The sequence below is a fragment of the Pygocentrus nattereri genome, chromosome 3 (genome assembly GCF_015220715.1).
Source record: "Pygocentrus nattereri isolate fPygNat1 chromosome 3, fPygNat1.pri, whole genome shotgun sequence".
Classification (NCBI taxonomy): Eukaryota; Metazoa; Chordata; class Actinopteri; order Characiformes; family Serrasalmidae; genus Pygocentrus; species Pygocentrus nattereri.
In genome coordinates, this window is record NC_051213.1 from 23,099,663 (window position 1) to 23,237,447 (window position 137,785).

General features: G+C 39.1%; 4 protein-coding genes across 13 annotated transcripts in view; 1 reads left to right on the forward strand and 3 right to left on the reverse strand.

The window, feature by feature from the left end:
• The first annotated feature begins 11,458 nt into the window (after positions 1-11,458).
• On the forward strand, positions 11,459-28,858 carry eva1ba (eva-1 homolog Ba (C. elegans)). 4 transcript variants are annotated; one of them, XM_017708262.2, is made up of 5 exons: positions 11,459-11,717; positions 11,936-12,077; positions 20,976-21,090; positions 24,021-24,100; positions 25,505-28,858. In XM_017708262.2, the coding sequence occupies exons 4-5, from the start codon at positions 24,034-24,036 to the stop codon at positions 25,933-25,935; spliced, it is 498 nt and encodes a 165-aa protein (XP_017563751.1). In that variant the 5' UTR covers positions 11,459-11,717; positions 11,936-12,077; positions 20,976-21,090; positions 24,021-24,033; the 3' UTR covers positions 25,936-28,858. The 4 variants fall into 4 exon arrangements, with proteins under 4 accessions (XP_017563751.1, XP_017563752.1, XP_037393185.1 ...); XM_017708263.2 differs by lacking the exon at positions 11,936-12,077; XM_037537288.1 differs by lacking the exons at positions 11,459-11,717; positions 11,936-12,077 and adding an exon at positions 14,282-14,604 and having other exon boundaries at positions 24,018-24,100.
• Positions 28,859-30,129: 1,271 nt separating this feature from the next.
• Positions 30,130-47,089, reverse strand: sh3d21 (SH3 domain containing 21). Of its 2 annotated transcripts, none has more exons than XM_017708265.2 (17): positions 46,845-47,089; positions 45,380-45,537; positions 45,197-45,254; positions 44,726-44,841; positions 44,296-44,386; positions 44,116-44,177; positions 43,985-44,027; positions 43,364-43,458; positions 42,814-42,912; positions 42,392-42,443; positions 37,082-37,144; positions 36,631-36,739; positions 34,116-34,281; positions 33,870-33,917; positions 33,261-33,400; positions 33,079-33,142; positions 30,130-32,605 (listed from the first exon to the last, which is right to left on the reverse strand). In XM_017708265.2, the coding sequence occupies exons 1-17, from the start codon at positions 46,846-46,848 to the stop codon at positions 32,573-32,575; spliced, it is 1,401 nt and encodes a 466-aa protein (XP_017563754.1). In that variant the 5' UTR covers positions 46,849-47,089; the 3' UTR covers positions 30,130-32,572. The 2 variants fall into 2 exon arrangements, with proteins under 2 accessions (XP_017563754.1, XP_017563753.1); XM_017708264.2 differs by having other exon boundaries at positions 33,261-33,469.
• A 6,073-nt stretch (positions 47,090-53,162) lies between these two features.
• Positions 53,163-70,973, reverse strand: thrap3a (thyroid hormone receptor associated protein 3a). 3 transcript variants are annotated; one of them, XM_017708267.2, is made up of 11 exons: positions 70,568-70,973; positions 65,450-65,608; positions 61,964-62,842; positions 59,498-60,217; positions 58,258-58,427; positions 57,839-57,950; positions 57,572-57,656; positions 56,626-56,804; positions 56,223-56,388; positions 55,968-56,114; positions 53,163-55,472 (listed from the first exon to the last, which is right to left on the reverse strand). In XM_017708267.2, exons 2-11 carry the CDS (start codon positions 65,581-65,583, stop codon positions 55,239-55,241), a joined length of 2,826 nt encoding a protein of 941 aa, XP_017563756.2. In that variant the 5' UTR covers positions 65,584-65,608; positions 70,568-70,973; the 3' UTR covers positions 53,163-55,238. The 3 variants fall into 3 exon arrangements, with proteins under 3 accessions (XP_017563756.2, XP_017563755.2, XP_017563758.2); XM_017708266.2 differs by having other exon boundaries at positions 55,968-56,117; positions 70,568-70,972; XM_017708269.2 differs by lacking the exons at positions 65,450-65,608; positions 70,568-70,973 and adding an exon at positions 63,699-63,831 and having other exon boundaries at positions 55,968-56,117.
• A 35,280-nt stretch (positions 70,974-106,253) lies between these two features.
• Positions 106,254-137,785, reverse strand: part of map7d1a (MAP7 domain containing 1a) — a 43,341-nt gene continuing 11,809 nt past the window's right edge. The window contains exons 2-19 of one of the 4 annotated variants that reach the window (XM_017708270.2): positions 135,572-135,778; positions 132,171-132,239; positions 131,554-131,574; positions 127,419-127,582; positions 127,057-127,168; positions 125,678-125,782; positions 124,198-124,320; positions 123,592-123,734; positions 123,333-123,463; positions 118,917-119,134; positions 118,030-118,309; positions 116,352-116,532; positions 114,442-114,546; positions 113,672-113,722; positions 113,513-113,585; positions 112,234-112,318; positions 110,752-110,984; positions 106,254-106,806 (exon numbers count right to left, since the gene is read on the reverse strand). In XM_017708270.2, coding sequence (XP_017563759.1) covers positions 106,796-106,806; positions 110,752-110,984; positions 112,234-112,318; positions 113,513-113,585; positions 113,672-113,722; positions 114,442-114,546; positions 116,352-116,532; positions 118,030-118,309; positions 118,917-119,134; positions 123,333-123,463; positions 123,592-123,734; positions 124,198-124,320; positions 125,678-125,782; positions 127,057-127,168; positions 127,419-127,582; positions 131,554-131,574; positions 132,171-132,239; positions 135,572-135,778 — 2,312 coding nt within the window. In that variant the 3' untranslated portion in view covers positions 106,254-106,795. The remainder of the gene's footprint in view (positions 106,807-110,751; positions 110,985-112,233; positions 112,319-113,512; positions 113,586-113,671; positions 113,723-114,441; positions 114,547-116,351; positions 116,533-118,029; positions 118,310-118,916; positions 119,135-123,332; positions 123,464-123,591; positions 123,735-124,197; positions 124,321-125,677; positions 125,783-127,056; positions 127,169-127,418; positions 127,583-131,553; positions 131,575-132,170; positions 132,240-135,571; positions 135,779-137,785) is intronic. The other 3 variants (XM_017708271.2, XM_017708272.2, XM_017708273.2) reach the window with 3 other exon arrangements.

Consider the following 137,785-nt stretch of genomic DNA (forward strand, 5'->3'; position numbering starts at 1 on the left):
GGAGCTGAACTGTCAACTGATCACCACCTGGTGGTGAGTTGGATCGGGTGGTGGGGGAAGATGCCGGTGGATGCTGCCCCCAAGAACGGAACCCCAGAGAAGCGGAAGATGATGGATGGATGGATGGATGGATGGATGGATGGATGGATGGATGGAAGCGTGTTTTATTACGCACTTCTATAACCTAAGAATAGCTCAACCAGTTTGCATTGAAATCCCTGTAGTTAATGAATAATAAGCTGTTGCATGTAATAAGCCTGGGATTTTAAATACATCTCATCCCATTATCACGTGATACTACTTGAATGGACTGTGAAGGCTATCACATGCTTCCTCACACATGATCCAAGAAGCCAGCCACCTGCCACATACTGCTGCCAATGCAGCATCACTGGACAGCTCAATACATAAAATCAAAACATCAATTATCAACATTTAACATCAATAGTCTAAATAACATAGTAACAATAGCATTAAACCACCCTGGTATAAGTTAAACTACTCAGGATCCAGAACTGTTTTTAATTTTAATTTACATTAATGTAACAAGATTTCATTCTGAGTCACTTTGGGCCATTTCTATTAATCTGTTCATCGGGAAATGTTCTCCACACAGTGTAAAGCTGCTGTTTTCAAATGGTGTAAGAAAAGAAAACAAAAGACAAAAAAAGTTTTCACGTTAGAGCGACAATATGCATATTGAAAGGTCCTGCAGTGATCTGATACCTGGATAAATAAGCCACTTAAAAAAGAATCATTACTATATTTAGGCTGATATTGACATAGGCCTGTGGAATAGTGTGTCACTGATGTGTAACAGCTGATAAGAGCGTGAATGGAACCATCAACAGGACTCATGAGACGGCTGAGAAACACCACACTCCTGCATTTTTTCTGCACCCAAGCGCAGCTGCACGGCAAGAATGTGGCGTGTAAGGAAAGACTGTTCCTATGGCTCCCTTTGTGGAGCAAAAGAGGCTGCATGGACTAGCGTGACTGATCAAATTCCGCTGGCTCGTTTGTTCATGCGAACTTATTGCTTGCGCATTTTGGTTGCAATCCACTGAGTTTAATGAGCCGTCTACAGTCCTCCGGTGGCCAAAGCTGAGTGCTGAACCTCCTCATCTCACCAATTTGTCAGCATGCCAAATGACTGTTCTTGGCCCATGCCTGAAGCTTGTGGAATCCAGGATGCTATTAGTAAACTGATATTTGAGGAGATGATACTTTCTAATGCACAATAATGCTCATGTAGTGAACAGTGAAGTCTCATTCAGATGATTCATTTTTCCTTGGTGCACAAGCATAGGACAAACAAACTTATGAAAAATGTTAATGTAGAAGAATTTGAAGACAACCACCAGCTTAAAGTGCATATATAATGTGAAAGATAAAGAAAAAATAAAAGTTTGTAAAAGGTTGTTTATTTATATATATATAATATGTCAGTGCAACTAGAAAAAAATAAAAAATATATAAAATAAAAGTTTGTAAAAGGTTGTTTATATACACACACACACACACACACACACACACACACACACACATATATATGTATATATGTATGTATGTATGTATATATAATATAAGTCAGTTCAACCTGACTTTTTCCACCTGGTTTTGGTCTGTTTACAAATGATGTCACAAATTGGAGATATAAGGTTTTCTCACAACAGCAGTGATCAGAGCATCAGAATGGGGGAAGAAAGGTGATTTAAGTGACTTTGAACATGGCGTGGTTGTTGGTGCCAGACGGGCTGGTCTGAGTATTTCAGAAACTGTGGATCTGCTGGGATTTTCATGCACAACCATCTCTAGGGTTTAGGGAGAATGGTCCGAAAAAGAAAAAATATCCAGTGAGCAGCAGTTGTGTGGATGAAAATGCCTTGTTGATGTGAGAGGTCAGAGGAGAATGGGCAGACTGGTTCCAGATGATAGAAAGGCAACAGTAACTCAAATAACAAACCAAAATCTCTGAGAAAAGTTTCCAACACCTTTTTGAAAGTATGTCATGAAGAATGAAGGCGATTCTGAAGGCAAAAGGGGGTCCAACCCTTTACTAGCAATACTTACTATACCTAATAAAGTGGCCAGTGAGTGTGCATATATATATACATACGACCTTTTACACATTTTTATTTTGATGATATGAGACAGAACCTTTACTTCACACCCATACATATAATTTACGGACATGTTTTTACGGACCATCCACCGAAAGAATCTTTAGAAAACCAAAAGTGATTCTTCTGTGGCATCACTCCAACAAAAAAAATTTTTTTGGCACTTGTGCTATGTGCTTCTGTTCCTCAGCAATGAGCAAAACAAATGGCAAACATGTTAGCAACATGTTTTTGTGACAACAAAAAATTATGATATGTTTGAGATCTCTGCAAGGCAGTGATATAAACAAGCTTAGGCAGCAAAAGCAGATCACAAGCACAGAGATGTATTTTTTATAGTGCTGTACTTTTGCATTTCACCCTCACAAGAACAAGAATGGCTGAGACTGGCTTCAGAATGCAGTTCCATTCCAACAACATGAAATACTGCATGTCCCTAGTGTATACAAACCAGTCCATCAGTGAGGTTTTGCTGTGTGAAGAAACATTTCTGTAGAATGCTGCACATTAAAAGTAACAATTTACTACTACTGAGATTCTGAGCTCGTTCCTGAAAAAAAAAACACTTTATTGAAACTTCTAAAACACAAAATTGCTCATGTTCCCAAGAGTTTATGCAAATGTATTACTGCAGTACAATGTTGTCTCTACACAGTGACATGTTTCCAAGCATTACTTTATAAATGCCTCGGTGAATGTCAGTGTATTTATCCCTTATATTTTTTTCAGAAATGCATGTCTTTGCTCAAGACTTCCTCCCACACTCAAACATGTCAACGCCTTTCCTTAAAAGTCTCCAAAAGCGCATTAGCTTTGGATAATTCTTAAACCCTGCAACAGTTGCAGCACCGGTGAACATGTTAGCACATGCTTGGAGCCATAGTCTGGATGGAGGGAAACTAATGAGTAAGCACTCATGGTGGTGTAGACATAAGTGTGGCGGTGTCTTCACATGCAAGTTCGAGAGGGAGGCAAGTTGAGGACAGATGCTTTGGGGTATTACACTTTCTCTGGTATACTGCCAGCCAATAGCACAAAAAAAGAGAAACTACCCATTCTGAGCATTCTCCACCCTTAGAATGATAATCACACGATAGAGTTCTATCTATAGCAACAGTAATTGCTGAATCCCTACAATTAACGCAATTGCACAGTTCTGCGTGGCTCATTCTTTCAAGCTTCAAGGTTTAATGCCTACTAGCAACACCTCTCTCTTTAAAATAAAAAACCCCACACATCTTACCCAGTAGCCCTCTGAAAAATGACTTGACCTGGTGAACTTCACCACACATCTTGGCTCGGCTGATTGCTGTTGCAGCTTCATTGCTTCATCCATTGCTGCAACGAAGCTCATAAGAAAGGGAAGCTTATAACTTTCAACATGGATATCCGACTCTTTTTAATGACTTTGTTGTTCAATTCTTTTCTACAATGCAGAATGCCTTAATGGCAATTCTAAGCATGTTGTTGCAAGTTCAACAACTTAAAATGGCTGGCTAGCATGTAGTTGGGATAGCACATGCTTAGACCAGCATGAATTCCATGCTAGTCTAAACTGGTTTATGCTGGTTTTGTGCTGATCTGGTGCTCATTTAGCTGGTCAGCCAACATGGTCATGCTGGTTGAGCAGAATACCAGCATCCAAACACAATGTATGCTGGTTTTGAGAGTGATCAGTTACACTGGTCTCTGTTGGTTTCTCTAGCATTGACCTTTGCTAGTTGACACATTAGGTAATCTAGGAGAAGTTGTCATCATATCTAGCAGACGTTTTAGTATGTTACAGAACACATTTGTTAGAAACTTAGTACATCAGTTGAATTATGCTAGCTAGCATAGTTGGTATGCAAAGTGCAGAAGCAACCATTGTTTTGCTGCTTACTTTTAAATACTGCATGAAACACTTCAGTTCAGCCCTTCAGACTGAAATGTTTTCAATAAAGGAAAGCTATTTGAGGTCATGTTGGTCCTGACAGGTTTTTTTTAAGGGGGTTACTTTCATGCAGTGCAGTGACTGCAGCAAACAGCAACACTAACCTTTTTACATTTTTAAGACTCAAGAGACTCCTGTCTCGACTTTGTCTTGCAAAAAGTGGCATGTGAACATCGCTTGTCTCTTGTCAGAGCATAATGTACGAATGATGTTCAGCTTTAACCTTTTGCTCTGGGAACAGTCACTGTTTCAGCTAGTCTCCAGATCTCTGACTTAGCATTATGAATGAGCCTTGAGCAGAGACATTGCTTTAAGTTTTAATTAAGGAGAGAGACTCAAGGATCATTAACCTCAACATTATCAACTGGTCTGGGGCTAACATCTGGAGGGGTAGGGTATGGTTCCAGCAGTGTGTTTATTTTAATGAAGTCTGAGTCAGCAGGGAGGGGGCAAGGCCAGCAGTGCCTCTGACAGCGTGATGAGCGAGGGCAGTGCAACTGCCTGACACAGAGGTGTTCCAGGTGCTCACAGCTGTGTGTGTCTGAGTATGTGTGTGTGTACATGTGCACTTCTTTATGTCTTAACTTGTTCAGCCCCCGAGGGGGAAGGGCAGGTCTAACCTAATGCCATGATGCAGTAAAGCTGCTCTCTTTGCCGCTATCTCTCTCCCTCTGTCATGAGAAGGCTTGTGTCCCTGTTATTACTTTAATCATAGACCGTACAGCCGCTGCTCTCACCGCTAGCCTCGTATACAAGACAGATAAAATTGCACAGCAGCCCATCCTATAATGCATCATATATGACAAGATCTAATAATAATACTCTACATTATGGAGTGTCAAAAGCAGCACTTAAATCCGAAAGCAGCAGTAGTTCTTATCAGTGATTATTCTCTAATGCTTCAATGGTTTCACTAGTGCAGAGAAACCTAAAGTCAATCTGTCACCAGAAAGGTTACTAAAAGTGACAAATAGCTAAAAATAACATTTTAAAGATGGTTTCATTATAGTCTTAGAAACATATGGCTGCCCCACAGTGTACATCACTTTGTTGCACATGTCAGCTCACTCTTTCATCATCAACGGCTGCTCACCTTTGTTCAGCTTTATGACAGTCTGCATATTGTATATAACACAGTGGTGAACCGTGACTGTTAGAGCTGGGCCTTCAGTTCAGCCAAACATGTGAAAACTCAAAGACAAAGAATGAGAATAAAAACATCTCTATAATGAAGCAAACCTCTCCTAGAAAAAGAATTTGTAGTAGAACTTTAGCTCTAAACGGGTGCACATGAAAATCTTTTGGCCATTCTAGGTTAAACACAGGCATTTGAAACTTGTAAAACATGAGATATTTTATCTAAAGCTTGTAACTGATATTAACATATGAAGAGTTTCATTCCAAAATGCTCCATATCTATTTGTAACAACTTTGGATATAAAGAGTCGTGGTTGGTTAGTGTAGTGGATAACACCTCTGCCTTCTACGCTGTAGACTGGGGTTCAATCCCCACCTGGGTGAACACTATACCAATAAGAGTCCTTGGGCAAGACTCCTAACACCACCTTTGCCTACCTGTATAAACTGATCAAATTGTAAGTCGCTCTGGATAAGTGTGTCAGCCAAATGCCGTAAATGTAAGAGCTGTTAAAAGAATAGCAGTTATTGATGTTTTTCCCTAATAAAGTATTAATTAAATACTACAAAGGCGCTACGCATCTAAGATTTTTAATCACCTTCAAATTTGTGTAAATGTTGTTTTTTGGTTGTGTAAAACCCACTGGCACTGGAAAGAGCCCTGGCATTGTGTTCCCATTGTTTTCACATTTCTAACAACAGACTGAAATCTCCTCGGGTGATATTCTCGAGTCCTCGGGTGATATTCTCTTCCCAAAACACGATCGATTGATTTGTTTATCATGTCCAAAATTTTTCTGGTAATTGATCTAACAAGTGAGGCCTTCTGTCCAGCTCCTGAAGGCCTAACAAATGACAGAGCTAGCTTGGCCATGTATCACAAAGTAAAACAATGAATGAAAAACACTTCTTAAATCTGGGCTTTCAAGATTTTAACCCCTTTGAAATTTACAGTATATTTTACATTAGGAGTGCCTCATTACTACAAATCTTAGAGTTGAAAAAATGACACACAGACATGAGTCTTTTAGTTCCCAAAATCATTAGGCTTTCTCTGAAGATCTAGAAGACCCTGACGGATCCCCTCTCTGAGGACATATAGTTGTTCCTGTTTGCAGAGTGCTGTTTTAAATCAAAATTTCTTTATTGCTTTCTCTGGGGCAAAATTCAGTTAGAGAAAGTCATTAACCTTGTCATATATTATTGATTTTCTTTCATTAGCTGCTCAGCATGCAAGACATTAAAGATATCAACAGCAAATTAGAAGAGCATTTTAGAAAGGCTGTAGTGTGCCCTTCCTGTAAGTACAGAAAGCAATGGTATGTTTCAGCTTACAGTAAAGAATATGTCAGATTTTGTTTTTTTTTTCATGATATATGTTGTTGGAAGTGGGATTTATACATACAAGGAATAGCAGTGCTGTATTATGATTAATATCACCTTAATTAGAGAAATAAAAGATGTTTTTGATAAAGTGCATTATACATCAGCTGTCAGCAAACTTGTTCTATCTAAAAATGTTACACAAGCCTGCAGGAAGGTTGGGCCTGAGGGACTGGCGTATGCCATAAAACCATATGGGAATTTGTAAAATCTTATATGTGTTTATTATATGTGTCTTAAATATACATCTTTTTCTACTTTAATCTTTCATTAAAAATGCTAGAATTAAGACATAGCTTCCATATGTGTAACAGCTCAGTATGTAAAGGGAGACAGTTGATATGCTTATCTCTTTATTTATACAGTACACAGGACCTTGGGAAAAATATTGTTTGCTTTTAAAGTGGGGGAATATTGTGAGGCCCAACATCCTTGGGGAAGATAAAGGAGTCAGGAAGTGGCTCAGCCGAGCAGGGAGGTTAGGGTTGAGCAGTGAGGGGAGATGAGCCGTCTGACTAGAGGGTCAGGTCCTGTGGGGGTGGTCACTGAGCTATGGGGATGTAAGAGTTAGGACTGAATCATCTGGACACATTTACAAATACACCTCAAACATTCTCAACATTCCCTTTGATAGCACCAGCAGCAACACATGGTTTCTTCACTACGTAGTCAGTCATTGCATTACCCATATTCTCTTGGGTTCCATGAGGTTTTACCCAGTTTTGAAGAAGTTCTTGGCTCTCTTGTACATTGTACTTGAGGACAAGTTGACTGTCAAAGCAACAGAGATGAGATACAGGCTTGACAACTGAAAATTAAATGTTTTTTGGCCTTTATCTTCATAAACAAATTAAAAGTTGCACTCAAAGACAAGAGGGGAGGATGTTTCAAGCAAACTAGTCTGGAAGTGTTTGGCTGATAAATGAGGGCACTGGACTGGATGTAAGGCTAAAGTCCACACTAACGTTTAGCTCTTAATAGGGGAAGTGTTCTTACAGAGTTTAAAAATTACTTCATTTGAACGGATTTATTTTGTTTTTGAAGACCAGGAATAACTGGAAATTTTTGAACATGCTTAGACTGGTTTCCTGTTGGCAAGCCAGTATGTTTATGTGTCGACCAAATTACAGTTCAGAACACTACATGGCAACCACAGTGTTTCCTTCTGAGTGGAGGGGTGAGACAGAGTGACTCCCAGCTATTGCAAAGATGAAGGCAGGGGGTGAATCAGAGTCTTCTCTGCTTCTGTGGTATGCAACATAGTGTCATAGACAGGTCAGCTCAGGCTACTTAGAAACTATGACCATTTACACACACAAATGTGACAGTATTACTGAAATATTACTTCTCTATTGAATATTGTAGTCTCTGCTATTTGACATATTGCAAGTTTGTATAAGGATTATCTAGTGAACCTATCTACATTGGTTGCTCTTCGGTTTAATGGTTCATATTGTTCTAAGAAAACCTTGGATTTTTCCTTCTTATAGCAAAAAACAAAATGCATTTCTCTCTAACATATGAGCTTAATTTTCATTACAAAAACAAATGTTGCCATCAATAACAAAGCAGTAGGACATTCATCAGTAACACACTGCATAGGATAACACATGACCTTGAGTTCAAGGGTTACCAGAGGTATGCAAGATGCTGGCCAGCATGGAGACCAAAGGGTGCTGCTTAATGGAGAATCCTATGAAGGCTTATTCTTATACAGCAATGTCATGTAGAGTTTAAGCATTCTATTCTTCCACAGCCCAAACACAGAACTAAAAGACCTTTATTTAGCTTGGCAGTGATGTGAGTGAGTGTGTGCTATATTAAAAATGTACATGTTCATGGTTATTTTATAGTTGATTAATTGAGGTATGTGCAAAAGTTTGGATACCCACGGCATCGTAACACATCTTTTAGTAGATATGTCAGCTTGCAAATGCTTTTTGTAGCCAGCTAGGATTCTTCTCATTTTTTTACCTACTCTTCCTTGCAGAATGCTTCTAGTTCTGTGATAGTCTGGGGCAGTCTTGCATGCACAGAATGTTTAGGATCTATCCAAAGATTTTCAATTATGTTCAAGTCAGGAGACTTTGAGGACCAAAACCTTCAGCTTGTGTTTCTTGAAGTAGTTCATGGTGAAGTTTGATGTATGTTTTGGATCATTGTCCTGCTGTCAAAGGCAGACTCTTTTCAGCTTCTTGACTGACTGTGTTACTTTTGCTTCCAGAATTTGCTGATATTTAGTGGAATCTGTTCCTTCATTGACCCATGCAGTTTTTCTTCTGCCAGTGGCTGCCACACAACCCCAAAGCATAATAGATCCACCCCCATACTTAACAGTCAGCAAGATGTTCTTTTAATCAAACCTTGCTTCTTTGTTCTCTGAACAGCACTTGTCTCCAAAATCCCTCTGGCTTGTCTAGATGTTGTTTAGCATACTTCAGATGGTGACTTTTGTGATGAGGTCACAGGTTACCTTCTGATGTCTGCTCCATGCAGATCATGTTTGTGCAAGCAAAGCTGCATAGGTGGTGCCAGCATCTGAAAAGTTCAGTCTTTGTGTTTTCTTGGTCGTCCAGGTCTAGTCTTCTTCAGTTCCCCCTCACTGCCATCTCTTTATGTTATTTGAGACAATGGAAATCACAAGCTGGAAGTGCTTTTTTTTCTTTTTACAGCCTTCAGCTGCTTTGTAGACATGAATTAGCTTTAACTTCAGCCTGCTGCTTTGAGTAGCTTGTGGTTGTTGAGTTAGCACAAGGGTTGAAAAGTCTGAGAATTTTTTACACTGTTTTGTCATCAGCTGACAATTTCTGAGCTGGCTGACCAGTCCTACTGAGTCAATTAAGACCTAACAAGGTACAAAGTTCTGAGACTTCATGACTGGAAGGGTATCCAAAGAACTGCAAATGGTACAATTATTAATTTTATTGAATATAAAGTCACTGTACATTAACACTCGTTGACTTTTTTTGTATTTACTTTTTATTTTAAAAATCAGAGAAATATGCTGTTTGACCAGGGGTGCCCATACTTTAGCATACATTTGTATGTGCTTGGCTTCATACATTTCAACTTTGTCTTTTTTTCTTATGGTATTGAATGTACTCTGAAAAAGCAATATAAAAAAGAATATGGAGGCAGATATAACAGCACTTCTTATTGAACTCAGGCAATGTCAAGAGTATTCATTAGACAAAGTTGTGTACAGATTCTCATGTCACCAGCCTTAGGCATCTCACAAGGATCCCAGGCTGGTTGAAAACAGGGTCATGTGGGTGGCTGTAATGAGGCCAACAGACAATTTGTCTTTTATTTCTTTGAGACTAACAATGTTAAACCATTCTATCAATATTATTTATGAGGGTATGTGTGCATAGCATTTCCTGTGAACTCATAAATATTTCTCAGTAAGGAGATTAGCTATGCAAACATTAATAGAAGTTTACTGAGTTTTAAATCATCATATTTTTCTATAGACACAATGAGTTTAAGTTTTTGGTATGATGCACTTTGATTTTTTATTGGGTTTCACAAAACAAGACTATTTCAAACAGTATTGAAATAAGACTGTGGCACTGGACAGCGGTGAAGTTAAATGGCACTGTTAAAGACTACTGTCTGCAATTATCCTCCACAGGATTTGGACCTTCTCTTTCTGTTGCTCTAATTACTGTTTTAAACTTGTGAGTTTCTGGCATCAGCCGTCATTAAATGCCTCAGAGTTGGGCTGTGCTACAGCTGCAACCTCATAGACTACCATCAACTTGACTTTTGCAAACAGTAACGCAACATTCCTGAATAGAACACTGTTTGTTCACAAACATATCTCTATTGTCATTCAAACATAGCAATTCAGCCCCTCCAAAGAAAAGCTATATATTAATCATCCCTCCCTTTTTTGAATTGTCAGTCTTTTTCTATTTTATTTTGTCAATTTTTTTTATATTAAAAAGCCAAACTTTGCTTTATTTATGCTTTACTGACCGCTTTATTTCAAATACATGGCATCAAACAATGCCATACCACAGTTTTACAAATTTCTACAAAAAAAATGTCACATAGATTGTTTCTCATTGCAAAGACTTTGCATAATAAATGAACAAATAGAAATACTCTAAAATGACTTTTAAATCCTTTACATTAACCTTCATGCTTTCTCCTGTAAAGTTAACATTTTGGAGGTGGAGATTAGCTCCCTAACCTAAATTTTATGTTTATATGTTAGAAAGCTATACTTGCAATCCCAGTCTTAGTCACAGGTTTTTATCTCTAAGCCACATTGCTGCCTCATTGGAAGCACAACTGGCATTTAAGAAGTCACAGGGGAGCAATTTCCTATCTGGAGCTTCAGTTAGTTTATAGTGAGTTGTTCTTGAGCTCTGGACTAAATGGACCACAGGATCCCTTTCTGATAGATTGTCTTGAGCTCTGTTGCACATAATGCTGTGTATGAATCTTCAGTTCTCAAGGACCCTGGACTCTGCAATGCCAATTGTTATCTTTAGTACCCAATTCTTCACATTTCAGAGGCACTGCACTTGGTGAGTATTAAAAGGTAATGCTGTTGAGAAATCATCCTACTTTTCAACTGAAGAGAAGACCTCAACATTTGTTTGCAGGACATCTGAACTTTCAGAATGTAAGGAAAAGAGGTGTTAATTAGAGTTCATTAAGATCATCTCAGAATTGTAAGGTTATGCCAGTGCATTTTGTCCACAAAGAGGATTAGAAGATGCTTGCCTGGCATGGTGTTGAACTGTTTATGTAATCTCACTACCCCTCACCCATAACCCTCACCCCTCCCTATCCTCTTGTCACACTTGCTCAAGTTTAAACCTCTTCCCCCTCTCCTTCCCTCCCTCAGTGAAGGGAAGAACACTGAAGGCCTTTTACTGGTTCAGGCTTGGAACTCCGGGAGTGGTGCCGACCATGGAGGGACCACGTCAATCCCCCCTGAGCCATTTCCTGTCTTAGCCCTCCCATCTAATACCAAACAGACCTCTCCTTCTGAATGGGTTCCCCTTACAGCCTCGCCAGCAGGCATATGGGAACTCTTTCCATATTCACCAAAAAGCAGCAGCATCAGAGGGAAGATCAGCATGGAGTACATCCTCTGTATATGATGACAGATACAAGGGATCTTGGTGAGTAGAGAGTATATTTATGTGCTGCAAAGTTAAGCAGGCTAGGAGTTCCACTCTACAGTATCTAAGTGAGTCAGTCAAAGACTGTTCTACAGAGTTGAGAACACATATTCCATCCAGTGTCTTGAAGATTCTATGTGGGTTCTTTACTAGAGACAGAGAGACTGGCTGGCAGACACGTTCTTCTTTATGTAAGAGGTTTTGGGCTGTACCTGCAGGGAGATGTCTTCTTCGGGCGTGTTTTTAATAAGCAGCTTTGAAGAGCCAGGAATCCTCCAGTATACTAATGGGTGTTGGAGCACAAGTCTTCGTAACTCCCACATCGCTCTCACTGGAGCTGAAATTTCGGTGTCAGTTGAGGTAAGCCATGAGAGCTCTGCAGAGCATGTGTTTACGTTCTGAAATTCTCATGTGTTCTTGATTGACTAGAGTAACATGAATTTCTTCCAAGAATCTCCTCCTGGTATTTATTTCAGCATATGACATTTTTGTTCAGATTACTAATCCACTGCTGTTGACTGTGATGCGATGGCTTTCTTTACTAGCCTTGTACGCCCAGTCTTTACGGAGTCCAGTTGGCAGCTGATGCTTGGCAGAAGTAATTTTCCTTGTCAATTATCAGATTAGTGGTGGGCTTGAGAAATAGTTACTGCTGTACTAGAAACCACCTTCAATTAAAGCAATCAAGGAGCATGTGTTCTGGCTTGCACTAAGCAGGGAACATCTGGTGGGTTTAAGCATGTGCCCAGTGATTAACCTTGTGTCCATCTACTCAAGTGCTTTAGCTTCAATCTCTCTTAGTGTATTGTAAGCCTTTGAGAATACAGGGAATGTGTGATATAGTACATTTCTGAGTGCCACACGTTATTCTTTTATTTAAGATGCATTCTGTCTGAGCATACATCATACCACCCCTTTGTAAGTGTTAGCTGAGGGCCATATGCACTTCTGATATCTTTACACCTGTTAGCTTTTATCACCTCATTTCGCCTTGGGTTTTGGACAAGTGCTATCTTGTCTAAGACATTCTATCACCACCTCTGCTCACTATAGCTTTTAGAGCTATTTCTTACAGAGACAGATATGCAGTCTTCAAACAGAATGTTCTTCTTTTTATCTTCATCCTTTTAAAAAACACTTTTTGATGATGAATGCTCATCAACGCATTCAACTGCTGAGTCTTAGTGTAAGGAATGCTCAGGCACTCATTCTGTTGCACTAAAAGGGTGCACTGGGTTTATGCTGGACGGGTCCAGATATGCACTGACAGCCCCCCCACACCCCCCAGCCTCTCTCATTTCTCCCTCACCTTATGCTCCCCTCTAGTTTTGGGAGAGTAAATCAGCCTTGGGGACAGGTGGACATCTGCCAGCTCCTGTATAGTTTCAGTCCACAATGCCACGGGGAGCTGAGCAATCCAGAAAAACAGTTCTCCAAGTTTTCATTTCGTTTAGCCCTCCAAGTCCATGGCTCTTCTTTCCTCTGCTCTGGCCCATCACTAAGAGTACTGAGGGGAAGTTGGAGTTATTCCTTGTGCTTGTCTCTTCATTTTTTTTTTGTCTCTGATTGGAAGACTGAAAAAGAGGGAGCATAAAGTTTTGATGGAGAATTCAGAGTGTTTGAGTTGGAGCGTTTTGTCAATTCCTTAACATGTAACAGAGCATTATTTTTTATACAAAGTAACGTTCACTTTTTAGTTTTTCTTAATGTTTCTTAGTGTTTACAAACACATCTTCACAAGAGATTTCCCACAGCCAGCAGTGGCCTTCGTGGGAGCCCGTCTGAATACTTAAAATGGATCTTAGTCCTTAATAATCTTGGCAGCCTCTGTAGATGCTCTTACATTAAGGGGGTCTCCTAAAGTGCTTGTCCTAGTCAATTGAAATGGAAGTGACTGCAGAGGAGGGATTACTCATGCAATGAAGTTGGCTACATCAGGCAAGACTGAAGAATTAGTAGGCTCTATTTCTCAGAAACACGATCAGATCACAGAGGGGTGCTTGAAAATCTTAGCTGATTAAGTTTTCAACCTGAAAATCTAGGCACAAAGTTAAAGACAAATTTTTAGTGTGATGGAATAAAGATACTGTATTTGCTTCCTGAAAGAATATCCTATTAGTTAAGTCTTTTTTATCATCTTCATAAGGATTGGTTGTTGGTTTCAGGGCCATCTTGAATTTTTTCAGGTCCAAGTACAATGTTTTCTCCTTACTTTTTATTGTTATGTATATATTTCACTTGTTGCTGTAATTTGAATCTGGTTCATGACAATATCCTTTCAAGCATATACAAACAACAAAGGCACTGTCTGTGCTTTTCATTACACTTCAAAGTGAACACACCCATTTCAGTTAATGCTTCAGTCAGTGGCTATTTCTTTCCCTTGTACTGTCATGTTTTATTCAGTGTGGAAAATCTTAGTTAATTGGTTTTGGACTGACTTTTCCTCGCTGTTTCCTTACCAGCCCGGGAAAGACTCCCCCTCCCTTCTTTCCTTTCCCCCTCTTCCCAAACCCTGCCCATTTTAGGCTGTTCCTCCTTTTTTTCCCTCTCTCCCGCTTACTGCCTCACTGAGAGGGCTGTGTGACAACGCTTCCTGCTGTTTGTAAGGCACGGTTTGGAAGCAGAGAAGTCTGTTACGCTGTAGCTGCTGGAGGAAGCCGCCGCCTCTTTCCTGGGCTCTTGAAGTACAATCAAACACTTTTAGTACAGTACTTGAATAGTGCTGAGAAGACCGTGAACTGTGTGACTTTCTGGGAGTGTATCCAACAGCAGTGGCTGCTTACAGTTTAATGAAACTCTGTTTTGAGGTGAATGATATATGTGTGGAATCAACTTTGGACCTCAGAAAGTTTCTCTATGAACACAACTTCGACGTTATTCTGTGGTGAGTAGAAATCAGACACTTATGTTTGATGCTGGTTTTGAATATGTTACAGTGCATAAGTAGTGTTAAAGACTGTAATGTCAGATAAATGTTACATGCTTTTTCTAACATTATCTCTGGAAAAACATCATAATGGTCGAGTGCTGTGGACACTTTCCTCTACATTCTTTAAGATTCAAGATTCAAGAGTTTTATTGTCATGTGCACTGCAGAACAGGCAGTTGCACTGTACAATGAAATTCTTACTTTGCTGTTCCTCCATTCACCATATATACTCTTAAGAGAATAATAAAAAAAGAAAATATAAGAATAACTCTAAAAAACCGTAACCGTGACAACAGAATATATATATATATGAGGAGTATTCTTATGTGCAGTGTTGAGACAAGACTGATCACAGCATTTTTATTCATGATGTCATTACTTACTCTAGCCACAGGATACAAAATTATTAACTTTATCACTTCTGGTAGAAACAGAACAAAAAAATGTTATTTTTATGTTTTTCCCCCTTACCAAGTTAGAGCCAAGAATATCCAGGCTCATCAATGCTATGCTGTTAAAAACCAGTTGAAATTTTACTACCAGTGAAAACAAACCTCCTGCCCTCCTAGAATTTATGTATTAAAAGAGTAAAAAATAAGGTAATTTAAGCTGGAGAGCTGAGGTGAGGGCTTCATGCTTTGAAAATGTGCACCCCCCACTTAGTAGCGTACAGCGGTTGCCTGTTCATGGGCCAAGTCAAAGCACCTCCTCACCTATGCTTTTTATTTTTAATTGACATTTTCCTTCATCAGTCTCTGTCTTTAAAAACTCCAAGCCAGACTGGGTTTTGTTTCATCTGATTGAGTGACCATGTTTATTTTGACATACGGTGCTTGTCTGATTAATTGCATGAGAGAAAGACAAGATAAGCGCTACATCTGCTTTTTGTTTTGCAATGGTTAACTTAGAACCAGCTCTATTCTCTAAAAAGCACCCTTAGCCTAACCCCTATGCCAGTGTCATTCACAGCACCTACCTTATCTCCTGTCTTCTGTGCTGGTAGTTAACGTTCTCTGTGGATTTAGGTGGGCCAGAGGTCAATCCTTCTTCTTTAACTGCTTGTGTAAATTCCTGCCAGCAGCACACGACTTGCTAGCTTATACACACACAAGATGTTTATGTTATCATATATGATGAGCTCCTGCAATGACATGACAGACCAAAGTTGGCACCAGCAGAGACCCAGACATCTGTGAAGTCTCATTTGACTCCAAACTGTCTGTTTCTCAGTGTGCAGAAGACCCCTCCTTCACTCTGCCTTATCAGCATTTGATTGATTTAATGTGACCTTGGGCCCTGACCCTCTTCTCAAGTTATTTCTGAGACTGAAAGAGTATCTGCTTTCTGACACGTCCCAAACATTTTTCCTTGTGCTACCTCTATCCATTATGAGTCAACATCTAGATTGCTAAAATGTGAATTATGTACTGCATGTGTGTATCTCCCATTGCAGGGCAGAGTTAATGATACCCAACATGTTTTTGCCTTGTACAGTAATATGAAGTTCTGCATAATAGATCCATTATGTGTTCTGTGGGTCTGCAGGGGCCCACTGGCTCAGATCAATCTATGGATGAGATCATGCTTTATCTGTGGAGCTTGAGAGCAAGGATCACCTGGAGGTTACCATACTCTTGTACTCATGCAGCACTTACGTGCAAGACCTTGCATAGCTTTTGACAGTAACCTTGTTAATGCTCTTAGTCGTTAACTCTGTGTGTAATGCACAAAGAGTGTGCAAGAAAATATTTATGTAGCTGATGGAAAAGCTTAAATCACACTAGGTCATATTTGGATAACAAATCTCCATAGGGCTGTAAAAACTTCTAATTCTAAGGGAATCCAAGACTTGAATAGTATAGTGAACTGTGACTGATGACTTGATATGTTTAGCGATCCCCATGGAAGGAGATGTGGGTGGGTGTTCTCATGAGTTTGGATGGGATTATGATCCTGAAGCAGACATGGGGCAGAAGATATTAAAGTATGAGTTGAATGATGATCTGTCTCATACCAAACACACACCTGGGCCATATTAACCCTTAACCCCACGACTCAGCCTTTATCTCAATGACCATCTTCTATAGCCACAACAACACTGCTTCTACTACCACCCCAGCAGAACATAACTGGACCTTATGCTGCATTTACATTACAGGGTATTCAGATTGCTGAAATGTGGCACAGAACATTTTGTCATGTGTCACATTTAAATTCAAATTACACAAAAAATCAGTGTGGAGAAGACAGGGAAGTTGTTAGCAGAAGATTTTACAGTGGTTGACATTTTTATACATAACAATAACAGGCCTTTTCCAAACTGCATTTCATAAGAGCTTAGAACAAACCAAAAACTCTGCATTCACTTTTACTCTGGAAAGCCAAATAAAGTGTGCATTTTACCAACAGGGTCAGAGAGTGGTCAACAGTTAGTGAAGTAAGAGATTTGCTTCTATTATTCTATTATATTACCTTCACTGATAATAGTCTGTTATGAGCAGGTGACAAATGATCTGTTATTCACATTCATAAAATAAAGGTCAGAAAAGCTCTCTCAATTACTGCACATTTACCTACCATAGTACCTTTGATCCAACTTTATTTAGTACTTGCTCCATAGTTCATGACTAGTATTTAAAGGTTGTGGGGAGAGGGTAATTAAAATGGAAAAAAGCTATGAAGTTGTTGGCAATTAAAGGGGTTTATTATTAATCTATTTACTATATAGTATAGCTTTGCTGTCATATCAAAACCTCATAACTGCTTTTTTACATTTTTTTACAGAATTTTAAAGGGTCAGCTGCACTTAACATTTTGTGAGTGTTTCATGATGGATCGGCTAGAAGTGGTCAAAACCTCAAAAACATGTTTTGTTAACACACATTGAAATGAAGTATAATTTCCTTCTCCCATAAAATTACTGTTTTGAGAAATATATATTGAATAAACATAATTTGATATTAGACTATGCCTGGGGTATTTAATTAATGTAAATGGAAACTGACCTTTTCCATTCCAGATAATAATCCACAACTTTCTTTAAGTAAAAACACACTTTCTCCATTTCAGAACATGAAAACATGGCATTGTAGCGGTTAAGTTCCCCCAGCTGGTACACAGTTTCATGGTCAGCTCCACCTTATGTGTAGGGTCAAGGATCTGATGGAAGCCACATGTCTGACTTTCGTCCAAGTGAAATATCACCTTTATAAAAGAGCCACGGGCAGAGCACGCACCAGGAGAAAAAGTGCAAACGCTATGCACAGTGTGATCTGTGAGCTCTCCAATGACAAGTAGTAAGGAAGAAAGACACTTCTCTATGAAATGCCCTTACAAGGTCCAGAGCTGTAAAAGAGCTCAACTGAAAATCACAGAGCAAATGCCTTTGCCATGGAGGCTGAATGCTTTTGCAGGCAAAGCTGCCTGTACCTCCGCTCCAGAAATGTGTCTGAGTTTATCAGGTGGAACGTAACCCCCAGCACCTCTGTGGTTTTGGGGAAAATCTTGAACTTCCATTAGGCTGCCACTTTCATTTTGACCAGAGTGCTTCTGGACTTTGTTGGTATTCAGCTGATCTTGATTGGCTCGTGTGAGCCATCAGAGACTACATGTTGTTGTACATTCTGTACTGTCAGCATTTCTGGCCAATTTAATGGGAAAAACAGAAAAACTACAACATTACTGGTCAAAGTACTCTAAGGACAAACCATTAGTAATAAACAAAGTGTTCAGTTGTAATTATTAAGTTGATATTCATGGCAGATTTTAACGAGCCCAAGCATGTAAAGCTTTTAAGGTGACCAGTTAAGCGTGTGCTACTGGTCACACATCCTGCAGTAGAGTAAGGAAGCAAGAATTGGCGCAAAAATAAAATGCAATAAAAATTTAAGATTTAAAAGTCACAACAGCTACCAGATCCTATTCCAAGAGCGTCTCAAATGTTGCAATCACTGGGCCAAAAAAATCCTGCAGTGGTTGCAAGTTGCAAGGTGATTTTTTAGGTATCAGACATATCCATTTGCTTCTCTTGGCTGGCAGTGAGTTATTTTTTCTCCCTTATTCTGGAATTCAATTATAGCCCCTAACTCACTGAGTAAATTCCGTTCATCTACCGCTACTATGTTTTGCAACACTTCGTAAGAGTTGTGTGTTCAAATTGTTTATGAATGATTTGTCCCTTGTGCTCCAGCTTCAGAAGAAGAGAAGCTACTGTCCTGTGGTTTCAAGGAGGGAGACTTGCTTTAAAAGCTGGCCTCACTCACTTTTTACAACTAACAAATCTACTTAACTTCCATATGCTTACAGACAGCTTAATAAGCAACTGAGGATCCCAACGTCTGAAGAAGAGTGAAGAAAAGACAAATACAGTTGGAGTTACTTTTGGCTTATTTTGAGTCTTAAACAGAAGTAAATCCGGAGGAAGGATATGCTATTGTGGTCTTCTTATTGTGGAGAGGAACAGAAATATCACCTGATATGACAGGCCTTGGACTTCCCCTGCTGCTTCTCCTCTCAAACACAAAGCAAACAACACTGCATCCAAAATAGAGGCCAGCTTTTTCCCAGCCTCATGTGGGGTTTGTCTTGGCAGGAATCTGAATTGTGATAGTGCCCTGGTCTCCGCTGGTCAAAACTGAAATAGAACTTTTTAAATGTTGGTTGTTTTTAAAGATATTCCTAGTAAGTGTGATGCATAATTGAAAATGGATGTTAAAAACACTTATATCTCAATTATTTAACACTAATGAAAGCATTGCTTGTAGTTGACTCCCCAGCTGTGAGAGTACATCAAGCATATTCATCACTGTCTTAAGAATTTAAAATAGACTGATGGACAGAGTTAGGCAACACCTCTAGCACCAGAGCAAAAGAATGTGCTTACATCCCCTAGCTTTTGTCAAAACTTGTGGCAACATCTGCTGTGGAAAATGAGGTCATATCCAGAAAAATGCACAACTTCACTTGAGTCACAGAGCTGAAGGTTGGACAGCAGGGGGTCTGTTAATAATTTCCTCACCAGGGAAAAAACAAAACACAAACACCAACAGAGCAGGTTAATGAGTGTTTACATAGGCTTTAAACAAGTCTCCAACTGCCATTATCTTCCATTTACAGATGCCTAAGCACTGACTACTGCAAAGCAATACAATATTACCTGGATTAATAGAGCTACCAATGCAGAATAAGCCATTTTTTGTTATAATAATGGAAAAATGAGTCATGCATTCTAACAGAGACACATTCTATTTGTAAGTGGTAAGTTAGGTGGGAGTTTTTGCTAAAAGACAAGTATATGGAGATCACAACCAACACGATGCCCAGATAATTTCCACAGTAAAACAATCTTGTGATCTGCAGTGCTGGTAATGAGGCTCTGAACAGCAAGATGAAAAAAGCAGGAAGAAAAATACAATGAAAAACTACTAGTAAATTATATAGTAAAAATCTTTATTATTTTTTTTAACTTTACAATGTTTGAATGTTTCATAATGAATGGACCAATAAAAATTTACCCAAAATTAGTTCATAAAACATTACAGTAACAAATCTAAATATATATATTTTTTATTCCTGAGGTTTTGACAACAATATATTTTTATGATTTGGGTTTTGCTCATGCTGCAGTTTAAGAAGTAAATCAAACGCATGGAAGTCCACCGAAAGGATGCACTTGGATCCTCTTTTTTTTGCACTTCCAGCATTGTCACATTTGCCACATATGATTTCATGGACTTATGGTGAGAAGTGCTGCAGTGGTGACCTCTGACTTAGGCTTCCACACAGGGATTTGGAGCAAAGGGCCTGCCAGAAGTCAGCGAGATTCAAATCTGCACAGGACAGCAAAAGGGCTCTGCTAAACCAACTTATCCTGGCAGCTCCCACGAAGGCCCTGAAAGAGAATTCCCATTGTGGTGCATTCTTCAGAGAACTATCATTTGAGATTTTGTCTAGGTTTCTGGTAACTAAGCAGCAGTTCATAGGCACTGTTTTTGAAGCACATCTGTTAATTGTGCCAAAGCTGCAGCTCTTTGATAGACGGTACCCATTGAGTCTCCATTTATTGTAATTTTTCTTTGTGGTCTGACATAATCATGCTTCGTGCCTTTACTTTACATTCATATGCCTGGAGCAGTATAATGTCATTGAACCTGTAACAAGCTCAGTCTGAATCACTAGTGTAAGTTTATTCAGCCTTATCCTGACCTCCTGTGTCCACAGCTCCAGCACTGTGCCTGTCATTTGTTTGCATTGCAGATGCCTCACTGCATTTGGATGTGATGTGGTCTGACATCTGTGTGTGCATGTTTGCTTTTATCTTTGATCAGCCAAAGGACTGCGCCAGTCAAAGGCTAGAGGGGCAGATCCAGACAGTCTGTAAGGCCAAGTTCATCGAAAGCTGCCAATGAGGGCCAACACACTCTGAAGGGTCATTTTTGAATGGTAAGCAGTATGCTTCATTTTGATCATTTTTTTCTGTCTGACTTACATGTTTTCTATGATAAAACAAACAAGTTGATATTGCATTAATAGAATTATAGCATGTTTGGTTGTCTTAATATAAACCCCTACCACTGCAAACATGCAATAGTGGATTAACATGACACCTTACCTAAATCTACCAGAATTTTCTTTCTGAGCAGGTTAATCTTGCTCTTATGGATACACAGTATGCATGCACAAAGTATGCCCTGTTAATAAATGTCCACTGACTACCTGATATATTTCACCAAAATCTCCTCTCCTGAAGTAAACTGAGCAGTACTAATCTTGGGTACTTGCTTACATAAGCTGTACCCTCACCAATGATTTTTGGATATAGGATGCTCCTCCCACGCACAGGCAACTTTTAACAAAAACCTAAAAAAAACTGTGCTCCCCTGCACTTGTCAGAGAAACTTACCGTGAGAAAGTTAAATGCAGAGCAAAAGCTAACATCGCAAGCATAACTGACCTATCAGTCTAGCTTATCTCTCTGCCTTTAGTCCATCTGTTAAATCGTCTGTTCGTCCATCCATCCGTCTATTCATGCATTTGTGCATTCATGGAATGCCACGCCAGCATGCCATGGATGCAGTGGATGCACATTCAGCAGAAAAGTGAAAAAGAACCATACCTTTCTTAAGATATTGCAATATAAAAGCAAAAGCTGAATAATGTTTGTGGTGCATCTTCAACATCACTCGCATATCACAGTTGTCAGAACACAACCTCAATAAATTTCATGATGAATGGACCAAAAGAAATGGTCCAAAATTGCATGGAAGAACGTCTGGTTCCATTGATCTACATTAAAAGGATTTTTCCTTCTCCTGTTAAGTTACCATTTCTGAGGTTTTTTTGGAGGTACCATATAAGGTTTTGTTCCAACCACAACAATATGTAGCTTCAGTGCTTCAGACTGGGTGCCTAGAACTGAGGGATTACAGTCACAGTTAATTAAGACGATGCCCAGCACTCATGCAGCCCCAGACCATGACGCTACCACCACCATGCTTGAGGCAAGAGATAGTTGTCTTGGTACTCCTCCCCAGGGCGCCGCCACACATGCTGGATGCCATCTGAGCCAAACAAGTTTATCTTGGTCTCATCAGACCACAGGACACGGTTCCAGTAATCCATGCTCTTGTACTGCTTGTCTTCAGCAAACTGTTTGCGGGCTTTATTCTGAGCTGATGCATTGTGCAGTGTATGGTCTGAGCACTGCCAGGCTGACCTCCCACTTCTTCAACCTCTGTAGAAATGCTTACAGCACTCATGTGTCTATTTTTTGAAGCCAACCTTGGTCGACCCTGGTGAGGCCTGTTCTGAGTGGAACCTGTCCTGGAAAACCGCTGTACGACCTTGGCCACTGTGTTATAGCTCAGTTTCAGGGTGTTAGCAATCTTCTTCTGGCCTAGGCCATCTCTGTGGAGAGCTACAGTTCTATTTCTCACATACTCAGAGAGTTCTTTGCCATGAGGTGCCATGTTGAATATCCAGTGGCCAGTATGAGAGAATTGTACCCAAAACACCAAATTTAACAGGCCTGTTCCCCATTGACACCTGAAACCTTGTCATTCTAACGAGTCACATGACACCAGGGACGGACAATGACACAATTGGGCACAATCTGGACATGTTCACTGTGAGGTGTACTCACTTGTGTTGCCAACTATTTAGACATTAATGGCTGTGTGTTGAGCTATTTTCAGAGGAAAGTAAATCTATACAGCTATACAAGCTGCACACTGACTACTTTAAATTATGCCCAAATTATTATTATTACAATTATTTTAGTATCATACAAAAACGTTTAACATTTCACACTGTTTCCCATAGGATTTTAAATACTTTTTAATGAGGGAGTCCTCTACTAAACTCACTAATGCTCTCTGGCTACCCACTGCAATGATGTCATATGTTGAGAACAATAGTGAGTGTGGTAAGAAAGGCCAAAGTCAGCAGGAAGCACTACGTGACGCTGATGGATGGGAGAGGGTGAGGTGGGTTGGGGGTGGGGGATACAGGAAATCTGGTAAGGCCCAGCAAGAAGAGTCCTTGATATCCCCCTATCAAAGGCTCTGCCAGCAAGAGCACATGACCTGAGGCTATTGCATTTTCCTGTGATGCAGTCTTTCTCATAGCATTCTCAGATTGAATGCAGGATTCCCATTGCAGAGCTGGGAAAGAAATGAGGCCATGTTGACTCCATTAAGCAAAAACCATCCCCAGCCACTCACCCACTCATACAGTTGTTTTTTTCTCTCAAGTAGGAAACATGAGACTTCCTAGGGAGTTTACAATAAGATGGATACTGACTCATTGTCTGGCTGTGATAGATTAAAATACAATGGACACAAACAATACTTCCAGGGATATGTGACCGAGGATGAGCCATCTGATTGCCAGCACAGATAGAGATTCATCTGGCAAACAAGCATTTGTCCACCACCAAACAAGCTCTTGTGTGAGGGAGCCCAGTCTTCATGGAAATCTGTAGAGGAAGTTGGCTTTCTTGGCTCCTAGTTAAAGTGACCCCATGACCTCACAAAAGAGGCTACCATGTGCTGGCAGCTCTCTATAATTGTTCAGTGAGAAGTATATAACTAGCACAAAGTCACTTTTGGCTTAGCCACTACTTCCACATTCACAAACATATAGGGCTGTGTTTGCAGCTCAGAGTTTAGTGCATAGTAGAACATAGCATGTGGCTCTTTTGGCCCTAATAAATGGTTAAATTGCCTTGTCAAGGGTGGGGCTGTACTTCATATGTGGAAGTGCGTTTGTGTTTTGTTTCTTGTGCTTGGCTGTCATGTTCAATATGACTGCTGTGAAAATGTATTAAACAGAATAAAAGGTACTCCTTTCTAATGGATATGTTGCCTCAGCAGGTGTGAAAACAGGATGGATGTAAAACGGAAAGAGATGGACCTTTTAAGTAACACCATTGCTGCTTATGCTCATATAAAAGGTTAGTACGTTTAAAGCTACAGACTCTTTAGAAATTAAGGCTTTTTAAAATTAGACACTGTACATAGGCCATGTATTTTCAATCATATTTCTCAGTTGTATTCAATCACAGGCAAGAATACATATACATTTCCAAAAGCCTGTTGCCTGTAGCCTGTTCTCATGCAGTCTTTGCAAGAAAGGTTCCAAACAATACCAAAAAAAAAGGTTTTTACGTTATCTGAGTTGCTTTCAATGGTTATTTGATTGCCATTGCTTTTACTAAAGGATGCTTGAGAACCACTTTTTAAAGGGTGACTTTTTGCATTTTTATTTATATTTATTTATTTATTTATTGCATGTGTGTGTTTGTTTCAAAACGCAATAAATCCCCCACAAACAGTAGAATCTCATGGTATTTATAAGAAAAACTATTTTGTTTTATGGATTTTAATTTATAATTAATAAAAATGGATAAAATTAGTATCTTACAAAAAAAGAGCATTATATTACAATAATTTGCATAGTCTTTCCCAAGTTGCACTTTCTCTCTTGTGTCTCCTTCCCTTGACAATTTATAGTTATGTCCATGTTCTGGCAGTAACTACACTAGCTGTTATGACTACACTAAACGCACTGACTACATTGGCTGAGCTGACTGCTGTGACTGCTCTGACTGCTGTGACTGCTCTGACTGTTGTGACTACTGTGACTGTTCTGACTGCTATGACTGCTGTGACTGCAGTGACTATTTTGACTACACTGGTTGCTCTGACTGCTCTGACAACACTGACTACACTGGCTATGCTGGCTGCACTGACTGCAATGACAAGACTGGCTCTAAGAAGTTGTCAAAACTGTCCTTCATTTTAAATGAAACGTGTAACAAAATGTTGTAGGTGTAATGTTTTTGCTTACATAAAATCAAAACATCAAAATATGCTAAAGTCTTGCATGGAGCTAGCAATTCTGTTTTATTTCTGCAGTACTGTAACGTTTTGTTGAAAAACACTGTACTGCGTGTCAGTCAGGGACCACCCTTCATTTGTTTCATTTCCAGTCAAAATGAGAAACAGAAAAGTTATTAAAAGCACAGAAAACATATAATGTTATTTCTTTCAGTATTTATCGTGTTCATCTTTTGCGGTTATTAGAGCTTCTATTTTTTTGCTGGAGACTTGCTTTCAGTTTTTCAAAGAAATCTGCAGGGATATTTTTCCACACCCCCAACTTACACTTAATGGCCATTTTGACTGGAAATATATATAAAGTCCTGCAGTTGTTTCAAATATAATTTTGGCATATTTAATATGTATTGAGTTTTGAAAAAAAAAAAGCTGTTCAAAGTTTCCTTTTTTCTCTTGTTTCATCTGCTGATTCAGAGATGCTCCAAGCTCAGCTGTATCTGTATGGTTTTACCTTTCAGCTAACCCAGAGAGCTTTGGCCTCTATTTTGTCATTGGTGTGTGCTTTGGTCTGGTGCTCACATTATGCCTGCTGGTCATCCGGATCTCATGTAAGCCCCGGACCAAGACTGCACCCTCCACTCCAGAGAAGAAACAACTGAAAGACTTCAGTGAGGATGAGGAGGATGAAGACAGTGAAGAGGAAGAGGAGGATGAGGAAGATGCTGGTGATGTGGAGGCTCCTATCCCTCCCAGCACCACAGAAATCACCATGAGTAACCTCCACAGCACGTCAGACGGGAATGTAAATGTGTTCACTTCAGCAGAGGAACTTGAACGAGCACAGAGGCTGGAGGAGAGGGAAAGGATCATCAGGGAGATCTGGAGAAATGGACAACCAGACATACTGGGCACAGGGACTGGCACCATAGGAAGAGTGCATTACTATTAGCCCTCAGTATTATTGGATGTGGTCTATAGCCATACCTACTTGGCTTAGCACAAGACAATGTCAAAAAAAACCTTTTGCGGAAGGTGCACTTTCAATATCAAGCAACCTCTTTGGAAGGAGCACTTTTTTGTTCTTTAAACTTGGACCAATGTAACTCCAGTGCTTTAGTCCACAAGTACAACTGTAGCATGCAAACTGCACAGGAGCATGATTTGGTGCTAAATGTTACATTGAGAACTGCACAGATGTTGAGGGTGGTAGTGGAAATTAATGCTGTTTTTGTTGCCATAATGAAAAGCACAGAGTCACACTCCCCCCTCAGGTTCATTCAGGCTAGTCTTGCGGTGCCAGACGTGATCTAGTAATAAGAACTTCTGTGGACCACCACAACAATTAGATTGGGAACAAACTAAGTGTGAAATTTCTTAACCAATCTAACTGAAGGCCAAGCTCAAAGTTGGGGTAATGATGCACTCATCAAAATTGTCAGATAGAAAACAGACCTGTCACTAGCACATGGATGTAATGTTAGTTAGCATGGCTGAAAAATCTGCCCAACAATTTGCATGTAGATATGTGTTGTGTGTCCGGAGAACACATTACATGCAGTAAGAATAAGCATTATGATCTTGCAAGGGAAAGACAGTTTAATTAAAACAGACTATACTTTAGCTTTAAACAATATTACTAGTCTAGTGCTAAAAGTTGGGCTACCAGTACCCACAGTTCACACAAAACTAAATTGAGGCATGTTCCTCAAATATTTGTTTTGAAGAATGAATGTTAGCTAATGATAGCATTTCTCTAGCTAGCTTGTTTTGCTTGTGTTATGGATCATACTCTAAATATCATGAATGGACTAGAGGGCAGGTTTTAGAGGGGCTGTACTCTTATTTGCAATGGAATTCACTGCAACTCAACACCAGAAATCTAAGACGTGTATGCTTGTTTCGAGATCATGTCTGGCCTCATAGACTACATTCAGGCTTGAGGATGGAGGCTTGACTGTATTGTACAAAGATGTTGTTTGTAATTTCTAGATGATTCCAAGACTGTGCTCAGTCATTTGCACTTTTCCACTATTCCATCTAAATCTTTTTTAAATGCTCAAATTGTATCTGCAATTTTTCTCTTTGCGTGAAAGTGCTATATTACAAGTCATATGAAGAAGTATATGAATCATTTCTTTTATATTCAATCTACTTCACACCACCGAGTCACTAACATTTTTTGTTTTTAAGTAAACCTTTTACATAGGCCAAAATCAAGCACTGCTTCTTTCATTAGAAATAGACCAATAAACACTCTTAACACTCTTAAAAGTTATACTAATGAGAGTGTTAAAAAGACTCTCAACAGTACAGTGCAGTAAAAACAAGCCTGAAGACCTTCTGAACTCTCCCAAAACAAGCAGGAACTGAGAATGGCTGCATCACAGACCTGACACAGTATCACCATGGAAGGTGTAGAGAGTCTGAAGATGTCTGTGGGTCTATGAATTTTCAACAAAGTACAAATTATGAAATTTTATTTTTAATCAGGTTCATTTGTCCAAAGGACTACAGAAGGGCTAAGATTCCTGTAAGGTTCATCCAACATAGATGTGAATACCAAATTACAGATCCTATTAGACATTATTTAATGTCAAATATCACTGTTGTAGGAGCAACACCTTCTATGTCCAAAATGATAACTTTACAGTAGAAGGAAAAAACAGACCTTTTCCAAACCATTTTGGTCATTTTTTTGTCCATTCATCATTAAATTTACACACAATGTGTAACAAGACTGAAAGAGGTCATATCCAAAAGAGGCCAAATACAAAGGTAACAACACATAACAAAAATCAGATCAGACAGACACAATCCAAACAGAGAGCAAGCAAAATAGCCAAAGTCAAAAATAGAGAAGATGAGTCAGAACCAGAACACAACCAAAACCCGGAAAGGAGCACTAGCTCTACAAGAGAAGCAACGCCCCCACAGTGACCCAAGCCAAAGCTCAGACTTTCATACTAACTAAAATAAATAACGTGAAAAAGGAAACAGGTGAGGGAAATCAGTAGTGAGTCATGTGTTCTCCCAGAGGGTTCTGGGAATTGAAGTCCACCAGAAAGTCAGGGCCAGAGGGATTTCTTACACAATATAAAAGGCAACAGGCTCTTTCAACTTCAAAAGCTGAAAAATGACAAACAAGGTGATATGAGGTTTTGCTCCAACAGCACTGATATGCTGCCGTACAGAACCGAACCAGCAAAAACTGCCAATGTGCAACAATTCACTGAGGAACAATTCATTAGTAAGAACAGGGATGAAAATGACCATTTTGATGTTATGTTTAATCTTCTTCTTATAAGACTGTCTCTTGCCAGAGTGCTACTGTATCTTGTTGCTCTGTTGGAATAACCTTTTTCATATTTTCTAAATGACTGTATTTTAATATGACTGCAAATTAGAACATTTGTTTGGTTTTCAGGTCTTTGTTGCTTGCTTTCTAACTTCACTATTAGACCACTTGACTTCATGGAATATGTAAATCAATGTAGTTCATTTAGTCACTGTACTGTTGTAAGACTATCAATATACAGATAAGCCAGGTAACTGAAATATGCTAATGACTCTCCTTTTTTTAGCAGGAGACTTTGGACACATTTACAACTGCAATGAATGACTCAGCTTTTGCTTTTATGACTGGGTATGTCTTTCATCAATGTCTAATGTCTTTTGTTAAACTTTTGCAGTCCTTGTTAAAATATGATTTTGGTGAAGTTGAAGAAAATAAATTTCAGAGTTATTTGCAGAGCTCTGGGGGAGAAATTGCCTGTGTCCACTGGAAAAAATGTGACCTTTTGAAGCAAATAGAGGCATCATTAGCATCGATTGTATGTGTAGTGCAATTAAAAGGCAATGTGTATTTGTTTAAATCCTGAGAGTTGGAAGGAATTTCTGTTGTTGTTAAAAATAACCCTATTGCTTAGTCACAGGCTGGTGTGTTTTAATGAACACATGTTCTCCAGATGAGGTTCCCGGACTGAAATTAAGCGCAGACCAAACACATCACAAACCATCACACTGGATCAGTTGAAGGCTCCTTCCACTCACTGCCCAATTCTATAGATCCTGTGTTTCCTGTGTTCTTTCCAACCACTGCTGACCTGATACGTTTGTATATCTTTGAGTGGTGGGTCATTCTCAGCACAGCAGAGACACTGACATGTTAGTGGCATGTTAACATGTGTTGTACTGACATGAGTGTATGTTGCCTTATTTTTGGCCTGTCTGACTGTCCCTCCAGACATGAGGCCAGAGGCCCCATCATATTTCCCCAGAAAAAAATTTAGTTAGATTTTCATAATAAAGACACAAAGCTGGGCAAAATTAGAGAGCATGTTTATGCAATGTGCAAGAATTATTGTTATTTATAATATTGTTTTATAATAATAGCAACAACAATAATAATAATAATACATTTTCTTCATATGTTTTACATGTGATGTAAACTATAAAGTAGTAGCCTCATAACAATTATTTTATAAATGTATCTATGATTCTATATTATTGGAAATTGTGATTCAATACTTTTAACAGTAGTGTATGCTTATTGTTTAGTATAATGGAGGAATGTCTTAAGAATCTTTGGAACTATAAAGTTCATTGTAACTTTTTCCTTCACTCAGTGAAGCACACAAGCAAATGACTGGTAAGTGTCACCCCCTTGATGTGAACACGGAGCATTGCAACGTCTTTCGGTTTAAGTACAAAACCTTTACTGCATAGCTCAGCAGTAGAAATGTCAACTGGTGAGCTGTTACTCCTCAACAGTTAATGACAGTGGTGGAAAGATAAAAAAGATCATATTAAATATATAAAAAAAAATATTGCCTAGATCATATTAAATGTATAAAAAAATGTGTTATGATACATTACTAATATTTATCTAATATCTCTATAGCTACTAACACAATAATTAATATTTAGCAGATTCTTCCAATTTCATTGCAAATGGATAGCATGACCAAGACAGTAGAAAACAATGGATTAGATGATGGTAGAAAACACAACACATGGTGGTGAGTAACAATAGGTAGTTCTTGAGAAGAAAGGTTAGTAACATCCTGGAAAGGCTCTCTGGAAGCAAGCAAGGTGTAATCTGTGTTATGTAACACATTAGTGAATGCAACATATCACAAAAAAATAAATCACATATGTTGACTTTTATTTTCCTACACAATTTGAGCACAGCAGCTGTCCTTTACATTGTGTACATTATATAAACAGAAATGCTCCAAAATCACTTCAAATAAAACCTCTTTATATCTTATTTTATTAGTTATGACCATTTCTGCCTTATCCCGTAAATATTCCATTGTGGAGATACTTGTGTTTTGGGACATTATTTAAGACATTAATAAGTTGTGAGTTTGTTATATATAGATTATTAAAAAAAACTTGATATCTGATTTACACATGCATGATCACTTCTCAAAGCTATATTAACCATTTCTAGTTTTACAAGAGTCATGAAAAACATACAACTAAATTCTTTTTGCTAAGTAAATAAATACATAGGTTTAAATTAGTACAAATAAAGGTACTTTTCAAGAAAACCTAGAGTCCCAAGAATGAAAGGTTATAAGGTTCTTTTTAAAGGGCACAAGTGACAGTGAAGTATGACAGTTCATTTCAGTGAGGTAGTCAGGCCTTTTGTCACTCACTGACTTTAAAACCAGCAGTATTTAGCTTCCACTAGCTGCTTCATTAGAAGCCAGTGATGGTATGCCACAGTGGTAGTGATAAGAGAGTAATAAATGGGTGGTGATTTTTTCTTATCTCTGTTTAGAGCCCTAGCAGAAGCTGTGTACTTAGTGTGCTCAACCACAGTATTTTACTGTAATCTAAAGATTAATCCAAAGACCAGATACAAGCATTAATAAGGTCTACAGCATCTGTGAAACTTAGGAAAGCTAAGAGTACAGTTTGACTGGGAGAATAGTCCCACTTTCACCAGAAAGTAGTCAAAGATCATCTTCAACATCAAGTTTTGTTTTAACATACGTAGCACCACCAGAGCCAAGTTTAGATGAGAGTAACTTCAAAAATGTAAATGAAATATAACATCTATGAGAAAATGATGGAAGATAAACCATTTATTCACAAAGACACCTAAAATACACCAGACACAGATACTTCCAGATCACATGAACTTTTCATAATACCCAGACCATTTTAGAACTTCCCTTTCGTCCTATTACATGCGTTCCCAAAAACAGGACTCCAAAGCGATAGAGGGTGTGAGAGTCTGCAATGAATGGGAGTGACTGCAGCTGAATGGCAAAAAACTTATTTCTAGTTATTCACACAGAAGCTTTCTTTAATGATAGAAGGCAAAAAATGTATTACATAATTGAATAAAAATGCATTTTGGGGGGATTCTTTTTTTTTGCAACAAATGTAGGTTTTATCCTATAGAATGCAAGCATTATTGCTACTGGGTGTTGATTGGTTTGCAAGCCACTCACTAGCAGAGTAACACATCATCAATACAAAATACAAATAAGGCTTATAACAAGTTAATGGTGTTACAAATGCATGATGGCAGTGTTTAAATAAGTTTCAATATTTTGTGATTACATAAGGAGTTCCTTTATGACTTAAAAATGACTATCACAAATTACGGTTCATAAAAGCTCAATAGGCTCCCATTCATTTCATTTATCTCATGAGTGCCCTCTAGTGTCAAACACATTCTTTGACAATATACCTGATCTTAACCATAGATCATCACAAACACCTTAAATCCACACACGCACACACACACACACACACACACACACACACACACACACACGGAGAACAAGGCTTAATATCCTTGTTAAAAGCAATGTAAAATTCCCGCCTAGTGTCGCAGTACAACTCGTGAGATCAAGCTGTGATTCTGTGAAAGCACATCCACCGTAATTCTTAACCAATGGACTATTCTAACAGTCAGAAAAGCAGAGAAGCAGGTAACTTTTCATGAAGAAAAGTCAAAACAGTCAAGTGCCTTTTCCATAAGCACTGCCCCGTCTGACACACTAAACTGCTATGAGTTCTATTTTAAAAAGGAAGAATAACAAGATGGTGGTGCATCTTCTGCCTTGGAAAAAGAAGTGAATGCATTTGATAGACAGGTATCCATATATCCGACATAAAGGATAACTCAGCCATCCAACTTGACTTTTCAGGGTTTTATCAGATGAAAATGCAGCATTATATGTTGTGAAAATCCTCAGAGAAAACATAAGCACATAAAATAACATCTGAATGAGAATACAGTAGAGTGAATTTAAGAAAAAATAATAACAAAGCCATTCCATTGCATCTTTCTGCAAACAAATGCTCTCTCTTCTGAATGCAATTTGGAGCAAAACAAAAGGCCTGTAGTCCTAATTACTGAGGACTGGGTCACTAAGTGTGGGATCAGACAGTGGGTTTCAGAGTCTGCGCATGTGGGAGTGTCTGTGTCAGTCTCTGTTGTCTCTCACACTATGCGCTGTGTCCTCGGCATATCTCACGCTGTTTCAGTATTCCAGTGGGAGCAGTAACACATAGAAAAACAACGAGTCCAAATGATCATCAAGTCCTCCAGGGTTACAGGGTTATTTCTGCTTCTTCAGCGTTTGGACCTCATCCTGCAATGATTGAATGTTTTGGGAGCTGGTCAGATGTGTGATTGTACTTAAAAATAAATTCTTAAGCTTTAGCCGAATAGTTAAACTACAGTACTAAAGTACTGTAAGTACTCAAAGCAGCTGTAAATTTGGACTCAAATGTAAAGGTGCTGGGAGCAAGATTTTAAGAATCATTACAGTGCTACTACTCTTGTTGCTAATTTGTATCAGGCTTTTTAAATGCTGCCTACCACCTAATGTGTATATCACCCAATGTACAGTGTTTAAGTAATCAAAAAATGTTTTTTAATGAACTAAAGATGATAAATACTCAATAATTAATATTCGATACACTCTAAATACAGCCCACAGCCATGTCAGGAATGCAAACTGAAAACCTTATCAACAGGAGGGCTTCCACAAACACTGACAGAACACTGTCATCAGAACTGAAAGAATTCCAACTTAGAATATTTAAATATGTTCCCACTCACCTGTAGTTTCATTCGTTTGCTCTTTTCCTCGCTTAGCTCATCTTTAAGCTCTTTCATATCGGCACTGTTTTGGGAATAACATTGCATATTACAGCATATTATGATTGTTGAATGTGATTGGAATGCTGCAATGAGATATTGGAATCACTGAGTCTGCTTCTGCATCTGGCAGTGATACTCACTCATATCGATTTTTGAGCAGTTCCAGAGCCATGCGTAGTTCTCTCAGTTCAGCCAGTACTTTGTCCAGTGTTGGTTTCTCCTCCTGGGGCTTGACCTCTGCTGGTTTGACCTCAGTCTGGGGTTTGGACTGAACAGGATGCTGAGGTAAAGAAGATATGTTGAAAGCCTGCTCTGCTTTATTGGTTGATGGTAAATAATTATCTGCGTCCTGTAAGAAGACATAATTTTACTAATGTATATTGTTTTTTTCCACCTCCTATAAAGTTCCCACTTTGGAGATCACTGATATATTGAATATTAGTTCTATTATAATTATATTATATGAGCATGTAATATTACTTATTACATATAATGCAACTTATTGCAAAATCTTTTTCATTGCCTATATAAGTTGTGTATCATTAATAATATTTATGTACTAATTTTATTGAATCAATTATTCACATTAGATGATGATCAACAAATATGTCACATCCTGAGATCTAATGACACAGAGAATGCTCTTTGTTGACTACCACATTATCTTTCTCAAACGTCTTTCTCAAATACAGCCATTCTGCTTCTCATCAGTATATGGCGTGTTGTGGGTGAACATTTGGTTTTCAAACCTTGGGGGGAACTGCCGATGCCTCATTCTGGTTGGTGTCACTGGTAGCCTTTAAAGATACACAGGTCATTAGTCAAATCTCCACATGCCTGCTATTCGTTGGTTATCAAAATATCAAATTATCAAATGAAGTTAATATGCTGTTGGTATATATCTGTTGGTAGAAATTGAGGCATATATTAGCTTAGAATTGAGCTTAAACCCAGTCACATCCTTTAAACTTTCATATTGAAAAATTTTTTTATACATTGGAGGCTGCACTGAGGCCTGTAGGTGGTCTCCTCTGTGGGGGTTTGGCCCTGCTGGCTGTGGGATGGTTGAGTTTGTCTGAAGATACATTTAATCCATCAAACTGGTCAGCATCCTTGGCTTTACTCTCTGGGTGTGAGGCTTGAGGTTGATCATCACTGGCCCTAAAAGATGAAATTAAATCCTTGTGTGAAAACGTATGAAACTGAAAGCTGCCCGCATGTCTGATGATAACAAAGTTTCTTATATGTTGGTAATGTTGTTGGTGTACACAAACAGGTCAAACAGGACACACCTGAATTTTCCCTAACGTCAGTGTAAACTCTAAGAAGTTTTCTTTAACGTCAGGGTCACCTGAATTGTTTGGTTTATTTCCTTTTGTGCTGACTTATGTTGCGTCAATCTGCTGAACTCTTAAGCCACCCTGATTAATTCTATTAAAACCCTGTAAGCCACAAAATAATGGCAGTAACCCTCTAAATGATGCAAAAATATGGCTATTAACATATTTACTCATTTATTCATCCATTAATTTTACATTTTAGCCAATATTCAAATAACAGCTGCAAATTTCAGTGAAAAAACAGAGTTGTTCTGTAAGTTGTCTGGTGTGGCAACTTTTTTTAATGGCATAATCATGTGGTGTAAGAGGTGTTTCTGTTCTAAGAAATGTTCTGTATGCACGCTTACAGAAGAGGAAACAGGCTACTTAAGCTTGCTTGGCTCCATAGTGACTCATGCAGTTTCAATTTAGTTCCTTTTCATTCTTCTGAAGGCTGAGCATTTCATATCCTATTCCATATCCTACTCACACAGCTCTCACCTTGTACTTTTTGTGCAATGCAAAACTGGCATGCTAAGAAGATTAGTTTAGTTAAAGGAGGTTTTCTGTGGTCTAAATAGCAAAGTTAATCTGGTAGGTTTTTGCTTATGCCAAGGAGAAGTTCATCAGCAGCCTATATTTAATTGGTATTCAGTTCTCTTTTTCTACTATAAACATACCAGAGGTGATAAAATAAGTGTCTGCAGAATGTTCACACTACAAAATAAAAAAGTGGAAATACACATTGCTCACACAGTACACACTAACAGAGGAACTGAATTTTAAATGAACATATATTCACTTTTTTACAGTCTAACATTACAACTTAACAAACTGTTGCAGTCAAAAATATGATCTCCATTTTTCTGATTTGTTTTTTACATATTTTGAGCACAGCAGTTCCACTTCGTGTAAACGTTTCATGATCAATGGACCAATAAAAATGCTCCAAAAATTTCTTGAAGTAAAATCTCTTTACACTAACTTGCATTAAAAGTTGAGAAAGGGGCAACAATGTATCCAAAGACTGGTAATGCTCAGAAAAAAAACAAGTGATGGAACAGATCAGTGGATCAATAACATGACTGAGCATAAAAAGAGCATAAAAGGAGGCTGAGTCTTTCAGAAGTAAAGATGGGGAGGTGTTCACCACTCTGTGAAACACTGCAAGGGCAAATAGTGCAAGAATTCAAGAGTAATGTTTCTCAATGTAAAATAGCAAAGAACTTATGGATTTCATCATCTCTGGCTTGTTATCAGCGCAGAGTTCAAAAGGCAGCATCTGTGATGGATTGAGAGTGCATTAGTGCACAAGACATGGGTGACATGCAAATCTGTGGAGGCACCAATAACACTGAGCGACATATATTCAGGTTTTGGAGCAACATATGCTGCCATCCAAATGATGGCAGGGAAGGGAATTTTCAGGGAAGGCCTTACTTATTTCAGCAAAACATGTCAAAACCACATTCTGCACATAATACAACAGGGTGGCTCTGGTTTACGGTGCTAAACTGGCCTGCTGCAGTTCAGGTCTGTCACCCACTAAAAAACATTTGCTGCATTATGAAACAGAAAGTACAACAAATGAGACCCTGAACTGCTGAGCAGCTGAAATCCCATATGGATCAAGAACTGGAAAACATTTCACTTGCAAAACTACAGCAACTGGTCTCCTCATTTCCCAAACACTTACAGTGTGTTGTTAAAAGAATAGGTGATGCAGCACAGTGGTAAACATGCACCTGTCCCAACTTTTTTTAAATGTGTTGTGGGCAGCACACTTAAAATGGGCATATATTTTTCAAAAACAACACCATTTCTCAGTTTCACCATTTGATATGTTGTCTTTTTACTACTTTCAATTACACTATGGGTTTACACTATTTGCATATCACTGCATTCTGTTTTTATTTACAGTTTACCCAGCATCCCAACATTTTTGGAAACAGGGTTTCCAGGACTGATCACTAAGAAAATACATGTGCAGTCAATTTATAGCTCTGCTCTGACTCCCTTATTCTTCTCATGGTTGAGAATGTTACATTCACATTACATGGTATTATGTATACATTCATTACCTCCTCATCAGATAATTAACTGTGATAAAGAATGCCTCTTGTGCATTTAGCTTTCAACAGCTCTGTCTAATTTGCTCTTTAAAGAGTGTTTGATTCAAAAGATGACCTACTTTGGTGCAGGCTTGTGTGGTTTGTCCTTAATGGGAGGGGCTGGAGTTTTGAACATGCCAGGCAGCTTGATTTTACCCGGTGGATCACCTCTGGCATCTGGTTTTTCATCTGCAAAACACAAACAAATTATTTGATGGCTTTTAGAATAACGATGCAAATACCAGAACCTGCAGCATATTGAGGCTGATTTTGTTGTTGTTCTTGTTTGATTAAGTTGATAAACCAAAACATTTGTACATACACTGATTTTTGTACTTATTTGTGCAGTGTGATAACTTATTAATGGCAGTTTATGAAAACAATTGCAATTCTATCAAGACAGTTAGCCAACTGGCTTCCAAGATACCAAATAAACACAGCACTTTTAAGCACATCACTCACACCAAATTTACATGCACGTTGAAGCAGCACTCTAAAAACTCCAGATTTTTTTTCATGCTGTTTTCTTACCTTTGGCCTCTGCCTTTGAGCTTGTTTCAGTGCTGTTCTTGTCCATTCCAGAAGCTTCCTTTACTGTGAAACAGAAAGAGTCTTTCTTTAGACAACATTAAACAGCAATGAGATCCAAACTGTTTGTATAAGCAGTGTTTTACAGCATTTGTATAATGATGTAGGGTTAACACTGGATGTCTGCAAAAGCATGGGAATGTCAAAGTCCCTGACAGAGGAAGAAGCCTACTGTTTCCTGTGGCTACTTAAACCTCTCACGAGTCCTTTAAAAAAAAAAAAAAAAAACATGGGAAATTGATAATTCTGAGAAAGTTCTTGGAGTGCTTTCATGATAACATGTGGAATAAAGCTCACATTAGACAGCCACATTAGAAAATGACCTCTGGGGCTACATTTTCTGTGTGAATGTAAAACTGCCATATTTAAAACGAGCACAACTTGTCATTTTGTAAGTCATTCTGTAACTGTGAATATACAGAACATATTGTGTAATATTGTGCAAATGTCTGATATTAAGTATTTTGTAAAGCCATTTATTTGAGCGGTCAGCATTTATTTGTTTGGAAAAAAAAATACCAACATATAATAATAATATTAGAATAATACATGAGTGAACAAACAGTATATTATGATTTTTTAAACTGTGTCAGTGTGTTAGGCTAGCCTCCTTGAGGAAGCCCAGTATTTACAGTTACTATTACTAAAAATAACTTCTTTCAAAACCAAAAATCTTGTTACTTTTTACAATGTTTGTGTTTATTTGTATTTATGATGCTGTTACAAAGTTTTTTTACTGGTAAAAATATACTTATTATACATGGTTAAGATACATGGTTTTAAATAATTGTCTTGGCTGGCTAAGACTTTTGCACATTATTATATACAATATATTATAATATAAAATACAATGGTCTATACTGAGCTCAGCAACGACTGAAAGTACACAGACGTTATAACTGGTTCCGTATTGGACACAAACAACATAAGATGCATGCACAGAAGCTTGTTGTTAGATATGGCCCATATTCAGAAAGTTCTTAAAGTAGGAGTGCTGCTGCAGGATTAGATTCCTGTCTTAATTACAAAAATTTGAAGATCTTACTGACAAGAATAGATTCAAGATGAGCACTCCTAATCCAAAACACTTGAATACAGGCCTAGACATGCTAGTAAAATCAGAAAAAAATCAGTGATCAGAAATTCCACTCAGCTCTCTACCCAGATGTTCTTTCCCATTTGGTGTACATACATTGTATTTGTAAATCTTAAACTTGTAACATCCTAATGCTTATTACTCAGTAAGCACAAATGATATGCAATTTCTCTTATTTAATACTGCAACCTGTTTGCCACGTTCCTAAAGGACTACTGAACACACTGCTTAACAGATCTCCATAAATCTGTGTTCTCTACAAAGAACAGCTCTTTAAATGAAAACAGAGAAATAATACATGTTGAATCAGCCTTTACATACCCCCTCTGAGGAATGAAAGCTTTGTTTCCAGCTTCTGCAGTTAGACATTCACTACAAAGACCTAAATACATGAAGAGCCCAGATAAGTGCCCTTGCTTCTCTCTGCAGCTTGCTCACGTTGCATCAGCAGGTCTAGAACTTCCTGTGGAACTTAAACACTGCTATGTGTTCTAGTCCTGCGTATCAGTTACTAAGAAATGTATCAACTAAGAATTCACTTTATGTGAAAACAAGAGTTAAGGTGGACTAATGCATGCTACAGTAGCATTTAAACTGGCCTCCAGTAAGAACTGGGCACCCTTTGTTTTCAAGTATAGAGTGAAAACCAACCACAGGTGTCTTAGCATTTTCGAGCTCATCTATGTAAAAACAACCACTTCCTGCTCCAGATGTGACAGCTGTCAATGAGAATTTCACATCCTTTTTTTCAGCAGAAATACAGTGTTGCTGCACAGTATAAAAGTGTTGTGAGGCATTACATACTGTGCTCTTTTATTAAAGAATTACCAAAGACATTCATTTTGATGATTTTAATCAAAAATATGAACATAAGTACACACAGACATGTAAGATTTAAGCCTCTAATTATTTATTATTTTAAAAGACTTAAAGATCAAGCCACGTGGCTGTCAAAACTAAATGAAACAGTACCTTCAGGTTATCATGAGCACCTGACACCCAATAGCTAGAAAGCATATCAGATGAAGGGTTACTGTTTTCTCTTGTATATAACCTGCATGAGGTCTAGCACTCCAATAAAACTTTATCAGCTAACCAGCTCCTCAAATTAGCAAAACAGCTGCCCCTGGCTTTTTGCAGAAGAGAAGAGTGAGTGATGAAGCAAACTTAGTTAATTTTTGCGTTCAGTTTACGTTACAAATACAAAGTCACATGCAAAAGTTTGAATATCCCCAGTCAAATGATATTTTGTTCATTTACTCAGTGAAAATACGTGCATACCTTCTACATTTGTGCACATTTTAGAAAACATTTAACATATACTTTTGCACTGGCTACATTTTATGTTTTATTTAGTTTTTCCAATATGTTCAGTTCAGCAAACAAAAAGAAACTGTGTAGTTGAATGTGTAGAAGTATGTTCTCTGTAACTGTTAACTTATTTTCACTTAAAAAAATCAACAACATACACTATACTGCCAAAAGTATTTGCTCGTCTGCCTTCACACTGTCACGCAGTCAACGGGGAAGTCGGACTCCACTTCCCAGAATGCTAGGGAGGCTCATGTGATCTTCCCCCACACCTGTCAGCAATCACAGTCGCCGGAATTCTAATGTTGTGCACCTGTTTCTTTCTTTATAAGCTGGGACTTTACTTGGACTCTTTGCGAGGTATTGTTCCATGCAATTACTGAGCGGTATAACTATAGTGTATTTCCTGTGTATCGACTTCTCGCTATTCCTGACCCGGTTTTGTGTATTGTTTTGCCCTTGTGTACCTCTGCCTGCCTGGACTGATTTGTATCATGACTTTGGATTGAACTTGGACTCGGATGTATGTTTTCTCCCTCTGGGGATTCTCCTGATTTCCTCAGGTATTAAATCTCTTGCCCTTTTACCTGCGAGCGTCTGCGATTCTGTTCACACGTTACACACACACATATGAACTTGAGTGACATTGTATTCTTAATCCATAGGGTTTAATATAATGTCTGCCCAATATTTGCAGCTATAACAGCTTCAACTTTTCTGGGAAGGCTTTCCACAAAGTTTAGGAATGTGTTTATGGGAATTTTTGACCATTTTCCAAAAGGGCATTTGTGAGGTCAGACACTAATGTTGGTTGAGAAGGCCTGTCTCGCAGTCTCCGCTCTAATTCATCCCAAAGGTTTTCTGTCGGGTTGAGGTCAGGACTCTGCAGGCCAGTTAAGGTCTTCCACACCAAATTCACTCATCCATGTCTTTATGGACCTTGCTTTGCGCACTGGTGTGCAGTCATGTTGGAACAGGAAGGGGCCATCCCCAAACTGTTCCCACAAAGTTGGGAGCATGAAATTGTCCAAAATCTCTTGGTCTGCTGAAGCATTAAGAGTTCCTTTTACTGGAACTAAGGGTCCAAGCGCAACTCCTGAAAACCACACCACACCATAATGCCGCCCCTACACCAAATTTTATACATGGCACAATGCAGTCAGACAAGTACCATTGCCCTGGCAACCACCAAACCCAGATTTGTTCATCGGGTTGTCAGATGGAGAAGTATGATTGCTCACTCCAGAGAACACGTCTCCACTGCTAGAGTCCAGTGGCGGCGCTTTACACCACTGCATTCGATGCTTTCCATTGCGCTTGGTGATGTAAGGCTTGGATGCAGCTGCTTGGCCATGGAAACCCATTCCATGAAGCTCTTTACACACTGTTCTCGCTGACCCTGCTCTATTATTTTACGTGGCCTACCACTTCATGGCTGAGTTGCTGTCATTCCCAATCACTTCCACTTTGTTATAATACCACTCACAGTTTTTATACAATATTTAGTAGTGAGGAAATTTCATGAATGTACTTGTTGCACAGGTGGCCTCCTGTCACAGTGACACACTTGAATTCACTGAGCCCCTGAGAGTGACCCATTCTTTCACTAATGTTTGTAGATGCAGTCTGCAGGCCTAAGTGCTTGGTTTTATACACCTGTGGCCATAGAAGTGATTGGAACACCTGAATTCAACGATTTGGATGGGTGAGTGAATACATTTGGAAATATAGTGTATGTAATTTGACCAGGGGTTCCCAAGACTGTCACTTGGTCAGACTGTGGTTATGTTCTGATGATTCTTATGAAGCTTCTAATATTCATCTGTGTGCTCTGAAAAACTTTAAAAATCTATATCATACATACACAGTGACTTTTGGACGCTTTAACCATTTAAGAAAGTTTTTTGGTTATTACTTAAAATGTTAAGCAAAATGATATTTGCTTCAGAGAAAAACACTTTTAGCACAGCATCAAACTAATAGTAGTCAGAAATCCTGGAGATGAATTTCAACTAGACAGCACTAAGTTTACTGTAAAGCAATAAAGGGTAAAGGTCAAAGTCTGGAGCTGTTTCTCTGACAGTTGATTTGTGTTCATTGATGAAATCATGAACTCATCATAGAGTGTGTAAAGGCATTCTGTTAACATTTTATTTGAAGTGCTCCATTATAGATGATTAAAAACTCTTAACAGATTATCAGTAATAAATCAACATATCAGTTGTACTTGTACTGTTGAGACTTTACTTACATTAAGTAGATGTGTTGTTAATATGTTACTTCCATTATACAAAAAACCTAAACTTAGCTAACTTTACCCAAAACTTAACCCCAACTCTGGCCCTAATCCTAACCCTAACCTTAACGTCAACCCAAATCCTAGTCAAGCACAATAAACTTAACAGAAAATCCTAGTCTTGTTACATGCTAAGGCTTGTTATTCAGTATCTACAGGGACTTCAAACTGGTTGAGCTTTTCTTAGGTTATAGAATTGTTTCACTGGCCATGATAGAGGTTAAACCATTTTTAAGAAAAATGATGTCCAAATACTTTTTAGGGCCACCTTTTGCCTAGAGTACATGCATATCTCATAATACCCCAAAATATGACTCACTTGAAAACATTTAAAATGAATGAATGTCATGCATTTTAAAATCAATCCCAACATTGTGACAATTTGCCATAGGGTAAATTTGCAGCACATTCTCACAAAACAAACCTCCAACATAAATAATCCAATATACTGCCAGCAAACATTTCTGTACCAAAGTAACCCTGTAATCTCCCGCTCACTGACTTTCAGTGCTAGCAGCACTACTTTTCAGAAGTGTGATGATTATCTTACCTGATTGCTTCTGTGAACCACGTCTCAGTGGTAGCTGGTTTTTGTCCCCAAGCTAACAGCAAAAAAAGAAGAAAATGAATAAGAGACAACGTTGGGTTAAGCAACATGCTCTTTCCAAAGAGGGAACATCATGTTACTGACTTTAGCCTTCCTTTACTCAGAGACTAACGGAAATTTCTGATTCATTCTCTCTTAAACAAGCTTAAAATACCTCGCAGAGAGACAACAGTGAAGTTCATTTCCAACACAGCAAAGTGATAAAACCATCATTTACTGCCTCTAGGAAAATACACTGCATAAGTAAACTGGCTGTTTCTGGTCTAAAAAGTGTTTTGTAAAACCCTAGAGCAGTGTTAACTGAGGGGTCACTCCTATTCTCACGCAACAGGGCTAGTGTGAAAACATTTCTCCACCCCACTCACTTGAACAGCGTCCTTCGGGATAACCATGACGAAATTATCGGGGAAGAAGCCCCTCCGCCCATTCAGCTCCCCCTGCCACCATCCCTCATCCTCAGTGACCTAAGTACAGAGGAAAAGAAAATAAAGCCAAGCCCAGCTATAAACACACACTCACTCTAAGAAACACAGATACAGAAATGACTCAGGAAATCAGTCTAAAAATAAAGATGCAGTAAGAATTTACCCACATTGTAAGACATCACTTTAGCATAAAGTAGCAGTGCTTAACAATTAACAGAATGACAGAATGCAAGCTAAAATTGTGAATTTTAACAATACCACCCAGACCACATGGCTTGTTGAAGTTTTGAAGGGTTTGGAAAAAATAAATGTAAAGGGTGAAACACTGTCCTGCATTTATTCCATATTAAATAGACAGATGGCCAATCAGACTATTGCCCCTTCCACTCAGATGCTGAAGAAAGCAAGACAGTGAGCTTCATATGTTATATGGAGAAAAGCACAGGTAAACATTTACAGTGTATCAGTTAAATGTCCCACAGTTTCAGACCTTGTTGATGATGGTGACAATGTCTCCTTTCTTTAGGTCCAGCTCATCCTCAGCATAGGCTGCATAATCAAACATGACCTGACAGTATTCTTTCACTATCAGAGAACAGGAACAGGAATGTTTAGTGTGTTGAGTTGACCAGCACTGTGGATGTGTGGGTGTTACTTATAATCAGCAGATAAAGAAGACATGAAATGATAGTGAAACCTGTATTTGGACCAGCAAGAGAAGCACCATGATTCATTCTTTGATCTATATCTTATCAGATATAGAGCTCAGTGGATGAACCTTAAATTCCTACCACTCCAACTAGTAATGGCAGGCTTACTGGAAGTATGTGACAGTTCAAGTCGCCACCCTTAAGGTATGCAGTGCTCTGAACAATTTGCCTTAGCTGGTGTCTGATATACATACTAATGGCTGTTAGTCATTATTATTTAAAACATGTCTGTGTTCAAAATAGACCTGCTCTGACATTTCAACAAAGATCATCCATATCTCTACGATAAAGTCATCAGAACCGGCTAAACCACTTGTGAAATCCTTAACAGCAGCCGGCGTTCTTTTTCTCACTATTGGTTTGAAATATCAAATACCTTGTTATGCATCTGGTACACTCACCATTTGTTTTTCTGCGTATAGTTGTTCTCTGTTCTTGTATTCCCTGTAAACAAACAAAGGAATAATTTACAATTGATTCCATATCATACTAATCCATTTTCTATACAGTTGAAAGATCATCTCTAGCCTACCTCTTTAGTGAAGAGAGCATCAGAAAGTTTAGGCCGGCTCTTGCTTTCACTCAGTTTTCCATCTGCAAAACATGGAGAGAGATCAGCAATGTCTTGTGAGGAAAAAAAATTCATTATTAATGTGCGAAAGTACCATCATGAATAAAAATCCATTATGTCCAGTATTACAAGAGACCACACCTTTTGAAAAGGAAAAAATTTCTTTTACAAAGTTTGATGGAAAAGCTCCTATTTTGTTATTTTTCTTCCCCATCCACCACCCATCTTCAATCTGTGAGCACAAACAAAAGAAAAGCACTAAGTCAAGAAAACCATGACAAAACACACAAACAGAAATCAAGAGAGAGACTGAGGTTTAGAGATAACAAACGTGAAGAGGAAATAAGAACGCCAGCACATCATCACAGATAAAACAGCCCGTGCTAAAAGCCGGGCTTCAAGTATAAATATTATGCAGCTGCACCAACAAAACTCTCAGGCTATGTAATTTCTGCACATACTCATTTAGAGGCTTTTGACTTCCGCTAAATGCAGCAAACTGGTGAACTAAGGCATGATGGATAATGTGCATTATAAAGAATGTCTTTGCGAGAAACATATTGCTCTCTACCTCTCTAAGAATCTCTATAGTATCTCCAACAACCAGCTCCAGCTCGTCCTCGTTCAGTGGCTTGTAGGCATAAGACACCTCACATTTCCTACACTGTTCCTTCAACGACATCTTCGCTGGAGTGAAAAACAAGCAGAGAACACAAATAAAAACTTGCTAGTGAAAGTTAAACCAAACAGTTATGCAAAAAAGAAAAAAAAAACAGCCCTCCAGTCAAATGAAGTCAATGTCACATGTGACTGCTTTAATATGTATTTATAGTACTGTTTCGACACTTATAATTAGCACTTGGCCCTTGAGATAGGAAGTGGTCTGTGTGGACGAAGAAGTCTTTCATTACTTGGTTCTGTTTATCGTGCTGTCCAAAGCACAGTGTTTTTCAGCAGCTGGAGGCTCACAAGCCTCCCAGGTTTGTCAATTTTCATTTTGTTTATTGCACATTTTGTTTGGAGCATGTATGGATGCACATACATTTCCGCATGCTTCGTGGCTCTCTCTGGCTGTCTCCTGTCAAGTGAACAGGTACTTCCTGCATGGACAAAAAACAGAAGTTATCAAGGAGGAACCTATGATGAAGCGAACCGTGCTGATAAAAATCAGCCTTCTAACAACCCTGACATGAAAATGTGCAAGAGCTCAAAAAGAATACTGCACCTTAACAAAGTTGGAGGGAAAAATGCCCCTTTTCCCTCTGAGCTCTCCCTCCAGCCAGCCCTCTTCACTGGCTGTCTTCACATTCTTCACCACATCACCCGGCTGCATCGATAACTCATCCGCCATCGTCCCCTCAAAGCCTATCAGCACTAGCATCTCTGACATAGATGCACACAGAGGAATAGAAGGATTAGGCACCAGTAAAGACACTTTACAGATCTGAGAGTGATATGGACACTAATATGAAGGAGATACACTGTGAAATGGTTGTAACCCCACTAAAAACCAGTTGTCATGATGTATTATGTCATTTCATCTAAAGGTGTGATGAAAATCTAATGTAAAAAAGGCGTAAATCTGAGCCTGTATGACAAACTAATAGTTTTTGGAATAAACATTTATAAATGTAATATGTAGAATTATATCAATTGTCATGCAAGACTTATGTAGGTGTCATGTAGCCCTGATGAATGCGGCCTTTATATAAAGTGTCACTGCCGCATTCAATAGAGAACTGTTGCTGTCTTAGATGTAATAGTCTTTTTGAACACATTGTACTATTTATTGTTCACTGATTTGTCAAGTATACACTGGTCCTAATATTTAGGTGTGCACCAGTGTAATGAACACAGTGGTGTGCTATTACGCATTTTGCCATTTTAAATCAAAATGTTACTATTTCAGAGGAGATGTGTTTCAACAGGCCAGAAGGTATGTGGTATGCAGGATATGATTCCAGGTAGTGTTTAACTCAGGAACTGAGTGCACCAGCTGAGGTCTTCACTGAGCTGTAGCTATTACAGACGGTGGTTCTACAGGCACAGTTTGTTTACAAACCAACAAATCAACATTGGAAGAACAGTAAGTGTCTTATCTGCTGCTGATCCACATCTTACTTATATCACAATACCAAGAGAAAATCTGAAAATCTAGACATTGGAATATTACTATCAGAGTCAGCTGGGGACGAGGAAATTTCATGCTACACAGAAGTGACACCATAGAACAACCACATTTGGTTTCACACAGAACTTTCAATGAACAAAAAAAATGTTTTGTAAATACATTGTGTGTGTGAAGACATTTTATAACATTAACTATACCATACCAATTAAAGGATTTTCCTAGAACCATTAAACCCATTCAATACCATTGTACCAATCTACAAAACGATGGCAAAATCCAGAAATTCAGGAAGCAGTAAAGAGAGCTAAGGAAATCCCAAGGAGTTCCTTTGTTGTCTTTATCACTTTACTGACCCACTGACTGTCACACTGTCAATCACTCACACTCACACTCAGGAGTGTAACTCAGTATTCAATATTCTGTTCAGAACTCACAGCACTGGCACGTTATAAACTTGCGTTAGATTTCAAACAGAAACCAGTGGAAGCGGACAGTGTAAATGTAATTCCTGCTGGAAAACTGCTAACACCGGCATCTAAAAAAGCATACAGACACTCACCCATTGCTGCTGAAAGCTCTTCTCAGCCCTCCTCGCTTTCAAAGGCAGAAGTCTCTCTCGGGCGGACTTTCAGGGTTAAAAGGGTAGCCTGAATAAATGTTGCTCAAGACACAGAAACAGAAAAGCTTGGGCCCTCCTTCCTTTAGTCAAATATTAACACTAAGAAACTCTTCCCTGCTAGTCATGACAAGCTAAAGAACTTCAGACGTAGATGTATACGCATGTGTGCATGAGACAGAGAGGTAGAAGACAGACAGAGTGAGAGAGAGAGAGAGAGAGAGAGAGAGAGAGAGAGAGAGAGAGAGAGAGAGAGAGAGAGAGAAACAGGTGAAACAGGTTTCTGTCCAGATAAGGACATACAGGGCAAATAACAAGAACTAAAAAGAAACCTAAGAAGGGGGAAGCCTTAAGTGATAATTAAATCCATGTTTTTCATTTTGACACACTGCCATGTGAGAGAATGTGTGTATCTGGCTTTTTCACCTTCAGGATAGGAGTTGCCTATTTATTGACTGCATGACGTCAAAAGCATTTTACATTCATGCTGGAAGAAAAGCAAAAAGTTATGAGTGAAGCAAGTAAATCAAGTCACAAGCTTTTAAAGCTTTAAACTAGAGAAGTTACAGTATCACTTTTCCTTTTCTGATACCAATATTAAAGCCTTTGGTATCAGCCAATACCAGACAAGAAGGAGGGGGTGGTCCCCAGTTTCGTTCAAAGATTTTGTGGTTCCTTGGAGGTGGGGACTTTTGATTTGTGTGTTTGGGACATGTTTTTCATGTTAGTTTGAGGGTCAGTGTTCTGTATTATTTATGAGTTTTTCTGCAAAGGCTCTTATTGTGAATGTGGGGCTAGTCTGCTGGCTGTGTGTTTATGTGTGCATACAGGAAGAACTGGGTCAGTCGAGAGAGGAATGCTGAGAGGAAGATGTAAGTTTGGGCTAAGGTGAACCATTAGGTCAAACTTGAGCTTAGGTATGCCATAGCTGTGGTCAACTACAGCTGCTTAATAAAGCACTACAACTTGTGCAAAAGCTGTGTCTTCTTTCACAGTGGTGAATGCTACACATACCCCCCAATATCCGATGCAGTATTTCTGCTGATACTGGCCCCATACAGATACCGGTTATTGGATCAGTGCCATCTTGATTTAATGTAAAGGTACTATACCACACTATACTATAAAAAGAGTAAAGATACTAAAAGCTTTTACTGGGACACAACAACACTGTAAACTGCACTGTAAAAAAGTGGCTTATCAAATCTACTTAAAAATTACTTAATGTGGTAACAAGCAATTTAACTAGTTTTATTCAACTCAAAAATTTACTTTGAAACAATTGTTTATTCAAAGTTTTTATTTAGACTGAATAAAACAGGTTAATTTTTTAAGTAGATCTGACGAGCCACTTTTTACAGTTTGGATCAAAATAATCAAATCAATCCAATCTGACCGATTTATAGACGCTATCATTTTGTCTGATCTAATAAAATCTGATTAAGCTCTAGTAATTATCTCGCTTGCTCCCACTTTACCAAAGGAATGATCTAGTAATATTACTTGTGTTCATATTATTTCCAAGAGTTTTTGTTCTTTTTAGCTTCAAGGAATCGCAATATTCTCAGCCTTAATAACTGACATGGCGTTTATCTTTGGAAAAAAATGCACTATACTTTTTTTTTTTTAAATAATGTGAATTCATAACATCTAATAAAACGAACCTCCCATTAGTCAAGTAGGCGTTTTTAACAATATCTATTATGTGAAAGCAACGATGTGAAGTAACAAGGTACACTGAAAAAATTAACTTGGCCCTTAGTCAATTTTACATAATAAAATTGCACATGGTTTCTCAATTTAAGGTTAAGGGAGGACTTAGCATGGCTTAAAATTCAATAGCTAAGCTAGTTAACCAGGATAGTTTAAACCGACACATATTCACTAAATAATAATCACTAAACGTACTCAAGCTGATCGCAGTGTTTTAACTGAATGTGTCCTTCATAGTTATCTGTCTATGTTGGTCACTTGAGGTCCTCACTAAGGCTCATGAACACAACCGTTAGCTAACGTCACTGTTGACCTAGCCTGCTAGCTAACTAAGATGAGTTACACATTACCGTAGTTAATACTCTTTTCCCACGGAGGAGGCTGTGCTCGCTTGGCCTGTGATTTTGGATGTGATATTTGGTTACCAGGTGTCCACAAACGCGTGTAATTTCAGCCTTTATTAGCTAGCTAACTAGCTAGTTAGCGCCACCAAGCCTGCAAACGCTATTGTCGCTAGCGTTAGCTTAGGAAGGATAGCGTTAGTAGCTAGTAGGTTACAGACATCAGCTACCTGGTTTAATTTCAACCTTTGTCCATTTAACATTTGATCCTCTGTTCGATGATCCCAGCTCGTAATGTGGTGCTCCAGCCAGGACTCTGGTACCGTTAGCGCAGCTAGCTAGCGTTAGTTAGCTTAGCAATCGTTAGTGTTAGCAGCCACCTGGCTAACTTAGCTCGTAGGCCACAAGCACCACGAAGCGGGTTTAACATTAATTTCAGCTTTCTGTTCATTCAAAGCTTGACTTTGCTCTATCAGAATTGTCAGTGGAGATTTAGTTCGGCATAATAGAATCCGTTATCTTGTTAACTATGATAACGGTTCAGCCCTGTAGTGGAAAAGAGGTTTGCTTTAGCAAATCTAACCGTAGTGTTTCATCGCTCATTATTATAATCAGAATATAAAACCACTTCAGAATAGAAGCTGGTATATAAGCTGGTGCATGTACAATCACTCACAAATGGATCCTGCTCATGTAATGTCCCTGTCATTGCTACCAAGATGGGGTTTAGCTTATGTTTAGTCAAACTGCGTCTGTTATGTTAAACATTATGGTCAAGTGGTAGAAGTATTATATATTGATTTTGATGCACAATAATGCACAAACGCTAGACAGACATTTTTATGACCCAGATTTGATATTTGTATTTAACTATGAGGCTATTTGTTTTGTAAAGCTACTTCTTATTTATTTATTTAGTTTAAATTAGTACTCATTTTTCAGTCTCTAAGATCGGGATTTTTAATTTCATGTGTTTCTTTTATCTATTCCTTGTATGCTTGCCAAGTTTTTTGTTAAACTGTTGAAGGTATATTCTAAGTGCAGTCAATATGTGCAGGTGAAGGATGTCCACATTAAAAGAGAAGCCATCATAAAAGCTCTTTGTCCACATCTGAATGATGATGGATTTCTTATCTAGGAGTACAGGGTAAGTCAGTATGTGACCGAAGCACATCACCATCATCATAAATCAGTTCTAATGTCTAACTAAGGTAAATTCATCTTATTTCATATTTGAGCTCTTTTAAATACTTTTTGTGTGTCTTCCAGGCACCTCAGTTCTTATATCAATTGCTTATAACTTTGTCCACATCTGAATGATGATGGATTTCTTATCTAGGAGTACAGGGTAAGTCAGTATGTGACCGAAACACATCACCATCATTATAAATCAGTTCTAATGTCTAACTAAGGTAAATTCATCTTATTTCATATTTGAGCTCTTTTAAATACTTTTTGTGTGTCTTCCAGGCACCTCAGTTCTTATATCAATTGCTTATAACATTTGCTAAATAAAATCAGCCCCATCCCATCTGTACAGCTCTGTTCAACACCAAAATACACGTTATGCACATGGTACACATAGTCCTTCCTTAATGTGAGTAAAGTATTTTGTAATGAGTTTATCAACACTCTTATTTGAAAAGGCATTCTTAAACAGACAAAAACATGTCAGTTAAAGGGCTTTTTTGTGCTTCAGCCACATTTTAAAACTAGATGACTTTTAGGAACGCATTTTCTTTGAGATCATTTTTTTTCCTATCAGTTGTGGTGTGTGTACAGAGTGTGTATTAAGGCAATGGAACACTAGAGGGACTGTGTTTCAATGGACAGTTACTCTGCAACATAATGTAGTATGCAAGTTTATAGTAATGTGTCGTATGGCACTGAAAGATAAAGAGCTGAAACTCCTGCATTCACTTTGCCATTCATCACTATTACATTTAAAATTGTAAGTAGTCTTTCATCGTACCATTTCCTCATGATTTCTGTTCATCTCTTCACACCATTCTTACCTCCACTGTTAAGTTACTGGGCAGTAAATCCAAATTGAAGCGAGGCGCTGGTGTGTTAGTATGTTAGCACCAACTATAAATTGTAGGTGCTAGTGTGAGAAGGGTGAACTAGAACTATCAATTTTGTAATGGAGGTTTGTGGAGATGGGGGCTGATTTTTAGATTCATCATAAAATAAGTATTTGTATTCATCTGTGGGAGGAGCTTGGGAGTATTTAGAAGAGCTCAAATGAGAAATAAGCTGAACTTACTCTTTATGGAACAAGTGTACAATGGAGTTTAGTATTAATAACAAGATTTATTTGTAGGACATTCATGGTGAAGACATCTTGAGAGACCAGCACACCCCTGAAATTGGCATATATGTCATCAGAAGAGGGTGGAGCTGTTGGAGAATATGCAGACGTTAACGCTGATGGAAACTTTATTGTAGGAAACATCAAATTAGTTGCACTAGATTGCAGTAATGCTTGGAGTAATCTATGCACTGAATATGGCTCACCACAATGGGTGGAAATGCTGCTGTGAATTTCTACATTCCTCATGCCAAAGGATGGTGCAAATCTCTCCCTTAATATTTTTGGTTTGGAGAACAAAATCTTGGCATAGTCAAAGTAGGCTGTCCGTTCTGGAAATATATGGAACTTTTCACACCAGCTTCTACTTTGATTGAAAAGCAGTGGACTTTTGAACAACGCTTGTCACATGAAAGGGGAATGACTTTTTTTTAAATTAATTCAATGACATTTCAGTGATTTTCTATACAACATGTCAAGATCCTGGTCATGTTTAAGAACAATTTGTCTTAAAACAGCATGCAGTTAAATTTTAGAATCTTTTCTGCTAAACTGTACAAAGTAGCCTTTTGAACAATTAGAGCTCTTTATGGTTTCACCCCAAAACTGCGTTTGAAAGGTCTCAGTGCTGTGACTTGTGCTATGTACTTGTGGAGTCGATCAGATTGGTAGTTTTTAATAAAATCAAGTTTAAAAATTAAAAAACTCCCATTAGAATGAATGGCGGAATGTTCAGAAATTACAATTCTGATACTGATGATGTCACAGCACGCCATCATTTTATCAATTAGCTTTAGAGTTATGAGCATTTGTTTGGCACTAGGCACAGAAAACTGCCCCATTCACTCCCATGTAAATTTCTCAAAATCACAATCTGCTTATTTCAAGATTTTCTCTGTGTTTAACTTGTCATATCTCAGACATTTTCTTCTCAATACACACAACATTACACCAAAATAATCCTCAAGGGGTCTTATCTCACACCATCTACCCGGTTAAGCGACAGAGTAAACATTTCCCGAGTTATGACCGTTTGTTCAGAGGGTGCAAATCGAACTCAAACAAGGCTTCTCCACTAAGAGCTGCATAATAACAGTGTGAAAGTTCATTTGAATGACTCTCCTCCCTCCCCCTCAAACACATACATCTCTCCCTCTCACACACACCACACAGACACACACACAGACACATACTTAAGGAGGTGTTGTTCACCTACACAGAAACACACAAACACACACACACTTGCAGCTCTTTTCAAGCACCCTTGCAGTTCCTTCAGGAAATGCACATTACGTTGCAGTGCATGCTGGGACCTGTAGTGGAGCATGTTGTGAAACGGGTTAATATTAATAGAACATTAAAATACTTATGCAGGCTGGACTGGAGTGTGTAGCAGGACTCATCTGGTCCATGGGCATTTGTGTGATCCACTATACGTCCGTCATTGAGCACTGAACGTCTGCACGCTCAGCTCAGCTCTCTTCTAAATTGCCAGCTAGCTTCATAAAACAAAAGAACAGGGCTGAAAACCACTACCTCCATAGTTACTCTTCATGCTCCGTTTTGCTGGAATTAAGTGGGAATTTTACACTGTGAAGTGTCTGCTGTGTACACCGCTGTAACCTGAGATTCGGGCGTCCAAAACTTGTGGTAACACAAACCGCTAACAACTAGACTGATAACTGCTGCCATATGATTGCGAGCCATTCTTAAGTCAGATCAGTTTAACCCTATGAGGTGCCATGTGAGCTACTGTTAATACTGTTAGCAATTTAGATGGCTAAGGTGTTGAGGAGAAAGCGTCTGTACTTGCAGTTATATTTCTAATGTGGAGTTCTATCCATGGCAAACTGAAAAACTACACTTTACTCCAATATAACCAACTCAAACATCATATGTGTGAAAACAGTTTTATTATATTCTCAAAGTGAAACATTCTTAAGAATACATTTGTAAATTGACATAATAAGCACAGCAACACAGTACAAACCAGAACTTTACCAAGCAAAAACCCTTTTAGGGTAAAGATGTAGCTTACACTCCCGTGTAAAAAAGAAAAAAAGGGCCAAGCCCATTATGGTTACTGATGGTTTTGGTCTAGTCAGAGTACCGATTTAAACCCTGTAGAGAATATTTGGTCTCATATTAAATACAACCTAGCTTGGCACTGTTTTTCAACTGTTTGAAGCCATCAATGTTGAGTGTTAATATGCTGAACAATATTGACTTTTCTTTCTGTAAAAGACTGTCTACAAGTTTACCCACAAGACTTCAACATTTAAAGAAATCAAAGCAAAAAGCTGTCCTATTTTATTTGACCTTTTTTGTAATGATTTGTTGTTAAGATCCTTAAAAGCTTAACGGTGTCTGATTTTGGGCATGGCTTGTTTTTTTTTTTACACGGGAGTGTGTGCTGTTTTACTCTCAATATGTTCAATATCCATCCATCCATCCATTTTCAAAGCCGCTTCTCCATCAGGGTTGCGGTATGTTCAATATATTCTTTTCAATAAAAAAAAAAAAAGTAAAGTTTTACTAAGAAGTTCAGTCTCCACTTGACAAGCCTGTATCCCAAAACATTTCAAAAAGGCACAAAAAAATGAGTTCTACACATTTTAAAATTTGTCATCTAGAAACACAGTGACGCGACAGTCTGTGCACTACACATATATTGTCCAGAAATGCCAGGCTGATGTTACTCTTCTTCTATGCTTGAAGATAATTTCTTACGTCGAACAACCTATGTGGTGGGTGTGGTTATGTATTGTTCTGTTTTTTGTTTGAAGGTCTTTGTGACAGCAGTATCAAAAATGGGCCTGCCAGTTTTAAAGATAAATTATTGGGGTGTTTACACATCCTTGTCCTTGATAAAGTCCTTTATCAATCCAGTCCGAAATGTACATAGCTGGCAGGCATTGTAGCTGTTGGCTGAGTGGGTCTACAATAGACAGAGCAGATCAGTTTCCTTCAACACAGAGTCAGTCAGAGGGACATGAACTTCTACCTGCAGTTGTTTGGTCCCAAGTTAAGACTGAATCATTCATCAACGTAATGCTTTTTCCCCCATTCTCCCAATAACCCAAGCCATGGACACCAAAAGTGAATACGTAATCAACACAGTAACTGAGATGTGGATGTAAGTACTGCAAATATTTATTGAATGAGTAATGAATTAGCTGTAAATGCACTGCACGGACACTCAATAACCTGGATATGCGTAGTAGACGCTGAGAGCATTGAAATGTAAGAATCTCTTGACATTGTTAAAGGAATATGCATGACAGCAGTCATTTCAATACACTAAAACACTACAAATGAAGTCAGTGATAACTTGCATAATGTTGCTCAAACTGATGTTGACTTTAATTTGATTTGTCAATCCACAAGAATCTATGATGGAGCCAGACCTCTGTTCAATATGGAATCATATTGATTTTAAAACACCAGTGAGAAAATGTCCCTTAAAATTAGCATCAAATTACAATATCTGAGCAAAATAAGCTCAGAATATCCAGACTTGGAGGAACTTACTGTACCCCAACTTCCTAAGTTCCCAAATGCCATTGTTAGTAAATTGCATATCTGTCAATATAAAAAAGAAAAGCAAAATCATCCCCAATTGCACTGCATAGTAATTGAGTGCATCTAAATATCTAATACCCTACTACAAACAGGTGTTTAAAATCTTAATGAGGAAAAAGTGCTAAAATTGCATAGTTTTACAAAATGCATTTAAATGTACCTAGTAAAGAAATAGCTAGGCTTCTTTTGGTTTTCTATCAAGTAGACAGTATCACACACTTTTATGTACAGAAGTGTTACACACTTGATAATAGCATGTGACATTGGTGTATGACAATTCCCTGGTCCTGTCCACCAGTGTGTGGAAGGGTGGGGAGTCTTATCCACCCAGGGTAACAGAGTTGGGGCAAAGCTGGTAGTTAATCCTTACCACCACCTGCTGCATATGACTCATGCACTGTGCTGCTCTTTATGGTTCTGCTCCATTTTGCTTCCTGGTTGTTCACCAACCTCACCACTGCCCTGGAACTTCCCATAGCTCCAGTTAGAGCTAGAGTTATTTGTGGTGATGGAACAGGTGGGCCTCCGCAGGATAAAGCGGCCCTTTACACGAGGGATATTGGCCTGACCACGCCCTCGGGGCTCTGCCCACTTCCTCTCACCCTCACCATCCTTTCTGTCTTGCTACAACAAACAGGGGACACAAGAGATATGCACATATCAGTTAAGATCAATTCAGACTCTTCGTAAACCAAAGAATTTCTTAAGTTTGCAGAATTGCAGAGTTGGAAGAGAATGGTGCAGTACCAAACCTCATCAAAGCATTTAGCACTAATGTACATCAGCTAACCTTACAGAATTATTCAGCTTTTGTTTACTACAGTTGACTCACGGTAGCCAGCTATGTCTATGATTGTATGTAAGTAATAAGAAGAGCTTTCTGCACACATAAAGATAATCTAAAAGGACAAATCTTGATCAATGTATTCACATTTTACTGCTGTTTTTAATTATTATTCTTTTGTAGTCATGCTCCCAGGCCCCTTGGTAGCCAGGGCTCTGAGCTGTAGCAATTAAAGTCTAACAGCATATCCAGCATAAATCAGACTCACTCACAGGGTTAGTGTTAGGGTTAGGGTTAATTGTAAAAGAGTCATTTCTAAAGTGATGATAACTTACCAGGTAGAACTGCCTGCTTTTGGGCATATCCCCTGAGCCCCAGTCCCCGATCTTGGGCTGCACTGGCACGTAAGCATTGCTATTGCCATTAGTATTGTTTCCAAAGGAATTCACTCTATTCCATCCTCTACCCTTTACTCTGAACTGCTGCTAAAAGCATAAAAACATCCAGAAGGACCACAAATACATAAGACATAAATTCAGAAATACATGACTTTGCCTTTAAAGAACACCAAAACGCTACAGTAGACTTACAAATCCCCCATGTGTGTGATCTCTCTCCATGGGCCCAGTGTGTTCTCTGAGCTGCAGCTGAGCTTGACTGAAGCCCTCCTCCATGAACTCAACCTCTTCCTCTTGAGAAAGGGAGGATGAAGAGGAGGAGGAAGAATGAGTACACACTCGTTTTTTCTTGCTTTTTCTGAAGGATGAAACAGAAGCTTACATGAAACAACATGATTTCTCAGTATAATGCCAATGCAGCATTTTTTTCCTCAGGCAGAGCCTTGATTTCTGAGTTCTGAGTTTAAACCACATGCAGAATACTGATATTTATTCATTTTAAATAATAGCTGTAAATCACAATTATTACTCACAATTATTATCCCCTAGCTAGAATTCTCATAGGGTCTCACATTAAATATTCTAAAGAACTTACTTTGATTTTTTGTGGTGTTTGGAGCATTTCTCAGTGGATCTTTCCACAGCTGACTCAGATTCCCCAGATTCTCCTGCCCCTTCCTGTTTGTCATTTGTTTCTCCACTTAAGTACTTTTTGCGTCGCTCAATATCCAATCGAAGGTCCATTGAATCACCCTTCAGCTGTTTACCATCAACCTGCGTTGAGGAGACAGAAAGATGTTGTGGCCAGACTCAAGATTAGTGCTGTGCTTCTGTGTCTTGCTGCAAAATCATATGGGATGGGACCAAGACACAAGACTCTACAAATGATTTAGTCATGCAAGTGGACCTCCGAACCTATTTGGCACTAATAGAGAGCTTTCATTGAACAGAGGGCTTTAGTAGCAAGCCTACGCATAATAAAAAGCCTCAGGACCTCAGAGGTCCTAAAGACTTCATCTTCCATTCACTTTGCCTTCCACAGCTTACACAGTATTGAGAGAACAAGCATCGGCAGAATGTGACAGAATAAGTTACCACAGCACAAATACTTTCATTGGTGCAAATGAAAGTATGTTACGCTTTTGTCTGGCTTGGATTGCTCTTTTCAGGCTTTGGAGAAGAATACTTACTATGAAGCTTGATAAGAGTCCTTTGATTGGCTTTGACATGGGAGAAACTGGTCACTTCCATTTATGACCTCTCATTTCTTGACTCAACTGCTTTAGGAAGGCTTGTACCCACAGTTAATCATAACCATCAATTGTTGTGGGGGGAATATACAACACAATAAACTGAATGTGTCTCTTTGTCACATCTCACTTTGATTTAGCAGTGAGATTATGTCTCTCTTGCAAGAGAAAAGCAGGGGTTTAGAGAGTGAGAGAGAGAGAGAGAGAGAGGGGATGCTAAAGATGTTCTGGCTGGCTCACTCTCGCAGCATTCTTTTCCAATATACGTCATATTTCAAAATGTTCTGTCACCTTGAAGCTGCTATCCACGGAGCCTTTCAACTCATCAAACAGGAGAGAGTGCCTCTTAAAAGCACTGGGAGAAACATCAATTCTCCTGTGAAAAAAGATCAAAGAGAGAAAGGAGTTTTTGGAATTTGTTCCAATGACCTCAAGGCTCCTTGGGAGTTTTCAGGTGAATATGGATCCTCTCAGATGAAGTGAAATAATGTTTCTGTATTGAAATTAATCAGATTACCAAAGTAAGCATAATGAAAAGATGTGCCACACGTGCTATACCTATGTATCTCTGGACTCTTTCTTTGCTTCATCATTTCTTTCTCAGCAGCTATTCTTTGGTACATGGCAAAACGATCGTTTAGAGTCATTCCGGAGGAAGGGAAATGTTGAGCTGTTAAAAAAGGACATCTTTTTGTTATTGCTTATAAGCGAATAAAAAGCTAATTATTATAAGATAAATATAAACACAGATACAACTAAAATAACAGTAATGGAATACAAGCATGCTAATGTAGAACATACCACCTTCACAACAAAAATGATTCCTTATGATTCAAATGACCACTAAATCCATTGTACAGGGTTATGAGTAGTGCTTCTTAATTATCTGGGCCACATACGTAGCAATATACTGATATAAAAATCTGAATCTGGCAACCAGAATTTTATTCTTGCAATTGCAGAGAGATTTTCGTCACCTTTAATATGATGGACAATCGCAACTACATGCTGAGCAAAGAGCTCTGAGGGGCTCCTGCGTAAATTATTACAGGGGAGGTGCTGGAAGACTGAGTGATAGTCCTGTTCCTTTTTATCAGGATGCACAAAATCCATAGCATTCCTCCAATCATTAGACAAAACGGAGGATCTGTAAGACAAAAAATAACAGTTACAGGCTAGAAAAACACACAAAGTACACAAATACACAAAGCTAAACAACAAATGAAAACAAGTATGAGAGGTCATTATTAGAATATTTTCATGCATCAGTCTTGACAGTATCTGAGTAATTTTAAAGCAAATTAAACTGAACACATTGATCAGGAAAGTTACAGACAAACCATTCAATTAATATTTGAATAATTGCTGGAACAAACTGCAAGCAGAAGAGTAGATATAGAGTAGATATAAGACAAACGGTGTTAAGAATTAACAAAATTCGATTTCACAGGTGTTTGGTGACTCAAATTTGCCTGCTCAGTTGGTCTGGTCTGTTCTTGAATAATGACTCAAATTTGCTTGGTTGAGCAGTTAGCTGGTCTAGTTGTTCTTGAAGAGTTCTAATTGTCATGTTTTCAACTATGTGTTCAAAACTACCCTACTATATTATTCTTGCAATGTGATTGGCATCCAGCCAGCATCTAATCTTCTTTTAGATGCTGTCAATCAAAGAGAATGTTGTGCTTCATTGGGAAAAGAAATCCATTTTGTCAGGCAACACGTTTCTCTGCTCAATGCAAAACTTGGCCAACCTTACTAGATGCAAATACTGTGGATTAAAGGCATACATGTACTTCGTTTTAACTAGGCTTAATGTGTGCAAGATGCACACCCTGCAGCCATTTGGAGCATTGCTTTCTCCCAAGATGCAACATCAACATAAACAGTAAGGACAATATGCTACGAAGTGACAGGAGGTCAGCAGGAAAACTGAACAATAACAATAACCACATCTGTCATCTGTTTCTGCCATCTTCTCAAGAAGAAAAACAAGGTGCTTGATCATTGTTGCTTTCTGGCACTAGACAGGGATGTTCTGCCTGGAACTGGCTCTACTAGTGGATATAATTTTTAGCCATCCAGATATACCAAAAGTATGAAGAGTATTCATACAATGTTGCTTTTGTAGCAGCTGTATGTGCACACATGCATGTAGATAGAGTGTAACACTAACCTTATGCTATTCCTAAAATCTAGAACATATAAGATTATATTTACCTTGCCAGGTCATCGCTAAGAGAGTCCATTCTCAGCTCCGTTCCTCTTTTCCCAGAAGGTCTGGGAGGGGACTCATCGCACATATTCAAGAATATCTCTTGGTCACGGTTCTCTGAGCTCCTTTGAGAAAGAGCTGCTGCATATGTGGGAGAGGGATTCAATGTAGTTTTCTCCTTTTGTTTCACTTTTGAGGGCCTCTCAGGGGAGAAGTCCCTAAACTTACGTGCAAGCTTCTCCCTCTTAGATAGAGCAGCCAAAAAGCTTGCAGCTCTTTCCTGCTTCCGACTTAGCAGAAAAGCCTCAAGCTCATCATCCCATGCTATGTCCTCCAACCTGCTGACATGTTCTTCAAACAGTTCACGAGCAGAGAACGCCACTTTGCTTTTGCGCTTGGTAGTGGCATTCTGCATGTCCCTTGTCTGTACACAGGACTCTGTCTGCTCATCCTTGTCTTCCTCTCTGTTTTCACAAAGTAACTGGGGCCTGTTCAAGAAACTACTGGATGGCATGTCAGTTTTAACACTGTCATCGTGTTTGTATTTCTCATTCTCCCTTTTGTCATTATCTGCAGACCTGGTTGCCCCACGAACAGAGGAATGATCAAAGATGCCCTCAGACTTGGTATTCTTTTTTTCTCCCATTGCTTCCCCATTGGTTGCCACCTTCTGTATACCATTCTCTGCAGCAGCCTGCTTTTTACTCTTCTGTTCCTCTAAGAATCTAATCAGTGAAAGAGAGAGAAAGACTGGTAGGTAATTATGCTTTCATAGCCTTGAAACCTTTTAGGTCTTGAGGTTTTTCTATATACAGTGAAACATGACAAGTCTCTATTTGAATAGTACTAAATGGGTTTCTAATTACTACATGAAACTAGGAGTGTTTGAGGACATCCATTTGTAAAGTAGGCCAGACACTCTTAACAGCCATCTGTGCAACAAATCTATGTAGGCCTGTGTTGCAATCCTTTGAGTAATGTCGTTAATACCTTAAGCTCAGCATAACTATTTTACCCAATGAGCCAACATGTTTATCTGTGATATGAGTTTCCAAAACTTAAAAATATCGTTATCAGTGAATGTTGGTTCTAGCCATTTTTATGAATTTTTCAGGAAGACTTATCAAACTACCACTTTGTTGTTCTATAATTACATAGTGTGCCATAAATGCATGTCTCAACATGACTGTTCTCCTAAATCTGGTTGCAACATTGGAGACTTTTACTCTTGACTCACAAGAAACCCACAAGAGCCCTGTAATGTGTTATTTCCATTCATTCTCTGACTCAAATAACAGGCTAAGGAAGAAAACAATTCTACAGATGGATGTTTCAGTCTTGCAGGCAAAGCTGTTTTAACATTTGAAACTTTCCCCAACTTGCAATGAAATGAAAGCAATTCCTGTCTTTTTCTACTCAGTTACAATGAGGCTGTTCCTACCTTGCATTAACCTGTGTTTCATGTTTGAATTTGGATATATTTTGGCACTCTGCAGATGCATTTTCATGTACATAACTGTCAGAGGTGGACGAAGTACAAAAATCATGTACTTGAGTTAAAATAGAGATATCCAAGATAAAATATTACTCCAGTAAAAGTAGAAGTCCTTACTCTAGACCTCAACTTGAGTAAAAGTACAAGTATTTGGCTTCAAATGTACTTAAGTATCGAAAGTAAAAGTACTAAAAGATTAATTATGACTAATGTCCTGTTATCATTTTTGTAAGAAGACTCGCTTCATGAACTCATTTTAGGTGAAAATACTCCAGTGTTTCTCTTGGTAAACCAGTCTTTTAATAGAACGTCATTAATTAGTGACGCTGACGTCTATTAAAATGATCATAAGCACAAAACACTGAAGGCAAACAGTTTCCATCAGGGAGAACCGAGTGGCCCTGAAATCACTTTTACAAACAAGCAAAGTTTGTAATGGAGTAAAAAGTGAGACACTTGACTTTGAAATGTAGTGGAGTGAAAGTAAATAGTCGCCGAAATGGAAATATTTAAGTAAAGTATAGATACAGAACAAAACTACTTAAGTACAGTAATGAATTACATTTACTTAGTTACTGTCCACCACTGATAATTGTATACAGGAATGGAAAACGCATTACATTTACACGTCTTTTCCATTTGAGATGTCTGAGTATCTCTAAATGTGTTTTGAATGATCTGATTATGATCACAACCTGTCCAGAATGTGTTTCATGCACTCTGTGAAATCTGAATATGATCCGATCATCAAAAACGCATGTTGATGCAAGGTCTAAGCAACAGTGTCTTTCATCTATACACAAGTTCCAGGTTCTCTAAAACAAACCAATGTAGTAAACAGTTCATAAAACATGCCAAAATATGGACTAACATTGAGATATATTTCTTTTCATATTTCATTCTAGTCATATTTCTTTTGTTATATTTCAAAGGATTAACATCAAGTTATATTTTCTTTTGATTAGGACAAACTTACTTTTTAAATGCCAAAGAGATGGCTACTGTATCCTCATCTGGATGGTCAGCATTTGAAAAAAGCCCAAAGCTTGAGAAAACTGTAGTCGGACTCTTCTTTGACAGGCTGTTGGAAGATGGTGCAGAGGTCACAGTCTGCCAGCAGGTGGAGCCATTGCTGGTTGCACCTGAACTCACAGGCATAGACCCAAATTCGCTGGTGGCCATATCACTCTGGCCAACAGTAACAGCAGATTTAACATGTGGACTGGCCCTCTTTGGGCTGCTGTCATGGTTACTGGGGACCAGACAAGTCTCAGGGGCTCTGTCTGCAACCGGACCCCTCTCTGTTTCTGAGGGGCACCGTGCTTGCTCTACGATTATCTCATCTCCTTTTCCATTTTTCAGGTTTTCCTTAGGTGCAGGCACACCCTCTCCTGCAGCTTTGCAAATGTGCTTAGCAGAACCAGACCTTTGTCTGGAGGAGTTGGAGGAAGAGGAGTGATGTGAATGTGGTGAAGAAGACCTGTCAGAGCGACGGGAATGGCTGCGGGACTGAGGAGGGGTGTTTGAACTTTTCTTGGGCGAGCGTGAACGAGACCGCCCCCTTTTTGGGCTGTGGTTATGCTGCTGCTGCTTTTGTTGCTGCTTTTGCTGTGGATACTGCCGAAAGTTTTGCCAGTTGTTTGACCTGTTATTGTATCCTCCTCCCCCTCCTCCTCCTCCTCCACGCTGAAAACGGCCACGGAAGAAACCCCGGCCTCGCCCCCGGAAGTAATAAGGCCTCCGCAAGCCTCTGTGGTAGCCCCGGAACTCACGATGGTTCTGAAAGTCCCGTGGGTGCTTCCGTTCCCGGTTATGTGCTGGAGAATGGGATCTTGACCGAGACCGTGATCTAGAGCTTGGACAGAACAAGAGGAAAAGCCTCATTGAGTCTTAAAAGCTCAATGGAAAAAAAGAAATTGCACACAAGTAACCTTCTAGCACATTATACTCAATAGAAAAAATTTAAATGCCAAAGCATGATCATAATTTTCTAATGTAAAAAATGGTAACTGTTTTATCCAGCACCATGCCTTGTGTAAAACACAGCAACATTATTATCAGTGTTTCAGTATAATTATTTTTAATCTTACTTTTCACTAAGACTGGAATGAGTCTGAAGAGTACAGAAGTGCAGCTGCAGAGTCTATTTTAGTCCACAAGGTGGCCCTGGAGTACCACTTAAATCACAGTCAACATTCTCTGTGGCAGTCTGTCTGCTCCAACACTTATTTGCCATTGACAAGCATTGGAAAATGAACCAGACTACTTTTGCACACCTTGGATTCTCTTAATAATGAATTTCATCCTGGCAGTGGATAATTCCAGGCAGAATGTGTACATCCCAAACCGAAAATGCGTCGACGCAGTCCATGTGGAGAATGAATTACACTGACTGAAATCACAGGAACAATAGTAGGAGGTTCAAAGTCTAGCACATTCATCCTCATTATTTTTTCCCCAGCAACCCTGGTAAAAAGCGAAAACTGAAGAAAAGTCACTTTTAAGGTAAAGTAAAAAGACCAAACAGGTAATAGGTTTTTGTGTGAGCCTGCATGACCACCATTTTTCAATTAGTCACTTGAGCAATTGTGCAATTGATTTACAACAATTTAGCAAAATCTAAATTAAATAATCATAACTCTGTTTATGGCTAAACAGATACAGAGCACAAACAACAAACATGCACTTATAGATGCCCCATATATACTCACCCAGTGAGCTTTTTCATTGGAATACAGAGTTAAAGGGTAGGACGCAGAACAGCATTGCACTCTCACTGAGAAAGAGAGGAACTCTGTATCTCTTCTACTGAGTGCGGGTGGAAAGAGCCAGTCACATGGGTCATATGGGAAAGATTTCCACTCAGACTGAGAAGCAAAGAGGAGGTTCTCTCACTGCCAAATGTACCACACTACCACTGCCCAGAAAACGCAGCTAACAGTAACAAGAAAGGATCTTATTCTGAAAGACCTTATGGCGTGTTTTGATCCATAGCGTGAGAGAATTTAACAGGGTGCTATAATTTGTAATTCTAGATACCAAAGAGTTTCTCACTGGGCTTTTCAGAATTCCACAGATTTTCATAGACAAAGCAGCCAATGCATTTTGGCTATACTGGACCACAAGAGGCCAATAAGGAAATCAAGGACAAACTAGACCACAAAGAAGGAGCTATGCATTCTTCTCAGGAAATCCGAACATAGTCTATATGTTACAATTTTTGGACTTTATCCAACAAGCAGATTTATGTCAAAATCTAATTTTCCCTTGCAAATGAGAGATAAACAGCTTTGCATGTGGCTGCAGTCCATTTGCATGATTTACAGGACCACACAGTTCTGTTAAAAAAAACACTGGCAGTCAGAAGACTGTGCCAAGAATTATGTGGCATCTACAAAAGCAGCACTGTCATCACCTTGTCACAACCACCCCAATGCACATTTTGAAAAAAAGTGCAGAAGATCCATTTACAGGCTACTAAACGAAATCTAATATCTTGTGTCCACACTAACCAGCTTGGAGCAAAAGCAGGACCTTTTTAATTAAGGAACTCAGAAAGTTTAGTAAGCCCTCACAAATCCACAACCCAAGTATCAGACTTAATGCTAAGGTGAAGGAACTGCTATAGACAGAATAAATCTTGCTGAGTAAGATAAACCCCTAAGCCAAATCTAGCATTTTCCACAGCAGCCTCAGTAAGGGGAGTGCCCAGCTGAAGAAAGTTAATAAATAGGGAGCTTAACCATGAGATAGAATAGCCTTTCGATCCGCTATGCTACAATAGAAAATACGTCTTAACCATGAAATGACTCATTTAAGGGAAATGAGCATCAGCTTTGCATTTGCTGGACTGCTGAACAACCTCTGTGTGCTTTGGGGTGAGCAGTGAAAAATCAAACCAATATAAAAGGCTCTGCAGTTCATATGGGTGTCTGCCAGGCCTTAACAATTTTAATGAGTTCTCAGAATTAGAAAGATGCATTTATTACCCTCATGCTCACCACAGCAGCAGATAATAAAACAAAGTAAAGTTGATTGTCACAGATTTTCTGTTTTCATCACAGTCCGCTGAGCAGTATTTCTGCTTTAGGTGATTATTACAGAATCCACATTTGGAAATTCAATAACAGTAAAATTTGTGTAAGTTTACAGTAGTTGCTTCAAATTTTTTTATTAAATACATTAATAAGGGGAAAATGTCCTTGTGATTCTCTGTTTCTACAGAACATACATCACTGAAACTGGAGACTGAAACCTTAACCCGAAACTATAAAACCTTACCGCGGTCATTATTTTAGAGTTTAAAACTGAAATTGTTGACCATCTGTGTGAACACTTGTGCATAATGTGCACTTGTGCATAATGAGTTTTCATTTACTACTGCACAGGCCCTTTGTGGAAACAGTACAAACAGCCTTCCCTATCCAGTGGCTGTTAGGTGTATGCATGAGCAGGGAATTACCCATAGCGGTGCTTTCTTGAGTGGGAGCGGGAGCTGCTGCGAGATCTGGAGTGGGAGTGGGACTCAGAGCGTGATCTGGACCTGGAGGCTGAGCGTGAATGTGTTCTTGAGGAAGATCTCTGTGTCTTAGACATCACTGGATAGGTCTCAAACAGCCGCCTGTCAGAGTACACAGCAGCTGTCAGTCCAAGCCATTAGCAAACATTAGCTTGGGATTGTAGAAATTTGAATAAACAAACTTTAAACAGCAACAGCAAACATTGTAACATGAGCATGATGATGACGATGAAGTTCTTCTCTTAGAATTTGACTACAAAATCTTTATTTAATTTATGTGAACAAACTTCTGTATGTGCCCTGTAAAGCAAACTGTCTAAGTCGCAGTTGAAATATCTATGGCTGAAACTGAGAAGAATTAGTTTCCATGTGCGTGTGTTTAGCTTCACCCTTTAACAAGCCTTGGGCCTTCAGGCAGACCTAAAGTTTTGTTACACCCTTCTATAACCTAAGAAGAGCTCCATTAGTTCAGTTAGTCTGTGTATTTGCTGGCTAAACTAGATTGTTAATGGGTTAAACTGACAGTGGAAACCAGAGAGCAGATAGTCATTTATGTACCTGACTCTTACAGTGCATTCATTTGTAGCTACTGTTCCGAATTTGAACCAGCTTTACAGCAGGTCTATTCTACCAGTGTTACTTTTCATATGTACACAAGATAAAAAAAACATTTTAAAATGATGCTCACAATTTAGAAATGTTGACAATGAAACTGAACTGCAATGCAGTTTTTCATTATGTTGAATGGGATTTTTAGAAACATAAGCAAATAACCCAAATCAACCAGAGTGAATGTGGAGAATACTCTAGATCTACAGCAGGGGTCTTTAATTAAAATTCAATAAGGTTCAGTTAGAGAAAACTTCCTCAAGCAAAGGTCCGGAACATCATAATGTCTAACTTGCATCATGATTCAGTGCCATATACTGTTTACTGAAGTAGTAGTTACATCAACATCTTTTGTAGTCAACAACTGAATGTCAAATCAAATCAATTACAATTCAGTCATATTTCAACAACATTTGCTTCTCCCCCGTCCCTCCTCTGTGTGTGTGACACTCACTCGAGTCTCAGTGCTCACCGTAATGCACAGATCTGACTGGCTGAGTAACGTCACGTGTCATACTTACAACGCATTCGGTTGGTCTGTGAGTTTCCAGGGCTGCTAAAGCTACCATAAAAGCTAGAAAAGTTACATTGATTAAAATAGGACCACCCCATCGAAATGAAAGAATTCTCCATAGTTTATCGGTTATAGGTCCAAGTCCTCATAGGACAACTTCTGGGTCCAGACTCGGACTGCGGTCCTGCTCTAGAGTGTCCCAGTCATGATTTACAGGTATGAAATAATAACCCAGCTTTTGAGTTAGTTGGTGTTCGCTGGATCACTGTTGTCTGGAGAACTGCATTTGTTGTATACTGTGACATACTGTTACAGTACATTCAACACACAGTTTACAGTCTACAGCAAATGTGAATCTATTTGGCTCAAGAAGAACAGAACTTGAAAACACAATGTTCACTGATAAGAGCTCACCAGCATATCTAAGAGAGCACAATAGGTTTGGCAGGACAAAGGCATGGTAAACTACACTGCTCTGTGGTGGCATCAGCGCTTTGTTGGCTCTTCAGTTTTATCATGCATGTATTTCTAGAAGTGTTGAAAAGAGCCTCTGTTCCTGGTGTCTGTCACCAGCATCCACCAGACCTTTAAATGTGCTGCAGTTTCAACTAGCCAACTAGTTACCACTCCATAGTTCCACTTTTAACGCACTAACAAAGTACATTTGACAATCACACCCATATAATTTCACTAATTATATGGTAATTATATCAACAATCACTAATTATATGGTAGTTCTATGGTAATTGCATACAGCAAAACATTCAACTCATTACTTGTTTGACTCCATAAAGGTTTAAACCCGGCATTAGCATTAACAGTGTATTCAAGGAAAAGAGAACAGAACAGGCTACTTTTCACATGTTAGAACAATTTGGAATTGTAGCATACTTAAAACAGCAAAAATGGTTATGGTGCATAAGACCTGAGATATCAGCTCACAGTGTTAAACTCTGTACAAATAAAATGATTTTACTGGTAGCCAAATAAGTCAAGCAAACTGGATCGTAAGTCAATATTAAACAGACTATATATTGGTAAAAGGGCATCTTTTTTCAACACACTGTGGTCATAGTGCATCACTCCTCTTTTGGTGCACAGTTAAAGAGATTCTGCTCATTTCCAGCTGTCTTCATTTTGGGTGGCTGTTGCTTTTGGCTTACAGTTCATAATTTCCTGCAGCCTCCAGACAGGGAGGCTTTTTGCTTACTGTGCAAATACACTGAACTGAGTTTGAAGGTGCTCCTTACTAGAAGCTTAACTTTTCATTTGCAGTCATTATGAAAAGTAGTCATGAAAATGAAACTAATACACTGTCCTCTCACTGAGGGAGAGCTCATCAGGGAAACTAAGTGAGAGAGGTTATGCTCATTGATAGTTTTTATCACAAAGACAATATACTAAGCTAAATGTGTTATCCCATATGGATAATAGACTGTTATGTTATGCACCACCTCTTGTCTGACTTTCTTGAGGGGAAGAAATAGTGAGATCCTTTTTTAAGGTGGGAGAAATAGCCAGCAGTAGATTAGTAAAGAGCAGCTGTCTCCAGCATGTAGAATATGCTCCATGGTCTAATCACCAGGATTTGACATCTAAAAACGACTGTGTCAAACACCCCAGTAATCATACCCATGTGCTGTCATTACCCACACAAACACAGCCACCCTCCTTCCATCTTTCTCTCCTCTCCCCTGTCCTTCACTCTCTCATACTCTCTCTCTAAAACACACACCTCCCAAAAAAGGCAGCTGCAGCTCAAGCCTCATCACCTGTTCCATCATGGGGGTGAACGCTGATGCAGACAATGGTGGGGTAACCTGATACGGCAGCATTAAGCACCCACCACTCAATCATCTGCTCTGTCATTAAGATAAGGGCTGCAACACAAGTAGGAACTATCTATAAGAAACAAATGGGGTAACAGCACCCCTTATTACAGGCCAGGGCAACCGCCAGTTTTACAAATCTTTGACCCAAACATGGATCAAATATGGCCAAACCTTTTTTAGGCTTTTCTCAACACACTACTGAGGCAAATAAACCAAACACGTTTGAAGTACAATCTTAAAAAAGATGGCTCTTCAAGGGTTCTTTAGTATAGAAAATGGTTCTATACAGAACCAGAAACCGTCAAACTTTACATCATGAAATTGTTCTTCAGATTGATTACTTTTCATTAAACCTGTATATAGAACAATTTTCTTTGACTAAAGAACCCTTGAAGATCCATCTTTTCAAAGAGTGTACTCCAGCTCTGAGATCAGGATAAGCTAGGTAGTTTTCAGAACCAAACTCAAATATAACTTTTTTTAAACAAGAGTTTAAGAAATTACTGTAGGTGACTATGGAAATCAAGCCATTAGAGGAGCTAAATTAACCTCTCTCTCTCTCTCTCTCTCTCTCTCTCCCTCTCTCTCTCTAGTTGTTCGTCCTTAAATGTCTTGACATGACTCACATAGAGTTTTCTGGAAGATCTTGTGGATTTTTGGAACACCATTATGAATTGTAGTTGATGGGTGAATGTGAAGCACTACATCAAGCTTTTTTTTTTTATAAAAGGCACTATAACTTCATGACGGACCACACAGAGGTTTCCTTCTTTCCTAGAACTTGGACCCTATTTACAGTACAATAGAGATCACACAAATCCCCAGATTCAGTGATTCTTTTAAAGACATTAAGCTTTTAAATTCTGCTTGAAGATAGGAATGACTGACTACTGTCCTTCCATCAGTATGCATATATATATATATATATATATATATATATATATATATATATATATATATATATATATATAGACCAGTGACTCTTTAATGCAAGCTTTCTTTGTGTTATCATCACAGCTTATTTTTAGAAAGCTATTGCAACTTGAAGTGCAAGTTCTGGTTGTCCTTTTTCCCACTTTAATCTAAAATTGGACCTTAAGCTGTGGACTCCCCTGACAAAACCAACAGAATTTGGCAGATGCAGTGGTAAGAAAAAGCTGAGATACATTCCCTCACAATATGAGGGTCTCCCATGAGTTTACCTCATATTACCATTTTGCATCAGAATTATCATCTGCAACAGAACTGCATCAGAATTATAACCCTGCATATTTAACTACTGATGTATAATGTCGTTATAGCATGGATTTTAATTACATACAGCTGTAAAATGTTTTTAAACTTTTAGCTTTGCTTCTAACTATGATGTGGTGAACTGGACCGATGGCAAACTAAAAGTAGAAAGCGCTTTCTTACTTTTTCTTATTTTTATTTCTTTTTTTAACTTTACGGTACATTTCTGACCTGCACCGACAAACACACACCCCTACATTTAGACAGAAGACAAACTGGTAGCCTGGTGTTATACAGCATGGAAGCCAGGTTTTTGTCTGCACATCCTGACTTCTCCAAGTTCCAGCATACAGTGCTAGAAAGAAAATAAACTGTAAAGCAACTGGTGAATGCGACATTCAGTACTTGTCTCTAGGCTGGCACTAATTAAGTAATGATGATCATGTTATAAGCATGTTACCAGCCCTGCTTTGACTGAATAAGGGCTCAGGCCTATGAGGTGATGTAAATAGTTAAATCTGTTGGCTGTAATAATCAGATCAGGCTATAAAAGTCATGATGCGCAGTTGCAGCTGTGCGTTACAGGTTTCCTTCAAGCAGCCAGCACGAAATGAAAATCTACATTTGATTCACAGATACATCTGCACTGTTTATCTACAGTAACATGCACCACAGCGAAGCTCGACAGGACAGAGCTCTACATGCACAGCGCCTGTGTAAACCCATGTGCCTTAGTCAGTCAGCGGCTCTGGCAAATGCGCATTACGCATGAAGTGAAGTTTTACTCTAATATACTATTATAAGTCAAATAAATGAATATTTAAGTGGCAGACCATTTCAGCAAAAAGCAAGAGTTCTTAAAAGTACACTTACCGATAGTGTCCGTAACAGCGCACTGCTGATGCCAAAGCAGAATAATCTTCAAGAGGATCCCAAAGGCGTCTTTAGTCGCTGCTGCCGCTTCAGATGGAGACGCGGTCATCAACGGAGATCATCGTAGCTAGTGCGAGTAAAGACATCAGAAGGGAAGAAAAATCCAATTTGGTGACCTCGAAGAATCCACTTTCAGCACTCAAGCGCAAGACCGAATATTACTGCCTCGTTTACTTCAACTGACAAATGACAAATGGTCACACGACTGCGTCCTGAACTGCGCACAGCCTGAAATATAAATGCTGCATTATGCAAAAAGGTCGCTGTTGAAGCTGTCCTCCCCTCCGAGGTGTGACAGAAGCTGTGCGAAGTAGCACTACTACCAGAGACGGAGCTCAGATTTCGTTTCTGGATCCTCTCAGTCAAACACGTCGCTGACACCTTCCCCGCCCCTGGCAGCCTTAAAGGGACAGGCGCCCTCAGTCAAGCTAATGAAAAGCGGCTGGTGGCCACATTATACTGCACAGCAAGAGCGCCTTCTTACGAGAAGAAGAACCAGCAGAACCGGCACTGTCACATGCCTGGTGCTGAGGTGTGATACTGGGAATGTTCATCTCTGTGATTTACTCACAGAGCTTAATAATGTAAGAGTAGAATCTTTTTTGGTGGTACATGAACTAAACCAGAAAGGTTCTCTATACAACCATACAATACATTCTCCCTCAGTCTGAAGAACCTGCAGAGCCCTGCTGGTGACATAGCATGTAAATAAAAATAATGCGTGACCACAATGTAGTAAGGCGTGGGAATGAGGTGATTAGGTCTTGATTACATTTTAATAGTGCACGATCTCGTTCCCACAGCTTATTAAGTCGTGGACACAACTTATGTATCTCACTTCCATGCTTTAATACAGCGTGGCCACGCTTTGTTTTTATTTATACGCGATGTCACCAGCAGGGCTCCATAAGAACCATATTTCACCATGCAGAGAACCATTTAAGCATAAAATGGTTCAATACTGAACCATTCCTTTTACTGAAAAAAACCCTTGAGGAACCACATTTTTAGAGAGCGTATAGCTAAATGCAGGCCAAAAACTATATTTACACAACTACATATTCACAGCAGTATACAACTGTTATCAATAAGATCATCTTTATTATATATATATATATATATATATATATATATATATATATATATATATATATATATTACTTAACCCCTTAAAATCCCAGGCTTATTAGATACTAAGGCTTATTATTCAGTAACTACAAGGACTTCAGTGCAAACTGGCCGACATATTCTTAGGTTACAGAAGCGTGTAATAAAACTTTGGTTTTGCTGGGTGGACTGGCATGCTAGGGTAACAATGGCTAATTAACATAGGCTGATATTATGGGATCAATGGGAGCCTAAGCCTACTCTTCACCTAGTTTAACATTTTACCAATAAAGTTACACAGTGGCAATGTGTGATGCAGCTGCTGACATGAGAGCTGTCCCAAAAGGTGCACATATGGTCCTTACAGTCCTCATTTGCACGTGCCTGCAGGGCCATATGGTGTCTCTTTTCTTATTTTAATGTGTAAATGGGTGTTAATGAGTGCTTTTAATGCAACCTTCAGACTGCATTTATATAATCTTGGCAGTGGCCTCATGCCCAGAATTCTTTAATATATGCGCAAAGACCAGTCAGAGTGGATGGGTTTGTTTACAGCTATCTGTCCAACAAGACAGACGGGAGTTAAAATGCATTTTATAATTTACTTGGTCATTGAGCTGTATTATGTTTGTCACCTGAATTGAGCCATTGTAGAGAAGCAAATTTGTTCATTTAAACTGTTAACTGTTGCCCCATTTTGCCTGAAACATAGCATATACAAAGTAGAAAGGGGCATTGTTCCCACATACTTTGGGCTACAGTCATGGTCTTGGCCTCATTTGAAAGGGACTAGAGCAAAGAAGTTTATTCCACCTGACTCATAGATCTCTAAACTGATTTCTGACTTTTGCCATGTTGTCAAGGCCACATGTTATCGATTATGATGTCTCTGCAGATAGTGGGAAGGCTTTGGGGTAAGGACACACAGATTTGCTAGCATTTTCTGATTTGGTTAGACAATTGTTACTGCTGTGAATAATGGATCATAAAATGGTTTGTGGGAATCAAATCCTTAGCTTTCTAACAGTATGTTACATCATCGTATTGCTGGATGATTTGATGCATAAAAATGATGTTTAAAAAACGTAAGTAAGCACTTCTGATGGAAATGTGCCGATATCAGTGCACTGATCTAGATAAGGTCAAAATAATTACGACTGATAACATCAGCCCACTGGATACAGGCCCTGCAGAGCCATTTAATCTGTATAAAATGTTCATTTTTAAGCCTCTATGCCCACACATTGATGACTTCAATATCCTGCGCAGGGCTGTGGTCTTCCTTCCATTTCAGACATTAAGACTGACTGAGAGCTTAGATTGCTTTCATATAGCAAATACGACATGATTGGAGCTTAAGGATCTTACAATATTCTCCACAAGCTATGGGAAAATAGATATAGGTTGTCCTACTGCAAATTTTCCAAGTAGCTTCCTTGCTTACTGGATGACATCCAGCTTGGATACTCTGCTGCTGGTTGGCCAAGTACCCAAGGGTTGGCTAAAGTGATAAGAATCCAGCACAAACGCAGACACTAGATAAATGTTTACCTGAAGCTGAGGATACTACATGTTGATACAGAGTAACTGGTTACCATACTACCCCCAAATGCATTCAATTCCTAGCTTCAGTGAAATGGCCACTTTTCCTTAAAATAATTTGTTATTCTCCTGTTGCATCACTCCCTTTCAACAGCAGTCTAAAAAAACAAAACAAAAAAACATTTAAAATCATATATGAATTGTACAACGATGTGTTTTCACTTTGGCAAAAATCATAGAATAGGGACTATCAAGGAGCAGAAGCACTTGGTCAGCAACTACAGGGACAGGGCTATGTGTACAAAAAAAGGTGACCACCAGTGCGCAAGTCTAGATCTAGTCTAGGCCAAGAAAGTCCTGTGGTGAAATGCCAAACCAACAGTAATACAGACACCCTACCTAGACACATATTGTAGAAAATGTATTGCAAATTCCAAGTAACTGACAACAGGTATCAGCACCGCCAAGGGAGGAGTGATTGTCAAGCAGGAGGTGTGAGATTCCACATTCAGATTAAGGCTGTGCTGGTTAAGACCACCAAAGTTCCTGGACCAGGCCACAAACATTCACTCAAAAGCTGCTCAGCAGTAGAGCACAGGCCCAGTATCGCAGTAGCTGTGAGAAAAGAGCTGTGTGCCAAATGCCTAAAAGGAGGAGTCAGTCCTTATCAACTGACTTTGTGCTAAAGTTGGAGTTGGGTTGAAGTAAAGAGCAAAGTGAGTGTAACTACCAAATGGGAAGGCTAGTTCCCTGTGTAATTTCACCTTCCATCCTGCATTTGGGCAGTGTAGGTTGTTAAGAAGAGAATCGTGTAAAGATACCACCAAAGAGGCCATACAGAGATCATGACCTGGTTCCTTTGTGAATGCAAACACTCTTGCTGTTGTGTTTTTTGCAAATGCAACAAGAAGGCCTGAAAGATCCTGATTAGTCATTCAGAGACTGTGGCGTTAAGTATGTCTAGCACAAACAACTCATCATATAGCAAAGGAAAATGAAAATGTCTCTGCGTTTTCATGTGGATAACAATGGGATCAGATGGAATAACAAGTACATTTTTTATTTAAGTCTCCTGCTGCTCATATATTTCTATAAAATAGCAAAAAGCTCAGTAATCTCACATGCCTCCTACTGAGATTTAGTAGAGATCTCATTAAACTCAGATGCTCAGATTTGCTAAGATAGTAACACTCCTGTTTATCTGCAACTGAACTAAACACAGGAACTAAGTATTAATTGAGTACCCAGTAAAATAGCCATGCTGATATCCTCCATAGAGAGTGAATTGGAGTATCCTCAGAACACATGGAGAAATGCAGTAGTGTGGGTCAACGCTTCTATCAGACCATACTTCAGTGCATAAAGAGTCCGTAGCTGTAGACAGGGCAGTGGTGATAAGGATGAAAGTTCATCTCACGGAGTTAGTACATCCACATCCTTCATCAAATGTGGTAATAGTGGGAGAGCTGATGCTTAAATGAATTTATTTATTCCATACTTTATAAAATGTCCACCTTACTCACCAGTGCAGAGGACAAATGTTTCAAAGTCTTGTTTCTTACATAGGGTCCTCTTATTTCATAGACTACATAGGGTCCCCTTATTTCATAGCCTACATAGGGTCCTCTTATTTCATAGCCTACATAGGGTCCCCTTATTTCATAGCCTACATAGGGTCCTCTTATTTCATAGCCTACATAGGGTCCTCTTATTTCATAGCCTACATAGGGTCCTCTTATTTCATAGTCTACATAGGGTCCTCTTATTTCATAGCCTACATAGGGTCCTCTTATTTCATAGCCTACGTAAGGTCCTCTTATTTCATAGCCTACATAGGGTCCTCTTATTTCATAGCCTATGTAGGGTCCTCTTATTTCATAGCCTACATAGGGTCCTCTTATTTCATAGCCGACATGGGGTCCTGGATGTTGAGCAATTCATCCCAAAGGGTAGAATATGAGACTATGCCAGCAACACAGGCTCTTGCTGTGTTTCTGCCTGTATTTTAACCCACAAAGAAGGAAAGTTGTGGTCATCAAGCTTTAGTGGCTCCAAGCACAAGTGGCAGTTGACATGACATAAGCCCCGGAGCAATTAGCAGTCTCTGTAACTGGCATATGTAAAGGATGGAGTAGATAACATCCTTTCTTTGAAAAGGACACAATAGGGAGGCTTCTGGGTGGCACACACACACACACACACACACACACACACACACACACACACACACACACACACACACATACACACACACCTGTCTAAAGTCTAGCAAGCACTACATGACTACATGATAATCTTTACAGATTTTGAAAATGGAGAGCATTTCCCACTTAACCTTAAACTTTTACAGAATTTCTTTTCTATTTGTTGTAAGGCTGCACACACTAGAAGATTAGACAAAGAGAGGATCTCACACACACACAAACAAGCTTGGCTATGAAAAGGCACACAGGATTCCAAATCTGAAGGGAATCAGCACTTTTCCGTTGCCATAGAACATAAACAAAGCTGGAACTGTGTTGGTCTTGTTTGTGCTTTTATGGGAAAATGCAAAAATCATTTAGTTCTGCAGCAAGAGCAGGGGGTAAGAACTGGCAGCTTGACTTGAAATTGCTCTGATCCATATATTATAAAGACAATCCTCCATTTGTATTGTCCACCTTACAGGCATGCCTTCACATCTTTTCACCATTTTCATTTATTTATTTTAATTATGTAGAGAAAGAGATACAGAATGACATATATTGCATCTGTATGGTAAGTGAGCCTGATAAAGTTGACCATGATATATATGCAATGTATGTGTACCTAACAAAGTCTAATGAGTGTATATGGACTATTCTATGAAATGCTTCATACTGCACTCCCACAGTAACAACAAAAAGAAAAAAACATGGATATCCAGAAGGACTTCTGATGATCTGTTTAAACCCAGTGTATTAATTGAGATTGTTCATTATTCTTTGAGAAATGTGTCCCAAAGTCGGAAAATCAGTGTGTAACCTTAAGAATTGCCACTACTGAAACACATTTTCTTGTGTTTTAATAAACTGTAAAGGTAATAAACTGTAACACTGACTACCAAAACATTGGGTAACATTTTCAGAGGCATGATTACTGTATTATGAGTGATCAAATGGAGTGTTCACTCATTTGTTTTAATAAAATAAACATAAATAAGCAAAGGATTTTAGTCCGTGTCCAAGGTAGTTAAATGTCCAAAATGGGTATTGAAACCATATAATGACCATACTTGTATAGGTAAATGAAAGCCATTGTTAATTGCCACTGCTATTTAATTGGTTCTTCCATTACATATATACAGCTTGGCTTTTAAAAAAGACTAAATATGATGTATTAGACCAAAAAAAATTAGCAGTTAACTGTAAATCCTTGTGTTTCAGAATATTGTAGTGTCAAACATAAAAATTCCATTAGATGTAATTTTCAGGCTATTTGACAAACACTAAAAAGTGGCATCAGTATTAAATGTTTTTTTTTCTCTAAAGAGTGAAGGCCTGTGAAAACAATGAAGGACGATTAGACTGTTCCAATAACATTGCTGTGATGCTATGGACTTCACAGATAAAGTCAAATTCATTTCTGTCATTATGCAATGTTCCCCCATTAGATACTCATTATAGCTGGTAAAGGCAACACGTTCTCCATAACTGAGGGCATTCTGCTGACTACAGAAATGATTTCACAACACTTCAATCGATTAAGCATCATCAAGAGACACAGAGCATTAAAGCTAGATTTGGTTTCCCATCAATTTTTTGATTTGTAGTATTTTACCACTGCCAGGACTTTTTTGCACGATTGTGGTTTTATAGCATCTTTGACCATCTGTTAACTGTTACATCAGATTGGAACAATAGCCAAAACAGCAATACACAAAGTCCTATTGTTTTCCTTTTTTGTCTTTATGTTTTTTCTATTTGCCTAATTCACCATATTAATACCCACCCTAAATCATCCCAAAATAAAATTTGTACAAAGACTTATCAGAGTTTAGCAATATTTTGTGTAAATAATTTGTGCATACAATGTGTATATATTAAGATAATACATGCAAATGTGTCTGAGATATTATATCTGCAATATATTACATGCATGTTTGATGCTTGCATTGTAAAGAAGCATTGTGAGAACATTTTTGGAGCAGCATTTTCCATCCCTTGGCTGAGTCATTTTATACTCATGTCTCTAGGGTATACTTTGTTTTTTGTTGGACGGGACTCTTTTAGAGGGCTGCTTTGGAGTAAAGAAACCAGAGAGGTCCAAAGTTGTGAAAGTGATCATAGTGGTACTGTTGTGCAATGGCACTGGAAGGGAATGAGAGCTGCAGCATGTTTTATAAAGTGTCTTTTTGCATCATATATTGAATATCAGATGTTATTACATCATCATCAGATAAAGAAAAGCTTGTGCACTGTTAGGTAACATGTATTCTAATTTCATTGTTGTGCCAATAGTGACTCTTTTTCATCCCATGTAGCTCAACTTCAACAAAACTTGATACTGTAAATAAGCAGGGAGTTTATGACATAACAATGTTCAGAAATAACATACAAGGTGGACTTCATTCCTCTAACTGCGAAGTAGAGTGAGAGGGACAAGCAAAATCTACGCGCTTTCTTTCTAGAAAAAAGCCTACATGAGGTGCCAGGCAGACACACACTTTCCTCTCCTGCCCAGTAACCACTGCTTATTGTGGCCAGTTTGCCTTCATAAGCCCAGCATCCATGGCACCTGTTTGCTCAGCACAGACCACCGATATTCCATTACAAGTCTTCATGCGTGGCCCTTAACTGCAGTCTGAGTTCCACAAGCCTGCTTCAAAGGGCCGCTGGTGGAAATGAAAAGCATCTGAATGTATTTGCATTTCGGGACTACAAAAGGGGCAACGACTCAAATAATTGTCCTTCATTTTGAGCACTGTCTATGTGGCACCACTGAGAATTACAGCTGTTCAAGCTGGATTTGATCAGGTTTGAACATTGTTTCCCAAACTTTTAGATTCCCACAGCACACCTCCCATATAACAGATTTCACCCCATATTTCATACACTTTAGTTTTTCTCCATACTTTATTTTACCTACTGCATGTTCATTATTTTAAAACATCAGTTTTAATCTGCCATGCTGGAGTCATCTTCACATGATACTGACAGAATATAGCATTGAGGTCCACAAAACCTACGCATGTAAGAAACGCATGGGAAATAAAACACCAATTAAATTCAGGAAAGGACAATTTAGTGCAGTCAAAATGATGTTTATATTTATATTACATTTGTTTTTCATGTCTGATTAATTATACTATATGTAACGTTCTATATTAAGACATAGAGTTTTGGATTAAACAGTTGAAGGCCACTTTTTTTTGGCACTTTGCATGGCAGACAGACAGACAGAACTTTATTGATTCCAAAGGGAAATTGCAGGTAATGAGCCAGTTGGGACCTATTTCACACAAAAATATTTGGACAGGATTAAAATTTCATTCAGTGTGTCAAATTGAGCTTGGAGAGAAAGTTATTTGGCTGTATACAGGATCAGACTCAAATTTCAGGCCTGATTAAAGCTGTAATGAGAATGCAGGCAAGGCAATGTTAACATTTTAGTATTATTCAGTAGAAGCAGGCTGCAATTTTTCTTGCATTATTTTAATAGGTATCTAATGGGATCTGAAAAAAAAATGTCATACAGCTCTATAATATAGAATCTGTGCTGCTTTAAGGTAAGGCCTTTGTCAAATTCTGCTAATGCTTCGAGAGAGCGGCTGTCGGACCTCCATTTTTGTTATTTCTCAGTTTTTGACATACTTTTTAAATGCCTGTTTCCCTTTATATTGTATGTAAATTTCATGATGAATGGACCAAAAAAAAATGTCCAAAATTGACTTGGAAAAAAGTTTGATTCCATTGACTTATGTTAGAAGTAAAGTATGTTTATATCTTCACCTGTAAAAATTTTGTTCCGACAACCCCAATATGATGCCTTGCCATCCTCCTACTGCTCTACTGGTAACTGAATGTTTTTACATGTCATCCATGCATAATAAATGGCAAAAAGATATTCAAACATCCAAATGCAGTGTTTTGCATTACAGAGGCAAATCTTTACAATCAATGACATCACCTGACTTGAATTACAGGAGGTAAATATTGTGATACTGGGCCTTCCCAGAAAAAGCCCTAGACAACTTGTAGTTCAACCCGCAACACCCATAATACTTGAATAGGTAAACAGAGCACAGGCAAAGCAGCATGGTCTCTTCACCTCACCATCCACAATAAAACTCAGTGCAAAGGAATTTAGTAGAACAATGGCTAGTGAACTAAATAACTTAAAATTAGCACACACAAACAATAAACATAAATACAGGCTAATCAGAACACAGGCGTACTCTGATGCCCTAATATCAATATTATATAATATAAAAACTGGTCAGATATCAGTTTAAAAAGTCAAAAGTACATTATGCATGATTTCATACTGTTAATGGTTGATTTGATTTCCCAGAATATGAATTTTATTATTACAGAGATTTCATTGTCATATTTCATTTGCATCTAAAAGAAAAAATCTTATATTTTTAGCCTCATGCAAATGTCAAGAAAGCCTTCACTGTAGTCTGTGACCGTTTACAGTGCATGTTTAATTCTGCAGTATGCTCTGGGTGTGTTGCTAAACAAAACAAAGTTAGTGGAGAAGCCAGCTGCCCATGACACCAAAAGGCTTCACACAGTTGCTCTGTCTTTTATCACCTTCTAGATTTTTTCACAGGCCATGAACCTTGTCCATCCACACCAATCTGTGGCAGCGCTGAATAGGGATGGTGAGCGGAACTTGAGAAGATTCCACAGTCTTGATGTTTTTATCAGAGTGTAATTACAATTATCAGACCTCAGTAATGACTGAATGTATCAATACATCAGACTTTATCTACATATATTATCTATGCAATGCATGTAGATGTTGGTGCTGTTGTGTTACTGTGTGTTGTGCAGGCACGAGTGGATCTGACACAGCGGTGCTGCTGGAGTTTTTAACACTGTGTCCACTCACTCTACTAGACACTACTATTAGACACTGACAGCATATTTTGCATCATGTCTTCTCTCAAGGGGCACAAACAGGAATCCAGGAATCTGGATTTTCTGTCATAATGGTGGATCACTTCTTAACAGACTATGTAAGCATGGTGACTTATAATGCATACCTAACCTGCTCCAGAAAAGGTTAAGTTCAGGATGTCAGAATTTCAGACCATAAACAGCTTTAACACCAATCAGGGTGCACTTCTAACCCATCTGATCACTTTTTCTTCAAAATGTGGGTGCCATCAATCAGATTGCTTTTTGGCCAAGTGTGTCCAATTTGCAATTAAAACATGTGCAAAAGGCATCAGGCTCTTCGTTGTTTAAAAACTCCAGCATCACTCTGGTGTGTCAGCACTGTTGAAAATGATCCACCACCCACAAAATACCTGCTCACAGGTAGGCTTTCAGGTTTACTGCGTCCATTTGCTTCCTTGGTGTGGCTTGTGTTAGGTTGGTTCAGTACAGTGAATTTCACAATTGCATCTTCAGTCAAATACAGTGTACAACTCTACTGCCATGCTTTATAATAGGTGACACTGAATCTGATGTATGCCAGAGTAAATATCTGCCTGTCTTGCTCCTGAACTAGAGAGTTCACCTGTGAATGCTATTAAGAAGAGTCACTGCCAAGTTCTCCCTGGCCTGCTGTTTTCCCTGCACTGTACTTGTCCGGCAAGTTCCCAAAGGCTGGAGGAAAGACCAGACAGTCAGAGAACTGATTTCTTTACTCAGTAGACTTACTGTGTGTAATATGATTTAATAGCTGCTATGCAGGCTATATGCTGTTGTGTTAATAATTTTTATTATTATTATTATTATTTATTATTTAAGTGTTTTAACAGTAGTTTCTTGGCAGGCTGAATTCCCTTAATCTTCATGCTCACCTGTTCATATACACATCTTAAGCGGAAGTTTGCAGCGGTGAAGCTGAGCAAATATTAACTTGCCCAGTGAATCATCAGTTTAAACATTACAAATGATCTGAGCATGACTGGTTTAACTCAAACTTTGGAACTGCAGGCAAATTGATTAGTAGTAGGTGTTTGTGTTTGGCTTGTGTGTAGCACAGGAAGACGAACCAGTGACGTTTCACCCAGACGAATATACAAATAGTGTTGTATTTCCATCATTGTGATTCAAGAATTTCTGTAACAGTAGGGCTAAAACAAGTACTGGAATTCTTCACACTGCTACAGCAAGGAAAGTTTACTTTCTAATGTAACCAGTTGTGTGGAACATTTTGCTTGACATGAATGTTGCTTCTATTTATGGTGTGAAGTATTTGTTCGAATTCTTAGCTAAATCAAACAAACAAAAAAATGCCTGTACAAAGAAGTTACAATGTTCTCTTAGAATGAGTGGAAACAGATGTAGAGAAACAAAAACTTTGGAGAAAAAGAAATTTAGCTTCCCTGAAAAAAAAACAAACTTCATAATATGACAGACATTTCTAGCACATTTTCATACTTGGCAAAACAGATATCACATACTGCATGTTAATGCAAGTGTTAATTGCTGCTTTAACAATATAAAAACCTTATGTTACAGCCATAAAAACAAAGGCTCCTGAATGGTTCTTGGCTTAGACATTCAGTTTTAGGAAAAAAAGTTAATTGGTGAACAACCTTTACATTATGTGGTGGCTCTTTATACTCTGTAAGCACACCTCTCATTTGTAAAAATGGTTGGTTAAAGGACCACCCAGTGAAAAGCTCTTTAGTAAACCAAAAGTAGTTCTTTTAGCAGATCCCCTTTGGCATTGTTACTTGTCAGATTGAATGCATTACTATAAGTTATCCTCATAATCTTTTATTATGATGTTTCCTCCTCCTAGTCTTCCATGGAATACTGAATATTTTTGTTTATCATCCATGCATAAAGAAGAACAATATGCAAACAACAAGGGTTGCTAGTGGAAAGAGGCAAATAATAGTGGCTGTTGTCTTCCTGTTTAGAAAACCCTCTCCCCTGTTCTACCCTAACTAGGCCTCCGGCCTTGTCTAACTTTAGTTTCTAAGCCCCTACTTACAGCTTCTTGCCAACCATGAAGACCTAAATAGACTCTTGGTATAATGCAGTGTGGTGTGCTCATAAAAGAGGAGCTGTCCCTGTGAGACTCACCCGCAGCAGCTGGGTCAGGTGGAGTTACTGCTAAAGAGCAGGCTCTGCGTCAAAGGGCCCAGTTGGGGAGATTCCACGAATGAGTTTATGATGAATCGATATCCATAGTATTCCCATGGTGATGTCCTGAACTGAAATTACATTTCAAATAGTTTATGTATATGACCCTCAACCTCAGACAACTCGAAAGAGGAAGGAAGAGGAAGCTGTGAGAATTCCCTACTAATACGGATGGATTTATGTTGTTTATGACTTTGTTTGGGTCATAATTAATTTCAGCAGCATACAACAGCACCTGGCACAGCCACTGGAAGAGATACTGGAAGAGATAATGACAAACATTTAAAGCATGAATTTGGGTGAGCATATGAGAAACTGTAACCCACATAAGAATAGAAACTTGGCAGAGTAAATGAACCTCTTAAATGGCCTGTATCTGGGTCCACATTTCAGTTCCTCACTCTCATAGCTAGAACTTACATATTAGTTTTTTTGTGGTTATGGTAAAATTTACAGTAATTACTAAATAATAAGACTTGAGTAATAATTATGAGGCCCAAGGGCTTAATTCTGGACAAATGTCATTTCTTTGACTGGTTACAAGGTCTTTTCAGTTCTTAAACTTCCTCCTGTCTGTATTACAAATGCTGCACTTCACCTGTTGTGGCCTGACCTGTTTGATAAGAAATTACTAACTGTAAGATTGTCAATTCAAAGCACATGTTGGGATATTTAGGGGCTGTAGCCAGAGAGTACAGAGATAATACCGCACAGATGTGAATAGGGATTGTGCACTTGCAGCAGCTGACACATCACATTTACCCTTTTCTCATCTTATTCTCCAAAATCATCATGATATGCATTCAAGTAACAGCTGATCCCAGTTAAATCGACATGCTACTTATTGGTAGAAGGTGGTGTTCTTGTCTTCCACTTTTGTAGGCTACTAGAACTGCAGCACTTACAGATGAACATCAACTGAAAAAGTCTTGCTAATTGGTTTGGGTTTGCATTCTTTCCAGTGAAGACTGAGATAGACATTAATGAATCTCAGGAACGATAAAGAGCAGTTGGCTATTTTGTACAATGTGATATTGTTATGGGCCTGGTAGAGACAAGCAGAGTGTTTGGAACAGCAATGTGTATGCCTGTAGGCAACACATGTAAAAATGGCAAACACAGCTGCCACTCTCCAATGAGAAGTCCCAGAGAGATGGAAGCTCAAAGGAAAGTGTTATTGAGCAAGGAGGGCAGCTGCTCTCTGCTCCCAAGACAGTGAGTTAAATCTCTAAACTGCAAACTCAGCCTATGCCTCAATCCCAAAGCAGGGAGCTTGTGAGCTGTTATTTCAATAAAGAAAATTACAAGCACAATCTCTTAGGCGGTTACAGTAAACAAGTCTGTGTACGGTTGAGGTGAAATCACAAAAACACGCTCCCCATGGATCTTTGCTCTCTACATGCAGTCATTCAAGCATATCTTTCACACAGGTGGCCCTCAAAGTCCATCCCCTGTGTGAGGGGTAAATTTAGTGCCTGTGCAAATCCCCCCTTCCCCACATGCCCTCTCTAGCAGCACTGTCACTCAGCATTGCAGGCTGTTAACAGTCTCGCTTCCATCATAGGAGTAATTTGAGAGAAGGAGCTTGCATGGGCCAAAGCTTAGTACTGATTGGGTTTCCATCATGAAACACATTTTGGGTGCTCACAAACTCTTTTTTCTCTTGTATTGTAGTAGGCCTTGCAGGCTGTGATAAATAAAATGAAGGTTTTGGACAGCTAAAATTAAGGTTTCATGGTTTAAATGACACAGCTGGCCATGAGTCAGCATCTCTGGGAGGATCTGTATCCCCTAGGCTCTCTCATTAGCCTCTGGAAAACCAAATAGTAAAGCTAGTCCTTAAAATTAAAGAAGAACTTAAAACTGATGTGTGTTCGTCATTGTCTTTTCCATGTTAGTGCAATTTTTTGTGTGTCAAAAGTGTTGAGTAAATCATCTTTGTTGATCATCTCTTGTTAATCCCTTCCCATTTCATTTATTGGTCTAAATTTTTCCACAGGCTATCTCTTTAGCTGTAACATTATATCAGCGATCAAGAGTAATAGACTGTTATTTATGTCAGTGTCACAAACTCCAGACATGCTTTAGACAGACTTTATGTGTGAGCTTCCAGGTCCCAGAATCTGTTTACCACAGACCTCCTTTAGGCCGTGTGTGACTGATGCTAATGGAGCAGGCTCCATTTCATTTATAACTCAGCAGGACACTTGAAATATGCATATTTCTAGAGTAGGACTCCTTAAGACACTGTATCCTTTCTTTGTTCCCACAAGTGGTAATGTCTATCAAAAAAACTCAAACCTCAAATCTCCCATCATTCACACAGCAGCATTTTCATTAAGTCAGCATTTCATAACATCACTCATGCACTGTTCATTAGATTGACAGTATAATATACAGAGATTTTTGAGAGTACCTCAGATGGAAAAAAAAACAAATTAATACTGGACCAATCAATCCTTGTCTCCCGCTTGAAGCCCTGATAATCGAAATGAAGCTCTGTTTTTTTGCCATATTATAAGAAGAACAAACTTATTAGAAAAGGCAAGATGAAAGTAAAAATTGAAGAGGACATCATGAACATAGAAAATAGTTTGGAGAAACACGATCTACATGGTCACCAGGAGTAAGAACAAATTTGATGGCACTAAATAAATAAATAAAGTCTATAGTTCAAGAAAAAATTGATTTTGATATGTTGCTGCCAGAAACATTTTCCTCCAGCTGGAGGAAATGAGCTCCTACAGTAATGGGTTACCTGTCACTTGCACAGACATAGTCTTGTCAGTCTGTACTCCTTTAGCACTCACATCTATAAACATTCTACCATCTGCAAGAAAAAAAACATCGTCTGTCTCATACTGATTTGTCTTTTGTATTTATTGTATAGTATTTATTTTTGGGGTTGAGGTTTTACACTACTGTATACTTAATTCAGTGTATTCTGAATGTATCTATGTATTATAACATGTACTCTATGTCTTGGCCATTTGTACTGTGTGGTCAAATAAACATAGACCCTGCCTTGTGAGTTCATTTGAGGCCCTGGATACATCATCCTACAGCAATCGTTTGAATGGCAGTAATGACAAAGTTCTTTTTGATCTTGATCTAAATAGTAAAGAATGAGTCATTTCAGTAATAATTTCAGTGACACTTTATTTTGAGTGGTCCTTTTTAGATGAAACAAACACTCAACAAACTCTCAGTAACATGTCAAAAACACATGATGGTTAGGATTAGGTTTTGGGTTGAGGTAAAGGCTAGAGTTAGGAATAGGGCCAGGATATGATTAGATGTTGGTAAGGTTGGGTAAAGTTAGGTTTTGCGTAATGGAAGTAACATTAACAGTGCTACTTAATGTCGGTACTATATCAATAGTACATTTACAAGATATTTATTCAGTATAGTAAGTGTATTCAGATACTTCATTACTGCTACTTCACTGATATGTTGTCGACGTGTTACTGATAATCTGTTAAGAATTTGTTAATCACCTACAAATGATCACTCCAAATGAAATGTTCCCAAAAGTTCAAATTTCAAATTTATCAAATCTTGATACAAAACCTTAGCTTGATGGCAAAAAACATGGTGATGCCTATTCAAAGCAGATGAGCAGTTCAAAATTTTTGGCTAAGGAGAAAAAAAAAAACGCTTCCCATTCTGGATTCATTAATGTTTCAGATGCATCACTATTATGTTGATAAAACAGCAGGAGACAAACTAAACAAAGCCTTAACAGAATAATAAATAAACAAATCAACAAAGAAACCATCCCAGCAACCTTTTGTAAAATCACAATAAATAGGGCACAGATGTGTTTAACAATAGTTGGCGCAGATTTAGTTCCACAGCAATATAGCCCTCAAACTTTAAAATAGATTTTCAGCAACAAACGTTCTGCAGTGGATTTTCCTCCCTCCCTCTCTCTCTCTCTCTCTCTCTCTCCTGCTCCTAATCTGAGATACAGAACAGTTGGTTCATTCAAGAGCTTCAAAGAGGAATCCATGTCGAAACCACAATGAGTCACTCCTGGTCTTGTCTCAATCCCAGCCTCCGTCGCCAAGCTCTCTGAGAGAGGCAGCATCCTGAGCAGAGCCACAGGAGCCGGGCAATGAAGAGGATGTGAGGAAAATGAAAACAGTCCTCCTAACCATAGCACGAGGCTTGGGATTTCTGTGCTCTGAGAACTGAGAATGGCACGGGACAGAAACCTAGTTTCATTTTAGTGTAAATTTGCATGAATGAAGTTGTGATAGATGGTCGCTGATACTAGTGGTTTTTAAAAGCAATGTCTGGCCTAGCGATTTAGCCCAAGGCCCCAGCCAATTGTCATAGTTGTGGTGCGACATGTGTAGCTTTAGGAACAAGCCGTTCCTGGCACAGTTGCTGTAGGGTGGGGTGAGGTAGGGGCTTGGGCACAAGCTGCTTCCTCTCCAGACTGCTCCTGCTGCCTGGGCCTTTAGAGCCAGAGAGACCCACAGAGCAAAAAAGCCCAGAGCTGCTATGAATCTATGTTAAATTGCACAAGATGAAGTCTGATGAGAGTAGAAATTCTAAGAGGCCAAGGCCCTAACCTCAGACACGAAACAGAGGAATCCAGATTCTTCCTTCTACATTCACAAGACCACAAGAGTAATCAGAAATTGTATGGACTGGATATAATTTGATGGCATGAAATACATTGGTAAGACAGAATTTCAGTGCTGCTTGCATTGAAACTAAGAAACATTTCAGCTGTTAAAGAAAACATTCTTAACTTTAATGTATGTTAAGATTTTATTTGATGGAATTTTGTACCATTCTATTGTACACACATTATGAAACGTTCACACCATGTAAAGGTCAGTTGTACAGGACAAAAGGAGTTTTCAAATGGCTACATACTATGGACTGGACCTCTTCTCATAATTGTTAAGAAATCTATAGCAGACAGTGACAATAGGAATAGAGAGTATTCCACTATGTACCACGAGTGGAAAATACTATATAAGTACTATATAACTATACTAAAGTATTATTTTGGAATATTTATGCAACTAATTATTGAAACTGAATACTTGTACTCAATATCATGCCAAGAGAATTTTCTCTTTTAGACCTGCACATTCAATCATTACAAATCTCGAAAGCCATGAGATTTTTCTTTTGCTATATTTCTGTTACCAGTCAACTGAGCATATGGAGGCATGAAGTGGGGATGCAGAGGGGACTGCAGCATCCCCAGATGTCCAGAATGTTTAACTGCAACTACTCAAAATAGTGTTAAAAGAATGAACTGATCTAAAATAAATCAAGTGCAGTAAAGACCTAATTATATTATGTGTGGTACTACTACACCAATAGGGTGGATTTTGTGATTTTTATGTTTTACTTATGGATTTTCGAAGCCTGTGTTTTACACTGTTATACAATGAGCTGAATTGCTTCTATCACCAACTGTGGTGTGTATCTAAAGCAAAATCAATAGTACCAGCCTAATGTTATTTATGAAACACAAAGAATTTAATGTTATAGTGTTTCACATTACATAACACATAACATGTAATTTTGCATGACATCATCATAAATCATAAATCTGTCAGTTTAAAATTTCAGCATTTCCACATTAAACACCTTCCTGTGTCCCCGAGCGTGCTGCTGAATGTGAGTGAGTGAGTGAGTGAGTGAGTGAGTGTTCCTTGTTCACCAGAATACTAATTTGATTCACCTTTAGCAAGCAAACAAGCAAAGTTTATTTATATAGCGCTTTTTACAACAGGCGTTGTCACAAAGAAGCTTTATAGAAAAATTAGCATTACAGAAAGAAAATCTGGGTCCAAGCCCCCATGAGCAAGCCAGTGGTGACAGTGGCAAGGAAAAACTCCCTAAGAGCAGGAGGTTCATTTGATTAGTTTATGATTATGCAGCGGCAACAGTTTCATTGGGAGGGTCAGTTCATGAGGGTGAGGATTGCACAGTGTTGTGCACAGACCTGTCTTCTCTGTCATATGACCATGGTAGTTTAGTTTATAAGCCCAGGCTTTAGCATAGTCTAGTTGCAAAGTATTGCATCTATCCAGAGCTACTGAGCATTCTATTGTGTATGTTATTCCTGTTTATGACCATTTTGCCATTCTGACCCTTTTGGATTGTTCACCTTCTGTTATATTTGTATTTTTGTACTGGCTGTCTTTGGATTTGACCCATGAACCTGGATTTCGATTAAATCAGTAAAGCCTCTTTTTCTCTTTTTACAAACATTTAAGAATTAAGACAAGACAGCTTTTATAGTCTGGTTACCAAGAAGTGTGATCATGTTTATTTAATGTTTAATCTAAATTTAACCTTTTAATTTTGTCTGTTAGAACATTTACTTTTTACTTTCATATAACTTAAAATGTTTCAATGACGAAACCCTTTGAATTTCACTCAAGTATATTTTAACTCTATATTTTTACTTCTATATGAGGAAAAATTTGACACAGTACCCATATTTTCACTTCACCTCTGTACCTAACACAACAAATAGTTCTGGTTTCCTAGACATGGATTAAGCCTAATCTAGGACGAAAATGCAGTGTCAAGGAAGAATCAACTGGAAATTCTAGGCTTAATATGAGTCTGAGAAAGTAGCTCACAGTGCATGCATGTAAGTGTGACAGTATGTTTAGCAATCATATCATTACTACCATTTGAGATCTGCTCGTAACTGTAACTAAGGTAATGTTAGTGACAGGCGGATGAACTTGTTTACCAAATAGGCTGCTCCTCAGAGTATTAAAATGCTCCACAGTGGTGCTGAGTGGAAAACTGCAGCAGTGGATGTGTACTGCAGAAGTGTTGTCTCTGAAGGGCATATTCAGAAGAGTCACAGTTTCCAGCTAAAAGCTGGCTGGCATTCCCTGGACACACTTTAATGCAGGGACTGTATTGCCAGTGTAACCAAAGTCAGATGCCTTTTGTTATCAACAAGTGCCTGACTCTCTATGCCACACAGTCACTAAGAGAAAAACAAAGCACTAAAAGGGTAGGATGAGATACACCACTGGGGCTGTAGTTTTAATGCTAAAACACACTGAAGTGAGTATAAGTTGAACATCTAGACTGAGTCATTTTGTTGGAATTAGCTGGTGCAGGTTTTTTTGAGTGCACTATGTTCTGTGCAGAATCAAAAGCATGTGGCTAAACAGGCTTGCTGAATAGTTTGCAGGATCTGGGATGCATTTCCAGAAAGAGCTGTAGCCTTAGGATCATCTTAAATGTTAGAAGAACCGCTCAAATTTATACTCTCTCCGCAGCTGTAGGATGAAACTGAGTTGCTTGTGTTCGTGTCTAGTGAGAATAGTGAAATACTCTTTAATTAACAAGCAGAGGGATATTTAAAGTGGTTCACTGTATTTGGGAGTAACAATGAAACTTAGATAGAGTGTAAAATGCTTACATTTGGCATAATTAAAGGTTGTTGTGTTCAGTGTATTTGCTCACAAATCTCCTCTGAGACGATACTTTTCAGATACAATGGTGTGCCTTGTGTTGCAACTGTAAACATAATTTGTCGTGAGCGTTGGCAGTGGATTAGTAATTGACACTCTGAAACTGCCTGCATTTATGTGAATGCATGCTGACAGGCTGAAAAATAAAGAGAACAAAAGAGGTTTGTAATGATCTTAGACAAAGCAGGCCTACAGTGAAACAGGCAAAACTGAAAAATTGTCCTATGGAGTGCCGTAGAAATACAGACTCTCACGCATCATGAAGCAAGAACAGTGGCACCAGTTGTGGCTTCTTGCGCTGTTTTCTTCTGCCTGATCATTTAAAGTGAAGGGAGGAGCAGTGTGGGCTGTGATCCCCCAAACAAAGTGGCAGGAAATCAGAGCAGTTCTTATTTAGAATGCCCCCACAAAGACAAAGAGCACATGGCCCTTTATAATCACTCACGTGAGCAAAGCACAGGGTGGAGTGTTTGTATTGGCACATTAGTATTGGCACTCTATATTGACACAAAAGGAGGAGAAAATAAAATATCAAACACTCGTATATGTTTTAAAGAAAACAGAATGGACTTACTTGAGCAGCTGAAATCAAGTATGTAAGAATCATTAGGACAACTGTGTTAAAATGTAATTTCATTTCATTTCACACTTCTGTAAAGGTTTGTCTCAACAGACACACCATTAGAAAACCCGGTTATGTAACAGATGAGACGTCAAATTTTTTCCCCTTCTTTTCAATGCGCTCTTTCGGTCCTGCAGATATAGCCAAAATCCAGCTCTGGCAGCAACTTCCAAAAAGCCCATCTGGATTTCATTCATGCCACATTTGGTTACTTAACTGAAAATAATCATTTCCCTAAAGCCTTTCACTTTAGCTGGATCTCATGCTCAGAACTTCATAAGGTCATTTTTATCGTATTTTGTTTTATCATGTTCGCTAAAAGAAAAAAAAAACAGTTTGCACCACAAAGCTGATTAGTAGCACTTTTAAAAAAATAATTTGTATTAAATGTTAAATGATAAATTTTCATTATTGTGACGCATAGGTGATTTCCAGGTTGTGGGCTGGGGGAAGTCAACAGGTTGGACAGAGGGTCATGGAGGACAAGGTGGGGACAGAATGTAATGCAACACATCAATGTCTTTGTCCATACCTGTCCACAGAGTAGAGTATTTAATTTCCATAAAACAATAAAGCCAGAAGGAATTAATAAAAGCTGCAAAAGACTTAAAAGACCTCTGGGAAGTAACAACACAGAGTCCATATTCTCCCCCACAGCGGTTAAATTGAAACAAAAGACCAAATAACCTCTGCTGCTGTCCTGGAAGGAAAAGACATCACCTCTCTTTCTTGTTTGCTTCCGACAATGTTTTCAAATGCAAACATGAGTGACCTCATTTTTTCACCATTTCAAAATACTGCCAGGGAAAACTGTTGGTTTGAATAGGCCCACAGTTCTGCTTCACTCTGTGTTCCATAACAAATCCATGATTCAAGTTCCAGAGTTGCTCTTATGGCTTTTGGTTGCCTTCCAAACCTAAGTAAAACAGCGTTACCTAAATTCCTCATAACACCTTCTCTCACGCAGATGCACACACCATCTCAGAGAGCCATTCAAACTTTCAGACCAGTACACACACTCTCTCACTCTCATACTCTCTCTCTCTCTGTACACACACCATATTTTGACAGATCTAATTTCAAAAGCAAACACTCCCAATTTCTATTTGACGTCTCTGCACTGGCTTGCTGCATGCCAGAGGAGAAAAGAAGGTGGCCATCATGAAAATGTGGAGCGCAGTGCATCCAGCTTTCCAAAATAGCCGTGCAGACAAACGACACCACTGTAAGCACAGGGAGGGGAACTCTAGAATGTCTCTCATAAAATATCCTTAAGCCATGGATGAGGACTCAACACCAGGTTCAAACAGAGGCCAAATATCTTTCCTCTCTCCCATACTTATCACTCTTCATTCTCCTATGATCGGCTCCTTTACTCGGCCCTGAGACACTCAACTTCAGCATGCCGACGGTCCATTCACTCCATCACTTTTTAATTAAGAAATTCTTCACAGGACTGAATCAGAAAAAAAAGCCTTTGATGGCCCGTCAATGTTGCGAGATAATTTAATAGGCTTCCCATCTTAAATTATACAAATTATACTTTATGGATCTTTTGCATGGCAGCATGGGTAGTAAACACGCAAACTGGAGTGGAAAGGCTGATAAAAATGCACTTGGGACTTTTCTTACTTTTTTTATGGATAACATGTTAAACTAATTAATGAAATTTTGTAAGGTCTTAAGCCTTTTTAAATTTTGCCAGTTCTGCCCATCCTGTTTGTTGCATTTGCTAGGCTAATTTGTCAAATTGGGTTCTCTCGGTTAAATTATTTATGGTAGTTGTTCCTATTCCAAAGCATTGTCCCTGTATTCACTGACAGTGTTGTGGAGACTTTTATTGTTATTTTGTGCAATGAAGCTTGGCTATGAATTGAATCAATGCATTATGCAAGTTCCTTTGGAATGTAGCTGTTGAATTGTGATGCCCTAGAAAGATGTTTATGTCATTTAAAGAGGACTGAAGATATGCTTATAGCTTTGCTTCCCATACCATACCTCTGAATCTCATTTCACTATTTTTTTCTCTTGTTTTCCTCATAGCATGAGCAAACTGAGGACAGTTCTCTTTTGTACAGAAGACTTTAATCACATCTAATTAAAGATTCAATTAACTCCTTTCCTGCAGAAGGAGCAGATAGTTGGAGCAACAGTGGTTCATCTGAACACTAGTATCAGGCTTTATGGCAAAACAGGGTGCAGACAGAGATTTGTTTGAAGATGAAGGCTGATATCATCACTGACATGTCCAAAATTGTTACTTTACAGGAGCAGCAAAAAACGTTCTTAACTTAGTTTATGTAAAGACATTTTATTCCAAGTGATTTTGAAACATTTCTATTGGTCCACTCATCATGAAATTGTCACCTAATGTAAAGAATGGCTATTGTTTTCAAGTAAACACAGACACAAATGGAGATATGTTTTTTTTCTTTTGGACAACAGTAATAGTCTAATAATAGAGTCTTTGTTCTGCAGCGTGGATCTGCCTGTTCTAATTTACATTTCCCCACAAGGAAACCATGAAGACCCACAAAGTCAGCATATCTTTGTTACAGGACATGGCCTCTGGAGAGAAAAAAGGACAAAACTTGGTGACTTTCATGAATCTTGTGCTGGAATCCATCTACTTTGTCATGCTCTGTTAAATACCGGTAACCCAGATCACTTCAAAAGGGCCAGAGACTTGGCTGGATCTCTCTGTAGAAGGGATTGCTCACTCATGGATTAAATCAGCTACAAAGGCCTGCAAAACAGAATACCTTTCCATAGCCAACCACCACATTTAACAACAGTCCATGCCAAGCATCAGCAACTGGTAAAAGCACTCACAGAAGAGAACTGGCTCTGAAATGCAAAATCCTGATTTTAGAGGCTGAATGTCATGCTTAGGACTTTCTTATGTAATCCCGAAGTTAAAATGTGTAGACCTGCTCTCTTAAAAACAAAGTGGTTCTTCAGAGCAGTGACAGACATTTTTAGGAGTTAATTAATAATGGGCTTCATACCAATTTAAGGTTTTTCTTAGAACCATACATCAAAAATTAGAACATAAAAATCACTTTGGCCACTAAAGGTAAAAATGATCACGTTCCTGTGAAAGGTTAGCAGAATACTGCAATTATGATGATCCCACATTGCAAACTCACCCTCATGCTCAGTTCCAATCCCGAGAGGAGAGGAACAGGCATTGTGAAGTTAGCCTTGAAAACAGGTGCAATAATGATGAAAGGATAAAGGGCACAAAGACACTTCAGGCTCATGGCTGAAAAAAGGACGTGGCAAAACTGGCATCTGTGTAAAAAAAAAAAACAAAGTCATCCACTTTGATTGCGGACCAACAGATTCGAGACAGGCTAGCATTTCTCCAGCCTGGGATAGGAACCTGACTCACAGCCTGGGACCTTGATACCACAGTGGGTGTTCAGAAGACGTTTATTTAAGTGGTACTTTTTTTAATCCCACAAACGGGGAAATTCCACCTCTGCATTTAACCCATCCGTGAAGTAAAACACCACATACACACTAGTGAATACACACACACTAGGGGGCAGCGGTGGGCAGCCCTATCCACCTAAGGGTTAGGTGTCTTGCTCAAGGACACCTCAGTCATGGACTGTCAGCACTGGCGTTCAAACCATGCAACCTTCCGGTCACAGGGCCACTTCCCTAACCTCCAGCCCACGACTGCCCCAAAGTCTTAGAATAAGCTGTGGCATGCTTGGACTAGGGGGAAGAAAATTTGACAGCTTTCAAATGCCTGAGAGGACGGAGAGCCTTTACCCTTAGCTGTAGCTCACATAACTGACTGCTTTCTACTGCATCTGCACATTGTTCTACAAGACTCAGTGACAGATAAAGGGGTACAGATCCATTGAAATCCATCACATGGCTGCAGTAACTTGGGAATGTAAGGACACAAAAGCTGATATATAGGCTTTTGTATTCTTATGTTCACATGTCTGAAAATAATGAATGACATAAAAGGACATCTGACTAACCCATCATAATGCTGTCATTAGTCTGTCTTTCATTATATCTGTGTATATCCAAGTCATAATCTATTCAAATATACTGTGTTTTGAATATCCCAGTTCCGGTTCAATGGCACGCATGTGATGTGCAATGTAAATGAGACGTATAGCTATTATATGGTGAGTGATATAGGGGAAAGAATAGTGCTGAGAAAGTTCCTATTACAGATCCTTCAAGAACGTTTTGATTTTTGATGTGTTGCTGTGGACGGGAGCTTATTAGGATCATACAAGTGGCATTTATGTAACATTTGGACCATGAATGATATGTAATAAATTATTATGCTTTGCACAAAACTGCATATGGTGAGTCAGCCATGTTGTTCCAAAGCCCAGTCTCTGAGAAAGATTCATTATCTTACTGGTTTCCTCTCAAAGAGAAAAAGGGTGGGTCAAAGTGAGGCAGAGTGACAAAGAATGACTAGATGTGTGAACAGCATTTTTTTCTGAACTGAAACCATCTGCATTAAACAGTAAATCTGAACGCAACAACAGATGGAAAATCCTCATGATCATTAGTCTGTATAAAAGAGCTACGAGGTAAAATAGAAGAAGAATCATATTCATTTTTCTTTTCTATATAATTGTATCCTAAAATTACACATATGGTGTACCCACAATTGCTGCCTGTTGCTAAAACAGGTCATCTTACATCCCCGAGGAGGTTTATTTTTTATTTCTGTTGCAGTGTCTTATACTCATGACCCTTAGCACACTTCATTACAGTCAGTGTGGGATTGTGCAAAAGAGGTAAGTGTTTATAAGCCTAGATTTTATAGATGTGAACACGGACGCACATAAGTGGACTGATTTATCTTATTTTGTTAGCCGTTTTTATGGTCTGGAGTATTTTTGATATTTTTTGGTATGTTTACCAATAATCCATATCTTCACTTCGATATCAATTCCTGAATGGTACTTTGATCACCTGTATACAGAATATACACTGTTAGAAATAAAGGTACTCTGCAGGTACAGGATTCATTCATCAAGGTACGAACAATGTAAGTGTACCCTCAAAGGTACATCAGTGGTTTTAAGGCCAAATGGTGTACCTTACTTGAGTTTTTCTAGTGGAAAATATATATTTGTACCTTTTCATAATCAAACATTTTAAATTAGAAAAGCCTGGAGACAAGATGGAGCGCGTGGAGTCAATGCAACTTAAGAAAATATCATTTCAATGGATTGTGGTACAGTTATGTCCCCTGACTGTCGGAACTTTTTTTCTGAGAGTGTACAGTACAGTCAATCAACAGTCTAAATTTTGGAAGAAGATGCTTATTGGCTCATGGCTGCAAAAGCTTCACTTTTATTTTTTATTTAGCAGGAATGATACACATCAATAAGCCTCAGTATTTCATCATGTTATTGTCCCAGATGTTCACGTAACTTTCATCTGCAGTCCCTGAGCACATTGATGCTAATGTTAAAAACAAACAATGCTTCTCACTTAGGCAAAAACTAAAATCATAAGGCAACAGAAATCATTACACAATAAAATACATTACGCTTAACCATAGAAAACCGCATATTAGACACAAAACAAGTAAACAATACACAAAGACACAAAACATTGAATGTTTTTTTGGCAGACTTCAGTATCCAGTAACCACTTTTTAAAGCTATTTTGAAAATCAAAAACACTTTCCCTTAATGGTATTATGTTGTTATTTCTGTTCCTTGTTGACATGTTTGTGACCTTATGTACAGACTCTCCAAACACTGAAGGGATCTAAGACAAATCTAATACTGCGTTCATGGATTTAAGCAGATTTTCCCAGCTTAAATCCAATATTTAATTAAAATATTACAATGATGATGTCAATTTTTTTTCTAAGACTTTTGAGACTTATATGCTGTCTCAATTGTGGATTGAATAGTAACCTGCTAGCTAGGTCTCCCCTATCCCTCCTGACCCCCAGAGCTACCAAGCAGGGACAATGAAGGCCAGTATGAGCATGGGCTTAGGGTCACAGATGGCTGTGGCATTACCAGGGATCAAACTCACAATCTCCTCAACAATATGGCCAACTCACATACAGTTGCACCACCTAGGGCTCTTCCCCACTTTATCTTTCAGGTCTTTTCATGCCTGCTGATAAAAACTCTGTCAATAGAATCTTACATCTTAGACACATTTGCATGATGATATGTGATTCAGGCCCACATGTCAGGCCTGAGGGCCACAGCTGTGGAGGCTCTACGACTTTAAAGGATATTATGGTCTGAATTAGTCAAGACCGAATGATAAATATCAACATCCTGTGCCCCATCCATCCCGGTATCTCTATCGAGATGACAGGAAATCTGGGATGGATTTGGATTTAGATTGGTCCTGCCTCAAAGGAAATATCATACTTTTAGTATGAATGGGGAAAAATGGCATAATGAGACCACAAGTTTAATGGTTTCAAGTCAAACTTGAATTTGCTGATAAAGATGAAATGCTCCTTCAAGTACATTCCACCAGTGTCTTTCTCCACTGTATTCTCTGTTCACTGTGTCAGATCTGAGTGCTGTCCCTTGGTGGGTGGCAGTCAGAATTCCAGCACACACTGCTTCATAGCATTCTCACTCTCAGGATCCCAGTGCATCTACTCTCAAGTGTCTCACACTTTTTCAGACATTCACTGACACTAGAAGTCTGCTAGTGCTAATGCTTCAAAGCAAGCACAAGGCATGGTTCTCCTTCTACTTTCCACAGGAAATAGTTTGTTTAAGGTCATTCACTGCTTCGTGCAATATTTGTAGGAAAATATTAGATTCTGCAAAAGACACTTCACTTTGTTTGGCAGTGCTACAGCCGTTTTACAGTGAAAGTGCATCACTGAAGATCCTCTGATCTGGACACAACCATTTCACCATCATCAAAAACACTGTCATCAGTTTAACAGCACACAGAGTAGTGAGTGGTGTCTTACCTATGAGAGCACTTAGTGAAGGGCTGACCCACAGAAGTGCAGTGGTTTTCTGCCATACAAGTACTATTTTCTGTTGTGCATTTGGCTCTCGCCATGCTGTCTGAGATTCCTGCAGATACATCTCGTCTCTTGGTGGAGACTGTAAAAAGGAGAGATTTACTGTGAAAGCCTTGTTATAGCAGGTCTACTAATGGCATTCCATGAGACTGTTCAGAAGCCAGCTCTGTAAATAACCAACCTGCAAGGTAGAAAGGCACTTCACAGTGCTGAGAGACAAAGACATCCAGCAAACCAAAGCTGTGTCCCAGACAGTATTTGAGATGTGCGGCACATGCTGAAGACATGCAGCATATGTTCATATCTGAAACTACTACTGAGTTTGAAATAGATGTGAGAAGAGAAAACCCCTCTCACACTCATATCCCCAGCTGCCTCTTCTTCAATTTCCTCCCCCTAATCCTCTCTCGGTTTCTGTCTTATTTTCTTCATTGCTCTTCATTCTTCCTGTTTTTCCTCTTTGAAAGTGGCTTATTTAGTGCTGAACCTTTTGTATGAGCTGTAAACTGTTTTTCATGAAAAGGTTTAATACAAAAGACTACTGAATTCATTCAATTGTGATTTCATTCAAACACCCCTTTAATTGGTAGAGCAGAATTCAGTCAGAGGTACCTGGGCAGCAGCCCCACTGGCCTGGTCAGTAATCCGTCCTTGAGTGCCAGGGTATTATATGGTGACCATACGTCCTCTTTTTGGGACCTAAAACAGTCCAGCCCTGGATTTCTAAATTGCCTAAAATCTTTTGGCTTTGCTTTCATGTTGACATTCTTTTTTCTGCTTTCTACAGTCTGCCCCATGCCACCCTCCTTCCATGCTCCTGCCCCCAGTGACCTCTCCTCACCATGGGGTAATGTCACTGTGAGTCACAGTATACCACCTGCACACATGGAGATGTAGAATGACATATGCAAGTAAGAATGCAAGCCGAAAGGCATCAGAAGCGACCTTTCTCTCATCAGGTCAAACAAACTTGCTTTCACTCACAAGGCTAAATACACAAGATTAGCATTGGCCTTGTTGTTAAAATCTAGCTATTGATCAATGGCTGAAGCCTAGACCATACTGGCACCACAAGGTATGACTTCAAAAGCCGACCAATGTCCAAACAAGAAACCCATTGAAGCTCAATTTATCATCCAGATGCTGCCCAATTAGCAGCAGCTGCTTGATGTATGCAGTCACTCTCTACAACCTGTGACATCTTGTACTCCCAGCCACAGACTGCTTGAAAAAAACAGTCGAGCCTTAGAACACATGCCCCCAGGGCCAGGGGTTGATCTTTAAACATGTCTTTTACCAATATAGCTAAAAACACCCCTGCTGTGAAAGAACTAAGCACAGGCCGAAAGCCAAAAATAATGTCCAGCAGGCTTATTTTGAACAGCAGCCAGTCTATGTCCTCCCTTTAACATGTCGCCATCAGATAACAGCTGTGGGAAGCCTGTTGTTTAGCAGATAAGAGTGAGTGTGAGTGAGAGTGTGATTTGGGGAGGTGGGAAGGTGGCCAGTGCAACACCACACTTTTGTCCCTTGTTGTCTAAGTCCATAGCATGACCTTTTCATCTGTGTACACCTTGTTAAAAATGCAAACACAGGTTTGAAGGTTTCACAAGCTCAAAGAGTTCCAGGGCTCAAGACAGACAGTTTGTGCTGCTTTTCAAGAAAAGTAAACACAGGCCCGATGTGACATATAGTGAGAAGTGATCATTTACACCCATTAATAAATGACAGATTACTTTTTATTTACTTAAGAGGAGATGCAGAAGCAGTTGCACAAAGAGATCTTAACCAAGAGAGTCTCAAATTCCGAATAGTTCCAGTCAGAAAGTTATTGTCTTGTTATATTGCTATGAAAAAGTATTTTCCCCCTCCCATATTTAGTCTATTTTTGCATGGTTGTCTTTCTTAATTGTTTCAGATTTTAAAGTAGAATTTAATATAAGAAAAAGACAACAGGTTTAAATGATTATTTCATTTATTGAGGGAAAAAAAGAATTCAGCAGTGTGCAAAAAGTTAGTTGTTAGTCATTAGAAACTCAATCAACCAATTGGCCACATTAATATAATTGAGACCAATTAAAATACACATACAGCCAGTCGTGATTACAGCCCTGTTGAATCTAAATAATAATAAGAATATCAGCAGTCAAATGTGGTGGTGGTATGGGGATGCTTACGGGAGCCTGAGAGGCTTCCCATAATTGACAGAACCATGAAATGGGCTGTCTACCAGAAAATCCTGTAGGAAAATGTTGAGTCACCAGTCCAATGACAACTGGATTATGCAGCAAGACAACAAATCATAGCACAAGAGCAAGTCCACCTCTGAATGGTTTATAAGAAACATAATTAAGGTTTTGGAGTTGCCTAGTCAAAGTCCTGATTTGAACCCCATAGAGATGCTGTCGCAGGACCTTAAGTTAATGCTCGAAAGCCCTGCAAAGTGGCTGAATTAAGGTATTTCTGCATTGAAGAGTGGGGTACATTTCCTCCACACCAATGTGAAAGACTGATATCCAGTTACAGGAAATATTTGGTTCCAGTTATTGGGGCTAAAGGTGGCACAACCCGTTAATAATTTAATCACAAGGTCGATGTTAGTGCTACAATTCTTTTTTCTTTCAATTAATTAAAGGATAAAAATGACCCCTGTGTTTCATGCTTCCACATGTGCTCTACTTCACTTTGTATGAGAATCTAAAACCACATATACAACCCCAATTCCAATGAAGTTGGGACGTTGTGCAAAATTGATTTGCAAATCCGTTTCAACCTATATTCAGTTGAATACACTACAAAGACAAGATATTTAATGTTCAAACGGATAAACTTTATTGTTTTTTTTGCAAATATAAGCAGCAAGGCAGAAAACCATCATTGAATGCCCGTGACCTTCGATCCCTCAGGCGGCACTGCATTAAAAACCGACGTCATTCTGTAACGGATATTACCACATGGGCTCAGGAACACTTCAGAAAACCACTGTCAGTGAACACAGTTCGTCGCTCCATCTACAAGTGCAAGTTAAAACTCTGCCATGCAAAGTGAAAGCCATATATCAACAACACCCAGAAACGCCGCCGGCTTCTTTGGGCCCGAGCTCATCTGAGATGGACTGACGCAAAGTGGAAAAGTGTCCTGTGGTCTGACGAGTCCACATTTCAAATTGTTTTTGGAAATCATGGACGTCGTGTCCGCCAGGCCAAAGAGGAAAAGGACTGTCTGGATTGTTATCAGCGCAAAGTTCAAAAGCCAGCATCTCTGATGGTGTGGGGGTGTGTTAGTGCCCATGGCATGGGTAACTTACACATCTATGAAGGCACCATTAATGCTGAAAGGTACATGCAGGTTTTGGAGCAACATATGCTGCCATCCAAGCAACGTCTTTTTCAGGGATGTCCTGCTTATTTCAGCAAGACAATGCCAAGCCACATTCTGCACGTGTTACAACAGCGTGGCTTCATAGTAAAAGAGTGCGGGTACTAGACTGGCCTGACTGGTCTCCCATTTAAAATGTGTGGCGTATTATGAAGTACAAAATACGCCAACGGAGACCCCGGACTGTTGAGCAACTGAAGTTGTACATCAAGCAAGAATGGGAAAGAATTCCACCTTCAAAGCTTCAACAATTAGTGTCCTCAGTTCCCAAACGCTTATTGAGTGTTGTTAAAAGGAAAGGTGATGTAACACAGTGGTAAACATGCCCCTGTCCCAACTTCTTTGGAATGTGTTGCAGACATCAAATTCAAAATGAGTGAATATTTGAAAAAAATCTGTTTGAACATTAAATATCTTGTCTTTGTAGTGGATTCAGTTGAATATAGGTTGAAAAGGATTTGCAAATCATCGTATTCTGTTTTTATTTATGTTTTACACAACATCCCAACTTCATTGGAATTGAGGTTGTACGAAAAATGGAGGAAATCAGGAAGAATCAAATAAGCACTGAAGCCTTTGACTAAACACAAGCGCTGCTGGTGTAACAGGCCCCTGAGCACAATAAAACTTTCATCAAAACTGAACTTAACTGATCTCAAACTGCAGTGGCTGATTGGGAGTCAAAAGTAAAAAATATTAGACTTCATTGGCTACTTAAGAAGACACCTATAATGCATACAATGCTACCATGGCCTGTGTAAAGAACCCTGAGGAAAACAAACTATCATTCCTATCATTACAAACAGAATGATTTATGAGCTTGACTGGGAGTGTCACAGGTTATTGGCCCCAGGACAGCCCTGAGGAGATAATCAGTTGTGTGTCCCAACATCCAACATGACACTATTCCAGGACTGTTTAAGTCACCACGCCCCACTAGATTGACAGGACCTTCGTCCTGCTCTATATCTGTCAGAGCCTCCTAAATTGTATACTTGCCCCCCTTCACCCCCATTCTTTGAGCATTAATGCAATGTCTTGGCACTAATTTGTCACTATAACTCAGCCATCGACACTCACCTCCTAAAATTAGCCTTTCTTTTACCTTCTCAGGGTAACAGCCCTACAGGCATCCACAGCTGACACAAAACTATAATAAAGTCTTCAGTTTCTGAAGGGACTGAGTACTGAGAAGTCACCAAGAATGCTATGCTTAAAAAAATAGACAAGACCCATGCTTAAAATTCTTCTTTGGTAAAGAAAAATATATGCTGGCAGCCACCCTGAAAAGAAACCTGATCTGGGATCTAGAGTTGTTGTGGTGGTGCTGCCCTCTGCTGTGTGGCAATTCAGTGGAGGACTCATAAGTGACCTTTAACAGACATTAACTTCTAGCACATGGCATCCAACTGAGGTCAGCGTGGTAAGGTTTTAAAGATGTCTCGGTCTCACTTAACAAGTCTGAGCCTGTAAAATGGGAGTAACTTACAAAAAGGGAAAGACTGTCATCCACCCTTCCGTAGGACAAGATGGACTCATAGAGGCCGGAATGTGTCCACACTCTCAAATATCACAAAGATCTATGTGAGACATCTGTGGAAGCAATCACAGAGCAGTACCCATGTCTGCTTCTTGAAAACCACAAACACACTAATCCAGTGGAGAAGGTTTATCTGGATGTAGATCTGTTATATGCCATTTCAGTGAGGTGGAAGGTTCAAATGATGAGATGACATTCAAGGTTTGGGGAGAGAGGGGGAGACACATTAGACATGAGGGGCCATGGTGTTAGGATAGCTCTGTCCAGTGGCCAGTGGAACACATATAGTTATCTGGGGAGTTGGCAGGGATTTGAGGGTTGTTGAAGGGGAAAAGGACACCCAAATGCCTTTATGGCGAAAAAGGAGGACAGTTTGAGTTACAGCTGCACCACTTGGGAGAAGATTTCATTTATACAGGAGAGAGCCAAACAGGATACATGGTGCATGTCAAATCACTGTTATATTTCGGCCCAAAAATATTTAAAATGAATCAGGGACTTCATAAAATATTATGCAGACCATCCCGTTAGTTAAACGATTGGTTTAACATGTCAACGCTATAACAAGCTGTAGCCTGAGATGGAGGTACACATGTGCTGAGTTCATGTTCTAGGGCTTTTCTCACCAGTCGTACTCATGTTACATAACAGGGTCAGAAAACAGACTTTATACTACCATACTCATAATCAGGAACAGGTGAGCCAGGCCAAATACCCAAACACCCAAAAGACAGAAAATAAAGGAATCCTGTGCTGTATCTGAAATCGAGTTTATACCATACATGGTAAAAATACAATTCTCCTGCTTATATAGTCCAGCTCTCAAGCAAATATAGAGGTTTTCAGGACTATCATGGCACAGTTAGTTGCCCATTTGGTGATGAACTTGCTGTTAGCATCTTGTTTCTGCACATTTTAGTACATGAATGTACAATGTAATCAGTACAATAATGACATGTTCTGTTACTAAGAAAATGCACTATTTTAAGTTAACAGAGTGCCTACAAAGTTGATGTGTAATCAATGGTGGACAGATTGACATCTATATTTTGCACTCTTGATAAAGCTACTTTTCTTGATCAACTGTCTAATGAATGCTGTGGTTTTAGACACATTAGGCCTCATTCATAAATATCTAATATAAAAAAAAAGTCTTTTATTAAATTTGCTCTTGAGAAAGGTCCCAAGATAAAGTCTACGCCAGATTCGTGGTCTTAAACCACAGAATTGTGCTCTTGAGTGTGTAGATCATACCTAAGAACAAATTCCAAATAAGAAAACATTGGTGAATGACAGAATCTGCCTAAGTGGGTTTTAACAAGGCAGTTGTTGAATGAGGCCCATTGATGTTTCACAAGTTCTGTTTTGGCCATCTGTTTAGAAGTTCACCATTTCAGATGTAGCTCAGGAAAGTTGGGAAATTCTGTTCAGTAATACTGCACTAACAACACTTTACAAAAAGTGCTGATGCACGCATGCACACAGGTAAAACAGATGATCAGGGCACCAGAGAAGAAATCTAGAAAGTTCCAGAAATGACAGCAGGACCTGCAACAAGAGAAAGAGCAAAGAATTGTAGTTGTAGGTGGCTTGTACTTCTGCTTTGTCCTAGCAATGCGAGTTTAAAGAGTATACAGAGGCCCACTAAGCAAGAGGTTGTAGCAGCTTCATTTCCTTCTTATTTTAAAGCAAACATGTTTTGACTCATGAGGTCTACAATGCCACAAATTGCTGAAGATCCAAGAGTAGATTGTAGGTGTTATGGAGAACAGAGACTGTCCCTGTCCTAGTGCTTACAGTTTCAGGGCAGTTACTCAAAAAAAAAAAAAATTCTGTACAAATTTCTAGTACTTCTCTCAAACTGTAATGGAATTAGTTCTCTTTATTTTATAGATAGTATCACCCTGAAGTATCTTAAAACTCTAATTACCTTGTTAATCCATATCGGTTCAATCAATTTCAAACTACACTGACAACCAGTAATCCTTTAAGCAGTGGAAAAGAACTCTGCCCATTTACTGTAAAACTGAACCATATCTGAGCATGAGGTCAGCATGTCAAGGATGACGACGCATAAAACAACACCCAGTTAAGGGAAATAAACTGAAACAGCTGTTAGTTTTGTTTTTGTTGCACAAAAAAAGAGAAAACTTTGGAAAGGGACACTTTACCCCACTGTCAGGTCAAGATGCCCACATACCCATAAGAAGACCCTTAGATGAAAAACTAGCATTAATGAATTATCTGATTCACATAGAATGTATACTTTGTATGTCAAATAACTTTTAGCATTAGGATTCAAGAACACTGTTACTGCACTAAATTACAACACTAAGCATCCTATAAAAATTAAAAGCCTAAAGCCCTGTTTGTCTCAATTTTGCATCTACTTTGTAAATAATAATTTAATTCTGCCAAGCTGGCAAAGTCCCATATAAATACAAACTCCAATCCAAGTCCATATTACTCTTTCTATACTCCTGATCATGTATTTTAAACCTATTGTTGAAGTTTTCTTGTATAACTTACACAAATAAACATAATTTTACAATAAAATAAAATTAAACTAACCCCAACTAACCCTGGAGAAATATACTTCAGTAATGAAGTCATCCAGATCTACGCTCATTTTCTTAACTGGAGCACAGGCATTCAGTAAATGTGTTGAGATTGGATTTTGTCCCATCATTTGATCAGAAGAAGCCTGCAGTCCAAGAACAGCAGACTCTAAATAAAATCCTTATGAATTATAGCAGTCTCAGTACTTTAAAAACAAGTAAAATAATGATGCATTACATCACACGCATGCCCTTAGAAACATGGATTAAAATAGTCTGATTAGGTGAGGGTACTCTGTTCTTCAGTATGGGGTTTTTTAGGCATTCCATTTTAGCATGTGATTGGTTTGATCTGTGCTTTGATGCACAGATTGCTTGTCAAGTTTACAGTATTGGGACCTACTATAATTTACACTTAAATGTCATCTTTACATGTAATTATTAACAAAATATTCCAAAATACATCTAATACATTACTGTAATGTTGTTAACAGCTAGTAGTCAAAGTAGACAGTTATTCCACACAGCATTTGCTTTTATTTTTGCTCTCTCAAACATATTGAGAGTACGGATGGAACTGGAGTAAGATGGGACATTAGACCATTGTTTGAAATGGGGCAGATATGTTTTTGTTTTCATCAACTCTATATGAGACAATAGTTTATTCCTGAAACAGTGCAAGAACTAAAGCAAAAGGTAAAGATATACACAAATGTACAACAGACTAGACCTATTTTAGGAAGGAACATGAACAAAAACTGAAACAACTAAGTGATCGAGGGCTAGCAAGACTGCACAGCTTCTTGTAAAGCATTTTGATAGCCCTCTCACTCCCTAGCACTCAATAGAAATTCGGTATACTTGCACTAAAAGCAATAATGCAGGCAGGTAATTTTAAATGGCCAGGATTTGGATCATTTAGATGATTGGCTATGTGAGTCAACTAGTATAGCCCTGAATTACCCAGTTAATGATTCCGCCCACACAAATGAACGGACAAACACTACAATAACATCTCTGGAACATAGTTTGTGGTTTTTTGTTCCATAAACACACCCTAAACACCCTCAGAAAACAGCACAGAGACATGACACTCCCTTTCATTCGGTTTTATTCCACAATCCTCCTTCTCTTGTACTCCAATTTACATTATTCACATACAGCTGTACCCAGTAGTTACAATTCTCATCACATTAAATAACTAAACATTAAAAACAAAATAGGCAAAGCAATGCTCATTTAAACTCATGATAAGATGAAAGACAGCCATAAATCATGTTTTGTCATGTGTTTATATCTTTTTTTCCTCTGGTCATTACTAAGATGCATGAAGCTGTCTGCCATAAGGTGCAAGATCAGATTGCTGAGTGGGCTCTTCATAAATAGTGACACAGATGCACCTTGGTGGGAGGTGAAGGTTTGTTTAGTTAAGCTTGACTGTAGAGTGGCTTCTTATAATCACACCCTTTTGCCAGGGGAGGTTCTGACCGTGGCAATGCTTGGTACAATCTAAATAGCAGTCAGTGATTGAGTTGGCATGGGTCTGGCCAGGCTGTGCTTCATCACACAAGGACCCTCAGGCAGCAAGTTGGAGCCAGGCAGATAAGGCTCGTATTTATCTAACAGTCACATTTCTCAAAGGACTTCTGGAAGGAGAGAAAAGGACAGGAAGACAGTTAGAAATTAAACCATATTTGAGGCTTTGTAAGCCACAAACAAATGGATATCAGCATTTTACTGACAATACTGTGGAACCCAATATGGTATGCTCCCCTCCCAAATTTTTTCAGAGAGTTTTTCTTTCCAGTCTAAGAATTTAGGACACTGCTGCTATTTAATGGCATAATAAAACAGCAGCCATAGAGAGAAACATACCATTTTAAATATAACAGGCACAAAAATAACATTCACAACAATCTAATTAGTGAAATATGGTGGTATATACTGATGGTACAAAGTACACAATTTAAAACAGCAAATACAGAATCAATGCTTAAGCCCCTGGGAACCTAATTCTATGTATTTTGGCCTTCTAATTAGGTAAATATTGGTCGTGTGAGCACAGAATATGGCAGCACCTATCAATATCTTTCCAATGTCTAGCGCTATGGCACGCTGAGAGTCTTTGAAGGTGGTCCTTGAAGCATGCTCATTAGAATAACATGCGACACCAAGACAGCGCTTAGATATGTCTGATAAAAAGCATAGGTTTTTGAGCAGTTTTCTATCATATCTTTTCCACTGAAGCTTTCTCTATGTCTAATAACACTGATGTCATGCAAACATTTTTAATATTCTGCAATATATTGCCAGATTAGATAAGTTAGATAAAAGCTGACTGAAAACACTGCTTTATGAAAGCTGGCAGTCCAATGATGTGACCTCTCCATGTTTGCTTTGGGGGTAATTTATGGTGCAGGCCTGTCTGCAGGGTAGCAGGTGGGAATCCTTCCTGCTACAGGAGAAGGCTGGCCCGTAGTAATGCTGACCATGCCAGATAGAGGGGGCAGAAGGGGCATACCAGGACCAAGGTCCTGTTTCCAGCCCCGACTGACTGCCAGTGAGGCACATGGCAAACTCCCACAAAAAGAATCTACCAGGCCCAGTGCCTCAGAAGATTAAACACCACACGTACACCCACTGTGACATCCACACCAGAGATAGCCCTCAAACCTTGTTGAGAAGCTGCAGGATAGGCAAGGTGATTGCCAAGAATAACACTTCAAATTATTGGTGCCATGTGGTGTCAATTTTAAGGTGGCCCTGCAAACTCCACACCAAACACGAGAGGTCAAATGTAAAAACAGAGTTCCATGAGGAGTGGCTCTTTTCGCTCAGCCTGAAAGCTATTCACACTGTGGTCTACAGTGATAATAATGATAGAGGATGGTAAACCTTAATATAAGCAGTCACAGATGAACTCAATCTTTCAGTACAATCACAATGATATAAGAACATATTAACTTGGTCGCTGACAGCAGCATGGTACCATGATAGGATGCCACATGTGCAACAAGTCCAGTCGTGAAATTTCCTTGCTACTAAATATTCCACAGTCAACTGTCAGTGGTATTATAACAAAGTGGAAGCGATTGGAAACGACAGCAATTCAGCCACGAGGAGGTAGGCCACATAAAATGACACAGTGAGGTCAGTAGATGCTGAAGCACATGGTGCACAGAGGTCTCTTTTTCTGCAGAGTCAATCGCTACAGATCTCTAAACGTCATGTGGCCTTCAGATTAATTCAAGAACAGCATAGAGAGCTTCATGGAATGGGTTTCCATGGCCAAGCAGCTGCATCCAAGCCTTACATCAGCGCAATAGAAAGAGTCAAATGCAGGTGTGTAAACCTCACTGCCACTGGACTCTTGTATAGTGGAGACGTGTTCCCTGGAGTGACGAATCAAGATTCTCCATATGGCAATACAATGGACTTCGTGGGAACAGTTTGTAGGATGGCCCCTTCCTGTTCCAACATGACTGCGCACCAGTGCACAAAGCAAGGTCCATAAAGATGTGGATGAGCGAGTTGTGTGGAAGAACTTGACTGGCCTGCACAGAATCCTGACCTCAAACTGATAGAACACCTTTGGGATGAATTAGAGTGGAGACTGCGAGCCAGGCCTTCTCTTCCAACATCAGTGTCTGACCTCACAAATGCGCTTCTGGAAGACTGGTCAAAAATTCCCACAAACACACTCCTAAATCTTGTGGAAAGCCTTGAGTTGAAGCTGTTAGAGCTGCAAATGGTTGCCCAACATCTTATTAAACCCCATGAATTAAGAATGGGATGTCACTCAAGTTTATATGCATGTGAAAGCAATGAGAGAATACTTTTGGAAATACAGTGTAAGTGTATTTTGTACAATTACAGACTGTAGTCCACCTGTTTCTTTGTATACTTTGTTAGCCTCCTTTTATGGGCATGTTATGCTTGATTGGTGTATATGCTCATTTTGAAATTGATGTCTGCAACATGTTCCAAAAAGTAGGGAGAGGGGCCATTTAAGGCTAGGAATGTTGCATAGAGGAGGTGGCTGATGGGAGAGGTTGTTTCATGCTTGAGTATAAAAGCAGCATCCTGAAAAGGCCTAGTCCTTTATGAGCAAGGACAGGTCAAGACTCACCAACTCTGATGTCAAAAATGCATCAACAAATAATCCAACAGTTTGAGAACATTTCAATAAGCCACCAATAAGTGTATCAGTGTCCATGGTATTGGTAACTTGCACATCTGTGAAGGCACCCTTAAGGTGAAAGATACATGCATATTTTGGTGCTACATATGATGGCTTCTAGACGATGTCTAGTTTTAGGACATATTTTTGAGCCACATTCTTAACTTAAAATAGCATGGCTGTGTAATTAGTATGTTCTCCCTTCCAGGCAAGGTTAATGGGGAAATTCTTGTTTTGGCAATGGAACAGTGCCACCTATTGGATGTATTGGATAAATTCCTTAGAAAAAGACAGGAAGGAGAGAACAAAAAAAAGTGATGGCAAACCACAGCCAGAAAGGAGTGCAAGGCTCAGTTGAATCTGTTTATACTCTTTTAATCTCTTCCATGTAATCTGTGACTAAACATTTTATTTAATTACACAAGCATATTATACCTGATTAAGTTCATTTTTTGGTTAATTATAAATTAACTGTGGTTGCTTTTTTTTTTTTTTTTGGTGCTACCTGCCATCTTTGTCCTAGTGCTATATGCACTTTCATTTGTGTATATAACAAACGTATCATTTATTTTGCATATGAAAACTACATCAGTGACTTTCTGTAATGTATTTGTTTCCAGTTTCACTTTAAATTCACAAGTTAGAGCAAGAAGCTATATCATGACTTCGAAAGACTTTTGTCGATAGAATTTGGCTGCTGTTTAGTTCTGGTTAACCTTAATGAGAACAGCACACAGCAAATCCTGCCTGCTCCAGAAGTGTCTCTTGTTGACAACACATGGCACATTAATAAATCCAAAGTATGACAATAAAGGTCCCATATAGTTATGTAGCTGAAGACCTGTCTTAAAAGAAGTGAATATAAAGGAAGATAACAAACGGGAGAGAGCCCAAACTGCAGGACGTATATAAGTAACAAAAACCACCAGATATTAAACGTGTCAGAGTAAAATGCTTTCATAATTATAATGCGCCATTTCAAAAGAAGGAACAGACGTATAAACAAAGAATGAAACAGTGGTTGAAAGTTGAGACCCATTCACAAGGACAGGCAGAAGAAAGTAATATAGCCTGATGAGTCATCTTTTACTTTTTTTTAAATGCACATCTGGATGAGTTTTACTTCTTGAGCCAAAGGAAGTCTCCCACCCACACTGCCTACACCCAGCACATCAACATGAAAGTGAGTCTGTTCTTCTTGAAAATTTTCTCATTAACAATGACCAGTGTGTATAAAAGCTAAACTGATCTGAAGAAAAAAAAAAAAAAACACTAAACCTGTTTATTAAAATATAAAAAAATAATGCCTTATATTATATTATTATTAAAATATCCATACACAGACTCATTTTTTGATAGCTTTGTCCACCTGCTGAAGGTTCTGTAGCAGCACTGATATCTCTAATCTCACCTGCAACATGCTGAGGCTTCATAGGGCCTGCTTTTTTTAGAAAGTTCCCACCATCAAAGGCCACAATCGGTTCATCAGGAATGTCAGTTTCCGATTTCTCCCGCTCACCACTGCTGGTGCTGCTATGATTGGCTAGTTGGATGATCTCTTCAAAGTGGGATGCCTCACCCATTGAAGACAGCCCATTCTCATGCTTGGAGGGCTGGATGCCATTTATCACAAGGAATGAAGAACTGAACAGGAAAGGAAAAAAGTTGTACTATTTGGACAGATACAGTTCTTCAAGGACTCAAAAAAACTAGACATCTATTAAAGCAACTAATATAGCAAAGAAATCAATCCAGTCAGTCCTGATTTTTGTTGTATTCCATGAGCCAGTTAATCAATTTTGGCTTCCTAGTACACATGTGCAGGAATGAAACAAAGTGGATTAGTCGAGAGACCTTGAGAATCTGTTCCTATGTATTTCATGTATACTGATGAGTCAAAACATTATGACCAGATGCAAATAATACTGATGGTCTCATAACAGCCCATGTCAAGGTCTGGGATATAATAGACAGTAAGCAAACAGTCATTTCTAATAGTCGATCTGTTGGACTGGCATGAAGAGCAACTCTGAAACGGTAACGCTTTTGAAGGCTTTCTTTCCAAAGAGGGACAAACTACAAATCATTGACATGGTGTTGGGTACCCAAGGCTCTAAGTGTAAGTGTAAGGGCCACAGACGATCCCATCTGGTCCAAACGGACAGAAGGGCTACTGTGGTACAAGTCACAATTTGAATTTTTTTTATTGAAGGTTATGGGAAGAATGTGTCAAAATACGCAGTGCATCACACCCTGCTGCATATGGGGTTGTGCAGCTGCAGACCTGTCAGAGTGCCCATGTTAACCTCTATCTGTCAATTAAAGTGCCTACAATGGGCATGACACGCTTTGGAACTGGACCTGGAATCAATCGAAAGTTGCCTTGTCCGATGAGCCCATTTTTTTACGTTAACAGTAACGTTAACAGGTATGTGTACTCCGTTTACCTGGGGAAGTGATGGCACCAGGATACACTGTGGGAAGGACTACTAACAAGATCTTGGTGATGGACACTACAGGGCAGAATTCACGCTTCGACAGACTCAAACTCTTTGCGTCTCACATGTAGAACCAACAGCATTTTACACATGTTGCATCGGTGCAGCATAGCCCGTATGATGCTTTTGCAAAGAATAACTAGTTCTCTTGTTGTGCACTAGCTTAATATTATTTAATCACATTATTTAACACCAATCACTTTACAATGAGTTGCCACTTTATTGAATAGGCATACTGTATATCTATATTCACTGGCCATTTTATCAGCTACACCTGCCATGCAGAATGTTGCCCATTCCAATGAAATTCAGGTACAATATATAAATTGGCAAAACTGGAAACCTGACATATCTGACTAATACAAGTTTAAAAACAAAAGCTTATTGTCATGTACCTCTCTTTTGTGCCACTTTGAGATTCATTATTCTGCTTCAGCTCTGTGCTTGGATGGTGGTTGGTTTTGATTGGATCAGCTGATGCTATGAGAGAAAATACCATAATTACATTCTCAAAAAAAGAAACACTAATTCCTTTTCTACTTGGTTATAAGCTTGTCAGAATACACAGTTGGACACAATTGAACCCGCCATCTGGATTCATTTGAGGAATCTGAAAGCACTCTTTGTATTTACCATTTCATGACAGATCTTTGTATACAACCGAAATTACAAATGTTAAAACTAGACTGAGAAATGAGCACAGACATCATAGTACTTTTTGGGGAGAAAAAAAACAAACAAACTGGATAATTGAATAAGCTATGCATTTAATTTATCCCATCCACAAGGACAGTGGCTATGTTTAGAAACACCCAACCAGCAGCTTGATTGGAAGAAAAGGACTTAAGTCAACTAGTCTGGTTCTCAGCATGACATCATGGTGTATGAGTGCCCTAAAACTGACGCCAGTCTCTACTACAGCTCTGGCTGTACTTTATATAAAAGAGGCATTGAGAAGATTATACTTTAAGATGGCAAAATGAAATGGATCAGTGGTTCTCAAACTAGTCCTCACAGCCCTAACACATCCCACAGTTTAGTCTACCCAGCTTCCAAGCACTCAATACATGTTTAAGTTGTGTTGGGACCTGCTCTGGGGATAAAAACACAAACACATGCAGACTGTTTGGAGGGGGGGGTATTTGAAGTGATTGAATGAGAAGCACAATTGTGAGCTTGCACAATGTATATGCTCTGTAATGTGAAATCTGTTCATTATGTTAACCATGTTGGACCATAACTCATCTGAGTCAATCCTGAAACGCAATCCTATTCAATATCCCAGATACATGGTCCCTGGCCAATAAAGAGGAAGTATTTTGTAAGGACTGGCTTTTTGGAAAGCAGACAAGGTTGCTTCCCTCAGAATAGCAGCCCTTGTTCACAGCAATTACAGGTTGCATAACAAATAGGAAAAGTCGCTTCATACACTAGCCTGCCAACAGATAGAAAAACATGTTAAGAAAGAAGGAAAAAAAACAGAACAGCGAGTCTGAAACAGCAGTGCTATTTGGCACTACAAACATTCAGTCAACCCTAGAATTAATGTTCTATAAAACAGTTGAAAGAATTAAATGAGGCAAAAATGTCATACTGATGTGTGGAGAAAGCAACGGATGCTTCTTTTTGGTAATGGACAATAACATTCTTCAAGCCAACACTTTAATATTTTACCTTTAATGCTCTCATATTCAGGTTTGGAACTTCCACCATTAACCTGGGAAGCAGAAGAAGATTTTGTGTCCTTCTGTAGAGGAAGGAAGATACAATGGAATTAGATGTGGAGTTCCTGTCCACCCTGTGCTTAAAGACAGCTCTAAATCAGAAACATACCTTTTCTCCCATGTCTGTTTTGCGTGTCCTTTTCATGATCTCCTCCAGGCGCTGGTGGGGAAGAAAAAAAAAGAAATCATCCAGAGCACACAAAAGCACAAAAAGAATTACATTCACACTGAATCATAACTATTACTACAAAAAACAGACCCTGACTGTGTCACCCTAATTGAGCACTGCCCCTGTAACAAGCTTGTTTCAACAGTGCAGATCAACAAAAGAAGCACTGAAAAAAAAGTCCTCTTGAGGAAGAAACAGCAGGTGTTACAGCAATAAACTGAGCACTAAGTCACGGTTTGAAAGTTAAACCATGTGAGGAAAGACAAAACCCCACTGAAAGCTACAGGCTGTTGTGACCAAGGAGAATCGAGTAATTTTGATAAATTGTGGTAAGACAGACTGAGTTAGTAGAGGGTTAATGCCACTGAAGGCAGCACAGTAAGGGAGAGTGTCTGTCTCTTATAAACACACTTTTCACTTAAGTGTGGATGGAAAGTGAGTATGTGCCTCTGTGGGTGGCACACTGGAGTCACAGATATGCTCCTCCTGCTCACACCCAGCAATTAGCTGGCCTTCAAGAACTATTTTTGCTAAGTTGTACTAGTGCTGAGGGACGACATGTGTAACCCAGTCAAGAGGAAGTGGATAAATGTGTCATGGTGGTAGAGCACCATGTTTACATAGAGTGAGTTTAAAACATCTGCTCATGGTTGAGGTCTGAAAGAAAAATGTCAGCGAACTTCTGTGAATGCATGTGATTCCCCTCCTACCTTCTTCCTCTCCAGCCTCTCCTGCTCCTCCTTTTGGAAGTGCTTCTCCCTTTCCAGGCGCTGCCGTTCTGCCTCCTCCCGGGCCTTTGCCTCTGCCTCCTCCTTCTGGAACACACACAGCCAGAACTAATGGAAATGCTGGGCTACTGCTGACCAACTTGCATGTGGTTCTTAAAAAATTGTTGTACTGTTCTGTGTAATGTATACATGTCTCTAATAAACTAACCAGTGAAGAGGGTTTTATTAGGGATGTAAAATGCAGCAGAGCATCACTATGTATCCATCTGATGCTAATGATACAACTGCATTTTTCTGTAAAGCAGGAATGTCCAATGTTATCAACCAAGGGCTGGTGTGGCTGCAATTGTCCATTCTAAACAAGCTGAAGCACACCTGATTTCACTTGTTTAATCAGTTGGTATCAGTCTGAAAAACTGCAGCCACATCAGCCCTTTGCGGCTAAGTCTCGACACCTCTGCTGTAAAGTTATAATGATTTTTCAATAACATATCTATTCATTTTTTGCTTAAAAATAACATTCTCAGGATATTTTCAAATGTAAAAATTCAGAAAAGCGGCTTTGTGTATTGTCTTTATTGTCTACATTCCACTACTGTTTAAACAGTTCATCAAATATTCTGACATAAGTAATGAAAAAGTAGTGGTAACACAATGTAATATTACTGAACAAAATCAGGCACGAATCCTCATGGCAGCATATTAAATCTGCCATGACGTTAATGGCATTGTTGTGTAAATATTATATAGCAGGATTACCGGATTACCAAATTTGAAACTGTGAAAATTCTCCATTTTTAATCACAGTTTATGGCATTATCATGATATTGTGTTGAGAAAAAACACTACATATATGAGACAACACACACACACACACACACACACACAAACACGGTTCTGAATTTTTTTTTTAATAGCAATACGATTCTATTGGTTACACATTTTAAGGATTTCTATTTTTGGGCAGAAAAGAAGTCAGTGAAGGAACTTGTGTATAATGCCAAAGAGTTCTTCATCCTGTTTTTTGTCAGTCTAAATTGCGATCACAGTTTCCCCTAGAATATTTTTGTATGTTTCAAGCAGGGTAGAAGACCCTCTAGCTAGCACAGTGAGCAACAAGGGTAGCATTGTGAGCTTTACTGTTAACTGTGAAGGTGTTCAGGCCAATAACAGCAGTACATTAAAATAGCAGTACAAACATACAATATCTTAAAAATTCTGTGATGAAACTCCAGAGGTTTTATGTATAGTGTTGTTTAATGTGTTGAACACAGGGTGGTGGCAGTGTCACCAGAAACAGATCTAATCTAATAGAGCTCTAATACAACTGTAGTTGAGCAGGTTGTGTAGAATCTAGAAGCCAAACAAATATTTTTTGAGCAAGTGCTGTCTCTGTGGTACTCAAGCTTAGACCATATAGCTGCACTGTAACAGTGGAAATTGGGAAGTGAGAACAGTCAGCACAAATAAAGGTCCAAGTGACTTTGTCAGGCATGTGTGGCAGACTGAGAGACAGAAAATAAAAGACATGTTACCACTTTAGCCATCTTGTTAGTATGGTTAAAGTCTGCTGTCTCAGTCTGAGCACCATACAAATGACTTCTACTCAGAATTTCATTAAACTATTTAGAAGTTAAGTAAAAGAAACTGTCAATGCATTACTTGTTTTTTTTTTCAGAAATGAGATGCAAAAACAGGCTTTCATTTGGTAAAATAGTCACCTGCTTTGTCTTCAAAAACACGTCATAAGCCCAGTTGCTAAGAGATTAAATCTGCACATGCTGTGAAACAAAAGCCAGTAATCTAAACGATTGATCTGCAAGGCTTGATGTGTGCACATTTTTTCCTCCTCAGTTTTCCAAAATCCAAGATCCTTTTCTCACTAATTGTACCTGTCTCTGGAGGCGCTCATTCTCCTCCTGTTCTGCCTTTGCTCTCTCCTGTGCCTCCTTCTCCTGCTGCAGGCGCTGGGCTTCGTCCCTCAGCATCTGCTGCTCCGCCATCAGTCGTGCCTCCTCCTCTCTGCGCTTCCTCTCCTCCACCTCCCGTGCTAACCGCTCCTCCCGCTCCAGCCTGCCCCACACAAACACACACGTTTTGTCAGGACATGAGGTCATACATGTCCCATATGTATTTATGACTGCATAATATTTATGTACTGATAGCGACCAATAGGCCATAATTGTTAAATGATTTTGCCCTTTCTGTCAACTGAAACCTGCAGCAGGAGCATTTTATGCCAAGGTACTTTACATCTATTTTTCTCTGAGTTTCTGACAGTTGGGACATTTTTGTTCTGAAAATGTATGACAAACAACACACCCACATAAAACAGTCCAGGCACACACAAGAACATTCGCAGAATATCATCTATATATCTATATCTATATGTATATCTATATATAGGTGCAAAATGAGATGGAGACTGCCATGGATAAAATAACATACAAGATATTACCAAAAGTATTCACTCACCCATCCAAATCATTGAATACAGGTGTTCCAATCAATTCCATGGCCACAGGTGTATAAAACCAAGCACCTAGGCATGCAGACTGCGTCTACAAACATTTGTGAAAGAATGGGCTGCTCTCAGGAGCTCAGTGAATTTCAGTGTGGTACCATGATAGGACACCACCTGTGCAACAAGTCCACGCATGAAATTTCCTCGCTACTAAATATTCCACAGTCAACTGTCGGTGGTATTATAAACAGAGTGACAGCAACTCAGCCACAAAGTGGTAGACCACGCAGAAATACAGAGCAGGGTCAGCAGATACTGAGGCACATAGTGCACAGAGGTCACCAACTTTCTGCAGAGTCAATCACTACAGACCTCCAAACTTCATATGGCCTTCAGATTAGCTCAAGAACAGTGCATAGAGAGCTTCATGGAATAGGTTTCCATGGCCAAGCAGTTGCATCCAAACCTTATATCACCAATACAGTAGCGCAAAGCATGCCACCACTGGGCTCTAGTGTAGTGGAGACGTGCTCTCTTGAGAGATGAATCAAGCTTCTCCATCTGGCAATACAATGGACATGTCCGGGTTGGCGGTTGACAGGGGACCGGTACTGTGCCTAGTGTAAAGTTTGGTGGAGGGGGGATTGTGGTGTTGGGTTTTTTTTTTTCAGGAGTTGGGCTCGGCCCCTTGGTTCCAGTGAAAGGAACTCTTGATGCTTCAGCAGAACAAGAGATTTTGGACAATTCTATGCTCCCAACTTTGTGGGAACAGTTTGGGATGGCCCCTTTCTGTTTCAGCAGACTGTGGTGCAGACTGTGCACCAGTGCACAAAGCAAGTGTGTTCACTGCCCCCTAGTGTGTGTGTGTATATTCACTAGTGTGTATGTGGTGTTTCACTTAACGGATGGGTTAAATGCGGAGGTGGAATTTCCCCGTTTGTGGGATTAAAAAGAAGTATCACTTAACTTAAAGTACTAACGTCTAAAATATGCTGTGGCTTTAGTAATGTAATTTAAAATTGTAATTTATCATGAGAACGTTAATCATCCAACCCTGGTTGAAAAGAAAGTGTCTGTTATCTCCAATTTAAAGCTGTGAAGCTGACCTATTTTTCTCCTCCTGTTCTTTCCGCTCCTGCTCCTCCCGCTCCCTCTGCTCCCTTGCTTGCCGTCTCTTCTCAGCCAAAATTCGGGCAGCTTCTTCTGGGTCGTTGGTTCCAGCCATAGGCTTGGCAGGGGAGGGTGCTGGAGAAGTTAATGGAATACTGGAATTGGCTGTGGAGTTCTCAGGGATAGAGGAGGCACTGACGGTTATGACTGGTGCACTTTTAGATGCTCGCGTCTCAGGGGCAGCAGACACAACAACTGGGGGGATAGGAGAGGAAGCTGGACAACAGACAAAAAGAATAATGTTCTTTAACTGAAAACAAAACAGAAAGTTCTCCTTGAAGAAGCTACATAACTTCAGAATGGTTTTGTCCATAGCCTGAAACTCACTCATTCATTCTCGCACCTCCCAACTCTCTCATTATGTCTATACAATACAGACTTTATTATGATTCTTGCATAAATAATTTGCAACAGAGAATTCCTCCTACTATAAAGCACAAGTTCTTGAGGCAGTGTTCTGGTGTGGCATGTGAGAACAGTGAATAATGTTCCGTTATCAAGTAATTAGTGCAGCCACCGGGGCTGGAGCAGACAGTCATTCCTTTAATGAGCTGCATTCTCTTTTGTGAGTAATTAACAACCACATAATCTGCTCTCACTGTAGCTATTACACATTCTTTCATACAAACACACAGTTAATTCATAATCCTAGCCCAAATCTATGTGACTAAACTTCTAGGCTGCAAACTAAAATAACCGTAAAAAGACGCTGAAAAATGAGGATGCTACAGCCACAACAAAACAGTGGCAAAAACTAAAACATTCTGAGATAATCAATGTGACCTAATCAAACAAGACACAAAGCTGTTGTGATCACACTCACCTTTGGTGTTATCAGGCATGGCAGGTCTGTGGCTATGTTGGGCTTTATCTACAGCAGCAGGTGAGCGAGTGCGTGCCTCCACCCGAGCAGGTGTCCGTGCCCTCTTGGGCCGAGCTTTCGGCGTGGTGGGACTAGATTGGGCTGATGCAGGTCTTGAAGAGGAGGCCCTGCCTTTAGGTGTGATGGGAGAGGCAGCCTGCCGTAACAAGGGACTGGGACTGGAAAAAAAGAGGACACAAATTTGTACACATTTAATAAGAATAATTAGACCTTGCTCTAGAAATTTGTGCATCTGTGTGTGCAGGTGTGGCTGTTTTATCACTTGATGGAATTTCTTACACACACTACATGTCCAAAAGTATTCTCTTGTCGCCTTCACACACATATGAGCTTGAGTGACATTGCATTCTTAATCCATAGGGTGTAATAAGATGTCGGCCCACCCTTTGCAGCTATAACAGCTTCGACTCTTCTGGGAATGCTTTCCACAAGGGTTAGGTGTGTGTTTATGGGAATTGACCATTCTTCCAAAAGCACACGTGTGAGGTCAAACACTGATGTTGGACGAGAAGGCCTGGCTCGTAGTCTCCACTCTAATTCGTTCCAAAGGTGTTCTATCAGGTTGAGGTCAGGATTATGTGTAGGCCAGTCAAGTTCTTCCACACCAAACTCAGTCATCCATGTATTTATGGACCGTGCTTTGTGCACTAATGCGCAGTCATGTTGGAACAGGAAGGTGCCATCCCCAAACTGTTCCCACAAAGTTGGGAGCATGAAATTGTCCAAAATCTCTTGGTCTGCTGAAGCATTAAGAGTTCCTTTCACTGGAACTAAGGGGCCGAGCACAACTCCTGAAAAACAACTCCACACCATAATCCCCCCTCCACCAAACCTTACACATGGCACAATGCAGTCAGACAAGTACCATTGTCCTGGTAACTGCCAAACCTAGACTCATCCAACAGATCATCAGATAGAGCATGATGTGTCACTCCAGAGAACACGTCTCCAGTCCAGTGGCCATGTGCTTTACACTGAAACCCATTCCATAAAGCTCTCTACACTTCTTGAGCTAATCTAAAGGCCACATGAAGTTTGGAGATCTGTAGCGATTGACTCTGCAGAAAATTGGTGATTTTGGTCAAGTTTCAAGTTTATTTGTCATTTGCACAAAATGTCAGGACATTTATGCATTGAAATGCTTGTGGTGAGGCTCAGGTAATCACTCTAGAGAAAGTAAATAAGTAAAAGTAAAATATAACAAAAACTGAAATGTATTAAATATACATATATAAAAATATAGAGAAATATATACAAAATACAGAGACAATATACATTTTAAAGTGACTTAGTGTTAAAGTGTTACTGTCCATAGCAGAGATGACATGATTTACATTTACAGCATTTAGCAGAAGCTCTAGTATCTTTGCTAGTTACCAATAGGTTAAAAGAGAAAGCTAATCCAGGTACTGCTAGATTGAGCTTCAGGTGGTGAGCTGCCGTACATGAAGAGATGTGATATTATAATGTGACTGAGTGAAATGGTAGTTGGGGACTGACCCACAGCTTCACAGCTTGTTCAGAAGCCTGACAGCCTGTGGGAAGAAACTGTTCATTAACCAGGTTGTTCTAGCCTGGATGCTGTGGAATCTCCTGCCTGATTGCAGGATGGTGAACAGGCAAGGCAGTATGCTGGGTGACACTGTCTGACTGGATCTTTTTGATCTTCCTGAGGCAGCGGGCCTGGTAGATGTCCTGTAAGGCTGGTAGTTTGTTGTCTATGATGTGTTCTACTGTCCTCACCACTTCTTTACATTTACAGTCATGGCCAAAAGTTTTGAGAATGACACAAATATTATATTTTCACATGATCTGCTGCCCTCTGGTTTTTATGTGTGTTTGTCAGATGTTTTTATCACATACAGAAATATAATTGCAATCATATTATGAGTAACAAAAGCTTTTATTGACAGAATGAGTTAATGCAGCAAGTCAATATTTGCAGTGTTGACCCTTCTTATTCAGGACCTCTGCAATTCTCCCTGGCATGCTCTCAATCAACTTCTGGACCAAATCCTGACTGATAGCAGTCCATTCTTGCACAATCAATGCTTGCATTTTGTCAGAATTTGTAGATTTTTGTTTGTCCACCCGTCTCTTGATGATTGACCACAAGTTCTCAATGGGACTACGATCTGGGGAGTTTCCAGGCCATGGACCCAAAATCTCTGTTTTGTTCCCTGAGCCATTTAGTTATCACCTTTGCTTTATGGCAAGGTGCTCCATCATGCTGGAAAAGGCATTGTTGATCACCAAACTGCTCTTGGACGGTTGGGAGAAGTTGCTCTCGGAGGACATTCTGGTACCATTCTTTATTCATGGCTGTGTTTTTAGGCACGACTGCGAGCGAGCCGATTCCCTTGGCTGAGAAGCAACCCCACACATGAATGGTTTCAGGAAGCTTTACAGTTGGCATGAGACAAGACTGGTGGTAGCGCTCACCTCGTCTTCTCCGAACAAGCTGTTTTCCAGATGTCCCAAACAATCGGAAAGGGGATTCATCAGAGAAAATGACTTTACCCCAGTCCTCAGCAGTCCACTCCCTGTACCTTTTGCAGAATATCAGTCTGTCCCTGATGTTTTTTCTGGAGAGAAGTGGCTTCTTTGCTGCCCTCCTTGAGACCAGGCCTTGCTCCAAGAGTCTCCGCCTCACAGTGTGTGCAGATGCACTCACACCTGCCTGCTGCCATTCCTGAGCAAGCTCTGCACTGCTGGTAGCCCGATCCCGTAGCTGAAACACTTTTAAGAGACGGTCCTGGCGCTTGCTGGTCTTTCTTGGGCGCCCTGGAGCCTTTTTGGCAACAATGGAACCTCTCTCCTTGAAGTTCTTGATGATGTGATAGATTGTTGACTGAGGTGCAATCTTTCTAGCTGCGATACTCTTCCCTGTTAGGCCATTTTTGTGCAGTGCAATGATGACTGCACGTGTTTCTTTAGAGATAACCATGGTTAACAGAAGAGAAACAATGATGCCAAGCACCAGCCTCCTTTTAAAGTGTCCAGTGGTGTCATTCTTACTTAATCATGACAGATTGATCTCCAGCCCTGTCCTCATCAACACCCACACCTGTGTTAATGGAGCAATCACTGAAACGATGTTAGCTGGTCCTTTTAAGGCAGGGCTGCAATGAAGTTGAAATGTGTTTTGGGGGATAAAGTTCATTTTCTAGGCAAATATTGACTTTGCAATTAATTGCTGTTAAGCTGATCACTCTTTATAACATTCTGGAGTATATGCAAATTGCCATTATAAAAACTGAAGCAGTAGACAAATTTATATTTGTATCATTCTCAAAACTTTTGGCCATGACTGTACAGCATATTGACTGACGCTCTTATCCAGAGCGACTTATAATTTGATCATTTTACACAGTTAGGCGAAGGTAGTGTTAGGAGTCTTGCCCATGGATATAGTGTAGGGTGCTTACCCAGGCGAGGGATTGAACCCTAGTCTACAGCGTAGAAGGCAGAGGTGTTACCCACTACACAACCTTTAAGGGCCTTATGGTCATATGCAGTGCAGCTGCTGTACCAGACAGCGATGCAGCCTGTGAGGATGCTCTCTATGGTGCACCTGTACTACAGTGGCCTACCAATTTGTGGCTGAGTTGCTGTCATTTCCAATTGCTTCCACTTTATTATAATACCACTGAAAGTTGACTGCGGAATATTTAGCCAGGAAATTTCGTGCCTGGACTTGTTGCACATGTGGCATCCTACTACAGTACCACACTGGAATTTACTGTGCTCCTGAGAGCGACCCGTTCTTTCGAATGTTTGTAGAAGCAGTCTGCATACCTAGGTGCTTGGTTTATTACACCTGTGGCCATAGAAGTGATTAGAACAAAATGAATTCAATCATCTGGATGGGTGAGTAAATATTTTTGGCAATATGGTGCATTAAATGGGGGTTATGTGCCCAGAGTAAAAATAATTCATGTTTATATTACCATTTTCCAACTTGAGTCTGTCTTTACCCCTCAGAAATAAACAGGCACTTTTAGCTGTTGTGCCTTCAAGATGTATATAAATGATCTCTGTTTTGATTAGCTGCCTTGTATTGTGTCTCATTCAAAGAGAAGTCTGAACTGAAACACTCCTTATAACATGCAGAATAGATTAATAGACATCCATACATTCTGTGACATCACAAAAAGCAAATAATTTCTGCAGTTCAGCTTCCATTTAAGGACTGTTCAAGGAATGAATTTTTGAAACTTTACAAATTTTTATACTCCATCAGACTTCGCAAAGAAGCCCATTTGGTCTTCCATGATACAGGCCATTTAATGAGCGACACATGACTGTCATTTAAAAATTATAAAATCTAATCTACTTAATGGTCATGGGGGTTACCTGGGCTCAGGTCTGGTTTTCATTGATGGCAAAGACCGCCTCTTCTTCAGCACCTTCTCTTTGGTGATGGCACTCTTTTCCTTTTCATTCTCTCGCTCCTTGTCTTTCTTCTCCTTCTTCCTCTTATCCATCTGCCAAAAAAACAATACAACAAAATCTGAAAATAGATACTACTGAAATAAAACCATTAATACTGTATTAAACAGTAACCCGTGATGCATGTGAGTCAGTGACAGACTGAGCAGTGAGACAGACGTACAGGCGTAGAGTCTCGTCTACGTTGGCGCTGGGTGATGTCAGGGGTGCTGGTTGTGACCGTCCAGCGCTCAGAGCATCGGTGGGGCCGGTGAGAACACACTGAGAGTGGACTCGCTGAGGCTGAACGAGGACACACGGGAGACTCTGGGGAGAGACACACACAACCGGAGAAATGTAACCAAATAATGCAGAGGTTATGAACCGCAGTCTGGCACATTATATTAAGCATTCAAACCTCAGGTTCATAGAAATGCTTGTGTTGATCTTCTTAGTGATAAAAGCCCTGGAGCTCGATTTACAAATAATTATTTTTTAGGAATCATAATGTTATGATAGACAAATTGCAATCAGCTATTTTTCACCAAATCATTCAGCTTGTCTTTTTTTACATGAACTGAAACCAAGCTTTCTCCTTCATTTTCTCTTTTTACAGCTGTATGTGTAATAAATAAATTCCTAATTATAGTGTACATCAAATGTTTTTCCCCTTCCTGAGCAGTGCCTTGTTTGAAATCTTGAAAGCAATGCAACAAAATTATTCATTTTAAAACTCTGTCACATATATGTAAAGGTTTGTAAGTAAATCATGTGATCTTGTGTTACTCACGAGAGTCTTTGCCGTTGTTTAGCACGCTGGCAGCACTACGACTCCGTGCCAGGAAGGACAGGGTGGGTGTCATCAGCCGGTCCACAATGCTACTCTCCCATGGACTCAATTCCAACCTACGGGCTGCAGGAGGAAAACATTAGGGGAGGGGATGTCAGACCCAGCAGCAGTGTCCTATTTTCTGCTTTCCTATTTAACTTTCACAGCTATTTATCCACTCATTGTTTTACATAACATATACAGAATAAACAAACAATGATGACATCTAGACTCTGGATCTAGGCTTTCAGTATTACGTAGGAACAAATACATTCAAGAGACTCAAATAAAAGTAACAGGATTGGGTCATATTCACAGAAACCAAGAAAACAGATTTATTTTATCCCACTTTGAAGAGTGATTAAAATAGCAAAAATAGAAAATAAGAATGCTGATTTCTAAACTGCTGTAATGCCCATAATGCATCAGCTAAAACAGCTAAAAAGTGGTCATATAACCAGATCAAAAAACAATAGAGCTGTCTGGCATACCCAGGGTCTGCAGGACATTTTCTCAGAGTGCTGATAGCTGTCTCAACAGCAGTATGCATCACACTCACCTCTCACACTCACCTCTCACACTCACCTCTCACACTCACCTCTCACACTCACCTCTCACACTCACCTCTCACACTCACCTCTCACACTCACCTCTCACACTCACCTCTCACACTCACCTCTCACACTCACCTCTCACACTCAACTCTCACACTCAACTCTCACACTCAACTCTCACACTCAACTCTCACACTCAACTCTCACGATAACGTTCTAGTGCATGCACCACATAGACAAATGAAAATAACTTTTGGCACCAATAATACACTTCCAACACCATAATCATCATGGAAATGGAAATGAGCTCACCAACAACACTGAAACGGGTTCACTTATGGACATTTAAACAAGAGGTCTACAATTCCAGACCTTGAATTCAGTTTCCAGTCCCGGATTTTGCAATCACTAATAGGTATTACACTGGGTGACCAATGGGTTTCATCAAGAGTTCACACCAGTCATAACAAAATCTAGAAGTGGAAACTGGATTCAAGGTCTGGATTTTAAGACCTCTGATTTAGATTATGATGCATAAAAGAAAAAAGGAGACAGAAACAGCCACCACCAAAAATGAACCATTCAAACAATGGAAACTGACTGGGAGTGTGACCAGCCCCTTTAGTGGAAAAGGCAACAGAACATGGAGACAAAATTCATACATTCATATCCAGATATGAACATAAGAATGTCAGGTTTAGAAACTCAAGACCCAAATCAGGTGAAGAGGTTGGGCAGGGGAGAAATGATGCTGTGAGGGCTGGGGCAGGCAGGCGATTGGAGGCCAAAAAAGAGAATCAAATAAGGAAAACAGAAATCATAAAATGTGAGGGGCGGAGCTGGAGACGGCGAGGGAGAGGGAGCGAGTCCAGGGGGTGCGGCCTTACTTCTGCTGGGGGAGTTCCAGAGGGTGGCTGAGGATTTGGAGAGTCGCTTGTTTAGATCTGAGTCCACATGTTTTGGCAGGTTGACTGCAGATATAGAGCATCGGCCTGTAAAACCCAGAGAATACCGCGGAGGCTTGAAGTGCCGACATGCAGCTACAATGATCCATGGTCAAACACATTACAAGTGAGGAAAGAATTCACAAATGATGGCTGTTCGCAAAACCTGCTTATGAACAGGTAGAGCTTATAAATCCTGCACTGCACTTCATAAAAGGAAAAAATACAAATACAAAAACACAATAAAAAGACTGTAGAAATAAAATCTGTCTATTATGGCACTCGGTCAAAGTGAATTCCACCAGGTTCCACCAAGTTTTTCAGAACAGCACTTTACTCTTTTACATTCAAATAGTATCAAGCATATGTTCAGGTAAAAAAACAAAAAACACAACAACAACAACAATAACAACATTAGTGTCTAACATTTGTCCAATATTGTCCACTGTCAGGAAGGATTTTGACCACTGATAGTTTACACTTTCAAGCTTCATGCTAGACATTTATCTTCTGTATAAATAAGACAAAAAGCTTTCAATTTATTTCAGTGCTATGACGGAGCACAAGTCCAGTGTAAACAAATAACTAAATTAATTTGACTCTAGAGAATTCCGTTGGAGACAATACTGACAAACCTGCAAATGAGGTCATGAGGCCCACGAGACAATGCTTCAGCATTAGGAACAGAGTTGCAGTGATTTAGCTTAATCATGCAGGACTCTACTGGACACTTTCCCTCAGAAAACACCAGAGTGGCTAATTCCAACTGCAACTTAAAGTTCAGCAACTGGGTCATGACAGCTAACAATGTGATGTTTATGCACGAGAAATCAATCTAGCTCAGCTCTCCTGCTCAATGTACTTACTCATATGATACGGATGTCCCACTTATGCACATAAATACCAAGAAACTAGTAGAGCTGTAGAATTATAGGTGAACACTTACTTGTGGTTGGTCTGAAACAAGCTCATCACATTGTGTGGAAAACACCTCTAAAGACAGATCCATTTTCAAAAAACAATGAAATCTAAAAATATGGTGACAAGAGCTCTGTGGTTCTTGGGTCATTTACCACTGATGCTGGGTAAACAAACACTTGCTTTCAGTCATAAAAGATGAGGAAACCAACTAGATGCAACAACAGCTCTTAATTGACATTATTGGTCAAAACCTGCTATTTCAAACATCTCTGTGTTATTGGGAATAAAGTTATAACACAAAAATAAGGGACTGTAACGTTGTTTTTTGCCAAATACTCTCAGGTTATACTGTGTTCATCCATAGAAACCAACTGCACCTATAGTAACTCTGTGCTACTCACTTTGGCTCTGACTTGAATTGGCACTCAGCCCTCCGGCCCAGGACCATCTCTGTTGGCGAATCTCAGCCCATGTCTTCTTCACAGACCTCTGGATGGCAGCTTCGTAGCGCTCCTAACCACAAACAGAACTGCTTAGACATGGAACAATCTCCATCCTTTCATACACTGCCAATTACCAAATATCAACCAGTTGTAATGATATCAAATTACTGGATATGACAGTGTGTCATTGTACTTTTGTTTCTGTTAGTATTACTGCCTGTGGTCTTTGCTTGTGTGGGGGATTTTTGAGCACTTAACAGACATTTCAGGAGTATTTGTGGTTCCTTGAATGCAGTAAAGCAGAGTCATTCATTGTTCACCTTGTTCTTCTCCAGTTTCTGTTTCTGTCTTTCATCCAGAGCAGCCCTGCGTTTCTCAGCCTTTAGTCTCTGCTCCTCCAGCCTCCTCCTGCGTTCCTGCAACTGCTGCTCTCGCAACTGCCGTGCCCGTTCCTCCTTCTCCAACCACTCTGACTTCTTAGCAGCTTCAGAGGGAGCCACAAGGAGAGGGAGAGAGAGAAATAAAGGGAGTATATGTTAATGAGCAGGTAAACATGAACAGTCAATTTAAACTAACTAATCTCTACTTTCAATTAAAAAATTAAATTAATAAAAATATTATTCCATGTAAAACCAGAAAAACATATCCGTTTGAGTTTACAGTACAGTGTAAAAATCTGAACTTCTCTTTAATTTTTTTAATATTTACATTCCAGGCAAAACTGCTATTAAGTATAAACTATTCATTTTCCAAGTTACTGTGTCCTTCTAGTAAAAGGTGTGTAGCTTTTGGTAGACATTATGACAAAGTTATTAAAACATATACACAGAAAATAGGACTGCTTACAACTGTGCGAGATCTGTTCAACCACCCAAACCGCTACCATCAGATAAAGAAGACAACTCAACGCTATGGGTCTGAAAAGATGTGTAATGGCTAGAATATTAAAACTGGACATGTAAGATGTGAAGAATATATTTTTATGAACTTAAAAGTCTAAATTTGTAATTGAGATTACTTGGATAATGAGTAGCAGAAAATGCAACCAACTTCCAAGACTGAAAAGGGGAAAAGTTGTGGAAAAACCATCTCTGCAAATTTCTTTGAAAAACTGAAGGCAAGTCTCCAGAAAAGAATGCAAGAACGAGGATATATTAAATACAGAAAACATACACTAGATTCAGCTGTTTGAGTTCAGACTTTATATGAGCTGTAATAGGTTGTCTACTGCCTTGCCTTTATATTACCCATCATTCTACATAATTGCTGCACACAAGGCTATTCACACCAAATGCTCCAGGCCACACAGCATATTACACGTCAACACAGATGTAAAAATGCACTACACCCTACTCATCTGTTTGAAACAGCTGTGTTCCAGAGGGTAGTTGTAAAACCTTTTCTTTGCAAAGGCAAATCTATGTTCCACTTTACATGGAGATAAATGAACTATAGTGGCTTCACACAAAGAGACATGCTGACGTTTCTCTAATTCTTTTTGACTGGCATTTATATCCCAACATCACATTAAGCACTTCTGCCTCTTCAAATAATGTACAATCTTCGAAATGTGTTAAGCGCCAGACTCTCCTGAGACTGTAAGACAGGAACCCCTAAATAAGAGTTACTTTGTTCTATCAATCTTACTCTCCCTGTGTCTCTAGATCTACATGAAAACATTTTACACTGTGGGGTGGCTTATGATTTTATTCTATTACAGTGCAGTTCTGTTACAGGGGCAGCCTGCAGACATATTTACACAGCTAATGTGACATCATGCAGAAAGCAAATAAGAACCAGCAGTACAGTAATCAGAAGTTGATACTAGACTTTAATGTTTCTAACCCTATGGCTTGCAGGCATGTTTGTGCTGCCACACAATTGGAAAAATGCAATGTCACAGCAGTGACTCTAGCTAACCCAAGTGTGTGTGTGGTGGGGTGCTAGGTGGAACGACATAGAAACACTTGTGCCCTAATTTCAAACGTGTACAAGAAGTTTTAACAACAAAACAGAAATCTGACAGCGGCTATGTTTTGATATAGAGGATTCTGTGCTTGAAAGGCTAGCTTGGCTGAACAACTTCAGTAAAATATTTCTAACCAGTTTTTTTTTTTACTAATATTATAAACATGATTTAAGCTGCAATTAAATTAAACTAAAATAAATCAAATAATAAATTTTATCCAATAACAACCCCTGTATTATTAAGAATTCCACATTTAAAACTGCATGCATCAACTGCTCAGCTGCCTAACAGTAACTAATAAATGATCATCCAAATTCAGGCCTGAATTTTGTAATCTAAAAAGCATCTAAATAGTTCTGTTATGTTTAGCGTAAAGCGAAAAAACTAGATTATCAACTAATATGATAATACGAAATCAGTCAGCCCCTTGCATGGGACTATGCAAGTCCATGTGAAGCTGTGGTATAAATTAGCCATGGCCTGAGTAAGTCAAAGTGTCTCTCTCCATAAATAATTTATAAACCACCAGAGAGCACAGTAGACAAAGAAAACCTGCATGAGATTCCGACAGTCCAGGCTCAGGCATGCTCTTTCACAGTCATGTTCTCTTTCACTTGCACTACATTCAGAACTGATAAGAGCTCAAAGTAGAGACTAAAGCAAATTTACAGCAGCTTAGTTTGAAACTGTTACAGTCATTGTCCTAACAACAGGGCAACACTTACTATCCCACTCGTTTCCACCTGTAAATAGAGGGTTTCAAAACAAACCCTATTGTATTTAAGACTGCTAGTGATTATTTCCATCCTTTCTGAATTGACAGTGCCTAAAGAATGGGGCTATGATCAGATGAACATACTAACATCTCTGAGATAGCCTTACAAAAATACATAAATAAATAAATAAATTAGTAAAATCATTATCAGTGACTAAAACTATGTAGTTTCATAATAAAAAGTCCATACTTTTCTTACACACATCAAACCTGATGTGCACATACAAACTTAAATGCTGGAAACTATGCATACACTGCACTCATGTGGCTGGAATGAATACTTGCAAGTTATTTTCTTTTGTCCTCATGATAAAAAAATAAAACAAATACCAATATCTTTTCTCAGCCAAGCTAGTTTGGGTGTGACAAGTTTTTGTTTTTAACTGAATACATCTGGTAATTATAGTGAACTCTGCTGCAGAACAAACAACAACAAAAAACAGATATAATAAACTGTGAGCTTTTGTGGTAAGGAGTTCAAATACGGTGTGCTTAGGGCTGAGACCTGCAATTGACCTTAAACTTATCATCTATGTTCTTGACTCAAAGCAATTAAGAAAAAGCCCAAACAACCCGATCAGACCACGGACCTTCACTTTATATAAAATGTACCCACATTAGACTGGTAAAGCCCTAAGATGGTATTACCAAAAACCTAAATAGAAAATGTAGAAAATCTGCAAGCAGTGGTCATAATTCCTAGGCTCACTCACTTTTAACATTGGTCCACTAAAAATGACTGCTCAAATGCCATTTAAATACTAAAATATTATTAACTATTAATTATAAAACAATAAAATTATATTATTAATTAACCAAAAACAAACAGCAATTCACTCAAGCATGATTATTTAAAGGTTGTATTAATTTAGAAATATACAAATAAAGAAACAAACAAACAAAAAAACCTCAACACAATTACCATCACAACAGGATTAGAAGCATGGACACATGAAAGCATAAAGTTGAAGCATGAAGCAACACCACCATAGAGCATCACATGACTAAAGAGATCTCTAACTCTGAAAATGGTTTATTAAATCTAAAAGCATAAATGGCTGAATAACGGAGAGAAAGTGTAAGCATATTTGTTAGGAATCATTGCTTCTTTGTGCAAAGAAACGTTTGTTTTGATTTATGAATCTTATGGATAGCAGTTTCAGGTTTTCACTGTTCTGGGGTCAATGCATTGTAGAACTTCATAGATAGGTAAGTACTTTATTTCATGTAGTGCACCCCTGTTGGTGGAAGCGAAATGGATCATCCCACCAATCAGTGTTATGCTCTGGTGCTGATTCTGGTTGCAACCAGTCAATTACCTCATCTCTCAAGCATCTCTCAATTACCTCAGTCACCTTGATCATCTTAAAATTATACTATGCCAATTAATAAGTTAATTATTGCCTGGGTTACATTCTCTTACCCACAGTAAAGAGTGTGCAACCCAGGAGTGAAGGTCTAAATTAGTAATGAAATAAAGTGAAAAGATATGTCCCAAACCCAGATGCTCATAAATTTCCAATTTCCCAGGAGAAAGGAGGATATAGAAAAGAGATTTATTGACCATAAAATTAAAAAAAATGAAAGAAAGGAGAAAAGAAAGCTGGTACGATTAATTGAAAGGGGAGTGGAAAAAAATGGATCAGTCCCCTGATTTTGGACCACGCACAACACGACACCACCATCACCAGACACTTGGAGAAATGCTTACCTTGAAGATGGCTGCGCTGTTCTAGAGGAGTAAGAGAGAAGACAAGAGTGCCTGTCAATCATGCAAAGCAGTGCAGGCATGTGCACAGCCATGAGCAGCAGGGCAAACACACAATACACTCAGCCTGCTACAAGAGGTTCCTAAACAAGTGTGTGGTGAGGTTACATCCATATGGGTTAATAACAGCACTTCATTCTGAAAACTTGCTGGTTAAGAGATTAAAAAGTGAAGTAAAGACATGGTATAGCACTGTTGTGGAGAAGGTGGTTTAAAACTGGCGAGGGACAGCTGTTGGTTCTTTTCTGTGGCTACATGTGGACAGCCATGCTGAGTCAAGGAAATGAGACGGACTGGACACAGACCTCAGATGATGTGTTGTCATTTTGTAGTAATTTCGTGAGAAATCAGGAAATATTTTTCCCTATAGACAAATGCATTTTAAAGCCAGAGTTCTTATTTAGAGGTGTTGATGACCACAAGATGACGCACAACCTCTACGAGAATGTAGTGGTTTCAGTCTGATGCAGTGACCCTGTATGCCTGAATGCCTAATTCTTAAAATACAACATCCTGACCAGCAGGAGGCACTGTCTTCCTTAAACCCAGCAGTCACTTACCAAGATATTTAGCTCTTTCCTCTCTCCTCTCTTTTGCCAGTTTTTGACGGTCGTCTGACTTCACTGCATCTGGAGAGAGAGGGAGCGATAAGAGGCGTTATTGTGCTGCAAGCCCAAGCTCCCATCTGCAGCGTTATAAAGAGCTGGAAACTGGCAGCAGTGAGTCTATGGGAAATTCACACCACATTTCCACTGAGAAGCCTACCATGCAATCACCATAGTTAAGAGTCATCTGACAATGCTTTCCACACAGCTCAGTTAAAGTTAAGAGTAACATCTCTGGCAGAAAACATTTCACTTGTTAGATTTTTGTAAGAATGCATACTGTATAACACCAGTTAACTTGCCTCAGTTCAATTCTGCAGCTTATACTACAAACATACTTGGAGTGGGGTAGGTTGGTCAATATTACAAAAAAAAAAAAAAACATCATAACAATGCTTACATTTTTACAGTACGTCTCATGATATTTTGACAGACAATACACTAGTGCCCATTTACATACTTAGAGCTCAGAGAAGCATTTATTCTCCACTGCCATTTAGCAGACATCATGATAAAATTGATCACGATAATATAAATTGTTGTTATATTGCCCAGCTATCATTCAAAGCTTGGTGCTTTTCTAATTTTAATCTACCGGACTTCCATTCTGCAGTTAGTTACCAGGTTTAGTGTGTTAGAACAGGGAATTCTAACTGTGCTGGACCCCTGCCTTCTAGGAACAGAGCCAGACAACCCTGGTCTGGGTTCCAACCCAGCAACTTGGGATCTACCCATCTGGACTGTTTAGTTCTAGTGCAAATACTAAACAAACATATAGTCAAGTATCAACACTGGAATAAAGATCTCCAGGAGGACAGATCACAAAGAGGTAGTATTTCTTTACAGGTTAGGGCACTTGGACGAACTAAGGTACAGCAACAGAATTCTCTCTTCACTGTTAAGTCCACGAGTCACAAAAAACATTTCAACACTGACTTCAGTCATATATGATCCCAACCGTGTTCCAAATGACTTAGATGACAAATAAAACAGAAACTCATTAAATTGGATGCTGGCAGCAGGTTGCTTCTCGGTGGCCCATGCTCCACTCTGGAAAAGGTATTTTTAGCAGTCAGAAAGCTGAAGTGCCGAGTCCCACGGGCCCCAGGAGCTGATGAGCAGCCTACGTTCATCTTGATGAGTCACTCAGCCCAAGCTAGAAAAAGCAGCAGGCTGACCCAGAAACAGCTTGTAGATGGTGTAAAGCAACAGAATCTATGCGGCAGAAGCACCTGCAGCGGCCACAGCACCTCTCCTCCTTAGCTCCAGAACTACAATCATTGCTATACAATAATGGACCTACACCATCATGGTTATTTTTTTTCCCATTTATTTTTATTTTATATTAAACTTTACACTATATGGAAAACACTGTTCCTCCTGTCTTTTTTCCCGTTTCTATTAATTAATGAATTTGTTTATTTATTTTACACCACCAAAAATCACCATATGCCTTTCATTTTTTCTGCACAATTATGTATGGATTAAAACACTACGTGAGGTATGTGGTTTTGTTGTTCTGATTAGGTTGTTCTTTCAAGAATATGAGAAACTTATATGAAGAACAGTAAGAACTTCACATAAGATGAAAGATGTGCAATTGATTCTGAAGACACCACATATGTGATATAAGCTAATTACAGGGCACATCAGAGAAACATGAGTTCAATACCATAAGAGGCAGACTGAAAACAGAAATACTGTACATAAACCATGAGACTAAATGGCAGCCAACACGGTACCAAAACAGCAACTACTGTAATTAACCAGAACACAACAGGGGCACTAACAAAAGGAAAGGAGTACTTTGTGCAACAAAGCTGCCATTTTCAGAGGAAATCCAGGCCATCCAGCAACAGTTCTAACCACATCTCCATAGCAACCATCTTTGGAAAGACCAGTGAGAGACTCTGTGGCAGCAGAAGTGCAGCAATCGTGTGTTCTCTCTGCTGGCCATCCGGACATGCAGGCTTCAGCATGCTTCACAAGGACATGCTGCATGCTGCGAAGTACCAGCAGTAGCAGCAGCAAGGTCACTCAGTGCCTTCTTTAATCAAACACTCTTATTACTCTCCAGTATAAAACATTTTTAATCCACTGCAGTGCTTTAAGATGAGGGCCCGCACCTTCTTTTACTGGAGAGAGAAATCACATCAAAACCACTTCATATGCGCATTAAAAGGCCTTTTCGGAAGTGCACACCTGCATCGGAAATTAATAACTTTTTATGAGAGAGAAAATTTGACCATATCCTTTTCCGAATACCAATACTCAAATCTTAACACAGATCCAATATCCGACACAAAAAAAACCCTAAGTTTTAAATTGAGCAGTTTTAAATGGAGCACATTGCTTAAAATAGCCATCAAAAAGGGCCTTGCACAAACTGCCCAAACACTCTGCTACACTACAGAAAGAAATACATGGCAAATATGATATATAAAACTGCAGCTTTATTTTGTTCAGTTAAGTGAAAAATATATGCAAAATTACATTATTTAAGAAAAAAAAAAAACCTTGTAAGTCTAGAACAAATCATGGCTGCTTGTTCTTAGATTTATGTCAGGGTACATCACCCCACCACAACCAACAACCCCTGTGCCTACATTTAAGGCGAAAATGATTCTAGGTGTTTTTTGTTTGCTTGCTTGCTTTTTTTTTTTTTTTAACATTAATTTTTCACTCTCTTTCTGCTAGCACAGACCTAAGAACATTTGCTTCAGCGTCTGGTATTAATACTGAAACCTGGCAGTCGAAAGATTTCCTTAAGCTCCCTAATTCAAAGACTTGACTACAATCAACGTATTTGGAGGTGAAAATACGGTGGAGACTTATATATTAAATAAAAAAAATAATAAATACCTTATTGAGCCTTATTAATGCTCTGTAATAGCATTGGTTCAAACAAGTAAAGCCATTGTACCACAAACGTGACTGAAGCATAGGGTCATAAATCCTATCCATTGGCATAGCACAGTGAAATGTGACGCCTGGTCAGGTTTCATCATGAGCTGGTTGCTGCTTGTATTTTCTGATCATCACTAAGCATTCACCATTCACATTACCCAAATAACTTACTTAATTCGGACTGCATTTACAGAAGCCAGAACAGGCAAATATTTCACAGTACAAAACGTAGTGACTTCCTTCCATGTCTAATGTAAGTCTAATGCCAGGAAAACTAGTTTATAAAGACCATGCATGGCAGGCCAAATGAAGAGAGCGTATCTATGTGAATTAGGTCAACATGACTGCTCTTACCACATTTCCATAACAGCCATTCACTGCCATGTAAAAGATATGTTTAAAAGGCATTCAAACACTCTGACTACACCTTACAGCAGGTGCATGCCTACCTTTCTTAGTTTGAGGACTGGCATTTGACCGTGGGGTAGGTGCTACTGGTGAAGTCAGTAACTTTGGAATGACATCTGGTCTTGGAGCTGAAGTGACAGTCTTGTGTTCAGGATCTTTAACAGGAGCATCAGCATCTGTTTTTTGGAGGGTCTTCACCTCTTCGCCATTTGCTTTAGTGGGGTTTGCATCTAGAGATTTGGGGGGATCTGAGAAATAGAAAAAAAACAAAGAACATATAAGCAGCTGCCAAATAGAGACAAAATTCACTACAGCTGCACATTCAAATAAAGGTGCATTTTACATTTACGATAATCAAGGCCTGATTACAGAACCATGAATTTGGTAGAATGAGTGGATGTATTGCAGTAGACCTGAAAATAATTTAGATTTAGTACATAGTGCTTTCGGTATTGACAGAGCTCAATTCTGAATAAATCATTGTAACTATGAAAATCATTTGATGCTACCCTCCCATATTACCTTGAGCCCTGCTATTGTTTACTATCAACAGCTACACAAAGGGCTCAGTATTGACAACTAAAAGGACTACTTAGCAACTTGGCTCACTTATCTTTTCTTCACAGTTCAGAAAGGCACTGATTCAGCAGAGGAAGAGAAGAAAGGTATGATAGATGTCCAAGTCCTGCTAATGATAAAGGCATCTGAACTAATGAATCACTGAGGACAGAGTGTGTCCAATGGCAAGCAAGTAGCCATTCTGCCAGAGTATCTGGTCAAATCAGCTCAACCTGTGTCTGAAACCTACTGTATCATTTAGGCTAAGAGACTATGCAAAACTATCTGGTTCTTTGTGACTGCTTGAATGTGAGCCATCATCCTGTGGCACACCATTTGAATATAGAATGGACACAGTTAAATATCATGTTATCTCAGGGCATAAGATACTTGCCTACTTTTCTTAAACAACTCTGCCCAACTTCTCTTACTTGGTCTTGTAAGCGAGAAGAGTGTGAACCTTGCACCTGTTTGCCTGTATTCAATTCCAGAATCATCAGCACGCTATTCTTGATAAAGAGACAAACTAAATAACAGATGGACAGTGGTTCCCAACGGTCCCAGGCCCCTGAGAAGGTCCACATTTTTCCTATATCTCTATGTGTTGCAAAAATGTAAACCATCTCGTGGGAGGTGGAGAGTGGCTTGGGAACCAGCGTGATAGAAAATTGACTATAGGATAAAAGCCTCTTATTCTATGGTCACAAAACAAAACAAAAAAAACCCAAAAAAAAAAAATAAATCAAGCAATACTATTTTGGGGTTACCATCACAAAACTAGCCAACAAAATTACTTCAGTGCCTTTATTCATTACACTCTTAACAAGATGGTTTTTCAAAGGTTCTTTAGAATGAATTACATGAATAAAAAGTTCTTTACACCATGAAATGATTCTTCAGATTGATGGAAAATGTGTTGTAGACAGTCCTATCACCTAGTCTTAAACCTTCATGAAAATGATTCTATATAGCACCATAAAGGGTTCCACCATTTTACAAGCCAAGGAACTCTTTTTTTGGTACTACATAGAACCCTTTTTGTTGGAGTGTAGTTTGTTGGTGCAACTGATTAGATGCCAGTCTATGCCATTGATTTTCTTCCATGCAAAAACCTTTTCCATCAATGATTTGACTTTTTCTGTCCATAGAAATAAATATTTTAAAATACCCTAATTTGGTTTCAGGTAGTTATTTATTTCTTTATAACTGTATCTATATTTACTCAGAATGCCTTGAGACATATCAGATTCCATGTTACTTTTCCTCACATTCCTTCAAGTAGCATAACCTGTTGACCAGGAATGACCAAACATTTCAAGTGTTTCACTGGAAAAAAAATAGAATTGTCTGATTTTTAATATGTCAGTTCAACAGCCTGAGGCAGAGTAGTCATGCTAACAAGGGAAAGAGAGGGAGAGAGACAGAAAGAGAGGGACAGAGGGAGAGAGAGAGAGAGAGAGAGAGAGAGAGAGAGAGAGAGAGAGAGAGAGAGAGAGAGAGAGAGAGAGAGAGAGAGAGAGAGAGAGAGAGAGAGAGAGAGAGAGAGAGAGAGAGAGAGAGAGAGAGAGAGAGAGAGAGAGAGAGAGCGACCAATTCACACATGGCTCAGTCTTGGCAGACCACACTTGCCACTCCAGCTCAAGTATAGATGTAAAAGACGTAAGAATATCCTGGGGGCATTTGACTACAGTCATTAC

Bases quoted from the DNA above. Each gene is read 5' to 3' on its own strand.
- eva1ba (XM_017708262.2), top strand. From the start codon at position 24,034: ATGGATGTAAAACGGAAAGAGATGGACCTTTTAAGTAACACCATTGCT. The intron at 24,101-25,504 runs GTTAGTACGTTT...TTTACCTTTCAG, and splicing joins TGCTTATGCTCATATAAAAG to CTAACCCAGAGAGCTTTGGC.
- sh3d21 (XM_017708264.2), bottom strand. The intron at 42,913-43,363 runs GTCTGAAACTGT...CTCTGTACTTAG, and splicing joins TTGTCACCATCATCAACAAG to GTCACTGAGGATGAGGGATG. The intron at 42,444-42,813 runs GTGAGTGGGGTG...TTTTGCTGTTAG, and splicing joins TCCCGAAGGACGCTGTTCAA to CTTGGGGACAAAAACCAGCT.
- thrap3a (XM_017708266.2), bottom strand. From the start codon at position 65,583: ATGTCTAAGACACAGAGATCTTCCTCAAGAACACATTCACGCTCAGCC. The intron at 57,951-58,257 runs GTGACGAAAATC...CTTTTTTAACAG, and splicing joins GATTGTCCATCATATTAAAG to CTCAACATTTCCCTTCCTCC. The intron at 56,389-56,625 runs GTAAGTTCTTTA...TTCATCCTTCAG, and splicing joins AAACACCACAAAAAATCAAA to AAAAAGCAAGAAAAAACGAG.